At 36.2% G+C, this 132,885-nt stretch overlaps 1 protein-coding gene and 1 long non-coding RNA gene across 2 annotated transcripts; one reads left to right on the forward strand and one right to left on the reverse strand.

Moving 5' to 3' along the window:
• Window positions 1-29,976: 29,976 nt before the first annotated feature.
• On the reverse strand, window positions 29,977-41,034 carry LOC148674897 (uncharacterized). Its single transcript, XR_015935413.1, has 4 exons — window positions 40,838-41,034; window positions 33,831-37,614; window positions 31,859-31,942; window positions 29,977-30,167 (listed from the first exon to the last, which is right to left on the reverse strand). It is a non-coding gene; the product is annotated as an uncharacterized LOC148674897 (long non-coding RNA).
• Window positions 41,035-44,065: 3,031 nt separating this feature from the next.
• Window positions 44,066-104,776, forward strand: vsnl1a (visinin-like 1a). The gene is made up of 4 exons (XM_088625637.1): window positions 44,066-44,480; window positions 63,442-63,608; window positions 98,457-98,672; window positions 102,732-104,776. Exons 2-4 carry the CDS (start codon window positions 63,447-63,449, stop codon window positions 102,927-102,929), a joined length of 576 nt encoding a protein of 191 aa, XP_088481763.1. The 5' UTR covers window positions 44,066-44,480; window positions 63,442-63,446; the 3' UTR covers window positions 102,930-104,776.
• The last annotated feature ends 28,109 nt before the right edge of the window (window positions 104,777-132,885 follow it).

The raw sequence follows: 132,885 nt of genomic DNA on the forward strand, positions 1-132,885 counted from the left end.
ATGACTTTTATGTATTATAACCCCTGATTGTGTTTAGGATATATCGGACTTTTGTACAGTAGTGTTCATAAGATTAAAAGAAAATATATTTTTCCACTGCCTAATTTCATGATTTAAAAGATACCAAGCTAATTCAGTTTGATAAAACAGCAGTTGAAAAGCATTCTTTATCTGCTGTAGGAGAAAGGCCATAAATCTTGTTGCCTTCTATTAACTGGTATAATGGAATTCTTTGAGGAGGAAAAAGAACAGAAAATTGTTGCAGTAAGAGAGCTAAGGTTACATTCAAGGACACTGAAAGTAACACTTAACAGAAAAAGATGGCAAATCTGATTCTTATGGGCTCTTAAAAAATTAGTTGGCTACATCGTATTATTAAATCCCGTTTTTTTTAAGCAAGGTTAGAACATGTTATTAATTTTAATTTCTTTGGCAGACATTTCTGTCTGAAGTGATTTTACACAGCTTGGCATTTTACTGAAGAAATCTGAGTGAAAAAAGATATAAGAGTACCCCACCCAACATTTCCATTTCAGTCAGCCCTAACTACTACATCATACTGCTGCTGATGCTGATAATTGCCAAGCACAGCCCAATGTACTGAATAGGAATTATTCTAAAATATTATTTTCATTAAGGAAACATTATATGCATATAGATACTATATATACTATAACATTTAAAATGACTTTATCCTTGTGTGCAAATATGATAAATGATTGAATAAGAATGAATAAAGCTCAGGTAGACTTGTCAGCAACAGAGCCATATCTTCATCAGTGATGACAGGTACAGTATGAATCATAAAACAGACAAACATCAAACATACATTAACAATGTAGATTATTACATACTTAAAAATAGACCAACAATACAGTATAATACAAGCATTCATTACATTTTATGTGTCACTTCACCCCCCCATCCACATTGGTAAATTCCCATTGCCTTCTCCACAGGCACATAAGAGGCCTACTAAGTGTGTGGGTCTTTTTCCTCCTTAGGGCCTTGTAGGAAGAAGTCAGGAGCTAGGCCTGAAAATAGATTCCTTATTCATATACAGTACCTGCTAAAACAACTGCAAAGCAAAATAAAGTGGGGTATATTGCTGCCTTTCCTCTATACCTGCCTTATGTTACTCATCTAAATTTATTATTCTTACCCTTCCTGTCTCTCCAACTTGTGTGTGCAACCACTGACTGAGAAAACATTGGTAAGTAACTGCAAAAAAAACAAAAAAGCAACCACAATGTTTTTTCCATCTAAAGGTTGCTTATAAGAAAGAAGCAACAGGTAAATTAGTGACAATTCACTTTGTCACAAACTATACAGAGTTTCATTCCTGTTCCTTCATGTGATAGAAGTGCCACACCGTGTTGCTAATTGGAGCTGGTTTAAAAAACAATGCTGCTGGATTTCTCATTAGGGACATACCTGTACAGTATGTTGGTAACCAGGTTCAGTGGTGTTTCTTTGTGCTGTTCTTTAAGCAAGTAACTCAGGTGAATAGATTGTATTATGTGTAGTGGGTAGAATGATAGACTAAAATAAATGGGATATTTTATGGTAATTGCCTGGTCTCTGGATGCACTGCTGATTCTGGGAGATGAAAAGAACCTGTGGCAAAATAACAAGGGGCCTAGCACCCATTATAATTACTAGATTGTGTAGTCATGCACAAAACAAGATTGTTTTTATTTTTAGGGGTTACCTATTTGTGACACAAGTACAGCATTTCATTTTCTGGGAATTTTTCTCTCACAGTAAGGCTCCATTCAATCTTGTTAACAGTAACCATACAATTTTTATTAGTTAAGTATGTCCCAGTCTTTTCTGTCCTTGTACTACCTACAGTATTTAATGAATGGCGTAGATTGTAAACTCAAATAGAAAATACTGAAAATCTGTATAGACTCACATATCTAAGCTGGTTATTTTATTATCTCAAGGACCTGTGTATTCACTATTTAAAATATAAATAACATAATGTGTGTATCAAATGAAGTACTGACAGAAAACTGAATGTTGCATATTTGTGTATCAGTATAGAAATGTGTAAAACAGATGTAAAAGGCTTTAACCTCTGAATGTATATGAAATAGTGTATCTAATGTCATACATTTTTCAAAGCAATAAAAAGGACTGTTGCTTTGTGGTGCTTTGGAAACTGTACTGAAGCATACAACTTTTTCCATCTATTAGAGTGAATGTATTTCATTTGATTTATTGTGTTATAAAACAAACAATAGACAAAAACATTTGTCATTGAGAATTTTGTAAATAGCCTAATAAATGTTAAGTAGGACTGCCATTTTGCATATATTCAAAATTGTCACAACACTGCAAGTATACTTTACAGTAATACAAGTACAGTATTTCTGGGAGGAGCTGGACTTTGGTTCACTTATTATTTTAAAACACACCACAAATGAGTGATAATGTAAATTAGTCAAGAGCATAGCCTTAAGAACAAGTACTGCAAATCAAGGACCTGTATTATTTATAAAGGGATACTAACTGGACTTAATGTTCCTGTTGTCTGTACTCTTGTCTTCTTGTTTTTATCCCATTCATTTTTATTTGATTAGTTTAACTTAACCATCAAAGTTGGGGGACAGAAAAAGGCTGATTCTGCCTGTCCCAATTTATTTCCCTAATTAGGAATCTGATTCTCCTGAGTTAGCTAAAAGGCTGCTTTGCTGGAACAGCTTGTAAATACTGGGGTTGTGGAGATCTTGCATAAAGGAGCCATGATGAGTGACTATTTACAAATTTCTGCAGTACGTTGACTTTTCAAGGAAAAAAGGCAAACTGATCCTATCTGCTCCACTTCTCGTTCTGTGCTGCATTTTTACTCGCCTTTTAGCCTAGCAATAGCCAGTAGACCCATGCATTTACAGGAGTGAAAACATCACTGAGAGACACAGTCTAACCTGTTTTTCCTCACAGTATTCAAAATTCTCTGTAGTTTTCTGTTTATGTTTTGTATGCCCATTTTCTGTTTGTTATTTTATCCAAAGTGACTCTTGACCCGTTTGTATTTAATCTTATACTATTTAAATATTTATTTAGTTACCAGATATATTCTGGATTTTTCATGCATTCCAAAATCTTTTAGCTTTTGGAAGAGGGGGATTCCTTTTTCTATTTTTGAGGTGTGGTATGGAAAGCATCTCAAGGCATGACAATTTAACTCACTCCAATTTACAGATTCTACAAGGAAGGACTGGAATCCTTCTGCTCCCTGATTTATTTTGAGGTGACCTTCCTGTTTTTGTTCTTGTTGTTTGAACTGAGGTTTAGGGAGCTGGTGGCGTGGTGCCCATGGTAAGGTAATTTGTTTCTTACACAACCAAATTTTCTCTGAAAAAGAAATTATTGCAAAAAATAATAAATTAGAAAAAGGATCACATTTTGCATTACTCAAAAGAATGGAAGCAAAATGATTGTCTATAATATTTCATTTACAATCACTTAATTATAATTTTCACTTTCAGAAATATGAGCTTTTTAATCTCTAAAACAGGTATTAAGTCTGGGGATAATTAATACTACAGCCTGCAAGCCCTCTGGCATTGTTCCAAGGAAGCATGTATCCAAGTGATTAACACTTTGCCGGGTGGTCTGAGCCTTTTGGTGATGTGCTAGAATGCCAGCCTTTAGCACTTAAGCATATTGCCTTAAGCATCCAGGTGCTGTGTTAGGGAAGACATTATCAATACAGAATGAACAATTTCTACTTTAGGGCAGGTGACCAATTGCAGCTAAAACACTGTATAAGTAAATATTAAGTTAAACTTAATTTACAACATTGAAGAAGTGGGCTCATGCCATCTAAACAGTTTTTACGCAGCTCTTGTATTCTTGTCACTTTTCTCTATCTATCCTTGTTTTGTACAAATCAGAAATGCATGAATAAAATAATGCTTTAATCGTCAAAATACATTTAAAACAGAAGACAAGATTACAGTGACAAGAAAACACAAATTACTGAAATACAAACAAATGATACAAGACTATCATTGTTTACTCCCTTTACTTTTTGAACTCTGCCTCATCACTTTTTAGGCACTACATACTATTCTGACAACCTTGCCCCTTTTGTTTCTCACAAAATATTTCATCTTGGACCTGGAGAGTTCATTGGCTTGTCTATTTTAATTTTAATGGCTCCCCACAATTACATCTCATCATTCAACTACCTTCTGCACTTCTGACATATAACATCAGAAGTGTTGAGTAAGAATAAACTATTTCCTGAAAAGCATCCCTGAATGACTTTAAAGGGGTTTGCTGCTAGGGGCCCATACTCTGACTGACCCTGGCAATTTTAGGAATAATCCTCCTACTTATATACAGTATTTAGTTCCCTAGAATGCACATTAGCCAGGTCTTGCCAAATCATCACATACAGCCCATCATAAACATTCAGAAGGTAATTAGTAATCCCATGCTCCATTACCTCCTTACACATATCTAAGGGGGATGGGAGGTATACAATATTTATTCCAAGGAACATGTAAAAGTTAATTCCACACTCCAAAGTAGAAAGAAAAATACACGAGACTTCAATTATTGAGCCTTCCTTAGGTGTATATTCAAGTATACAATATTTCTTCTCCTATTCTGAAACATCATGCTCTAAAATCACTGAAACTGTTTCCATACTTTTCCATTAACAATAGTTATGCAGGAGTTGCCATAAAAGTGTCTTAAATAGAAAAATGTCTTGAGTCCAGAATTTGCCGGATTGGGGACTATGCTCATGAGTCTCCAAAAAGTTTGATGCTTCTGAGCAAGAATTCACATGGAATAGAGCTGTAACTGAGTAGCTGTCTCTGTGATCTGTTCTTTTTGGTTTATATCACTGAAGGGTAACTTAAGGATCAATTTAGAGTGAAAACAAGCTCAGGCATTCACAACGTTTTACATTAAGTAGGTAGATAACTCGGGGGAAGTAGTCTTGGGGTGAGATCAGTCTCTCCGGCAAGTAAGGTCAGCGCTGAAATGAGTACTGTATCCTCCGTGCTTGCCCATTGACTTAAGGTTTGGTAAAAACTTGAAATAGTGATAGTATTCACTAATAGTTAGAAAACATTATTTGTATAACATGCTTTTTATAGGTTTGAAGCATATTTAGTTTTCCAAAAAATATGTTCAACTGCCACTAGTGAGTTTATTCTTCAAGGAGCCAGTTTTCGATTTGAGAAAGGAGAGAGGAGTTCTCAGGTGGACAGAGTAGCTTGCTGTTTTGACAAAAGAAGAAACTAGATATGCAAAGTGGGTTATGAACCAGATAAGGTTGGGAATCTTATTTCACCAGGGATGGTTCCAGCCACATCCAGGCCCTGGGGTTCTCCATATGTTACTGTATACTCCACTTCATAGTATAGACAATATAAAGATTCAGCTATGGGGTGGTTAACATGTAGGCCCTCCACTGCCAGGCTATATAGTGCTGAGACGAAGTTTGTGAATCCTTTGGAGTTATCTGAATTCCTGCAGCAATTGCTCCAAGGATGTGATCTTCATCTAAGTCATACTAGATAAACGCCATCTGATTAAACAAATAACACACAAACAATTGTACTTTGGTGTGTCTATATTGATCACATTGTTTAAACATTCACTGTCTATGTAAACCTTTACATTTAAGTAACTGGTGGAACCTCCTTTCGCAGAAATGACCTCAACCAAACGTTTCCTGTACCCACTGATCAGTCTTGCAAATCAGTTTGGGGTATTTTGGTCTATTTCTCTTTACAGAACTGTTCATTGATGTTTTTGGAATGTTTTGCATGAACAGCTGGCTGCAGTCATGTCACAGCATTTCAACTGGGTTATGGTTAGGACTCTGACTTGGCTATTCCAAAATGTGAAATCTCCTCTGTTTAAGCCATCCTGTGTTTAGGATCATTGTGAGGTTGCATGACCCAACTTCTGTTAAGCTTCAGATAATGTCGGGCTATCTGTCCATGCTCTTGTAGAATTTGCTGAAACAATTTGTTCCCTCAATGATTGCAAGCCTTCCGGGCCCTGGAGCACCAATGTAGCTCCAAACCATGATGCTCCCTCCACAGTTCAGAGTCGGGATGAGATTTTTATGTTGGTATGCAGTGTTTTTTTTTTTCCTCCAGACATAACATTTAAAATTTTTAGCCCAAAAGGTCCACTTTAGTCTCTTCTGTCCACAGACTACTGCTCCAGTAGCATTGTGAAAGATCCAGGTGGTCTTTGGCAAAATTGAGACATATTGCAATGTGCTTTTTGGAGAGCAGTGATGTCCTCTATGGTATCTTCCAAAGCACACTTGTTCAATGTTTTTCTTATTGTGGACTCATGAACACAGACATAAGCCAGTGCAAGAAGCACTTACAGATCCTTAGCTGTTACTTTGGGATTTCTTGTCACCTCCTTGAGCAATGTATGACTCGCTCTTGCAGTGATTGTTGTTGGACAACATCTCCTAGGGAGTGCCACAATGATACTAAAGTCCTAAGTCTTTAGAAATGTTTTTGTACATAGACAAGAAAAACTACAATTGTTATTTTTTAATCGGATTGTTTTCTGTTATGACTTAGATGAGGATCAGGTCTCTTTAGGAGCTATAAATGCAAGAATACAGATGATTCCAAAGCATTCACAAACTTTTTCTCACAGCTGTAAGTTAAGAAGGATTTGCCACAGGAGGACGTGCCCTGCAACAAAGACTCTTGTGTCTTGTTGGATATCTGTACGTTTGAAGTGAGTGCAAGAGTGGAGATTTTGGTATCTGCAAATAGTACCTTTGACAGGGTACATTTTCAGAGGAAAGTTTACACTAAAAATGTTTTTGTTTTTGTAAAAAAGTATTTTTAAAAAGAACAAAGAAAGTACAATCAGACATACAGTCTGATTTGAGTACAATACTGGCCTATTCTAGGTTTCCTTAATTATTTCATTTAATTCAGCTTCTATATGCAGTCTACAGATCTGCAGTCTTTCTATCTAAAATGGTAATGCAGATTCCTTTATAAATGTGAGGTAGTTAAGCTCTCGAGCAGCTCAGCGAGGGTGCTTGCCTCAAGTGCCTGCTGAGTATACATATGGTGTTACATGTTTTTGTTAAAAATATCATTACCGCAGCTCTTCTTAAAAAGCCCAAAACTATTGGATGATTAAAAAATAAAACCTATGCACTGAAATTTAACCGCAAATGACAGTTTTCAGTAACTGTGCAGATTTATGTACATGACCTGGTGTTCCAACCCTGCCATTAAAGTTAGTTTTAACAATTCTTGCATGAATATCATGAAAAAATAAGTCTGTGGAACTGCTCAGAAATCCTCTTTTAGCAGAATAATAATTCAAGGTAATCTGTTTATTTAAAAAAGAGAGAGATTTTGTTTACTGAGAACAAGACATGAGAGGCAGGTTGGAATATATTTAGAGGGTACAATGTTTTAAATTCCTAGGTAAAGCAGCCTCAAATAATTGAATTGAGTTCAATTCCCAAGACAAAATAATGTAACTCCTTTTAAAACTAGTCATATGAATTTATTAAGTTGGAAGTACATTGAAGAAAATCAATAGAGTATAGCAGTTATTACTTAGAGAAATTTGTGTGCATTTGTTGTAACCTTGGTGACGACTAGTCTTCTCTTGGGAAATGTAATATTTCAGCATCTGGTTTTCAATATTTCATCGTATTTGTTTTTGTTCTACTTCTGAATTTTACATAATTTTACATCAAATTAAGGAGAACTTAGTTGACAGTTTCCACCTGTCAAAAAATTTGTATTTTATGTTTTGATTTGGTGTTTCCAATGCACACACAGTATTCAACTATGTTTTTGGATAACAAGGATAACTTGACTGATAAGGGGAAAGGGGTAATCTCTTCCTCACTTTATTGCTCTGTGACATTTCCTTTCTGTTCTTTAGTTGCTATTACATTGTGTAAATTGTAAAATAAAATTAAAATATGTAAAAAACATTTTAAAACCCTGTCGTAAATTTCCAGAGAAATTTCTGTAGAAAATAAATTTATAATACAAAAAGAAGGATGATCTTGGATATCAATTGTTTCATACTATAGCTGTATAGAGGGTGCCCTTGAATCTGTTTAGATATTTGTTCTATAAATCTTGAACACATTCAGCATATTTTTAGGGTTCTAGCTTTCTAATCCCCATTTTGAATGTTTCCAAAACAGTTACAAATGAATACAGGAGGAGCTGAACAAGGGCATCTTCTTTTTCATTATGACTGTGTTATTTGTTGTTTAATGTAAGCTCTGTCCATCATCCTTTTGTAACTAAGACACCGGATACATGTTACATAATATTTGGAACACAGTCATTGTGGTAAATGAATTACATGGTAGAGCATCTGTGTGAACAGTAGGGAACATTTTCCAGAGCTTCAAAAACACACAGATACCTTCTGGCTCCATATGAGCCTTTGATGTCTTTTTGCTCCATCTACAATATTATTATCACTTTCATGTTGCAGATGCACTAAATCATTTTTGAACAAATCTGAAACCTTATTTTAAGAAATTAATTAAAGCATGAAAGTGAGCACCTACTGCATAGAATATGCAGTATACAGTATTTGTAAAATTCAACAATAACCTAGATGCAACATAAGTGTACACAGATTAAGTTTGGACATTTTTTAACCTCTTCTATTTATAATGCAGTATAATTCTCCATCTATTCTGATGGGATCATCTTTACTGTTATTATCACTTTAGCAGCATACAGGACAGCAGTTTCAATATGCTGTAATATACTTTTGTTCAGCTGTCTTTACAAATGAGAAGAAGAAAGGAGACTGCTTTCAAGAGAATTAATGTACTGTACCAGGAATAAAATCAAACTAAAAATGGCTATCTTTACAAATGTCTTTAATTACTGCATTGTAATTGACTGCAGTGAGATTATTAGAGACTACTATACTAATAGTGTACTACTAAATTAGTGGACTATATAATTATTAGGAGTAAACTGCTTATACATTGAAGTTATAATAGCTGTACAAAAGAATTCCAAACCTTGCACAGTTTTAACATCCTTTTATGTTAAAGTCTGCAGTAATGACACTTTGAAGTAGTGATTAACATTTGTAATCTACACAAGCTGCTACACTCATTCAAAGTAAAAACAAAAAAACAATAAAAAAGTAAACCAATATTCCATATTAATTAACAATTAATAAAATCCCTAGGATCCTACAGTAGGTACAATAAAATAGCTAGGTTGCTTACTTTCAATAACATATAGGAATCTTTAAACACTCGATTTTAATTGACTAATTGTATATGATTCATTTCTGTTTCAAATGTTAACAGATGTAGCGGCGAGGCTTATTAATAAGAAAGAATTAAGTGTTGTAGGCTTTCCCAAATGAGGCTCCATTTCTCTGTTCATCTCTGTGGTGCAGCCACAGAGAAACTATTCATGCAGGCTGATTTAAGGTTTCCTTTGATAAGGGACAGCTCCCAAAGGGGGATGCACTTAGCTAAGCCTGGCTATCATGATCAATGGTCATCCATTGGCGCCTATCTGTCTAGGGAGTGCCAGATGGACATCTGGACTGCATTCCTAAGTGTCAGGAGTAAATGACTCATATCTCACCTTGATCAACCAATCAGGGACTGGTAGGGCCGAGTAACCCACGTGGGACTCTGATGCCCATGGAACTTTCAGCCAATCAACGAGCTGAAGTTCCTCCAGGTAAAAACAGGCAACACAGAGAGCCTGAGAGATTCAAGGGATTCAGGAGAACTTTGTGGACAATTCTAAAGGGAATTCAAAGGAGAATTCCAGGGCAGGACGGCCCAGGAGCAGAAGGCTCCCAAGGGCAGGACATTCTCACAGCGCGCCTCCTGACCATCCTGAGACTCAGCCCGGACAACCACGGAACGGCCAGTGTGTCCGAGTGCCAGAACTTTCCTTTGTTCTAAGAGTCTAGAGCGGAGGTTGCCAGAGAGTAACCAGAGGATCCACCCGAGGTTAGCACCAGCAGCAGGCCTCGTGAACAGGTCAGAACTGTGGACAGCTGAATCACTATTCAGAACTAGCTCTTCATCAGGAACGAACCGGTCCTCTTCCTGACTTGCTGGGACCCACAGTCATCTTTTCTCCTGTGCACAAACTTTGCTAGTTAAAGCCAACACTAACTAGCCGGTCAGTGAGCATCAGCAGCGCACCGTCGCAAACCGCACAGCACAGCCTGGCACCTAGCCAGAGAGCGTGGATTGGACAGCAACAGCTTGCAACTGTTTCTTTGTGCCCGCAGGAGATCTGAATCCCCAGAGATTGGATGAGTATTCAACTTCACTGCATTACTGCTTGAGAATTCAATTGTTATCCCAACCAGTTCATATCAATTTAATTCCTAAGAGTTATGTACTTGTTTTGAGTATCTAATGTAGAAGTTATAACCAAGTTCATTTACGAAACGGTCTTAATGAATGATATACTGAACGTATGTCCTCTTGATGTGTAACTCTTTGTAACTGACTGAATATATACCTTTTGTATTCTGATAACCCTCTCGATAAGATCTGTTAGGTTTATATGCATATTCTATGTATTAATAAATGTATCCTCGTATATTGGTACCTGTGTGTGTGCGTTGATTGAGTTATATCGCATGGTTGGATTCTAAGGCCATCAAAAGAATCATTTTGTGATTTACTGCTACAATTAATAATTGTCCCAGTAAATGCCCAAATCCTACAGAACTGGTGCCTTCAGAGAGCACACTACACAGACAATTATAAAAACTATGCAATGTGTTTCTTTCCATAGCTATCACATTTGCACCTTAATTATATAGATCTCATAAAGCGTAAACATATTAAATATCCTTTACTAGGAAACAAATGAAATAGAGTATTAAAAAATGACAAGCCTCTAAAAAGACTACAGTCATCTAAAATTTGTATCCCTATTTCTGTTAACAATGTTCAGTGGTACATATTATTCTGTGCAGATGATAAACTGTTTTGTGATAATATTAAAATTATATACTGGACATTTTTACATTTTATTGTGTAACATTATGGCATCACAACATTTATTTATTGTTTTTTTTTGCCTTTGATCAACACAAAGCACTCTATGATGTGAAAAAGCAAAAACAAAATTCTAGTTTTGATAGCCGCTTGTAAGTACACAATATCTCCTGATTTTGCTTTTATCTGTGTCACCTAACACTTTAAGAATCTAAAATTAACTAGTCAATTTCTGCTTTACTGTCATGTAATTTGGATAACTTGCCTTCAATTGTGTCAGTGGTCAAATAGTTCAGATGGCTTGGTATTGGGAATTAATGTGTCTCCTTGCTTAGTTCTTTTTAGTTCTATGTGTCTTTATTATCCTTTTCTAAGGGTTTGATTGCAAATTAGAGCTTAGAATCAATATAGAAAGAGAAGCAACCACATAGTAAATTCTCCATTCTGAAGTATAAAAGATCTTCGGGGGAACTTGCTCTAAAAAACTTTGTTTTATTACTGCTCCTTTGCTTTGTAAGTATTGTCTGGTTTAATCTTGACTATCCTGTACTGTACTGTATCTTGTGATTGATCCACAGGGAAAAATAATTGATAGGATTTTTGTTGTCCTTCACATGCAGTATATTGTTCCAGTTTTGTACCCAGCTGTATTTACAGGTACAAATATAAGTTGGTTTGGATACAAGTGTTAGTCAAATAATTAATAATGTCACAAGTATAACAGAATTATGTTGTTGAACATTTTAGCTGCAAGGCTATGAAAAGGCTAAGGATTAAGTGTTCAGATAGATAATTTTCTCTGACCTTGAACTGAAAATAAAATTGCTCAAAATCCTTTTAGTGAGCTTCTTGGAAATGTTGCTGATATGCCTGATAAGCAAGATGTCTTGGTTCTCAAACACCAAACCAGACCACCATACAGTATACATCTAGTGTATTCCCCACCACTGACACTACTGACATTCCTGACACTACTGGTGTTAAATTGCTTAAATCAATGCCTCTCAGCCTACAGCTCCTAAAAGGAAGCATATTTTGACTCAGACCCCCCACTGAGGTGGTCAGGAGATGGACAGGGTAGGAGAGATCCATTAATGACTAACATGCTTTGTGGGCATACCCACTACACTTGATGACCATAAGCAATGGCCACCCGTGATATGACTTAAAAGTCAGCTGTGATGTGCCACTTGACAGTCAGCTAATCGTGCAACCAAAATCTCTGCTGTCTGAGCAGTAATTGCAAACAAGCTGAAAGTAATTGTGTGGCTGAGAGTGTTCTATTAATCAGAATTCTCCCAAAGACTTCCTCAGCAACACGTTTTGTGATTAGGTGCCAATTCAAGAGGCAGCAGTCATATCCCAGTACCAATTCACAACTGGCAACCCACTGAAGCTAAGCAGGTGTGAGGCTGGTCAGTACCTAGATGGGAGACCTAAGGAAAAAATAAGGTTGTTGCTAGAAGACCTCACCCTGCTGTCTGTCTGAGTCATAATGCCCCAGTATAGTGAGGGGGACACTATACTGTAAAAAGGAGCTGTACTTCTGATGAGACGTAATACCGAGGTCCTGACTCAGTTGTCATAAAAAATCCTAAAAAAGGTGTTTCTTGAAAAGAGGAGGGGTGCTACCCTGGTGTCCTGGCCAAATTTCCCATTGGCCTTTACCAATCATGACCTCCTAATAATCCCCATCTATGAATTGACTTCATCACTTTGTTCTCCTCCCCTCTAAAAGCTGGTGTGTAGTGAGATTACTGGCCAACTATGGCTGCTGTCACATCATCCAGGTGGGTGCTGCACATTGGTGGTGGTGTAGGGTAGTCCGCATTACCTGTAATGTGCTTTGAGTGGAGCATCCAGAAAAGCACTATATAAGTGTAAGGAATTGTTTGTTTATTATTACGAATTATAATTTCATTGATCACCAAAATAATACAGTAGGTACTTGCCAATAACACTGCATATCAATAAATATTCAGTGTAGCAGTTACAAAATACAGGCAAACAAACATCCTACGTTTCTCCCCACCTTACATTCACCTATGGCCAGGGTGCCTTGTCCTGCGATTGTGTGCATGTTACAGTGAAGAACCCGATCTCCCCATAATGGGGAGACCCTTCTTTCTTCCTGCATTAGCAAGACATTGTCGGAACAGTGGCAGCAGAGGAAGACTGCACAGGCTCTGACACAGATTCAGTTGTTCCTCTTCTGTGATTTATTTTAAACCAACTGCCCCTAACCAAGAATTCCCAATTCCAATTAAGCTTTATTTTTTAAGTATATTTTTAAAAATTAGATCAGAAAAATAATTCAATCTGTGTTTGTGTTTTGAATGTTTATGAATGTTGATGTTTGTTATGAGACTTGAACTTTGAATTATGAGGTTGACTTCACTAACTCTAGTATTATATTCAATATGTTTGAACCCTGTATTATTAGCACCTATGTGACAGTCAGTCAAATTAAGTCAAGGTTGAGCAAAATCAGCTGTTGGTCCTTACAATTCTGATACCTGACAGATGGGTTTCTCCTTATTTAAATTTGTGTTCCCTTGTAGCGGGTTTGTGTGCGATAGCCATGGAGGAGTAGATTACAGCAAACCAGGGAGCTGTGGGGAGCCCCTGTGAAAACAAACAGAACTGAAGCAGAAGGTCCAGTCCACCAAACCTGAGATCTGCGGGACTAAGAGCAGAAAAACAACTTTTTGAATGACTAGACAACAAGTCAAAAGGCTGCTACAAGACATCCAGGGAAGCTGCTGAGCAGCTTGTTCTTAAAGTCATTTTGTTCTGTGTTCACGTTGTGAAGAAATGGTATTATTTTTCATACAGCATTAAAGGCACTATGACACTGTTACTATGCCTACAGACAGCTCTCAACCCACCAAACACTGTAGCAAGCTCTTATAACCCATGAGTGTTTGATCAATCATTTGTGTGTATTATGGCAGATCAATTCATACTGTATATAGCAGCTACCCACCTGAACTCATACTGTATATACAGTACTCTTGTATAGGTTTTTTGGCACATTTCATTATTGAATTAATCAAATAGTCTATAGAGCACTTTGAATCTGTGTGTACTTTACTGTTCTGATTAATTTATTTCTAGTCGCCATAAGTTACTCTCTGAATTTACTGTCCTAGTTTCTAACTGTTTAAACTGAATCACTTAATTTAAAACAATTTGTATGGACAAGAGTCTAATATAAACTATTATGAAAGTGATGGGAAAAATTAAAATGTGGAAGAATTCAGCAACCGATGATCTCACGAAGAGCAGTACATTTGAAACTTGGCCTGGCCTGGGGATCCACCTCTGGAACTGGCTCTCTTGTCTTTCTGATTATGTAAGTAATGATGGCAGCAACAGAATGAATTCTGAAGTTTACAGAAATATTTGGTCTGCCTATGTAGAGGAAAGTGCTTCCATATTTATTGGGTGAAGCTTCACCATGCAGCATGGCAATAATCCAAAACATGTCATCAATGCAACCGTGTTGTTCACCAGAAGACAAAAAGTGGAAAATCTTAGGCTGGCCAAGACAGTCTCCAGATTTAATATAATTGAGCATTATACGTGCAGATGAATGATTATGCACAGAGTTTGGTAAGCTCAATGGGGTATGCAGATATTGCCTCAGTGCTACCTCCAAAGATTAAAGTGAATGTGTCCTAATAATTATGGTTACCTGATATCACTGGGTTGAGCACAAAAAAAATGTTTTTTGTTTTGTTTTTGATGTTGAAGTAAAACAAAATGCATATCTGACCAAAAAATTGACTGTACAACATAGTCCCTATACTGTTGGAAGGTGTTATATATGTACTGTATATCACGTATATATAATATGTGTAATAGGGCTCATTTGAGTCTGTTACATGTGATATCTAATTTTTATCTTTGCTGCAAAATCAAAGAGCTAAGAAAGTCATTGGAATACATTTTAGGACTCCGAAGAGTTACTTCCCTACAAAATGGGTACTGAGTAACTGGGTTTTTTTAAAGTTAGATGGCATTCCTGGATCATTAATCTACTATCGTTTAGATTAGAAGGACCATCTATCGTTTATATAGGTTGAACAGGCTCCACTCACCTATAACAATTTCTAATGTTCTAATGTTCTGGAATCGTAATAGAGTATTGACTTCTGTGTATTTCAGACTCACCTGTGTATGGTACTGTCCTGACTTCAGTTTTAATATAGTTTCCTGATTATTAGAAAACACTGGATCCATTTTCTCTCTTAATTTCTCTCTTTATATCGCCAACAGCTTAAGGCTATGGAGAAGTGGTAAATTGGTCCAGGGAAACCTTAATTGGATCTGTTGAACAATTCTCCCAGGTAAAGAATTATAGAACCTTTTGTGTTTTGTGCCTCACAACACTGGGGCCCTAGATTCAATTGGGGGTGTTATCTGTATGGAGTTTGCTTGTTCTCCCTATGTTTGTGGGTTTTCTCCAGGTGCTCTGTTCTCCTCCCACAGTTCAAAGATACAGTATGTTGTTAGGTTAAATAGCTAGGGGAAACTGGCCCTGGTGTAAGTATTCACATGTTTATGCCTGTGTGTATCCTGTCATGGGCTGGCATCCTGTCCAGGGTGTATCTTGCCTTGTGCCCATTGCCTGCCAGGTTAGGTTCTGACTATCTCATGACCGTTTACTGGATAAAGTGGCTATAAAATGGCTGGTTGGATGTTGGAATGTGAACCCCTCATATACTGTATAGGAAGCATGTATGGCAACTCTGGGGTAAGCCTTGTGTAATTCTCAAAGCCAAACTTTGTGTTATGTTTGTAAAACATACTACTAGCTACAACAAAGTAATTTGTTTTTGTTTTGTGTTGTTACAACATCAATAACGTTTCAGAAATGCTAGTAATTTCTGATCTTTGTATATGTAATACCTCTAAGGATTTCTTTTTATTCTTAGGACACTGGAGAGAAAGAGAGCAATTCTAAATATAAAAGGAGACAAAAAAATATTTTTTGCTTTATTAGTTTCATTTACATTTATTTCATTCATTTATTGAAACTGAAGCATTCAGAGTTGTCTAGTTACATTTATAGAGAAAAAAGAAAATATTAAAATACACAATTATAAACAAATCAAACACAAAACACTAAGAATGACAGGAATGTGCTACAGAGATGACACATACAGTAGACTTCAAATGTACTCACTTCTTTTTTTGGTATTGTTGTAACAGAAAGAATAAGGTTCTGGATTCCAAGATGAAGTTAAACAGATGACTTTATTGCAAGCAAGGAACAATAAAGCTGAAGTATTGTTTCCCCCAAGAAACAACAAAACCGAAGTATTGTTCAATGTGCCAGTACAAACTTTTAGTTTATATAGTATTTTCTTTCCGCTTCTGACGTCACTCGGTATTATGGTAAAGGGGGGTCATGGTATTTGGCCAGTTAAGAGACCCTGGCCAAATGGTCAGTTTAAGATTACATCCCCAGGGGGTTCCTAGCTTGCATCTGGAATCCTTATCAGTTAACCCCCTTTCCTGCCATAAGTTCCAGCTTGTTGTTTAGAAGTTTAAACCTCATACAGGAAAAAACAGTTTTAACATCTTTCTTCAGTATTTAACTTAAACAGCACATTTATATACAACACTATACTGCTCTAATTTTTCAGTTATTTAGAATTCTAATTTTCCTCCTCTCCTGGACAATATAAACACTGGGTGGCCATAAGTACAACATGGAAGATTCAGTGCTTGCCTTAAACAATTTAAGGAAATTTTAATAATTAACACCAATTAACTATAATTAACATCACCTGTGCATAAGAGAATCTTAACAAGATCCAACACCTTTCATAATTAATTAAATCCAAAACAAAGATACAATATTTAAGTGAAATCCACATTTCAATCTGTTAATAAAATTTAAATATGATAAAAAATATCCCATTACTAATGTTGTCAGTATAACAAATTCACTGTTTCAGTGTAGATTGGATATTTAAGGTGTACTGAAAGGACAAAGCACTTGACAACTGCGATTATCATACAGCATGACACCACCTGGTCTCTTAATGACTTAATTTAATCAATTATTATCCTAATTACAACTGTTTCCATGTCTTTATTCGTTGAGGAGTTTAAGTTCCCTATTAAACCTGCTGGGCTGTGGTTCTCCATGATTAGTGCACTAGTGTGCAGTTTGTTTGCGTGAAGAGAAGAAATTAATGCACCACTCTAGAAATGACTGATTTGAAATGGTATAAGTACAACATCTTCCCTTAATTTAATTCTTAAAATGTTAAAGATGGGTTATTAGCTCAATATTCAACAGTATTTTTCAATGTGAGATGCAATGGCTCTGACCTTAAAATCTTGCAGCAATAACAGTGACTTTTATGTAGCTCAATAAAGCACAGTTCTTTTCACTTTCTGATTTGCAGTTATCTACAAGTACTAGATTAATTTTCCATTAAATTGTCTGCTATGGATATGTGTAAGTGAACTAGTTGAGGAGCTAATAATAATACATTCTGTATAAAATACGTTCAAACACTGGTGCATGTTAATGCATCTCAGATGGACTGTTGTCCCACCCAGGGTGTATCCTGCCTCATGTCTGTTGCTTGTTGGGTGAGGCTCCGGCTCCCTCACCACCATCTATTGGGTAAGGCAGTTAGAAAATAGATGGATGTTAAGGTGTTTTTCCAAACAGGAAATATCTGTTTATCACAGTTTCAACAAAACTGCAGTTTTTTTACACAACTAGTTGACTTGTTGTTTTTTTTTTTGCAAACAACATGCCAGAGGTCTTAAAATTTATTTTACAGATAATTTATTGCTTTGATGATTTTAAGAGCCCTGCAGCAAAATGATCAATGAGATGCAGTACATCAAATCTTTCCCCTTTATGGAAAATCTTTGAACTTTTAGTTCTTTATGATGGATGTCAAGGTGGCTCAATCTATGGTATTGATCATTTGAACATATGACATTTAAAAAGACTGATTACAGAAATAGTGAGAGGGTAAATAGACACCAAGAGATTTTTCCTTGCATATTTGCTTGTCCATGTCTCATAGGCCCCTTTTACAAAGTTAGTCATTACTGTAGTTTCTTAGACTGAATCATTAAAGTTCTAGTGTATAATCAGAGCATGAATCATTTCTAAATGCTTTAGGTATTACTACTACCTAGCATTAATAATTACCCTGCTCACATATTTATGGTAGTCAGACAGGTAGAACTGAGAGAAGATATATAAAAATCCACTTCTTAAAAAACTTATTTTCTGTTTCTCTGTTATATGGAAAAACTATTATTTTGAAATATCATTGCACACACATTAGACACACTCTTTGTTTACGGCATACATATTCTGATCTCCAAAGTCTTTCCATAGTCATACATATTCAAAGAGATGTTTTTGTTTAGCAAAAATCAATTGGAAAAAATTGTTAGCATAAATCAATTGGAAAATGTCGATAGTATTAAATCACGACTGATATAGATCTAATTATTTTGTTAATACTTCCCCAAACTTTAAAATTGTCTGACCCCTGTGAAGCAGAATTGAGCCAAACATCACTAACCTTCAGTAAAAAAGGTACATCAGCCTTTTAGCAATACTGAAAATAATCTTTTGTGCCCACAAAGTAATTCATAGTTTTACTTTGAATTGACCTTTGATTGGACACATTTGTGTGAAAAAGGATATGTAATAATAATTACAGTAATGTTTGTATTGACGATCACTTGTTTTTAACAACATCGTTTAACAACAAAGTGTTTTCAAAATATTAATTATTTAAAAATTGAAAAATGAGATACTGCACAATTCAATGGTAAACAGAGTATTAAACGTATGTTTAAGAACTTAGACAATGTTCTCTTTAAAAATAAATTGTAAAAGGGTAAATGTGCAATTTCCCAAGACAGTGATTTGAAGACCCAGTTGTGAACTTGTTTTTTGGATATGTAAACAAGGCAATTCATTAACAGTGCAAGGCTACTATTAGTTTTAATTACAAACTTTAAAACATTGGAATGAGAGCAGACTTGAAGGGGAAGTGGAGTGCACTTACAGTACACTACTGCACATTGCATCAAATAGCTATGAACGGAATTATACAAGCAGATGCTGGTTAAACCTTTCAGAATTCTCCAAGGCAGTACAGAATACATAATCAACCCTTGAGGTCTCTTAAAATTCGATATGTCAGTTTGTCACCGTGTGCATCAATATGGGTATGATTATATAGTTGTAACTAGAGGCAAAAAATTCTGGGGCATCTGAAAGACTGAATTGCAATATGTTGTCGACTCCAATGTACGTTCTGTGATTGTTTTCATAAATTTAATTCTCATATTTTTATGTAATGCACTTTCAATGTATTCTTATGTGAGTTTTAATATTGCCTTCTACACAATGTCTGAGCATCATTTTTAGCTCAACTGTTATGCTTACTGTCAAGTCAATATCTGCTGCATTTCTCTCTTCTCCCTCTTTTCCAGTTTTTATGACGGTTATTCTTTACCTTTTTTCAGTGTTCATTTTTTTAAAGTCATTGAACCTCATAAACAGCCTTTGTTCCAGAATGTACACTTCTATACCGCTAGGGGCAAGTTTGATATAAAACATTTTGTTCCTGTCATAGAGGTCCGTTTATGACAGACAAAGTGGCAGTCACCTACTGGCATAAATGGGTATCCCAGGCTTCAGTCTGATCCATGGCTCTGAATCCTAAGTAGGCAGTGGTAGTACTAAGCCTCAGGCACAAAATGTTGGCATTCTCAAATAATTTGGATTTGTTTTTCTCCATCCATTGTCTGTATATTCACCTGGCCTGTTTTATGGAAGTCATTAAAACCTAGGTGCTTGTTACACAACATTTAGAATGCTGACAATACAGGAGACAAATATAAAATATAAATGATTTTTGTCTCATTTAAAATGACACACCAGTGTAAATGTCGAGGTACACCCTATGTATTTATTACAGATGTGCATACTTTGTTATAAAATGTATATGCAAGCTTAGAGATGTACTATATTTAAACAGTTTACACTACTTTACATTAAACTCTACATTATTGTGGAAACAGAGGATAAAGGTAGGAGGAGAACTGTGAGAGACGCACACAATGATACCAGTCCTTGTCAAAGGGGGTATTTCTAGTGTTGTAACAGTAATGCCAAAGTAAAAAACTTAACATTAAGACACACTTGTGCTGAGTTATCAAATTACAAAATGCCTTTTCCACATCTTTCATTGCCTATATTCCAGCACATCCCTAACAGTGGTTTAGTGTACAGTAAATGCTCCTGCAGCAGAACTATAACTGCATCACTTCACTTCACAGTACTCACCGTGGTTACTTTATTTAAAATGTGTACAATCCAAATAAACATCCCTTTCTATTAAAAATTTCCAAAATAGCACTTTTACATGAACATCAACAGCATTATTAACACTAGTCTAGCTCAGCTCTGTTAACCTTTTGGAATTGGTCTTGAATAAGCACCAATTGAAGAATATAGACAATATAGTGAAAACATACTGTAACTACCAAAAGTAATTTTAAATCAGGAACAATAAAGAAAATCATACAGCCCACCTGTAACTAACGTGAAAAAATTCGGTGAAGAAAACAACACAAGAGGTTTGTGAAACATATTTAAGCAATGTATATTAAACTCAGGTGTAAACATTTTTTGTAATATAATATTTTAAACCTAAAGAACTACAATAACTGAAAATATATACGGGAGATAAGTCACATGTTTTTGAGAACAAACCAATTTCTATAAGGTAACAAAAGGCTTATGAAGAAATCCGTAGACGATGTAGGGTGGTGGATGTGGTTGAGAAGATGCGAGAGGCGAGGTTACGGTGGTATGGACATATCATGAGGAGGGACGTTAAGGAAGTAACAAAGAGGGTAATGGAATTTGAGGTGGAAGGTAACAGGGGAAGAGGCAGGCCTAGAAAGAGATGGATATATTGTGTGAGAAAAGATATGGAGGTATGTGAAGTGAGTGAGGAAGATGTGCTCGACAGAGACAAGTGGAGAAGAGCAACCAAAGCAGCTGACCCCAGGACAGTCTGGGACTAAGGCTGTGAAAAAGAAGAAGAAGAAGAAGAACAACAAAAGGCTTATCTACAATGTCGTTTTTAAAGATATTGTTTGAAGTCAAGCTAAAACGTATATTTCTATAATTTATATAAATGCTTGCATCCTATCCATTCATCCAGTTAGTAGTATTTTACTTCTTTCAACCAAAGCAATTAGATAGATTTTTCTTGAAAAGGTGACCTTGCCTATTATCTTTTAGGACATGCAAGTCACTGACTTTGCATGTTACCATACCAACAGTTCCCTAGAGATCAATATTTTAAATGGAAATGAATTATTTCCTCTGATTGTATGAGTGCACCCCTCCTCCCTCAGTGTCTGTAACATGCCCATTCTTTTAGAGGATTTCTTGGTATTTTATAGTGACAAATACAATTTCTTTATCAGCCTAGCACAGAACTGTCTTCAAAACCTCAAAGCCTGCTCTTTCTCCATTTTGATCTTTTTGTTGAATGACAAGCTTTAGCGTGCTTTTCATGAAGTGGAACGTCCCGTCACATTGCGTAAAGCATGAAAAACCAATTGACCATTTGATGACTACCAGGGTGTGCTAACCGCTTTTCATTTAAACTTATTGGAACCTCATAAGCAAAGAATATGGAACTTCATAAGAAAAGAATGTCTTTAATGAGAAATATTTTGGCTAATGAGAGAATTCAGGTGTTTGTGTCTCTTGCTTGTTTTGCTATAGAGATGCTCTTGCTGCATGAAGTAACTTTAACTTTTTTTATTTCAATGTGAAAGATACGCATAAGACAACACCTGGATTCCAATTGGAAAAGATTGATGTTATACGTAGGTTTTGGGAAAATAATTTCATTAGAAAGTGAGAGAACTGCCTGATGGTTTTAAGAAGGAAACCCATATTTGGAATGTTCAAATTGTACTCTCTCTGTATGTACCAAATTAAGATGGTCTGGGAACTTAGGAAAACCCAGAATCTCATCTGATTGAATAGATGACACATCGTATTTGATATTCTCATGAGCACACAGAAAAATCAACACTTGCTATACTGACTTCTGATTTACTGCTATAGCTTGTAAGTTTCCAAAGTCTTTGAGAAATTAAGTTTAATGAAGGCTACCATTGAGGATGGAGGATTGGTTTTGTATTTAATTGCTGAATTAAGAGTTAAACACTTCATTTGGAAATGGGTTAATTTCCAATTCCTAAGCTATTTATGTATATGTAAATAATACTGTAGCAATGTGAGGGTTTTTAACAAGTAGAGACTTGAACGGTAAATTGCAAAAGTGCCTTGAGGACTGTTAGTAATTAATCAGATATATTAAAATAGTCTCACAGATTCTAAATATAAAATCTATTGATAAAACATGAAAAGATGCATAACAAATTACAGTAAGAAGCCTAATAAAATATATTTGGGGATTGTTCTGTTGTACAAAAACTTGATCATTCACTTAAGGATTACAAAAGATGCGAGTTAATAACATTAGAGTTAAATATATAGACTAGAACATAAATGGTCTACTTGTAGGTTTTATCACTCTCATATACAGTACTGTAGTTAGATCCTTGCTAGCAGCTTGCAGTACTCCTGACATGTGAATATGTCTGGAAACCTCCCATGGTTGTTTTTGTATTTGTTTTAGAAAATAATCTATTAAAAAGGAACAATAGGTTTATTCCATGCTGAAAAAAAAGAAGAAAGAGAACCCAATGTTTCGGATGTGGAGCCTTCTTCAGGTGTGAGAGAGACAGGGCAGTAGGCCTACGCATGCTGACGGAGCTACCCACCTGAACTATTAAAAAGGAATCCTGTGTGAGTTCCTCCTGCACGCTCTGGTGAGCATCAACGGTGAAGTTGCCAATACGGGAGGGACTTGCTAGGCATCAATACAGCCAGGTCACACACGGACTGCTATGTAGATACCACCAGGATGTTGCTCAGTGTGTTTGATAGGAGTTGTGGTCCTTAAGCCAAAACTAAGTCTGTGAGCAATTGTAACCAATTTATTTACTGCATACCCGGCTCCACTTAAGACATGGCAACATACATAAATTATTATTTTTTTAAACAAATATTAAATTTTCATGAGCATTTAGCTACATGTACAACAAAGTAATGTATATAATTTAATGTCAGCCCACATATTAGGGTTATTGGTACAAATAATATGGTATTCAAATAATGGTATTCAAATATTCAGAATCAAGTCCACCTTCAGTTTCTGCTTGGTAGAACAACAGCTTAATCCTTAGTACCATAATAATAACAGGATTAGCTGATCTTCAGCTTTGTTCTGCAGGTTTGGTTGTTGCAATTGACTTTGCAGCAGGGGAGGATCCCAAGGCAGTGCTGTACCACTTAGTACTCAACCTAATACAGAGCTCCATACTATATCAGCAAGTTTGTTGCAACTGGACCTATTAATTTCTTTAATTGGATTAAATAAAAATTGGTTTGTGAGTTTTCTCCTGTTTCAGAAAACATCTTGGGTAGAATACTGTTTATTTACTAGCTCAATCTCTCTCAGCATATGTTTCTTACAGTTGGTCAGAGTCATGTATAGATTATTTTTGCCAGACTCAATGAAAAGCTGAGCACAAGAGAAATTAGCTAATTTTATGGCTGTGCAATAAGTTTTAAAATCACAGTTTGTAATTTGGCATAACATCATCAGGTGTAGTGTTCTTCCCCATCCAGCAAGTCCCTCATCTTTGGATGATTGACATGTGACCTGCAGCAAGCATTTCAGTCCAGATAGGTCCCTCTTGACAATTCGGAGGTTCCAATGTTGTGCATTTGAATAATGGACATGTCAAAATGGATCCAGTTTTTGGTGCAGTGGTTTCTTTTATAAGTCATGACATTCTGCTATCAGATGGCCTCTTTTCAGGCACATTCCTAAAGGCTGGAATCAGTGGAGCTAAGCTTTCAAAGTTGTTAGTGCAAGACCACAGAAAGATTAAAAAAAATATTTTGTAACATAATAAGCCTTGCTGCCACACAGATTAATAAATGAGTTATATGAAAGCTGCAGCTGCAAGGAAAGATATGATATGAACACAAATTAGAAAAAGAAGGGATGTTATTTGACTCAGATATTTTGCAAACATTAAGAAAACTGTTCCATAGACTTTGCACCGTATATGTAATTTTGATCGATTAACTTTTCCAAATTACCAGCATTTAAATTGCATTTTGCCAGACATAGTTTGCAACAAAAACACAATTATTTTGTTTCTGCTTAAGACTCATATCTTCCTAGTGGCTTTAAATGTTGAATTAAGGTCTGGTGAATGTTTTAACTTCAACTTTGGTATGCAATGACAGGACTCTTGTTGAAAATGTATTACACCTAAAGCACCATTGCCAAATATGCATATTCAATTACAAGTGAAATGTTAATAAACAAATTTTGATTTATAAATTACATTGAAAAATATTCAAAAACCAATCATTCCAATCATTTCCCTGTTAAGAATTCAAATCTAAGGTTTCCAGCAAATTAGTTTATAATTTTTAAATTCCTTAAACCTTAAAAATGCATGCATTATGGCATTATGCTTTATGTTGTAGAGATCTGATTATGTGTATGTCTTTAGCTAAGCGTTTGCTGAAGATTCAACCTTCAGTAGCATATTTTCTAAATATTTTGTTTAAAATTGTCTTTATGTCTTTTTATTTATTGGTAACTTACCCCTGGTATGACATTGTAATTCATCTCCAGTTGTCATACTTTTGTTTTATAAATTAAGCATTATGCTAGCAGTACTTTAATTGTACTACTCTCCATATGGAAATTAGCCCACTTGAAAGCAGAATTAGGGGCTGATTACAAACAAAGGAAGATAGAGAATGGTTCTCTATGTTAAGCAAATATGCTAAATACACCACATTACAATTTCAATACAAAATATCGTTCTATAGCTTTTCATACAACTTTTATAGTTTAGGACTTCATGATCACATAGTAAAGTAAATTACATTTTACTTTACTTTAAACTCTTCTTTATAAACACATTCAAACTTACAATATATTTGATAGTATGATTATTCATCATTATTACAATTAAACTTATTTCCCAATAAATTGTTCTTCTGTATTAAAGATAATACAGATTAAAATATTTAATAAAATAATTAATCAAATAATGCAAATAGATATTTTATATACATGTATATTTTAAAAATATTTTATTAAAGATATGTATAAAATAATATATATATAATATTTTATAAATATATATCTATATGTAAAATATTTTATATACATAATACTGTATAATGCATATAGTACTACATTAAAAATAAAGATGCTAATAGTAATGTATTGATATATTCATATGCTTAAATGTTGAGCTGTTCTGAAGCCTTTACTACTTCATCATTATGATCAGTCTGTTTTCTGATTGTTTTAATAGCATTTCTGTACAGCACTGTACATTCTGTACATTTCTATGCACAGCACAGAAACCCAGGATTGTAAGGGAAAAGCCCAGGGGAACCCAATATGTTTCATGATGAGGATAAGATACTTGCTTCAAAAAGACTTAGGAACAGCCAGAATACAATCCTGTCACAAGGATACAGGACTCATCTTGCACATAGACAGAAGATTTTATCATAGGAACCACTCAGGAATATGCATATTTCCTTGTCTGCATTAAAAAGTGGCATAAAGGCTGTTTTTTTTATTGTTTAAACCCTTCTTGCATGTGTATTTTATTCTTACAAATAATAAACTTTACGTACTTAATCAAGAGAATTGTACTTTACTACTGAATATTTACTGTATGTGTTTTCAAAACACTAGCTACAAATGAGCTCAATCACCCTTTCCTTTTGTTACTGCTCTTAAAAGAGGAAGTCAAAGAAAAGGTAACATCTTCTAGACAACAGCTATACCTGTGTAAGAAGACTTAGTCAATTGTCGTGTAGTTCTTCTTTGTTGAAAATGTTCATTAGTGATGAACAGATGCTAGATGAGTGTGCTCTCTTTTTACCCCAGGCAGGAACAGGGTCTTCTGGCTTTTCATTCTTGATCCTAAATGACTTAATTGAAAAAAAATATTAACTTAATGCATCTAAATCACTACTGATTCCAAGACTCAAATTGAACAAGAATTTAAGGACACCTGCCAATTTTAAACTTACAAATACAGTTTGTCTCTCAATCCTTCCTTACAGTATCTATTTTTATCCTGTGTTTGCCAAATAAAGAGCTTCCATGAAAATCTGGAGATGTGTTTTTCAGTTCTGTGGAAACGGTGTGGGGTTTGAAGATTTAGTTTCATCTAGGCCAAAGTCTTAAATAACTGAGGAATTTAAGTTAGCTGTAAACAGTTCTGAGATACCATTGGCACCCATGGTCTAGATACTGTAGCTTGAAAGTTTTTCATAAAACTCCCTTTTGTCTTCCTATCTTCCTTCCTATCAACTTGTAAAGTACACAAATGTGCAACTAGTCAAAACGTACTATTAGTACAGTATGTGTTGTGTCTGAGCTGGGACAGGTAAAGCAGATAGATATATCACACCCGAAGAAGGCTCCACAGCCGAAACATTGTTTCCTTTCTTCTCTTTTCAGCGTGGAATAAACCTTTAACTTGTTCCTTTGCAACCTACGAATTCTGATTCAGCTACCTACTTGAACTACATATATACATTTAATTTAACGGTAAACTGAATACATTTGACCATCATGAGTCACAGAGGACAATAAGCTCATCATTATTTTTGGCTTCTTATTCACGTCATGACCCTTTCCACATCTTGTATTACATGCTGTTAAAAGAATAGCTCTGAAAGTGAACCTCCTGGATTATACTGAATCAGATCTAATCAATAACTGCTTAATTTCTTAAATTTCTTAAAGCTGAAGGTGGAAGGAATACCAAGCTGGTAGGTCCAATCTAAATTAAATCCAATCTAAATCTCCATTTTCCAGAACTTAAAGGTCTGCAGGAGTCGAGTCAAGTCTTAATTGAAATAACATTACAATTAATATGATGTGTGTCACACAAAATTCGACCACATAATGCAATACTGAAGACTAACATTAAAAATAATGCTCAGTATGAAGCCAAAGAAGAATCGACAATCGTGACACTTGCTTCTTCAGTTACAGTTGCTTCTATTAACTTAATGTTTAATTAGTGTGTTTGTACATCTTTCACACAGGTCTCGCCTATTCCTACTGTACCTCCAACTTAAAGATTCAATATATGCAGTCAAAAAGTCCAGACTGGACCTTCAACTCAATTTCTATTTTCCAAGGTCCAACTTAAACTGGCAGCTAAAATAACCCCTGGTAGTATACACATAATAACACATTTTATTAAGTTTGCATTAACATGGAAGTGCAGTTAAAACTTCAAAGGAGGCATTTTGTTTGCATAAACATTCATGGGTATCTGGAATACGCTGCCCAGTTACTGTATGTTGTCAAAGCCGATATCTAGCTTCTTTCAAGAAAAATGTAGATAAAACCTTATTTTCGATTAGTTACCTGCAACCACATGAGCTACAGTAGATGACAGGAATGTATTCTCTTGTTTGTAACTTTATACAGTATATTCTCATAACTAATGGTGTAAATATTAAAAATGAGAAATTAAAGATAGTATTGAAATACTCTAAAGTATATATTTAAAAGGAAAGTGTTGAATCCTTACTGTTAAACATATGCCCTTACTTTAATCAAGCAGACAATCATGTTCTTCGATTTCTTTCACATACATTTTCCTTCACAAAGCATGTCCCTAGATCCCCATCTACATCTTGGCCAAAATCTTTCTAATTAGGCTAAAACTGAAATGCTGCATACATTCTGGTTTCCACATTATGAAAACAATGTAGAGGCCTAGAGAAATGTGACTCATTCCAAGGCTTAACAAAGACATTTAAAGCAACATTTTCAGTCTCATTACATGCAGCCTAAAAACGGTTTGGGGTAAATTGTTTTACAATTTAAAGAGAATACATATTCTCTTTCTACTAGTCTAAATAAATTTAGCATGTGGGACATGGGGACTTAACTAGCTAACCACTTCATCCAATTCAGGTTTGCAGGGCAGCCAGAGCATTTCCTAGCAAGCAGTGGGTGCAAGGCAGGTGATTAATAGTAATAATAATAATGCTTGCTTATACTTCTATAGGACTTTTCTGGACACTCCACTCAAGGCGAGGAGACAGAGTGATAAAGCCAATTTATAGATGGGGATTATTAAGAGGCTATGATTGGTACTGTAAAGGCCAATGGGAAATTTGTAACACACTTACTCTTTTCAAGAAACATCCTGGGATGTTTAATAACCCACTATCATCTCTTCCAGCAAGAACCTTAGTTTTTCCCAGGAGGTCTTCCATCCAGGTACTGACCAGGCTCACACCTGCTTAGCTTCAGTGGGCTGCTAGCTGTTAGTTGTAGGGTGACATGGCTGCTGGCTGTATGGGGATGGACAGGATGCCAGTTCATCGCAGGGAAGACACTGATCAATTAATTAACCAGTATGTCTTTAAAACATAAGCACTTGGCACAAACGTATGTGAACACAGAGAGAACGTACGAACTCCACGCAGATTGTATCCCAGGTCCAGAATTTAACCTAGGGCCCCAGCAATGTAAGGCAGCAATGGTAACCCCACCACCACCATGCTGCCTATAGAAATAGAATTAAACAACACAAATGTATATAAAAATATTATGTAAATATATTCCTCCAGTTTCTTTCAATATAAATCTGCATAATTTGTAGGATATACTGTATATATATATGGAATTTAGGATATATGTAGCTACAATTAAAAATAATTTACAATTAAGTTGTGCTTGTGAGTTTAACTTGGAAATAAAATAAAAAATAATTTTTGTATTTAATAGTAGTGCTTTCAAAGCCAAAGGCAAATGAAAACTGGTGATCTTAAGCCATAGATGTTTAATTTCAATTTGTCAAACCATGTTTCTCACTCTTAATCTAATTTGAATTTCACACCAAAGTCAAATAGATACCCTGTTTCGGCACTATTATTTTAAAAGCCTTAAATAAGACATCAGTTACAACAGTTGAGCATACTTTAAATTATTTTATTAGTGAACAAAAAGTAACCAGTGCAATAGGTTTATTCAAAGCTTGTAAAATAATACTGAAAACTTCAATTTTGAAATACAGGCAAATACAAATAAACAATGAAACAATTATGTAAAATGTATTAACTATTTCATACCAAAAGAGATTAGTAAAGAAAAAAATAAGTATATTTTAAATATCACATATAGTTTAAAAACTATCCTTTAATAACTCATTTGAAAATAAACTACTAAAAACAAGTTCCTAAGTATGTTTTCTTTAAGCTATTATAAAAAATTAATTTCAGATTTACTTTAAAATATATATAAAACATATTTGTTTTGAATTGTTGTATATTAAGCAATATAATTTGTTAAATTCTACATACACTAACAACACACACATTTATTTTATTAAATCAGAAATACTAAAATGATTAGCACCAAACAATTGAAAGTATACCACAGCTACCAGGTTTAATGTAATTACAGCAAAGTTTGAGTTTTTTATTTATCTACCTTTTATTACTTCCTTACGATTCAGGGTAGTGGGGGTTTTATGCAAAACAAATTTACTTCTCCTTATCATTGTTGTTAAAAAATATTGTCATTAAAATAACTTTTATTTGAAAACTGTTAACCAGAAACATTGTCATGGTTAGCAGATGTCTCTAATAAACATCACTCAGCTGGGTACCAGAAGGCTTTTATATACTTGTTTTCCATACCTAAAAGAAACATAATACTTTTAATACTTGATAAGTAACTTATAAAATAGCAGTTACTATAGTAGTTTCCAGAAAAGATAAGATTTTGACTTTAGTTATTTTTATTTAACTATATCCACTTTATAAAATGTATTTCACAGCATTCTTCCTTGTTGTCTCATCTTAAATATGGATGAAGTGGTTTCGTTTTAGCTCTTTTAGACAGACCAATTCTAATTGGACGAGAGCATGTCTTCAGAGGTTCTAGTCTCCCAGTCTTAGGTTCCTGTTGCAGTCCTAAAAACAGACAAAAATAAAGTTTTGTTAAGAAAGCTAGGCTATATTATTGGTTGAATTACAATATACAAATAAGTTGAAAAAGAAGTTCTTGTCGAATACAGGTGTAAATGACTAAAATATACAGTAGATCAGATTAAAGATAAAAAGTGATTTGTTTTAAGAATTTAAGTCTTGCATGTCTACTATTTACATATAAATATTTCTTAAACAGATTATGTGGAACCAGACACACTAAAACAATTTTGGTAAGAGTACCCTTGAAATTTCAGCAATCTTATTACAACTTATTAATACTGAACTGTTTTATATTGTAGCCTACACCATTATTATTTATTATTATTATTATTATTATTATTATTATTATTATTATTATTATTATAAAAATGTTTAGGCAAATAAATCAGATGTTTTTGTAATTCAGGAAAAGTATGACATAAACTTAGGTTCAAGCTTATTTCAATGAAATATGCAAGTTAACAGTTCTGCAAAGACAATTTCAGCAATTTCACACTCACAAATCTAAATTTTAAATTCCTTTCAAGAAAAGACTGTGGAAATAGGGATATTATAAAATAAATTATACCAGCTTCTTCTACTTTAATGAAAATAGGAAATTAAGCAGCACCACTGCAGAGACAGCCATGACAAAATACATGGTGCTCATGATTTCTGTAGGGAATAAAATCCAAAAGCCCTTTCAGAAAAATCTGCAAATCTGTCTTCTGATGAAATGGTTGGCTTGACTGAAATTTCACTTACAACTGCAAACATACAGTATGTTTGAGTATATAGTTTGTTTTACTTCAAAATAATTCTCCTGAAGTGGCTACAAGCATACTGTACTTCACAAAGCAAACACTGTACATCCACAGCTGCAAACTCCTGATTGATCATAAGGCTAAAGTGAGTGTTACAGGCATCATTTCTTAAATGCAAGGTTTTCATTTTTTTCTGAAGAAATTATGGAATACTGCAGTGAAGATGGTTGTTCCTCTGTTCTGGCAGGCTAGAAATCTTTCCTTATCATGTTTCTGTGCCAGTATGTTTATTAATGTTTCAAGTGCCAAAGAAAGTCACAATAGATTGCTAAATAGTGCAAAGGAGTCTTCATTCAGCCAAATCTTCTTTATACAGCAACAGTGACTCTGCTGCTCTAGAACACCCCAACAACCAATTACCACTCTGATTCGCTTTAAATCCCAAAATCTAAATTATCCCTACGTAAGAATGTGGTGCTTAGCTTTCTATCCCTTCTGAAGCAAGGCCACTTTATGTGTGCTGGATGCTGTGATTGTGTGATTCTGTCCCATCATTTCTCCTTTCTCCCTGAAGCTTCCCTGGGTCCTGAAGCATGTTCAGATTTCTAACTTGACTTCACCTGAGTCACAGCAGCATGTGCTGCCTGTCCCAGGCCCTTTCCATCATGCAGACATTTTTTTTCTAAAATCTGAGAAAAAACGTCTAGGGATAAGTTGTTTTTTCTTTACAAAAATAATTCCATCCTGAAAAAAGAGCTCTCATAGACCAGTCTCCAAACATGCCAGGCCTCACTCTTACTTAGGTGGCTTTTGAGGCATATGCACATGAAACTCACTTTTATAGGACAAAACAGGTAATGCAAGCACTGAAATGTATAAAACAAACGTGTCTGTTATTTGCAACTGTTAAACCTATTCACAATTACTTACCCCTTTTATCTTCATGCAGGCAGGAAGGAAACATAAAAGCTGAAGACCACAATTTATAGTTTTTGTCTTTTGTTTCTCCTTTTTCTACAAAATATGAATACAAAATCACTGAAAAATGAACAAGCAAATCTTACTACAGTCATGAGACAAAATCTTGGTAATCACAATTCCTTACTATTAATCTCATAAAATAAACAATGATGCAGACAGAGCTAGTTTCAAATAAAGGAGGATCACTGCAATATCATGAATGCTTTCTCTCTGTGTGTTCACACAATTAGAAAGTGTCTTCTAACTTACATAGAATTACGTTTTTTTAAATCTTCAAGTGAGTGCAGATCTCAAGATCACACTGTATTCAGTTTATTAAGATGTAGTCTCCTGAAATCACTCCTCAGGTAAGGTGAAGATGTATATCTTATATTTTAATGAGCTGAAAATTGTCGTACAGAATGTCACATATAAAAAACTTTCCCTTTTGAATCATCATTTTGCTTGATTTCTCACAATGCAATAATATAAAGCCTTTAATAAAACAGAAGCAAAATATGTAAATTAATCTAAGTAACTCTTAAACAAGTTTTTTAATAGCAATCTGTGCAAATTAATTAAATTGAATATCTGAAAATAATTAGCAAATCCTGGGCTTGCAGTGTTTCACATATATTCTTAAATAATATGCCATTAACCTATTGCATATACTGATGTTGGACAGATTGTCTGACTACAGTCCATTTCAGATTGATCTATTTCCTTAAAATGCAATTTATTGATCATGTAATTTTAAAGTTTTTAGTTTAATTTAGTTTATACCCCAATAGTGTTTGTTTTGTCTAAAACAAAATAATGTACTTGCAGAGTACTGCCAATTTAATACATTAGTATTAAATAGATTCATTCAGAAGTGCTGAGGAAAGCTGAGAGATTACATTAATTTAGGCAAAAGAGGTTAAAAAGGATTACAGCAACATACTGTAATTTATTACATTTCCATTAAGAAAACAATAGAATTTCAAAGGCAGTGAAATTTATTTTTTGCTACCACACATTCAATATTTCTCTCTTAAACTACAATAGGGTCTCAACATTCTCAAGGGTTCGGTGCAGAGAACAGTCACGAATATCCAATCCTGCATATAACCAAATCTGCCCCACGATGTACTGCAGTATATATATTGTAAAGTTAAACAGCAAAAGTAAATTACTATTGTATTGGCCTAAGGTCAAGTAAAATGACATTGATCAACTAAAACAGACAACATTACGGATACTTGGAAGTGGTTTCTTGGAATGGTGAAGAGAGGGCCTTTTATTAGCTGGATTCCTTTCACTATCCCAGTCTGTTGCATGCCTAATTTGAAAACTGTGCTTAATAACCTTTGGCTTGGTTTCATCAATCTCTGCTCTTCTTTTATCCAAGACCCCATCAGCCAGACTAAATAGCAAATAAGGGAATTCAGGAATGTAATATTTGCAGATCTCAAGATTGCACTGTATTCAGTTTATTAAGATTTAGTCTCCTGTAGACTAATATTTTTTTATTAATACAATATACATTTAATCATCAAAAGTCTTTTAAGCTATAATAAAATGAGAACATACAAACTCCATCCCAAATAGATAGCACCCAAGGCCTTTGTCAAAATCACCAAGATCTGGTATTCGAAAGACTATAAAAATCTTATGACAGCAAATATATTAAAAATGTACTCATAACATGGACAGTCAGCTTTTTATCTTTCAGTCAATCATTCACCCTTAAAAAACATTGCAGCCATTTTCTTGCCCTACCTGCTGCCCCATTTCTGCATTCACACTTACACTTTTTTGTGATTTCATTGCTACACTTCACCATTGGCACCTCCCATGCAGAGGTGAAGTGTAGCAGCTCCATACTGGAACTGATGAGATTCTCCAACCAGACTATGCGCAATTGTATATGGCTCATACATACTCAATACATAGTACTAACCTCTGTGTTTCAAGACTGAATAGAGTGACTCCTCTCTCTCAGCATAAAGGGAGCTGCATGGCAAAGGGACTTCCTGTTCACAGCTCATCCTTGTACTTGTAGCTTGAGAATTTCCACCACCGGTTTTAATTGTCATGAAGTCTTGATTCTGATTTGTGCTTTCATCGCGGCTCATCTGACTATAATGGTCAGCATACTGATTCTTTCTTCCAAGCTCTTCACTTTTAAAAGGGTATTTTTCACACATACATGGGCTAGACATTTCCTCATTGCCAGATGTGCCTATTTTGAAAAATAATTTCAGTTCCTCTATAACTAAATCAAATTGTTTTTTCATTTCAAATACTGTCTGGTCATGTGAGACCGGAAGAAATAATCCTTGTGCTTGGACTACTACAGAATTGATCTTACTTTCTGGTGAAGAGCAAATATGAGAACATTCTATATTCAAATCACAAATGTCCAATGGGTTTTGAATTTTTTCATCTTCCTTGGGTGCATGTATGTTGCATTTAACATTTGGTGTGTTTGCATTTTGCATAATTTGACTAGATTGAATATCTTCATTGCAGCACTTCTGTTCACTTTGTGTTAATAAAATACAGGGCTGTTCTTTGTATTCTTTTTCTAAATACAGCTCACTGTTGTAACTCAAAATCAGATTAGACTCATTTAATATTTGCCCTGGTTTTATTTCTTCTAAATACCCAGCTCTGTCAGAATTTAGTTGTGGATTTAAGATTAAATGTTTTGCAGTCCAGTGACTTGGAAAATCTTTGATGAATGCAAGGTTTTCTAATTCTTCAGTACCAAGAGGCAGGGCCACTTTTTCAAAGGTGTCATAGGCAAAAGGCACACAAAAAGAAGAACAATCTCCAGGGCTTTGAGATGTACGTATAGCTGTGTCCCAGTTGTTTTCTTCTGAGATGCTCTTTTTAATGCTTGAACATGGAGAAAGGGGTACAAGAGCATCATCAGATGTTTCAATATCTGAAACTATTTGAGCTTCTTCATCCTCTTCAGGTTGCATTGTTAACATGCAGTTAAATTCAGCTTCTACTGTATCTTCTGCACTGTTATAATGAGCACTAATAGGTATACTGTCTTTTACTTTATTTTGGAACACAACTTCTGAAGTAAAACAGTCCTTTTGCATCTTGTCCTCACTCAGTCTGTCACTCACAATTCCTGTGTCTTCTGAACCATTCAAGGTTTTCACTGCATCCAAATTTAAATTGCAGCCATACAAGATATTCAGATCACTGGATTTCTGTTCCATTACTTCCAAACAAACATTGAAATTAATAGCGTCTGTGACATCCATTACCTGAAACCACTCTGGTGTGGCTTTTGATGAAAGGTCTGAGGTACAAATAGTGTTCTGAGGCTGGTCAAGGATACGAGACAAACTTGTGAGGGATGCTTCCTTTCCATCCTCAATAAAGTGAATTCTCGCCTGATACTGGCACATTGTCAGCATGGAACAAGATTGATCATACTCCCAACTCAAAGGGGTTGCTGTGTTTAATTTCACTACAGCTCTCTCTAATGGAAACTGCTCCATTTTCCTTGTCTCTGACAACAGCTGAGTTGTTGAGTTCAGCTTTGTATGTGGCTTGCTCATTAATTCAACAAACTTGTTCATAAAAAGACATGCAGGGTATTTCTGCGATGCCTCTTCATTCTGAACATCAAAAGGCTCTTCTATGATGGTATGTTTCTTTTTAAAATAAAATTCCTGATCATTGAGAATCTCAGTTTTTCTAAAGCAAACAGCTGCTTCTGATTTCTTTAAACCAAGTATGCTACAGGTTTGGTCTTTGCTTTTAGGGACTATACAAAATGAACTTACAAATTCAGTTGTTTGTCTGTTTATTTGATTCTTTACTTGTAGTGCACTTGGATCAAAAATAGTTGTACCACTATGTATCTCTTCTTCATGAGTTTCAATGCAATTTGTACCTGATAAATTAAATGACTGGCCTTCAGAAGAGTTCAGCTCTTTGCAGTTACTCAGAAAAGAATGCGTAACATCTATCTGAAGCGCTTCGGTGTCATTTCCAGAGAGATTCTTATTATTTCTGGTATCATTTCCTTCACTTATGTAAAGTGCATTAGATAACTCTCCCACTGTGACAGCTTTATGCTGACTCGTTCTTACAGCTTTGTGTAAACCAGTGGAACTTGTTGTTCTTTCTGTGTCAATGTCTAAAAATCCTGCATGGCCTTCACAATTTGCTTCCTTTCGAGGATTATTAGACTGACCTTCTCCCATTACTAAATCACAACCTGAAGAAATGCTTCTGACTTTTTCCATTCTCTCCATTTCACAAAATACACGAGTTTCAATTACTTTTGCCACATCAATTATATCAGCAGGCTCCAGCAAATTGCCTCCAAAACCTCCTGTTATGTTTTCACTGTATTCATCTGATGTTTCAGCTTTAGGAATTGCACCTGTCAATAATGTTTCACTAACAGTAGAATGTTTTATTTCCACATTGCCCCATGCTTCATTACTTGCTAAATTCTTGCTTAAAGTGACATCATTACTTAAAAACAATTCATATGCATATTTTGCTGCTTCCGTTTCAGTATTCTCATTAGTATTGTTCCAACAGCCTTCAGCTGGAGCTTTTGTTTTCCTGTAACAGGCACTTGCTTTTTCATGCTCACTGGTATTCGATTGGGTAATATTTTCCAACACTCTCATTTCTTTTTGAGATAATTTATTTTTTTCAGTCTCTAAACACATTGTAAGGGGATTGATCTTATCAACAGAAGGAAGTGACTGAACATTTATTAAATCGGCGGGGGAATCACACCCATGGATATCATTTTCAATGCTGTTATGTGGATACAATTCATACTTTTCCTCTTCACCTTCATCAGCAGCCAAATTATCCTTCTGAATTTCAGAATTCTTCCTGCCTAATCCAGGTATGAACTCATGTTGGTCCTTTGCATTAACACAATTAACCGTCATAACATTACTGCTGTGGGTATTATGCGTTTTGTGTTTACATAAAATGTTGCCTTCTAACTCTTTTGCACTTGTAGGCACATCAGTCACAACACCACACTTGAATGATTCACTTTCTTGTTCACAACTCAAGTCCTTTTTAAATTCTCCTTTCAAGCAAGCCTCTGGTTTTATCTCATCCATTAAACATACTGATGAGTCTGTGGCATGGTTTCCTTGAAGAGACAGGTAAGACACGCTTTTTTCACTCACAGGATCTTCTGTATGCTCCTTATTCCCTGTAAGCAATCCAGTATCTGAATCTTTGGGTTTTAGATTCTGATTATTCAATAGCATGTTTCCATCAAATGTTTTGGCAATCCCTGGAGACTGTATACGGCATATCAGGTTCTGGCTAAACATATCACTGCTAAGTTCATTCTGTTTGTTTCCTAATTTTACATGTTTTACTGGATTCAAGAAAGGCTCGGAATCCTTCAATATTGTCACTTCATGGAGAGGTTGTTTAGTAGCTTTGGCAATAGCTCTATTTTGTTCATCTTTTTCCAAAGTACTATGCTGTGCTAGGCACCCCTTGTTATTTTGCGGTTGTGACTCCAAATGAATCCACAAATATTGTTTGGGGCCGCTACTTACACAGCATTCCTCAGTTTCAAAGATTTCATTAGCTGTTCCACTGGAAGCACTATCTGTCTTTGTTCGTTTTGAAGATGGGTAAATAACATCTTTGTCACAAGAATACAAAGTAGTATTTTGGGCTGAATTAGAAACTTCCATCACTTATTTTGAAGGCCAAAATACCTATAAGCAAAAAGAAAACAAATGACAACAGTATTATAATTTTTTAGAATACTAATGTAAACATTAAGCAATCTAAAGTTAAATGTCTTCAGTTTTAGTAGCTGAAATAAAGATTACAATGTACAAATATGGGGCAAGCCCACATGACTAGTCTTTTTTTTTACAGATGTAATGTAATGGACATCAAAAAGCAAGATCATGACTATATTTGACCTAGATCTAGGTTATGGACTAGATTTTGCAATGAAATGTGGCAGTTTATACAAAAATCACAATTTGTGAACTCCGAACAATGAAAGATTATAATCAGAGATAGGTCTACACAACCCACCATTTTATAGTTTTATATCTACCCTTGCCCTATTGTCCAGTAGATAATAAATAAAGTACAAAGGTGGTCTTCACTGAACTACAAAGCACAATCAAGTGTAGAAATTCCACGCATTTTTTCATAAAGGACGAAACCATTTAAGAGTACAAGCGTACTACATTTTATTACTAAATGAAAAGCACACTACTTTCTGTCACAGAAAGTTAATTTGTGCAATCCAGTGAATCTGGGGTCACTACATAAAATGTTTTTTAAGGTACTGACACAGCTGCAAGTGGTAGCTACACTAGCTAGATAACAGCCTAGTTTGACCTGAACACTCAGACTGGAAAACTCCCAAAAGATCTAGAAATGGTCATCAGTTAATGTGACAACATACAGTAGTTTATTTGGGGACAGACTATAATCAAAAGAGAAGATGAATAGAAAAAGGAAAATCTGGGCAAGAGATGCTAAAGAAAAGACTGCAAGCTACAGCAAATCACCCAGCCTTATTACTGAATTCCCCCGTGACGAACTGAGATCTGTGAGATAGAGTATTGAAGACTCCTACAACATTTATGGAGTCTTTTATATTTATTCTTCTGAATTCACCAAATAGTTTGTCACTTCATGTGATTGATTTAATTTTGTTAGGGATCAAAGGTTGTCTCCTTTTTAGGGCAGGCTTACCTATAGAGAATTACAGTATAAAGTGTAAGAAAGCAGTCCTATTTACCCTGATGAAGATTTGGGTATACTTCACAGTGCATTAGTACAGTATAAGAATAACAATGTAGAGGAAGAGACTGGGAGGGTTCACTATGGGACTGTGAGAATATCCTGTTGTAAAAAACCTTTTTTATTCTTGTGCTTTGTGTTTCTATGTTAGCGTTAAATGAATATTTGTCATTCCTCAAAATGTTTCACAGAAGATTAGAGAAGCCACTTCACCTCACTTGATATTTACCTGTTAAGTAAGCTGTGTTATTATTTATCTTGTAGAATTCTGTCTATACTTAATTTGGTATCAGGACAGAGAATTATTTCAAAGTTTGATTATAATGATAACACCCCCTAATACTTATGTTGTAACTGTTGACTTTATTTGGGGTGTTCTTTGACAGACACTTGGAGAGAATACCACCGATAGTGTGGGGGAGTGTTGTGTTATTCTTTTTTGAGACAAAATAATAAACGTTAGTCACCAGTGTATTTCTATATTTGTTTCAATTACACAAAATAAAGGTTTTCCCTTCATAAACTAAACCTGAATGAGAATTTGAACACTCAAGGAAAAGGCAAACTGAGAACTGAACTGTTACAATGAAAATACTGATATTATACACAGGTAAAGAAAAATAAAATGACTGAATTAAAAACAATTGTTTATCCTGTCTGTCAGTATCTCTGTTTGTTTATGTGCATTTGGTTTATACGTGTTCAGCATGAAAATACCATATTACACTATTATTGCCCAACAGATAGATAAGTCATACATAATGTGCGATAATGTTGATTATGTAATAGCAAGTAAAATCCCAAAATACATGTTGAGAATAACTTACTTGTGCAGAAGGGAATTTTCTGATTTCTGAGTGGAATTAGAAAGCCACAAGCTAGTTTAACACATTTTCAATATTTATAGATCTACAGAAAACTCAACTATACACACAGCAATACATAAAATAGAAATAAAGAGCAAATTTAATAGATTTTAAAAGAATATAAAATAAAAACAATCTCCAACAAGCAACACGCTGATATAATGAATTCAACATGCAAATAATCTTTTCCAAAACTCCTTGACAGAACAACAGCACAATAGTCAGGAAATATTATAGGTTAATGTTTATATTCTGTATATATATATATAAAAAATATTTCTAAGCAGATTCAGTTTATGCTAGTTTAATTGTTAGGTTGCTGACATACAGCATCGATATTTTACTCCAGTCTGTTTTCTTGCACCAACATGCTTCTATTTTTAGTTACAAAGTCCCAACCCCCAAAAAACATGTTAAACTGAAAATCTAGGCAAATAAAAAAAAAACTAAGCAGGTAACTAATGTGGTTATCCATTCTTTATAGAGACTGGAATAAAAGGCAATTTTGCGCAGGACCTTAACTGGCAAAACAGAAGCCAGCTGATCTTTTTAGAAGCACTTTACACTGCTGAAAAAAAACACATTAATAAAGAAAGAAACAAGAAGCGGAGGTGGGAGGCTGAGCCAATGGGTTGCAGTAATTATTACTTTTAGTCATAATTTGCTCCTGTATTGTATTTTTAGTACCACAGACAAGAAAACATAATGTTAATTACTTTAAAAAAAAACACTAATCACCGCTGCGAGGTTTTGGTTATTTCTCCTACAGCTGATTGTAATGAAATGCTACCAAAAGCGGTAGGCGTACATTGGAAAAACATAAAGAAGGACAATATAATTACAACTATTCATGTAAACAGGTTTCCTATATTTGAATTCGTTGCAATTCCTCAAACGTTCCTCTATTTTTATGTATTTTAAAATGCCTCCATCAAATTCTACTCCACAGCAGATTCCACTATTAAAGCCAAGTTGAAGACCAAGGAAGTTTTTTTTTTGCTCAGCATCTAACACCCGAAACAGCATCTTCTGAAACCACGCTGTTAACGTCACGTCCACCGCGTTCATTTCCGGAACATAGTCATTTAACCTTTAGTATTGATCGTTTTGGAGGTGGCAATCAGCTAACATCCATGAAAATTATTCAAAATCTTCAACATTACAAAATTAATATAAGTGCGAGTCCAAAACACCAAAAATATTAGTAATTAGCTTTAAGAGACGTTACGTAGAAAACTGCGGCGCATGTACAGTACAGTATTAATTCAGAGAGGTTTTTTTTTCGTGGTACATTTTTTATATTTACCATTGACTCCTAGGATGTAGGTTGGTTAGTGAAATACGCGCTGTGAGCTCAGTCACTTATCGTCGCCCTCAGCGGTGGGTCTCCACTGCGGCTCGAGCACTGTCTTTCGTCCGCGAGGAAGCGTCTCTAGAAAGAGGCGGGCAGGCAGGGTACGTGACCCTATTGTGAAACGTGAAATACATGTAGTTGTTCTCGATTAATTAATTTTGTTGATCTGATTGAACACGCTGAAAATACAATTCAGAAACTGACTTCTGTAACCATTTATTTTTAGCCAATGTGCTAGACGCACTATTTTGAAACCGTTGTATGTCGGGGCCATCCATATTATGGACATAGATAAGACTTTATTGATCCCGTAGAGAAATTGATGTGTTACAGCAGTCCAGCCCAAGACAAGCAAAATCAGACATCAGAATAGACAAAGTTACACAAAGTAAATATAAAATAAATACATAGGTGTTTGCAAAAAATGCTGATCATAGTCACTGTAAAAACAATAAAATATGTGCAAAATGTGTATAGGTTTATAATCTTATACATCTTACAACTTACAATCTTATACATCTTACAACTTAAAATGAATGTTGCAAAACGCACCTTACACGATGGGCGATTATAAATTATATATTAACTTACATGTATTCTTGTTACAGAATATTTACCAAAGCTGTGATTATTTTTTCCTTATATGAAAATACCTTAATTTTAAAATCCAAAAATAATTTATTTGGTAGGAGTGGAAGTGAAGCTTCCTGCCAAACTGACAGCCAATACTTCAGAGCTAAAATAAAATAAATCAATCTTTCTCCATATTAAAGTAATAAGTACAAATTAAAATCTGTGATAATTAGGCTTGTTATTCCATTATTAGAAAGCTGCATGTCCTGGTGAGGTTTGTGGCATCCCAGAGCCAATCCTAATAACATACAGTAGGGCACAAGACAAGACTGAGAGAACAGAACTCTTCTTACCCTAGATGGCATGCCAGTCCATCACAGGGTCAAAGAGAAAATTTAGATTTGCCATCCATCTTCTAACAATTTCATCTGATTCAGGGTCACAGGGAAGCCTACTGTATCTCGGAAAGCAGTGTTTCAGAGAGGGATACACACGAGATGAGTCGCAGGACCGACGCAGATACACATACTCACACCAGGGCCAATTTACCTACCAGAATGTCTTTGAACTGTGAGAGGAAAGCGGAGCAACCGGTCGAAACCCACACAAACACGGGGAGAACATACAAACTCTACACAGATTAAATGCCAGTTCTGTGAACCAGCAATGCTAACAACTGTGTCACCATGCTACTTGACCACTAAGCTCATCCTACATTTATCAGCATATCTTTGGAAGGTGGGAGAATAGTGCAGCAGCCAGAGAAAACCTATATGAACATATGGGAGAATGTGCAAATTCCACAGAGAAGGCACCCCAGGCTGGAAATGAACCCAAGACCCAAAAAGTAGTGCTACCTGCCAAACCACCTACTTACTTTTTTAAATTAGTAAATAAAAATAAAACATAGGTACTCAATACCATTAACTCATAACATTTCACTAAGTCTTTATAGAAATTTAGTGAGTTCTTAAGAATTCCAACTCCCTGATCACCCCTGCCCTAATTCACCAACACCAATAACGTCCTGAACTCCAGTGTGAAACACTGTCTCAGAATGTTTTTTTTTACATTACCTCCTTCCAATTCTGATCTCGCAATCGACAGGTTTACACACCACTGAAAAACTTTTTGCAGATACCAAACTGTCTCCTGTAAGGCACAGACTCCTTATGCTGTCATAGCTTCAGCAGCTTTTGCCAAGGGACTTTCCAAGTATGTCATGAGCCTCATATCACCTGTTATGTAAGAATTAATTATATTTAGGGTTCTAATAATATATTTGAAAAAAAATCAATTATTAAAAATCATCCATCCTTCCATTTTCTCACTGCTTGATTGAATTCAGGGTTGCAGGGGAGCCAGAGCCTATCCAAGCAAGCAACAGGAGCAAGGCAGGGTACACCCTGGACAGGACACCAGTCCATTGCAGGTTATTAAAATGAATAAGACAGAAAGAGCAGTTTGGTATTTGGTAAATATACTCAACATGACCAAACATGACTATAATTAAGAGGTTCTCTATAGGTTAATCAAGAAATTATCTGCTCAAAACCTGTTAGAAAGTCAAATGTATTCATGCTAGCGACTACTGCAATAAAGATTACTGCATTTCAGTTTGGAAAGTTCTGTAATTAGCAGCTGCAACGTACTGCAGGTGATGCAGTATAGATCTAAGAATCCCATTACAGATGTATTTAAATATACCTAATTGAAAACAATAGTAATTTTGGCTGTAGTATAGTCTAATATCTGGTAAATGACCTAAAAAGCTGATGCTGAACAATATTAAAAGCATAGTTAAGAAGCTTATTCATGTTTAACAGACAGCATATTAACCAAATTAATATTATCGAACAAACACAATCTGTATGTTTTGTATTTTTCAAATTGTTCAAGCATCAAGGATGCAGGGAGTGTGTGAATCTAAGTTTCACATTGTGAAGTCGTGCTTCATGTGTGGTTTTCTTCATCATACTGTATACTAACAGTTGCAGGTATCAGTATAAATTTTCAGCATTCACAGTGACATTGTAGGCTACAGAAAGGGGACTTTTAGAGGTCAAAAGAAAAACTGTAGAACCCAGTAAAGGTGATAAGAGTTAAGGAAATAAAACCCTGTAATCTATACCTAATATATAAATAGAACATGAACATTTAAATATAAAACTAAGTGAATAGAATATATGGAGCCCAGAAAGGGTTGTAATATATTATAGATGATGATATATTTAAAGCAAAGAGAGACAATTATAATAGAATAAATAAGGCAGAACATAAAGTTTTCACAAGTCAACATATTTTGGGCGATGATCTATAAAATGTGGAAAAATAAACGCATTGGATAATCTAGATAATAGTGTGGAGAATGTATTGTGACGATATTCTATTGTATGTGCCTGTGTTTTTGTACTCCTGCCATACAATAATATTCAACAACATAAAAGCTTTGCGCATCGTATTTGTGAGTGATCATTTAGCTTTCAAAGAATGGAGATTCTTTAGTGCTTTCGATATACTGGAAGATTGCCCAGTGGCAGTATTTCCTGCAGTGGGTTTCCCCCAAGCATGCTACCATCGCTGCCCCATACCCTGCGCCATGCATTGTAAACCACTGATACGTCTAAAAATCTGATGTAATGTTTTTTTTTAAGCAAGGTGCAGAGAATAAGGCGTAATTCTATAGCCTGCGCAAACTCAAATGTACACGACAACGAGTAACAGCATTTCTCTGCAAAAAGACAACCAACTAGACGAAATAAATTCGTGATGCACGAAGTCTGACGCCGCGCTTCTATTGTACCGCTAGCGTCACTCAGCTCCAATATCTGAGTGGGATCGGTCCCTGCTGCATCTCTGTTGGAACAGCATCTGCATTTCTTTCCTGATTTCGGCTTTTACGTTTCGCAAACCGCAAGACAGGGATCATCAGATCGGGGCATACTTGAAGCACAACGCTTTTGACACCTGAGAATCGTTTACAGATCAGACCTCCATTAACTTCGCTTTCTTGCTTGTGAAGGTAAGATGCTGTACGTATATTTTTTTTTGCTGTAAAAAGATAAATTGATGTGTATATATGCGGCATGTCTTTTTATTTCGGTAGGTGCTTTTTGTTATTTTTTTAACTTACACATATTCCAGGGAGTGGGTTAATTTAGTTTATTTCCTATGTTATATAGAAAGGGACAATTAGTGTAGATATGTACTGTACAGCTAGTATACTGGGGGTTAATATGGGGGATAGGAAAGCAAACGCACAACTGGTATTAGGCTATGGAATGTCTTGCATGCATGGGTGGCTGATTGTAGTCTGTTGTCTTGATGACAGTCTGTTTCCAAGTATTCACTGGACACATATGTAACAAATTACTAAAAATATCGGTCCAAGTGGTATTTACCGCAGTACACAACATTAAAATGATTTTATAAAAACTGTGTTATGCGGTTACCACTGTAACAAAGACAATCGTTATGCAATATGTATCTCGAAAACATTCGGTTTTTAATAAAAATAACAACATATCGTTAGGTTTTTAAAATTGTACAATAACAGTTATTGCAATTTTGTTATTTTGCATATAGACAGTGAGAACGTTCATATAAATAAATTAAAGAGATGTTTAATTTCATTGTGTGATGCATGTGTAATTATTTACTCTTTGAAAATATAGTTTCATTTATTTTGTTGCGAAAGCTGCAAGCAGAAGTTGCCTGCCATCTATTGCTGAGTCTCTCGTCTACCTACTTAAACAAAACGGCAAGCAAAGGCTTGTGTAATTACACGCCAGGAAAGATCATTGTAAAGGAGCTTGTTAAGGAAGAATGTGGATGTAAATCTTTTACTCATGCGAAAGTGTCTAACACAGCTAGCTCTAATGTAACGTGAGTGTATATTATACAACACCTAATCAGAGCTGACATTATACAGTATACCTGTGGATATAGGAAGTTTTACACGGTACTCTTCCACTATTCCGTGGGATAAACATATATTTTAGTCAAACAGGCAAATTACGTCCAAACCCCCCCCAAAATTGTACAAATAAATGTAGCTATTCCCTGAACACAGTATTGCACTATTTGTGGGTACTGCCATGCTGTCACATACTGTACTGTAGGTACGTATGCACATACAGGTGAGGGGGCTGCTCAAGAAAGGCTAATGGGAAAGATGCTTTAAGTGAAATTCTTAGGATACATAACCACACAAGTAAGGGTCAGTTTCGATAACAAAGACACCACGTGTTTAATTATTGAATTTTTTTGTGCACAGATAATCGGTACCATGAAGCACATTTCCCTTTGTATTTTACTGCTAGCAGCCTGACGAATGCACCAAAAGTCATTTTTCTACAGATCCACCGTGGTTGTGCCAAAGAATGCGCCCCATCCCCCACGCACACAGACCCCCACCCTCATTTTCAGATTTTAATTACCCGAACCTATAATTTCACTTTGCTACTGTCTTCTCTCTCAAGGTCGTTCCCTGCAGGAAAAATATGAAAAAGGACATTCGGTTACATAACGCGCCAATAATCAGTGGCGCCTTCTTCATGTTTTAAAATATACTGGATTCTATCAAATGTATACAACTTCTTTGCTAAATAGACGAGCATGATTAAGTAGTGAAAGATGTTTGTTAATTTCTCCGGGATTCTGAATTTCTGTCTATTTACACATTTAGTTTAATGTATTAAATTATTTTGAGAGATGATGACAAAGGCTGTTTGTCCCAGGAGTTGTGACAGCCATGAAAGCAGCCCACAGGAATAAGAGATTTGAGAGCTTAAAAAAGGTGGTAAAATATTCTTATAAGGAAATGGAGGGAATAAAAAGTTGAATTGCAGACAAAATATGAGATGTTCCAAGTCTGCAGACTGACGCTTGTGTTGTAAGGTTCCTTTAGGTTGTAGTTTGAGGAGGTGACGTTTTGGAATGTTAGGAAATCTTAAATTCTGGAATTACAGATGCATTGTCACTAAAAATAAGAGGATTTAAGTATACGTGTTTAACATCTGTATATTTTCAGTATTAGAATTATGTTATTGAATTCTAGCAACACAGAGAAAAGCACACAAATTATCTGGCAGTACAGTCAAGAAAAAAGACAGGCTTCAAATCTGATTCTACATGTTACAGTTAATCTAGGAAGAAAAAGGGAGCAGTATATGATTAAGCTTTAAATATATATATATATAATGCAGTAGCAGTGTATGCTGTATATTTACCAAAATATGCTAAACACACTATAAACATTTTTGGAGATAAGCTTCTAATCTGGTCCTATGCATGAGAAACCATGTGTGGGCAGTCTATGCACTCATATCTGAATTAGAGCTCATTTTGCAACATCCCATAATGTAATATTTAGATGGAGAAAAATGTCATTATATTATGATTTTGCATTAAATAGGGTTTCTGTTACATGGATTCAGAATATCACCTCATAGAAATAAATTAGAACTGGATAGATATCACTTGTAATACTGTTTGTAGCTCTGGTAAAAATGTGAGAAATACAAAAAACCAAACTTGGAAAATATAAGCATTTTTAAAAAAAATATGACATAAATTGCTGGCTTTTGCCATCTCTTATACTATTACACAGTAACAGGAAATTAGTAATAACTGGTACCTTTTATTTCAACTAATACAAGAATAATGATATGTCTTAAAGCCTCTGGTAGAGTTGATCAAAGCTCTAAAACATTTACAGTATGTATACTGAAGCATTAAGCAAGAATGGAAAGAAAATATAATTTAAACTTCTTATGGGAAAGACAATGGCGGTGTGCTGTTTTCAGTCTCAAAATGGTAGATGTTGCCACTATCTAGAGAAGCTACAGTATGTGAAAATTAAAAAGGGAAATACATTTTCATTGGATTACAAATATGCCAGAAGCCTGTTCAATGCCTTTTTCTACATTGACTCATCATTGTCTTGAGGAGTGTGTTTACCGAGATTGCACCAGAAGCCATACACTGCTCAACAGTACAGCAGTTGTGCTCCCACCTGGGATTTGATCCTCCAGCCTTCCAGTTCTGGTTTGAACTTGAGTCTTGATTATTCTTGATTGGAAACTCTTGATTCACCTCTATTAATCTGTGACATTAGTGTATTGTAATGCCAAGGTATAGTTTTCTATTATCCGTGCTGCACCATTTGATGTGGTTAAGTAGAATGGCAATTCAGCTCTAAGATGGACTGTTGGTTAAGGGTAAAATTAAAAGTCAAAAGTTGTTCTTTTCTGTTTGATTTTACTTTTGATGTGATGGCGTCTGTGGCTGGGTAGTGAATTCCCATGAAACTCATCAAATTAATTTGCTGCACAGATTGAAGCACGTTATCGAGGAATTACATACTTACACCTGGTGGACAAATAAATATACAAAGTAGTTCATTCATCTTTTCCACCATTAAATTAGTGGTTATATTACTTTTCTTTTCGAATGTTTTCAACTTTTGAACAAAATACCGAAGTGGATATTCAGTATGTAATGCGTGTGCCAAGCAGTCTCTTTAATGTTTCAACTCGCTGAAGTAAAAGGTTTTAATTACTATCTTTAAACTGTATCCTAAGAAGAAAACACAAATTAAAGGAAGTGGATACCTTTTGCAATGTTTTGGCTGTGCCTAGTAAATTTTGAGAGTAAACCTTTGTACTATTTATGCTTAGTGCATAAATACATTACAAAGAATTCAACTAATTAAACAGTATTTTTTTTTCCAACTACTGTAGATAAAGTAATTTTGTCAAAAGGATTCTGCTCAAGGGAGGCATGGTAACATAGTGATTAGCATTCTTGTAGTGCTGGGGACCTGTTTTTAATTCTGGACCTGGGTTCTATTTGCATAGAGTTTGTATGTTCTCCCTGTGTTGGTGGGGGCTTCCATCCACAGTCCAAAAACATACTAGGACAGTATGTTAATTGGCTTCTGGAAAAATTGGCCCAAGTTATGAGTGTTTGTGTGTCTTCCCTGTTACGGATCAGTGTCATATCTAGGGTGTATCCTGCCTTTCCCCCATTGCTTGCTGGGATAGGCGCTCTCTCCCACAACCATGTATTTGATAAAGAGAATAAAAAAATGGATGGACAATTTCATTTTAGTTAAATTACCAGGTGTCTAATTTGTGTATTTTCTTATGTGCTGTGCATAACTTTAGAGAACATTTTACCTGAATATTTTCTTTTTATCATTTGGTTTAATCTAGTTTAGCATAGCAGTCATTTTGCTGTGACAACCAAAGCAACTTAGTGGGAAATAAATGTAAAGAATATGCTATTTATACGTATTTTGTTTTGAGTAAAAATGCATTTTTATGTAATGATAGAGGTAGTTTAAAAAACAAACTGTGTGCTTACTTCTAATTAGTATTTTGTTATTTGAATTTTAAAATTCAACAGGTTCTTGTAACTCCATTAAGGAGCTATTCAAAAGATGAATAAAGAAAAAAAACTTTAATTCAATTATGAAAATGAAAAGTGAGAGTTTGTGTTGACCTCAATTGTGGCACAATTATGTTACAATTAATATTCCATTACCACAACAACCACAGGGGACAAGCCATTCAAAGCCTTGAAATTGAACAGTAATGTTTTAAATTATTTATAAAATCATAAATCATAAAATCAGAAGTGTAGTTCACAAAAAGACAAAAAAAACAAAATAGTAAAGGTAGTGTACATGAAGAGGTGGGTCTTGAGCAGGGTTCTTCCAGCTCTTCTGTCATTATTGGAAATGATCTTCAGCACCTGGGTTAATTAAGCAATTCAGGATCATTTCTGTGTGTTTTGGAAGTTGCAATGTGAATTGAAATGCCAAAAGTGACTTCGTTTTCCTAGTTATCTGATTCAAACATGGTTGGCAAGGTGGTGCAGTGCTTAGCATTGCTGCCTCACAGCACTGGAGCCCTGTGTTCAATTTCAGACTTGAGGTGTTATCTGTGTGGAGTTTGTATGTTCTCTCCATGTTCGTGTGTGTTTACTTCAGGTGCTCTGGTTTCCTCTCACAATCCACAATAACATACTGGTCGGTTAATTGGCTTCTGGGAAAATTGCCCTGGTGTGCATGCCTGTGTGTTTGTGTGTCTCCCCTTCGATGGACTAGTGTCCTATCCCCCCTATGTTGCTTGCCAGGATAGCCTCCAGCTCCCCTGCGACCCTGAATTGGAAGAAGCAGTTAGAAAATGGATGGGTGGTTCTAGCGTATCACTGCAGTACCTGGGAGAGTTATGAACAGCACTAGAGCTATGATGATGCATGGAAAGAAAAACAAAGGGACTGGGAAAAGATGAACAGAGAGGATGACGGAGATGTGTGGAGAACCGAGTTATTTAGAATAAGAGAAGATGGAGGAAAAGGGAGTGCAAAGCAAGAAGAAGGATCTTAACTTAGGTAAGACCAGATATCCATACTCATTACTATTACACCTAACACTATTTAGCTAGATGAAGTGTATGTAATGTGGCTAGTATATTGAAACATATTGTTGACACAAATTAGTTATTTTGCAAACCATTTACCCTTTTGGAACATGGTATTATGGCAGGTTCAAAATTGTATAGAAAATGTGTTATAGTCAATAGTATAACCCCTCGTGTCCCCTCAATATGTCCCCTCATGTCCTTCTCTCTTAATTATCTCCTGAATATTAAGTTCTGATGATGGTTGTCAGACTGTAATCACAGTGCAGAAATGCCTTGGCTCAGTGAAAGAGAGAATAATCGAAAAAGCACTCAGGGCCACATCCATCTACTGTCACTATACTACTGCAGTGCTGGCAACTGACAGGAGGCACTTGTGATCAGCGTAGACCCAGTCAACTATACCGTACAACCAAACAACAGGATCATCAGATTCCATGGGCCTGCTCCTGGCTATCATCAACTGTAAGGAAGCAACTGGCATCATGGAAGTTCCATAACCCAGATCACTGGCATGTTTGTGTCTGTGCACAAACATGGATGGCAATCCTTTGGATATTTGAAAACTTTGAGGTTTTCTAATGAATGCTGGTTTTGTATCTCATTGGGCAGTGGTATTGCATGTGCATGTTCAAGATTGTTTTGGTCTTAGTTGCTTAGCGGTGTGAGATGCTAACAAACACAATCTTTTAACAATTGTTCTACATTTTGAATGTGCAGCACAGCACTATGTTGACCACAGTTGACCACACAAGAGACCCCTTGATACAGAAGAGCAAATGTCTGTGCTTTGTTTTTTAACATTATTATAGTTATCTGCTAAGATCAATAGTACATAACAATTTTAGCCTCAATTTGAAATCAATGTCACAGATGGCACTATATACAAAAAATCAAGATCCTGTGGGATAAATTAGATGGGTGCATACTGAATATCAGCATCAACTTCTGCAAATGTTGCTGTTGTGGGAGCTGCTGTTTACAGTACATGGAGGACTATCACTGTGGTTGTACATAATGTATCTTCCAGTCTATGCTATGCCTTTTACATGCTTGTGATCAAGTAACTGTGTTTAGGGGAGTATGATGTGAATGCAAGATGTGATTCATACTAAACATGACTTCTGAACTTTCTTGACCAAACATGTTTTGATGAAATAATGCTACACTCCACAACTTGTTTTTGAGATGCATACTGTTTATGCATGTTTTTGCACTCCATATGTAACATACAGTAGTTAGATTTGTCTAAAAGTAATATAATCATTTATTCATTTAACTGTTTCTTCACATTTCATTTTCTTTTGTCTTCATATGATTTCATGCAGTTGCTCCAGAAACAACTCCCATTTTCAGAAGGATATTGTTATTGCTAACCTAGGCAGTTTAAGTATTTAAGGTATTTCTCACAATATTCTTTTTTTTTCATTAGTGAGTAATTGGTGTTGTTGGTACTAGACCTAGCTTTTGCATTTAGACCAACATGTTCCAATTTTCTTTTGTCTAACCACAAAAAAAATCTGGCACATAGTTGCGGTGTAATGTTTTGTTGCAAACTTCATGTGGGATATGATTTTTTTTGTTCCTGCCACTCTTCCATGCAGGCCAGGTTAGGTTAGTACTGTACTTTCTCCTGTTTCAACCATTCAGCTCTGAAGTTTTTTAAAAGTCTCTGATGGCCTTACAGTGGTGTTTCTTATTCTTCCCTGGCTGCTTAGTTCGGAGGTACAGCATGATCTAGGTACCTGTAGTGTCTGGTAGTATGATGCACCTTCTACTTATTAATGATGAGCTTCACTGTGCTGGATGAGATATTCAGTGATTTTTTTTCCCTTTTCTTGGTCTGTGCCTTTCTACAACTTTATCCATGACTATTCTTAAAGCTCCTTAGTCTCCATGGCTGAATCTTAGCTTGAAATTCACTACCTGACTAACGGTCTCACAGAGCCACATGCATGTATTCTGAAATCACCTATTATTGGACACAGAGAGAGGCCGCTAAACTAATTCTGTGACTTATTAAGGCAGTTATGTGCACTTAAATTGCACTTAACACCACAGCAAAGGGGTTGAGTACTTACACAATAATGACATTTCCATTCTTCTTTAATATCAATTAATTGTTTACTTCTTTCTTTTTATTTGTTGTTTTTAATGTTTGGATTAGATGTGTATATATCAAATCTTAATGGCTTAATCTTAATCTTACATTTAAATGAGTCTTTATGTTTACCATTTTAGCAATACTTTTATTCAACCATTTAAACATGTCTAGGTGTTAAAGGATAAAGAACCAATGTTTAGTCTTAAGCAAGTACCTTTTAGAATTGTTAATAGAGCACCTAATATGAAATGTTAATTGAACGTGGAGTTCCCATCTCTAAATTCACTGAAGAGATTTCCTGTAAAACTTACTGCAGTTATGTCTTGCTCTTTTATCTAAATATAGAAGAGCAACCATAGAAGATTTTAGTTAGTGAAATGAATACAACTTTAGGTTTCTCAGTGCCTAAGGCTTAAAACTCAGAATACGAGATCCATCTATACATTTTTACTATACTCAATGACAAACATGATGGATCATCCCTATATTCCATGTACCAGATTTTAACAGGCATATATAATGCTATGAAATTGTTTGATAAAAGTAGGAAAATATTTAGTTTAATAAGAAATAGCCCATAAATAAGCACAGGAATAAAAAATAGGTGAAAGGGTATGTATAGAAATCATTTTTCAACAAAAGAGAACCAGAAGGAATGCCATAACACATAAAACCTATTTGTTATTTGCAAGAAATATTTAGAAATTTGTTTTATTCTAATGTCAAAAATTTAATAACATTGTTAATCCATTGAGTGCAGGCAGGGAAAACTGGTTCTGTCTTACAAGGATCTGATTCCTGGCCAGCAGGATGGAAAAGGCCAATTTGTCAAACTGACATATTGGGACTTTGTACTCAGGGATTTTAAGTGGCAATGCAAAAGACAGAATAACCATTGTAGACATTGCATCTGACTAAGTGTGTGTTCAGATATGGATATATTTCATACAATGTTCTTCATTAACCTGACTAATGAAGTTATATCTTCAGTTATATAGTTTATATCTCTTGTAAACAGATATAAATTGATACGATACAAATAGTGCTTTGTTAAAAAGTAATATTTGCTGATAGTATTTTATAGTGTTAAATCCCCAGTGCACTTCCGTGGAAAACAACACCAAATCTCTTTGAATGCAAAGCCTTTTTTGAAAATGAACAGTTGACAAAAAACAACAACATGAAAATGACAATACTAATTTTGCTGATGGCACTGTATAGTAATGTACTGTATATTTCTGTGCAAATACTTTTATATTACTGTGCTCTTTATAAAAAGTGATCTTCTCCTCAAAAAACACATTTGGTTTTATAGTTTTATTCTTAAATAGTGTATTAGCCTAACAAGCTATTGAACAGATTTTAGGAAAAATAGAAAAAAGGGTATATGTTTGACTAGAATGGTAATGAATGTACAAACTTTATTCTGCGTTCATCTCTAAGTATTAAACTATTAATAGTTTTAAAACCTTTGGTATCATTACTTCCAATCGTTTGTATCTGTCTTTGTCATTACTCATTTAATTGCAAAGCAAAGATAACACAAATCAGGGATTAATTTTAGAATGTAAAAGCCAGGAGCTATTTCTGTATATGAAGACATACTGTATATAACATACAGTATGAAGACAAGCTGTAATTTATGCTCAGGAATAGCATTTCACTTTTACAGCACTATTTATTATATTGTTAAATAGGAGGCATGTGATTTCAGACAGATGGAATGTGTGCATGATGGTTTGTACTTAGCTCTAGCTGCAAATACTAAAGTATATTTAAGATAATGAGCTTCAAAAAACTTTTAATGTGTTAATATTCACCTCATTAGAAAATTACATTTTTTGCATACTGAATGTGTTGCAGGTAAACTACAGCTTTAAATAAAAACAAACTCCAAACTAATTCCAGCTACACCATCTAGTACCACGGAGGACAAGGTCCTCTCAGTTGTAAAATCTGCAGGTTCCTGAAGTACAAAGTTCTTTAATGGGACGAACAGTCAAGGTGACAATAACAAACAGGGGACACAGCATTCAAACACTCAAGGTTAATTTTAAGCCATGAAAGTGCTTACAGAGAATTTCACAAATGAAAAAAGATGTGAACAGTCTAGTGTTTCTTCACTAACAAAAATATTTATAGATCACTGAAATTAGAAATAATTCAACATATGTAGACACAAGTCCACCAAAAACAAACACTGATGAAGCCATGATATAGACAAAGAATAAAACAAAATAGCCCAACTTTAAAACAGAAGACATACTTACTCACTTTATATAAAAGCATTCTGCAGAGCGGAGAGCGAGACTAACATTAACACGAGCTTCGTACAATACTGCCCAAATCAGTCAGCATAAATATATATTTCTCTTGGTCTCTCAGTACTACTTGACTGTCTGTCTAACAAAAGTAGGTCTGTCTGTACAAAAAATCTTTCTGCTATTTTTGTGTCTGCCTCTCTCTTTTTAAGGTCCTCTCTCTACCTTAACACAGTCAGCACAGTGGGCAGCAATCTTTGCACCACACCGCACAGTCAGGGGTGACGTGCAAGATGTGTACTGGTGCTGTGGTGTGAGGGTGGGGAGTGAGGGGATAGATTTGGAACTAAGGGACAGAAAGAAAAAAGTAAAGGGAAAAAAACAATACTACAAAATTTGGCAACATACATATGGTCACAGCCCTGTGCATATCTTAGTCACACGTGCCACTGAGGTTTTTTTTCAGGTTCTCTGGTTTTCTCCAAAAGATATGCAGTCCAGGTTAATTAATGTGTAAGAATTGTCCCAGCATGCTTGCGTGTGTGCCTATTGATGGACAGGCATCTGCTCCAGAGTGTAGCCAAGCTTTGTGCCCTGTGCTGCCGAGATGAGATCTGGCTTGGAATAAGATGCTTTCTAGCTATAGATGTTGATTAAACAGATATCACCAGTCTATGAGTTAAACCTGTAGATCCTTTCAAGAATTATGCTAGAACACTGAAACATTAAAGGAATACTTTCTACAATCTGTTTTCTTATTGAGATTATCTCATTATTCCAGTGTCTTTTGATTTACAATCAAATTAAAATGCTAATGTGTAATTAATTTTCAGTTGATTATAATTCACAACAAATTGATTTATCGCATTATCTGATCATTTTTGTATACATAAAATATATGTATATTTCATAGGCCAAAATGAATATATCGACTGCAGCCTATCTATAAAATATCAATTCTGTCACCAGTATCAACAGAAAAGATGAACAGATGCTTAAATGGATAGACATTAAAATGCCAGTTTTGTACTTGATGATTCTAACCAGGAATATTATCCTTTTTATGTTATCCATTTCCAGCAATGTTGTTCACCCATTAATTAAAAATATTGTTTATTAAAATATAGTTAATTTATCAATTCTTGCATTTTGTTTGAATACACACAGGTATGCTTTGTACTGATTAGTGTACAGTGCTTTGCAAGCATATTCATTCTATTCTTTTGACGTCATATTTTGTGAAATTATAACATGATGTATACACATTTTATTCCATTTAATAGATTCAAAAATGGTTTGGGGGTAAATCTGTACCAACTTTTCTCATTCTACTTTTTGCCCATTCCTTTGAACAGAGTTGCTCAAGCTTTCTCTAGATACTTTGACCTTGTGCTTTTGATCATTGTCCTGCTGAACAATGATTTTTTGTCACGGTTTCAGGTCTGAAATTGTTTTTTCCTGTAAGATTTACCAGTGCTTTGCTCCATCTCAGTTTCCCATTCCCTGCTGCTCAGAAGCAGAACTATAATGTAATGGTGCCATCACCATACTTGTCAGTAGGGGTTGTGTTGACTTGGTGATGCACTATGTTGAGTTTTCATCATATGTAACACTTTGTACTTTGTTTTTAGACCAGAAGGTTGTTTCTGGGCAGCAGCCATATCACTCACAACTGGCAACCCACTGAAGCTAAGCAGGTGTGAGCCTGGTCAGTACCTGGATGGGAGACCTCCTGGGGAAAAAAAACTAAGGTTGCTGCTGGAAGAGGTGTTAGTGGGGCCAGCAGGGGGCGCTCACCCTGCGGTTCATGTGGGTCCTAATGCCCCAGTATAGTGACGGGGACACTATACTGTAAAACAGGCGCCGTCCTTCGGATGAGACGTAAAACTGAGGTCCTGACTCTCTGTGGTCATTAAAAATCCCAGGGTGTTTCTCGAAAAAAGTAAGGGTGTAACCTCGGTGTCCTGGCCAAATTTCCCATCGGCTCTTACCAATGATGGCCTCCTAGTAATCCCCATCTATGAATTGGCTTCGTTACTCTGCTCTCTTCCCCACTGATAGCTGATGTGTGGTGAGCGTTCTGGCGCACTATGGCTGCCGTCGCATCATCCAGGTGGATGCTGCACATTGGTGGTGGTGGAGGGGAGTCCCCATTACCTGTAAAGCGCTTTGAGTGGAGTGTCCAGAAAAGCGCTATATACTGTAAGTGTAAGCAATTATTATTATTATTAGAAGGTTTCATGCTGGCATCCGTAACCAGTTTGCTCTTTGTCTGGCTGCTGAGTTTAAAGGCACAGGGTGATCTAGGCAGAGTCTGGGTGTCTTTCACACTTTTTAATATTAAACTTCACCATGCTCAAAGAGATATTTAGGGTCCTTGAAATGTTTTTAAACTCTCACCCAAATATATGCCTTTATACACTATAGATGATCCTCCTAACATGGTAGTGTGGCATGAAGGACCTATAAACATTAACCCCCTTTAAAGCAGGGTCTCTGCACCCGACTTGCTGTAGCCATTAGTGTCACGCAGCATTCTTTCAGGACCCTATGCAGACAACACAATCCGGGGGGGGAGTGAAGAAAACACAGGGAAAAAGGCACTTTTTTCAGGGGAGGTGTGGCCGAGGCAAACAGTCCAAACAGTCCGAGGCAAATCCAGGAGTGTAGCAAATGTCCAAGACCAGGTAATCCATCCTAACAGACAAACAGAGTTAAAAGCTGGAGCGGGATCTGGCGGAGGGTTGGGGGAATAAAAGGGGGTAATGGGACCAGACGCTCCCTAATCCCGGACTCAGTAGGTCAGGACGCCGTGATGAAGCCTATGCCGTCGAGTCACTCCTTGACTTGCGGGTAGGCGGGCTTCCGGGCGTCCATCTTCCAAAGCTGAGCCCCGATAGGCAGGAACGTCTGTCTTATATAGCACGGGGGGCTGGAACCGGAGGCAGGTGAGGGAGATAAAACAAGGAAGGGCTGGAGCGTCCTTAAGAGGAGGGGTTTACGATCGTGACAATTAGTAGTCTTTCTAGGGAATAATGCAAACCCAGTTGAGCATGGCTATCTTCTTGCTTTTTCCTGGTTTAACCATAACCCTTAACAAGTTTACCTTATGACTAGCCAATTAGACATTTCTGTATCTGCATGCTGAACCTCTTAATAGAGAGAACAGTGCTGCTTACTCTTGCCACCTCATGTGAATGCCTGTACTCTTTTTCTCTCTGACTAGTCTCTCAGCTTCACACGCACAGAGCATATCACCATGGCAGAAGGATAGTTACTTCTTTACATACACCTTATCCCTGAAAGTTATTTGGTCTTCATGGTTGAATCTTTGGTTCAGATGCATTGACTGAGGGGCCTTACAGAGAAAGGTGGTGTATTTATTCTGAAATAATGTGAACCACTATTATTGTGAGCAGATTAGTTGTATGGTTTGTTAAGGGATATTTTTACCTAATTCAATTTAGGTTTGCCACAGCAAAGCATTTGAGTAATTATGCAATTTATGAGTTTTCCATTTTTTTCTTTCTTTTCATCTATTTGCTTCTTTCTTTTTGGTTTCTGCTGTATTTGATTGTCTATATAAAAATATTAATTATTTCAAAGTGTCATGACTGTAAGCTTTAAAGCAACAGAATGAAAAACTGTAACAGTCTGAACACTTTTGAAGGCTCAGTAGCTCTTCTTGACCGCAGCCCTGTATTCCCTGATATGTTTAAGTATTTATTTTGGAATTCAAATGATAATAAAGAGATTTTAATGGAATGTATTTCTGCACTATGAAACATTATTCTTCAAATGTGGTGGAAATCGTAACTTCTGTAACTATTTTCTCTTATTTTAGAATTAATCTTTTTTTCAGTTCATCAGTTTCAGGCATCTAGGTTCGACAGAGATCTGATTAGACAGTTTAGAATTTAAAGAGAAGTAATTATTGCATTTCTCATTATCCCCCAAAAGGGATCCCTTCAAAATCAAACCTGTTATGGATCACATGCTATATCAAGAAATTAAAATGGATGAATACAGCTTAATCATGATGAAAAATATTACACAATAAATATTCAAAGTAATTTAAATACACAAATTCAAAGAAACACTGAAGTCTACATGCTTTTAATCAGATTTGAAGTATACTTTTAGCAGCCTGATATTGAGACAAGCTGTAATAATACAACAATCGCAAGCAATAAAGGTGAATGCCAGTCTTTTGCCTGTGTGATCAACACTATGATATCAAATCCTTATTTTTATTTAATCAATTACGGATTTGGGGGTGAAATAGTGTTCGGTATGCATTTTTTTTTAAGGACAGAGAGACCTAGATGGAGTAATGGGGTAAAATAAATTTAAAGTCTTCTGGAAGGGATCTCTGTTTTTTAGCCTCAATTTTGATTTTATAGGCATTAAGGTGAAATGTTTTAGCTTAAGGCTTTATTATTGATTTCCAAGTTGCCAATAGTTTATTCTGCTCTTTTTCTAACTTGCTCTTCATAACCAGCAAGACAAAAAAAATCCCCTCTATTCCTGTCATATATTTTGCTTCTCTTTATATTTTAATTGTCAGCCATAATAACACTGATTTTTTGGACAGATGTTACTGTACATGTATTTATGAATGGTAATTTACAAATAAGCAATTTCCATTTTTGAACACCTGATTGTCTAAGGAGCAGACTCTCATTTAATGTGGAATAAGATGAGAATGAACAGCGATAGCAGATTTCACGATGCAGGTGGAAATATAGCATTTTGACCATGCCACTCTGCTTTTAGTTGTAGAATGAGTTTATATATAACATTTTAAAGCTTTTTTTATTGCTCACCGAACACAAATGAGGCAGTCCAAACACCTTCAGGGCACAGAAATAGTACAGAATTGTGAGACTGCTGGGAGAGCGTTATTATCAGTTATCAGCAGAGAACTGTGAAATATGGCTGAAAGTTTACACTAGGGATTCAAGTATGATGAACATCCACACACAGGCAGACACTGCCACATTATAATGCATTAACCCTTACCTGTATGTTGGTTTCTTTCAGGGCTGTGAAATTTGAAGAACATACTTTTTCCTGTATCCTATAGTCACATGATTCATAAGTTGAGAAACATTTGTTAGAAACTTTTTTAATATGCACAGCACTTCATCCCATCTCCATCAGTTAAAGTCCCTTCAGGTTTCTAACCAAATAATCCCTCAGATAAATTGTGACAGTCGTGATAGAAAGCGCCATGCAATAAGTATAAGACTACATCAGCACCAAGCCTCTAACATCCAGCCACACAGACACAGAACATTTGACAGCTGGGCCTGAGCAGTGAAAAGTTCTGTGTTAATAATATCATGATAGTCCTGGATTTCATGATGCCAGAGGAGGAAAGGCAGAAGCTCCCAGTGCAGTGTGTTTAAGCTGTGGTGAGACAAGCTGGCCAGCTCCACTTCTGCTGCTGGAAGAGGTCGAGTGTACAGACTCATCATCTAGCAAACATACTAGATAAGTGGAAGGAATAATCTTGTTAGGACTAGCAGTGAAACGTTTTCAAAAGCTAACCACATCTGGACACAATAACAAATATATATGAAAAGAATGCTCACAACACCCCTGTCCCTAGAAAATCAATATTCATTTTTAATAGGAGGAGGTGATAAAAATGAATGAAGTTTCATAATAGGCTTTTACAATTTATATATCATAATTTCTTTTTTGCTTGTAATACTAAGGAAAATTTGATTTTTTCCTAATTGAACCCAGTGACCTTTTATTTGGGAACTTCATTCAAATCCCCAAAATAAAAGAAATATATATCAGAAATAAAAAGAGTGACAAATGTGAGGAGGCCTTCCAACTCATTAACAGTGTTTTGTTTAATAGCAGTTAATTGGTTCAAGGTTCTCATCCTGCTGTTTATTTTAGGAATTTAGGGTATTAGCTTCAGAAACATGGCTGGTAGCTTGTTCTGTACTCCTACAGAGCCTCCTGTTCTTGGTTTTAAATACACTTGTACTGTATATAGTTTCCACTTGTGTCATCTGGTTTGTATTTCACTGTACATTATGAAGAAGTCCTCTGGGTTGACAATGTCAAAGCTTTGAGGATTTTGAATGCAGTATTTGTATAAGGCCCCATCCTAACCTTCTCTATTCAAAACTAAAAAGGTTGAGTTACTTCAGTATATAGGGTATTCCCTTAAGCCCAAGAATGCGGCTGGTTGCTGGTCTGAATCCAGAGGAGCAATATTTTTTTTCTATAACGTGGTGACTGAAATGAAACGGTATAGGAAAAGAGTAAAAAATATCAGAAAGGAAATTATTCTGATCATATTTAATTGAATATAGCAAATCAATTTCCTGTTATTTTTAGCTGATCATTTTATGAACATTATGTTCGCAAGATCAGTTCTTCATGCTTAACGCATGTGTTAAAGATTTCTGCATATTTAATTTTCAATTGTAACACTACAAATATACTACCTATACAGTATATCTAAAATGTATACATTCAAATAATGTAATCACGCACAGGAAATAAAACAATCCAGAAAAAAAAAAGATTGAATATCTGTACAAGTCTGTCTGTCTGTTTCTGGTATTTTAATGAACATGGTTATGTCATATTTTTAGCAGAATAATGACTCAGCTCCATCTTTGCCTTATCATTACAATCACCTTTTTGAATGTGTGCAGACATCTTAGGTCCCGCTGAGCTTCATGATTTTTCAGAATGGGGTCAAACATGATGAATTGAATGGTTTCATCTCTTCTGTTGCATGCAAATGGAGGTTTTAAAAATGAATGGTCAAACTATTCCATGAAAATTCAGTCTGATGATAGTTGTTCTGTCTGGATGAATCTTGAGCAAGTGAGTCCTATGTATTTAAAGGAATCGACAAAACGTAACTCAACTTAATGCACATTAAGAGTAGAGCTTAATCACTGCAGTATTTGTAGTTGATAAAGATGTAAAATTATTTTCTTAATAACAGACCATTTTTCCATCATACATGGTTCAAAGTCAAATCATCGCTAATTTTGTCATAGTACCAAACAGCAAGAAACTCTATCCATGTGTGATGGCCTGAAATGGTTATGAAATTTTCAAAATGAGGCAATTCGCTCATTCCTACTGTTTAAGTTGTATGCATTATCTGTTAATATAATTTCACTTAAAGGCTTTTTGTGAGAGCATAATTTGAGTGCTTTGTTTTCATTTTCATTTGCTGAAGTCTAGATTAAGAGCAAATGCACACTCTTAATCTTTAGCTTCAAGGTTCTGATATTTTTGGCAACATCAAATAACCCTTTTAGGTGACAGAACAAATCATCTCTGTGTGTAGATGATGAGAATGATGATTTATTCCTTCAAAACTGTAGCAGTGCAGTCATGAGCATTAATGGTAAATGAAGACATGACTTATAATACATTTCCTGTCTATTCTGCTTAAAATGACTTCTTGTGATAGTCTTGTTGCAATCTTAGAGGATCCATCTGTAGACAGTGTGATATTGTAAAATATTTCAGTAGAATTTAAGAACATTAAATAGGTCCATAAATAACAAAGAACATATGCAATTTCTAAATTCTAGACAAGAAACGTCAACATTTATTTTATTGTATTTATTGTATGCTTGTTTATATAATAATACTATATAAGCAGAATCAATTTGCAGTAAACATTGGGGTCTGCTCTGGTAATTTATTTTTTTGTTCTCTAAGGTGACGAATCAGGTATTTATATTTACTGTTGTAAAGGTTTTTTTGCCCTCTTCTTCTGGACATTATACAAAGCTATATTTAACCTCGCTTTAGGATACCTTTAGGGGTAACTTTTAACTGTTTAGTGTCCAGCAATTTGATCTACTTTTTAAAAGAACTGATTTTTTAAAATTCTAAAATGTAATACATTTGTGTTCCTTTAGAAAACGGCAAATACAATTAAGATCAAAATGAGGTGGAGTTTTTAAACAACCAACTTTTAAAAGTATTATAACTAATATTACATTTTAAGAAATAATTGATTCATACAGTACAAAATGAATTGCATGGATTCAAGTATTTTTTCTTTTTTTTCTTTACTTATTTTACTTATGTGGCCTTGGTTTCAGTTAAAATGTCCCAACTACTGTTTCTGTAACCTTTTAAAATATATAATTTGTAATTTATGTAATCATAAAAATATGAACCCTATTAAAAACACTTAGGCACTTCCTCAACTCCTAATCTAAAGCAGTGATGCATCTGTGTTTTGAACATCGGGCCTGTTATTTGTCATATGTTTAGTATTTCTGTCTTCTCTTTTTTTTAAATATAGGATTTGATCAGAGATCAAGATTTAGATTTACATGGTATTTTGTAAAAAAATATGAAAAATATATTTATTTAAATATATTAAATATATATATATACATGTATAAATTAAAAAATAAAGGATAAATAATATATTTCTACAATGCCAGTAAATATACAATACAGTGATGATAAAATGTTTGTGAACCCCAGTATAATTATGAAAGTTACAATTCCATACTATGGTACCCTTGTTTAATCAAAACTATCCATCCCTCCATTGTCTAACAGCTTCATCTGATTCATGGCCACAGTGGAGCCTGAGCCTATCTATCTTGGCAGGGAAAAGCCACAAGGAGGGGTACATTCTGGACAGGATACCAGTCCATCACAGGGCACACAAACACACACTCAGACTAGGGCCATGTTTTCCCAGACGACAATAAACCTACCAGTATGTCTTTGGACTGTTAGGTGGAAACTGCAGTAAACTGGTGCCTTGTCCAGGGTGTATCGTAATTAACAAAATTATCCATAAGTAAATATTCATGTGTGAATAAGTTTGTGAACCTTTAGATTTAGTAATCTGGAGGAATCTCCTTGAGCAAGTATCAAAGATCATGAAGAGGTTTTAGAATCTCATCAGATCTCTGGCCCCAGAGAGATCATGGTGATAAAAGATATATTAAAAACATATCAGTCTGGCCTTAACCTTTTCTCAGTTAACTGGTAGCTGAACACACTAGGATGCAGTGCATGTCATGCTTGTTTAAACTCTGAGAAAATGCATATGATTCACTAGGTTTAACATTGCCATTTTAAACAACACTTCTTGACATTTAGCAGAGAAATTTATATAGAAGCTGAACACAATTAAACAGATGTCATTGTGTTATTTTTCAGAAACAATGGGGAAACAGAACAGCAAACTGGCCCCTGAAGTTATGGAGGATCTGGTGAAGAGCACAGAGTTTAATGAACATGAACTTAAACAGTGGTACAAAGGATTTCTGAAGGACTGTCCCAGTGGCAGGCTCAACCTGGATGAGTTCCAGCAGTTGTATGTCAAGGTATGTCTGCAGCTGTGTTTAGCTTAATATTTAATGGCACCAAAGATGTGATGATTTCACTATGTCTTTGACTCTGTTCAGGTTTAAAAAAATATTAAATTTTGAGTTAATTGCATCTATTTTATGTCCAATTAAGGATTATTCCCTGCAACCTGCAACCTGTATTTTAGATAAATGCATCCAGCCAAGCTTAGAAAATAATGTGCAAACTCCTTTCATTAAATGGACCAGACCTAGACATACTGTAATTTGAATTTAGAAACCTTGTACTTTGTGACATTTATTAATAGAATGATAATAATAAAAGGAACCAATCAATTATCAATCTGATTAAAAATACTACTACAAATGTATGCATTTAACTTTTAGGTTATTTAAAAAATAATTAAAAATGAGCCTGAGCCTGTACATAGTAAATAGAAAGTGTGGTAAAAAGTTACAGAAAGCTTTCAAAGCTTGTACATTCTGATCATCTTAATGTGCATTACCATTGAAACAGCCAGCTGGGCTCTCCACATATAAAAACCTTATTTTTCATAGCATCAAAATTAGAAATTACTTCACTAACATCAATTACAACATTTCTCACAGATAATTTGCAGATTGCCATGCTTTTGTATTCACATCTTTTCATTACTCCATATCTTGAAGTACCTAGCATTGGGGTAAATTATAGATCTTGAGCTTGAAGATGAACTTGGAGTTTGTGTGAGAGCAACTCTATAAATATGTTTTTTTCATTGACTTTACTTCATGCATTACACATTAGGTCTGGGAAAGATACATACATGTATCCTTATAAATGCATTCATATCCCACACACAACCAATTCACTAGCTCTTCAAGGCATATTCATGATGTATGTCAGCTTAAAACACATCTGTATACTCCTAAAAAACTTGTCTTGGTTTATATAAAGATTATTTTGCAGTTTCATTATCCTCTGCCCAGTGTTTGCTGTTGGTGAAGCACAGCCAGCATCAATGATGACTTTAATGCAATGTAAAAAGTGCTAGATTGCTTGCTAGGCATAAAGGAATAGTTGCTTTTGCTACTTCCGGTTGTTATATGGCTATAACACAATGGCAAATTCCAGAAATCTTACCGTTTAGCTACTATGATTCACAAATGTATGCAGTTTTCTATGTTAATTGGAGATTTTTTTTCTGAAATCAGACAGAAATTTCATGTTATCTCTCCAAAGGAGTAGCCAGGCAAGGAGGAAACTGGTTAGGGATCACACCACGAACCTTGTATTGACTTTGAAAGAGTTAAAAGGTTCATTGGCTGAGGTGGCAGAAAATGTGCAAGAGTCAACAATATCCCATTTGATCCATTAGGGGAGCTTGTATGGAACTGAAATAAAATCTCAAATCCTCCATTGGGTTTTCATCCAGGCGTCCAAATGATACTCCAAACATGCGACAAAAGGGTTTGTAGTCTTTCAAGACAAAACTGGAAGTTTATGCAAAATGCACATTTAAGTGCAAAGTGTTACACCTGATGTGCACCCCAATGTAATGCATCATTCAGTGAACACCACACCTACTGCAAAGCATGGTGATGGTGGCTTTATGTTAGAGTTCTGCTTCTCATCAGCAGGACCTGGGAAGCTTGTCAAGACTAATTAGAATGTAGATGGAGCAAAGGACTGGAAAATCGTAGGTGAAAACCTACTTCATATCTTAAATTGGACAGAAATCCTAATGCAATCTGCATATTTCAGTTTTTCCTATCATTAACTATAACTAATATAACCTTTTGAAGTCTTCAGTTTGAGGTTGTCAGGTTTTGAATAAAATATTCAATTTAAATTCAATTTAAATTTTATAATTTCATAAACCTAGACACTATAAGAAAGGTCTGAATACTTTTGTAAGGCACTGTACAGTATACAGTATGTATAATAGAAGTATATCATATAAGAATTGTGTGATACCACAATTATATCACTGTGGTATGATATAATGGCTGAAATATAAGCATCCTTACAAATCTGTACCTACAGGTAAGTGAAGAGCTGGTATAATCTGATTTTCAAGATAAAATATAACCACAGCAGTTGTATCTTTGTGATTTATTATAACTAAGAGTTTGATCAATATTCAGTCATCTTGAACAATGACTTTTGTAACATCCATCCACCCATTATCTGCTCACATGTAATAAACATAGTGTGAATCATTACATTATTCGATGCCAAGCTTTTTGAAGACGGTTGGATATTTTCTGTAAATTGCAAAACCATGATTGGTCCTGTTGGAAGAACAGTTCTCTTGGTAAGGTACTATAATATGCTGACAGAGGTGTGCTACAATGCTAGCAGTTGTGCCAGAGTAGATGTTATTGTAGCTTGTCATAATAGCAAGGAGAATTAATCCTCCCTTCACTGAATACTGTCCTTTTCACTGAGTGACAAGATCTCTTGAGATTTGGGCATCCTTCTTCAAAAGGATAACCACCTTCTTTGACTTAACTTTTTTTATGGATTGAGACACGTGAGGGGGAATATGTGAAAATCATCAAGTGCCTGCAAAAGCATTAGTGATTAATAGTCACTAATAAGCAAAGAACTTTTTCCAAAATAAACAAGTCATACATTGAATATTAAAAAAGAAAGCAGGTTAATTTCTGTAACTCTACAAACTTTAAAAGTGCAAATGTTTTTTTCCCTTGAAAATGATTTACATATTGTTATTATTTCGTTAGATTAATCACCAATGCCATGTGTTGAAGTACTGTGATTTGTTTAATTAGAAGCAAGTGTTTCACAAGAGTATATTATATGGTAAAAACAACATCAGAATATCCAATAACTACTTTGTATGTGAAATAAACGTTTTAGCTTTTAAGTTGCTTTTTAGGTAAATCCTGATGCTGCTCACATTCAGTTCACTACATATAAAGTGTTACATTGTAGAACAACATACAAACCATTCATTTGCCCCATTAATTAAAAAACATATACTTGTGCAACCTCCAAGATTTAATGGTGGTCTGGTTTGACAAAATCTTCAACTCTATTTTAGGCATCCATACTTTGTGTTAGAAGTACATCTGATTATGGGGTGAGCCGCCATCCTGCTGAGGGTAGGAACGAATCTTAGAAAGTTTCTCCAGGTTAATGGTTAGATGATCTTGTTGCAGGGCAGCACGAAGGTGCAGTGGTTAGCATTGCTGCCTCGCAGCGCTGGACATGGATAGATGGATGGATCTTGTTGCATATTGTTAGTGGCAATAAAAAACAAAAACAAATGAAAAAGATGAGAATTGAATTGCTATACTATAAGTCCAAACATAGGCAGCACATTTGAGAACACATTTAGACTGCAACAGTCAGAACTACATCATCTCTAGTATGGTAAAATCTTTATTGCTGTTAAAATCCCAAATTCTTAATATGGTTATTATTATCCAAACAGCTGATGGATGTAACATAACAAAAATTCTGTTTTAAACTCACGCCATTTTCAGACCCCCTATTTATGCAGCTTTGAAAGCAATGGATGAACTGGGGCCCTGTCCAGGGTGTATCCTGCTTTGTGCCCATCATTTGCTGGGATAGGCTCCAGCTCCCCTGCAACCCTGAAATGGTTAGAAAATGGATGCATGGATATTCATGTGAAGTAGAGCATAATGGGAAAAGTATAATCTTTTTTTTCTCCTTAGACATGTGTACACAAAATCATCTATCATCAGCAAACAAAACATGATTTTTGTAAATAAAAATAAATCTGTAAGCCACTGCTAAGATTAGTAACTATCACAATGTGAGAATGGGTTTCATATCCCAGACTTGCAATAGAGGCAAAGTGTTATGTTGCTAAGCAACAATAAATCCTAGAACTGTATTAAAACAATGTCTCTAGGAAGAGTAAGAATGACATCTCATTTGTTTAAGAAATGGTACCGCAGAGATGAATGGTGATAGTGTAGACATAGATGTGCCATTAAAAGGCAGAGGATGAAGGGTTGAATGGTCTGATAGGTGCAATTTTTTGTCATAAAAAGTTCTTCTCTGTCACATGGTCATATGAGAAGCCTACAGTATTTTGTCTAACAGCTACTTTGCTTCCCCTGATGAGATAAACTTATAATTATAACACTGCAATTACAACCCAGGGTTTGAAGTATGGAGAAGAACACTAAGTAATCCCATAATTATTTATGCTCAATAATAATCATAACATAAATAGAGTGACAAAGATCTTGTCAAATAATAATTTAATTAAAATTATGTTTTGGGATTATACAATGTTTGTGAGATTCATTCCTGATTGATTCCTGTACTGCTTGTATGAAGACTGAGTATAGAGTGTTCAGGATAAAAAAATAAATAAAGAGAAAAAGTACTTCTGTGTTGTGTTCAGATGTTCAAATATAACCTCTAATGTGTGTGTTTGAATACATTCACATAAATCAAATCAAATAATAAAAAAGTAAAGGTAAATAATAACACATAACAAAAAATCTATGTATCTGGATTTTCTAAGGTGAACTGCAATACAATGCCTTCATTTTGTCTTTTATATATAAAATTATATTTCCAAGTGAAGTTTCTGGCATAAGGAGACATTTCTGTAAACAAATTTTGAGACTTTTCCAGAAGTGGTCCAAAAATAATGAAATGCACTGTTCAGGTAAAATGCACAGAAACAAATGTCTGGAGTATCAAAAATACAAAGAGCAGCAACCACTAACAGAGACGTTATTTGAAAATTACTTCTGTAGAAAAACTAGTTTTACACACCAAAGCAACTTAATAAGGCATTTAGTGTCAAGTTACTGTATACAATGTATATCACATTTTTTACCTTTGCATTCTCAGAGAGGTTAAGTAAAACAGACTTTATATTGCCTGTCAATAATAAGAGGCAAACTGTGCTTCTGGTTGCTCTTTTGTAACACACCGTGTAAGTACCGTATAAGTATAAGCACCACCTCTACAAATACTCACCAAGGGAAGGAGCATATCTTTGTTTCATGATGACTTATAGACAAGTATATCCACTACAGTATTGCAAGGGAGGTAGATCCTACCCTAGCAAGCAATGGACGGAAGGCAGGAGACATTCTGGATAGGATACCAGTCCATTGCGGGGCACACATACTCTGGGCCAATTTTCCCAAAAGCCAATTAATATACAAATACTGTATGCCTTTGAACTGTGGGAGCAAATCAGAGCACCCAGAAGAAAGCCACACTAACACAAGGAGAACATGCAAACTCCACGCACATAGCACCATAGGACCTAAGGCCCCAGTGCTGCGAGGCAGCAATGCTAACCACTGAGCCATCATACCACACAGAGACAAGTACATGAGGGATAAAAGTGCTTCAGTTGTAAAGAATATTACAAATATACACAGTATATAGAGATACTTTTTAATATAGAGATATTTCTCCATAAAATGCACAAGCACATAAATACGGTTACAAACAAGAGGATAATTTTTCAGTTCTCTGCCTGATCTGCTGTGTTTTGAGGCAGTTGTTAACAGGAGCTGGTTGATACTCTCTTTTAGTGTGTATTTAGGACCCTATGCAGACAGTATAATCCAGAAGTGACTGGAGTAGGACATCAGGGGAAACACGACAGGAACAGGACAGGATGACAGACGGGGGGCGTGATGGCTGGGATCTGGTGCTCTGGAGGCATGGCGCAGGTGAACAAGTCCAACACAGTCCAAAAAGGGAAAACGGGGCTCAGTCCATAATCCAAAACCAGGAGGTCCATCCAAGACAAGGTCGATGAAAATTCCTGGGAAGGGGGAACTCGAACAGGAACCCAGGGGTTAAAAGGGATAACGAGGCCAGGCGCTCCGAGCCCCGGACCCAGATGGGTCACTCCTGGACCCGCTGGTAGGCGGGCTTCCGGGTGTCCGTCTACCAGTGCAGAGCCCTGAGCTTCCCAAGCACCAAGCTTAAATAATAACGGTGAATCCAGGGACAAGTGTACGTGATAATTAAACTAAAACACAAAAGGGTCGGAGCGCCCTCTAGAGGAGGGATGACGATCGTGACAGTTGGTACACAATGGCTGCCACACATCACCCAGGTAGAAGATGAATTGGATCTTTCACTATATGTGTAAAGCTCTATATGATTCTTTAGGAGAGATGCAATTAATTATTATAAAGCACTGTAGACCAATATATTTTTACGGCCAATATTTCAAACCTTTTAAACCCAGTTCAGGGAATTGCATTGCTGTGACTTAAGGCAGCAAATTATAAGTTTTAAGAGTTTTAAAATGAAAATGTCTGTGGAGCATTCTTGGTGCCCATGGGAACTCCTGAAGGAAATATTACTGAAGGATTTTTAGCCCGCACACCTGGGGAATTACCAAAGAGAAAGCTCACCTGCCCAGGAGTCATCAGCTCAATGTATTTGGAGTTCATGTTGCTTTTGTGATAGAACGTATTTCCATCCAATATAATTGACCACAAACCTTGCATCTCTGGTTATTTTCTTTTCTCTTTAGTTCAAAGCTGACTTTGAAGAACCTCAAAACTCTTAATGAAATTTGGTTTCCAATGTGTTAGCTCTGATGGATGCTACAAAGTTGCACTGAATCCAGATGCATCTGATTGAATTCTGATGTTATTATAAGATAGATCTCATTTTGAACAGTCACAGTGCTGTTAATATCTTCCCAGAATGTACTTAATTGTAATTAAGTTTGCACATTAGACAAAACCCAAACACTGTATAACAGTTCTTGTTTGTGTATGTTCTGGTGATATAATCCTCTAGGATCCTGGATTAAGTATGATTCAGTGCTTTACCATTTCTAATGCACTGTCTCGGGTAAACGTTTCTACACATGCTAAAAGTTGTATAATAAAGAATGTGATGAGAAATGACTTAATTCCAAAAAGAAATCTAGGGGAACACATCACAGAAACAATTGTTGTGTAAATTAATTCATTGGTCAAGATATAAAGAATCCCTACTGAAAAATGTGTCATGCCTCTATAAGCTTCAAACAGAGTTTGTACAGGACATGGTTTCAATGAGGTTTATAAATATTACCAGCCCCATCACATTCCACTTTCCCCACACTATCACCTTCTGTTTAGGCTGTGATGAAGTGAGGTGATATTGTGTGGGATTAAATTGTATATTTTGCAAGTTCAGACAGTTTTAAAATAGAAAATTGAAATATGGAATTTGCTCTGGCCAGGGAAGATAATAGCAATCTGTCTCATGCATATACATTTGAGCAAATCGCATATTGCCTTCAATATATTCATCTAACTCATTGACTCATAACAGAAATGGCCAGCAAGTGAAAATGAGGCATTGTTTTAGTTAGTTCAGGTGAGTAGATGCATCAGCATGCGTAGTCTGCAAAGGAACAAGTAATAGGTTTATTCCATGCTGAAAAGAGAAGAGAGAAAACACAACGTTTTCAGCTGTGAAACCTTCTTCAGGTGTTCTTCATTATTTTAGTTAGCCGATTGTTAACCAAATAGAGACAGCAAATATATGTACACTTGGATAAAAATATTTATTTTTGCAACATAGAATAGGACATTTTTTAGATATGGTTTGACAACTTGCAAGAAAAAAGACATGAAAGATATATCTGCATTTATTGTGATAAAATACAACAGAGTGACTTGGCTGTGTAGCACTGCCACCTCACAGCTCTTGTGTCCTGGTTTTAATTCTGAGCTGGGGTGCCTTTTGAATGGTGCTGGCATGTTAACTCTTTGTACTCTCATTCTGCACTATGTACTGTATATCTAAGACAAAGTTTGATTAAAAAAAAAAGGTATGACAGCTTAAAGTGAACCATGTGCTTTGGCTGGTGCACATGTGCAGAAGCATATTATAATTTTAAAAATGACTTGGAAAACTGAACAATATGTGCACCATGCATGTGTATACCATTACTTTGTAACAGAAAAGAGAAAAGTCATTTTGTTGTTCTGCAGGTCTTTTGTGCTTCCCCAGTCACTGCACCAGCACACTACAAAGTCAATCCAACAACAAATTCAACCCCAACGTAATACTGTATTGCAAGAAGTCTGCATGATAAGTGAAATAAATTAATCATTTGGTACTTTGAGAGTAGTGTAAAATTAAAATATTTTTTAAAATATTAAGGGTAGTGCACTATTCCGTTTGAAACAATTATAAAAAGAACAGTTACAATGATGAGAGTCATAATACTATAGTTTTTTATTTAGGGTTTTCAAGTAAAAGCAATTCAGTATTTTCCATTTTAAATAGAGTTAAGTTACATTAAACAACACTTCTACAAAGGGAATCGTGATGCATAGAAAAGCCACGTAACCAAGGCATCAACTCTTCAACCTCCACTCAGATCAATTGCAGAGAGTGACATTGCCCCTTGTCAAGGGGAACACCATTCTGCAGCCATGGAGCAATACAACTAAAAGAGTCTCTCCCTGAAGGTAACATGTTTGACAACTGGAACTGCAAAGAGACTGCAGTGGAACACTGATAATATGGGCAGGGGAATAGGAACATCTAGCCTTTGACTTTAGCTAAGGCTTACTAAGCTTGAAATGCCCTCCCTGAATGAAGGAAAGACTCATCTGTCTCTAGGAAAAAATAAGAGGAGAATGGGCATTACATACAGTATTTAAGCAACGGCAAGCAACAGAATGTTCAGTCTTTTTAATTTCTGCATGCCCTTAGTGTATGGCAAGGCATAAATACAAAGCCAAAGTCAATTCAACATCCCACTTAATATTTGCAATTTGATGTCTTCTCTGCTTGAGTTGTTTTGTTGCACTCATTCTGTAACATGACCTAAAATCCAGACCTACCCTAAAAATGTATGTTTTATTTAAAAATATCTGTACCACTTAGTTGACTGTAAAATACATGTACAGTATTTGTTATACTTCTTTAAATTTGTCTTTTGAATATAGTAAGTGCTGAAGTTACTTGAAAATGTGTGTGGTGTACATACAGTATTTTATAAGGAACAGGTAAAGATTTATTATATGCTGAAAGGAAAAGAAAAAGACAATGTTTCGTCTGTGGAGTCTACTTCAGGTGTCACCTATCACCTACCTACTTGAACTTCATATTTTATAGTTGATCGAAACTTCAAATTTGAACATTGTTGTGGTGTAATGGAGTCATGCAAGACCAATCTGATTATGAAAATTATTTCCAAACGGGCAAATATTCAGAACAGGAACATTTCTAAAAGCAATTTGCAGTAAAAAAAATCCTTTTATCTACAAAAGAAAAAAAACTATTGAAACTAACTTGAGTGATAATAATCATACAATCCACTGAGGTATAAATGAGGAAATTCAATGTTAAACAAGAAAGGAATGCATGTTTTGTTGCCACAAAAGCTTATAATTGGTTGCTTTCTTTTTTCTGTAGAATATGTGAGACAGAAAGAGAAAGATGTAGTGGAGATTGTGTGAAACTGATTAAAAGTCATGCCTTAGAAGTACTGTACATAAGAAAAAACACTTTGGTGAAGCAAATTGCAGAGCTCCTTGACTGTTCAAGTGTGCACAGATATTAGTGCCCCAATATCCCAAGTTAATTTAAGAACTTTTTTGTTAAATGATTGCAGTATGTTTGACTACAAAAGAACATACCAATGTCATACAAAATTGTCTTTCTGAATGAAATAAATAGCTGTACTACAATCACTAGGAGCCCAAATAATTCTTATCTAGCAGTAGTTGATTATTTAACTCTCTTGGGACAACTGCAATTAAGTGTTTTTTGAGAGTCCTTCTAGAAGACTGGCTAGTTTCACTAAGAAATATAATAAAACATAGACCTGTAGTCTATTTACCATCCCTGAGGAAATAAATTGCACTTTTTGGAAAGGCATCCATATCAGTCTTTGTTTCCCAGTTCAATTCACATGTGTATCTTAAATAGGGTGGCAATGTTGCACAGTGGTTAACATTGCTGTTTTACACTGTTGGGGGGCCTGGGTTCAGTTCCTGGGGTGATATCTGCATGGAGTTTTTGTATGTTCTCCCAGTGTTCAAGTGGCTTTCCTCTAGGTGCTTCAGTTTCCACTTGCAGACCAAAGACATACTGGGTGTCTATTTGGCTTCTGAACAATTTAGAAATGCTTACAGTCATACTGTATATTGAATGAACTTTGATTTTTTTAATGAGAAGCGAGTATTTCACAAGAGCATACTAAATGGTAAAAACAGTATCAGAATATCCCAAAAAGTATTTGAAAGAACTGATAAAATAAACTTTACTTTTAAGTACTGTAGCTTTACTTTTAAGTACTTTATGCAAGCCCTGATGCTGCTAACATTCAGTTCACTACATACTGTATAAAGTGTTACATTATAGAAGTCATTCTAATGGAGGTCTGGTTTGACCAAATCTGAAACTCTGTTTTCATGCTTTCGGTTTAGTGTACATCTGATTATGGGGTGAGCTTCCATTTTGCTGGAGGTAGGAAGAATGGGAGTTGGGATCTCGGGGTCTCTGCTGGTTAATGGTTATATGATCCTATTGCAGGGTGGCACAGTGGTGCAGCGGTTAGTATTGCAGCTTAGCAGTAGTGGGGCCCTGGGTTCAATTCTGGACCTGGGGTGTATCTGTGTGGAGTTTGTGTATTTGCATGGGTTTCTTCCTGAGGCTCTGGTTTCCTCCCACAATTAAAATACATACTGGTATGTTATTTGGCTTCTGGAAAAATTGGGCTTGGGATGATAACATATAGTAATACTGTTAGACAATCCCGGGTTTCTGTAGCTAGGCTTTAGATTCTTCCTGCATCTTGCGTTTGTGTTTGTGTGTGCCCTGTGATAGACTGGCATCCTGTCCAGGGTGTATCCTGCCTGTTGCTTGCCCGGTTAGTGTCACGGATGTCAGAAGGGCAAGCCGTGGAATGGCCAGGAGAGCAAAGTCCCTATGCGTAACGGCAAAAGGGGCAACACAGAGGTTAGCCCAGGCTCAGGGGGTCAGACGATGTCGGTATAGAAACCTAAGCCCTCAGGCCACAGACGTGGAGTGATCTGGTGCTAAGCGAGTCTGCTGACATCTGTACCCTCAATGCTGAGCCAGGAGCAGAGCAGACACAGGAAGTTAATAGGCTACACAACAAGACACACTGGAAAGACATGAAAAATCACAGGGAACTAAGAACAGGACAGAAGAAGAGCGCCCTCTGGGTGTACAGGGCGTGACAGTTAGGCTTTGGCTCCCCTGTCACACTGTATTGGATAAAGCAGTTAGAAAATAGATACAGTGCCTTGCGAAAGTATTTGGCCCCCTTGAACTTTTCAACCTTTTGCCACATTTCAGGCTTCAAACATAAAGATATAAATTTTTTATTTTATGTGAAGAATCACCAACAAGTGGGACACAATTGTGAAGTGGAACGAAATCTATTGGATTTTTGAAACTTTTTTAACTAATAAAAAAATGAAAAGTGGGGCGTGCAAAATTATTCGGCCCCCTTGCGTTAATACTTTGTAGAGCCAACTTTTGCTGCGATTACAGCTGCAAGTCACTTGGGGTATGTCTCTATCAGTTTTGCACATCGAGAGACTGAAATTCTTGCCCATTCTTCCTTGCAAAACAGCTCGAGCTCAGTGAGGTTGGATGGAGAGCGTTTGTGAACAGCAGTTTTCAGCTCTTTCCACAGATTCTCGATTGGATTCAGGTCTGGACTTTGACTTGGCCATTCAAACACCTGGATACATTTATTTGTGAACCATTCCTTTGTAGATTTTGCTGTTTGTTTGGGATCATTGTCTTGTTGGAAGATAAATCTCCATCCCAGTTTCAGGTCTTTTGCAGACTCCAACAGGTTTTCATCCAGAATGGTCCTGTATTTGGCTGCATCCATCTTCCCCTCAATTTTAACCATCTTCCCTGTCCCTGCTGAAGAAAAGCAGGCCCAAACCATGATGCTGCCACCACCATGTTTGACAGTGGGGATGGTGTGTTGAGGGTGATGAGCTGTGTTGCTTTTACGCCAAACATATCGTTTTGCATTGTGGCCAAAAAGTTCGATTTTGGTTTCATCTGACCAGAGCACCTTCTTCCACATGTTTGGGGTGTCTCCCAGGTGGCTTGTGGCAAACTTTAGACGAGACTTTTATGGATATCTTTGAGAAATGGCTTTCTTCTTGCCACTCTTCCATAAAGGCCAGATTTGTGCAGTGTAAGACTGATTGTTGTCCTATGGACAGACTCTCCCACCTCAGCTGTAGTTCTCTGCAGTTCATCCAGAGTGATCATGGGCCTCTTGGCTGCATCTCTGATCAGTCTTCTCCTTGTCTGAGCTGAAAGTTTAGAGGGATGGCCAGGTCTTGGTAGATTTGCAGTGGTCTGATACTCCTTCCATTTCAAGATGATCGCTTGCACAGTGCTCCTTGGGATGTTTGAAGCTTGGGAAATCTTTTTGTATCCAAATCCGGCTTTAAACTTCTCCACAACAGTATTACGGACCTGCCTGGTGTGTTCCTTGGTCTTCATGATGCTCTCTGCGCTTTCAACAGAACCTTGAGACTATCACAGAGCAGGTGCATTTATACAGAGACTTGATTACACACAGGTGGATTCTATTTATCACCATCAGTCATTTAGGACAACATTGGATCATTCAGAGATCCTCGCTGAACTTCTGGAGTGAGTTTGCTGCACTGAAAGTAAAGGGGCCGAATAATTTTGCATGCCCCACTTTTCATTTTTTTATTAGTTAAAAAAGTTTCAAAAATCCAATAGATTTCGTTCCACTTCACAATTGTGTCCCACTTGTTGGTGATTCTTCACATAAAATAAAAAATTTATATCTTTATGTTTGAAGCCTGAAATGTGGCAAAAGGTTGAAAAGTTCAAGGGGGCCGAATACTTTCGCAAGGCACTGTATATCTTAAATATTACACCAGATTTCAAATTCCTTAGCAAAGGTATATTTCCAATAGCACTTGGTTATTTTAACAACATCATAACAAAATATCATTAACTTGTAGACAGTTAATGTTAATAAAAATACAGAGAAACATAGTTTACTATGTTATTTACTGTATATACCAGCACTGCCTTTATTATCAAATACACCATAAAGACCACACACAGACCATGCGTGTTGAGGTGATGACCTTTGAAGCGTGCCCTTTCCCTTGGGCTGAGGCTGTTGAAGACGCCTTGATCATCTTTATGATTATCCTGCAGAAAACACAAGCCCTTTTGTTTACCATTCAATATCACTTCAAGGCTTCCTGCTGCTGTACCAAGGAGCTGTGATCTCTTGCTGACTCAGAAAGGTCATGAAGGAACAGGTTCCTGAAAGCTGGCAAATTAGATTCTGTTGAAGACCTGACAGAAAAAAATACACCTTGGTTTTACATTGTATTTTCCTAATGAAGTTCATTTGCCAATGTTTCCAGAATCACATTTGCTAAACGAGGGAGCAGCATTTATAAAGGGAGAATGACTGCACTTTAGATGTTTCTCTGTAATTGTAATTTGTAATTCACCTGCGGGCCAGCTACCTGCTGTAGACATGTCATTCTTTTTACAGTCAAGTAATGTAACTTATACAAGATGTAAGTTTAAAAAAGGAAAAACCACCTCTTATCTAAAATAATTTTTGTACTGTATGCGAATGCTGGTATCGTTAAAGAAAAGCAAAGTCCTTCTCTGTGTAGTGAGCGTTCTGTCAGTTTTCAGAGCAATAAACAGATTCTGTTTAAATAACAGAAACTGTATAATTAGTAATAGATGTAACTGTAACGCATACGGCCACCATTTGTTGTGAGAGCCGGCTTACCAGCGCAGTGACATCACCGCCCTTCCCTGTGAATAGCAGGGACCGCAGCCGCTGGGCTGAGGGGAGATTTCCCTTTAGCTCAAGTGGCTGGGTCCCTGTTGAGTGACGCTGGAGGCCCAGGTTCGAGTCCCCGACGGTGGGGGGCTGACCTGAGGCGGCCGCGGCAAGGGTGCATACCCATGGGAACCCCGGAGTGTTACATAACTTTATTTCAGTCATCTTTGAGAAGATACAGTACACCCCTTCTTGAGGGAATGGGGCAGGTAGTGAAAGTTAATGTTTAAAAAAAGATCAAATTTATATGTTTCAAGAATCAAATATATATTTTTAATATGCAGCAGAATATAGTGACTAATAATCTTATGAGGAACAATAATGTGTCAGAATATAGTGACTCATAAACTTATGAAGAAAAACTAATGTATCGAGGGACAATATTATGACATATACTGAAATTCTGCCATTTATGGTCTTATTAGGTATTATGGTGATGGCAATGATAATGTTAGAAATTATTTGTGAAAAGTCTGCTTTGTGCAGTTTTAAAACAAAGTACTAGTCATGTACTGTATCTAGGGAAATCGGAGTTAAAGCAGTAATACGGACCTTAACTAAAAATAATAATAAAATAGGAATAAAAAAGGAATAAGAACTGCCTGACACAACTGCATTAACATGGAAACAAACCCAGAAATGTTGTTATGTAAAGCACTTTAAAAAAGGTCAGACAAAATCAATGTTTAAATATAACATTTTGTGCAGAGGCAATATATTTATCTTTTTATTATTGTTTTATGTATCATCATAAAATTAATTATATATAGATAAAATTTGTTATATTAATATTGAGAGCAGCAGAGTCTACAGACAGGTCCAGTCGATTTTGTCAGACCATGAGATGCTGAGTCAGATTCTAGCTACTGTAGCTGTAGAAATGTTTGCATCAGACAGGAGGACCCCTGGACTAGAGTATCGCCATCTGCTGGAAGATATTGTATCAATGCACCTTCTGATTTTTAAAATCTTAAAAATATTTTTGTGTTTTAATCATAATAATGGAACATTAACCAGTAACAACATTAAAATGTTTCATGTTATCATAAGAATGGAAAACTATAAAGGTATATGAATGATTATTGTTTTAAATATTTGTTTAAAAAGATATATGATAACAACAATTGCTTTATTTTTGGAAATAATTCAGAGGGTGCAAATTATACTATATAAGTGCAAAGTTGTGAACAGTGAAGGGAACACTAAATTATTTTAATAACAAACATCTTCTTAAACTTAATAATGCAATTAATTATAAGGAAGACTTGGTTAATATAATATTTTCGATAATGTATTTATACATGTACGTGAAATTTCCCCTTAATATGTTTGTGTTAACATTTTTTGGTTTCAAACATTTTTATTTCAGACTTTAAATAGATTTTAAACTGGATAATAACACACATAGGAATGATAATATTAAATAACTTCCCACATTATACGAATTGGTGAAATACTACATATTTAAATAAACCATTTCTGGAAGCTTGAACTAATTAATTGATGGAGAATGTTAAAAGAGCATTTCATGAAATGGCATTCTTGTATGATTTGTAAGCAACAGTAAAATGAAGAATTCAGTGTTATCTTCTTACAATGAAGCACAATCTAATTTGTTTGATACATTTGTTGCTAAAAGGAATACAAAGGTGATTCCATATCTGATCCACATCAGGCCAGAGCTTGTCTTTGTTTCCATGGCGTTAAGCGGATGAAAGAACACATGACTGCCCCTCTGGACAGGACATCACTCTGTTGCAGTAATTGCCCCCTGGAAATTCTGCTCCCCATTAATGCAGCATTTAAATCAGGCAGTAAATCAGAACTAAAGTTAGCCAGGATCAATCTAAAGAATGGTATTAAACATGCAAAAAACAAACTCAAACAGGGATTAGAGGAACATTTCATCACTAATGACCCACGGCGCATGTAGCATGGTATTCAAGCACTCACAGACTACAAGAGGAAGAACATCTGTGTATCTACCCATGATGCCTCCCTGCCTAACGAGCTCAACACCTGTTATGCTCGGTCTGAAGTCAGTACCATAGAACCAGTCAACAGAGCTGCACCCTCTGCAGCTGACCAGGTGCTCTCACTGTCTGCAGATTAGGTGAGGAGATCTCTGCTAAAAGTGAACACACGCAAGGCTGCAGGACCTGATAGCATACCCAGTCACGTCCTCAGAGCCTGCGCCAATCAACTGGCAAGTGTATTCACAGACATTTTCAACATGTCTTTGGCCCAAGCTGTAGTCCCCACCTGCTTCAAGACAACCACCATCATCCCAATACCGAAGAAAACCACAGTGACATGCCTTAATGACTACCGCCCGGTGGAACTAACCCCTGTTATAATGAAGTGCTTCGAGAGACTGGTCATGGGGCACATTAAGGACACCATTCCAGACACACTGGACCCATACCAATTTGCCTACCGGCCCAACAAATCCATAGATGATGCAATCTCCATTGCTATACACACTGCCCTATCCCATCTGGATAAAAAGAACACATACAGTATGCAAGTCTATTATTCATTGACTTCAGCTCAGCTTTGAACACCATCATTCCAGAGAAACTAATCAAGACACCACCCTCTGCAACTGGATTCTGGACTTCCTGACAGACAGACTCCAGGCTGTCAGGCTTGGAAACCACACCTCCACCACACTAACTCTGAACACTGGGGTCCCCCAGGGTTGTGTGCTTAGTCCAATGCTTTACTCCCTCTACACCCACAACTGTAAGGCTAAACACAACACCAACTCCATCATCAAGTTTGCTGATGACACCACAGTAGTTGGTCTGAACACAGACAATGATGAGAGGGCCTACAGGGAGGAGGTCAATCTCCTTACAACGTAGTGTGAAGACAACAACCTCACCCTCAACATCGGCAAAACCAAGGAGCTGATTTCAGAAAACTGCAAAACGGTCATGCACCTATCCACATGAATGGGACTGAAGTGGAAAGGGTCAGTAACTTCAAATTCCTTGGCACCCATATCACAGAGGACCTCAAATGGTCTCTCAATGCCACTTGTCTGATTAAGAAAGCGCAACAGCGCCTGTATTTCCTAAGATGGTTGAAGAAGGCTAAGATATCTTCTCAGATTCTCACTAACTTTTACAGATGCACTACAGAAAGCATACTGACAGGTTGCATCACAGTGTGGTACTGTATGGCAGCTGCAGTATTGCTGACTGCAAAGCCCTACAGCGGGTGGTGAAAACTGCCCAGTCCATCACTGGGGTTGCTCTCCCATCCATCCAGGACTTTTATGACAGATGGTGCTTGAGGAAAGCTCTAAGCATCATCAAACACCCCACACGCCCCAGCTACAGACTGTATGACCCTCTACCATCGGAAAATGGTACTGGAGCATTCGGGCCTGGACTTCTAGATTCAGAGACAGTTTTTACCCCCACACTATCAAAGTATTAAACTCCCAGCCTCTCTCACTTATGATCTGAACCCTTACAGTGCCTCCTCTCTTCATCAAAACTCAAACACACATTGAAATCTACTTCTACCTCACATGTCAAGACGTTCACTCAACATAATTTTGTATCCTTTATTTCATTCTGTTGACATATGAGTTTGCACAACTGATGTTGTTTTGCACAGTACCTGTTACCTGATGTTGTTTTGCACATTGCCTCTGTCTTTCTTTTTTTTATACAATTGTATTGTTGTTTTTTGTACTACTTACAGTCTGAGAGCTAGCTAAATAGCATTTCATTATACGATATACCTGTATATGAGTATAATAACAATAACTTGACAAGGCTATAATCGCAGTGCCTGCAGCAGGGATTTGAACCCACAATTTATGAGACCAGAGACTTACCCACTATGCTATGCTCCCCCAAAAAGGGATGATTAAAAGCATTCATTGTGTATGTTGATATGGGAGTGTAAAAAGATCAAATGTATTTTAACTTTTTGTATAGGTGACTAAAAACACAAACAGAAATGGAATACGTTTAGTGGTTGACTTATTTATTATATAGTACAGTGACCTTATAGCTGCAGGCATAAAACAATATCAAAGGAAAGTGATAAATTTAGAACACGTGCCCGCTGTCCATATACTGTAGCATATGAAATGATTAATATAAATGACAAAATCTGAATGTATTATTATTTTATTGTATTATTTTGAACTCATCTCAAATGACAAATTATGTAGTGCTGATCATACATTATATAATCCTCAGAAAGCTAAAAACCCCTGTTTCTTTTAAAAAATAGTATCCATTTATTGTTCTTTATGTGTCTATTAGCTGCAGCTATCAGCCCCAGTATGTCACATGTCTGCTTAATGTTTAGGCTTTATAATTGCACCGACAGTAAAAATCAATAGCACCATTACAAGTGTTCAGTTTGTGCAGGATGTTATGAAATCAAAAGATTATACTGTATATAAAAATATTTTAAAATAGTTTTATCCGTAACATTGACTACATATTACATGCATTCAGTGGCAATAATGTAGTCAATATCCCTACAGAGTCATAACCTGAGAGTATGAGAAGATTGCATTATTTCTGTTGTATATAGTTTTTTTTTCTCCTTCATTAGTAGTGAGAAGTTTGCACTTGTTTATGAAGACGATGACTCAAACATAAGATCTGGCTTCAACTTCAAAAGCTGTCCAGTTGTGTTTGACGTCTATTTTAAAGAGGAAAAAGGACAGATACTGATGGATTTATTATAATCATCCAAGATAAACAGATACATATTTAAGGTGAAGGAAATACTGGAAAGATTTAATGTGTACTTTTTTTTCTGCAAGCATGGAATTGCGGGATAAAAGTCAAATATTTATATTACAGAAGGTCTTTGGGCTTCTGAGAATGAGGTATTAAATTCTCATACTTTTATATACCAATTCCAAGCATGATAAGTAAACAAAAAGTCTACATTTCCTATAACATCTCTTTTAAGATTCTGCTTTACACATAATGAATGTATTATATATTTCATTGTGGGGAAAAAAACAGCAGTTTAAATGGGATAAAAGAAATTCTAGAAGACTAAGATGCAAACATGAAAAAGAAAACAACTACCTTTGTCTATCAAGAAGAAAGTCCTTGATTATTGTGTTCTCCCTTTCCTCACAAACAGAGGTGAACCTTAATGCTGACTGCAAGAATATTTCAAAAACTACAGGCAATGTGGAAATGTATTACAACAGCATGGACCAGACATAGAAATTAGTATTTAAAAGAGCAAATGAGTAAACATCAATAACCTAAATAAATGTGTAGATATTTCAAGCCAGAAAAATAGATAAGTGTGGAGTAAAAAAAATTCCGAACCGGATCCCAAAAGAAAAGATTAGATCAACAGGCGGAACTCATGGAAGGTGGGAGGAAGTTTGCAGGAGCAACACAGGTGTAAAAAATTATGATATAAGAACCATAAAACACAGGGGTTGTAAATCATACTCTATAAATGCTTCATATTCTATAAATGCTAAATAAAAAGTTATCAGTGTTGTAATTTATGTTTAATAAGCAAAGGGAACACCCACAGCCCACAGTGATATTGATTGACTGTGACATGAGATATATCATGAAAAGATGTAGAGGTCAGTGATGCCTATTAACAGGTGTAACCATTTTGTGCTCTGATACATGCCTGTAGTCTACAAGGCATTGACTGACAAAGATGTCCAATGATGCAGTAAGTTATGCAACAGCTTTGCAGTGAGTGTGATCAATCCTGTGATTGGGGATGTTGTTAACACAACCTGTCCCACAAGTGTTCAATTAGGTTCATAGCAGGCAATCACAGAGGTCAATTCAGAACTTGAACGTTCTGTACATAAATAAATGCCTGTGTTATTTTGGCTGTGAGGGGGAAAATAAAAATGCACATTTTCATGTTGAAAAATGTCCTCCAGCTTCACGTGCTGGGAGGTTTAGTCACAATATGTTATCCTCATAATTTTGGAACACACCATCACTCTGACTTGACTGAACAAATATTATTTAGCAATACATTTCTGAATTCACCCTGCTTTTTATGACCAAGAATACTTCCATTTGTAGGTCAGTGTTACTGTGAAAGCTGATGTTGGTGAGGAAATCTGTGTATGATAAATATTTCAGATTCAGAAACTATAGCTTACTAGACATCTCTGATCTGTTGGATTATTGGCATGTTTTGAGTTCATATTATGGCATTTTCTGTACAGTAGCTCTGGTTAATTGCAACCAATTGTAAAGGTGCTGTCTTTCCGTTCTGGCAAGTGGGACACCAGGACGAGGAGGGTCACCAACACTCCACATCATTCTTCGGCATGTTGCAGCCGTACTGGCTGTGGGCCATACCTCCACCCTTAGCTTAAGTTGCTGCAGGACATTTAAACCCTGTTCAGGTTCTCCTCAGTGATTTAACCTCTAAACTTCCAACTGGTGTTTCCCAGCAGATTCCTTTCTGTTCCTGTTTTCCCGTATCCCTACATGCCCCGACTCTTTCTAGAGACGCTCCAGACTGCTGAGTTGGCAGTGTGTCCAGGGCCCTTCACCGATTCAGTCGCTCAGTGGGCTTGCCGCTCAGCCCGATTCCTGGCACACTTCAGGCTTCCCCCTCTGACGACATTCGCCTTGTCTGGCCACAGTGTTGGTCCCCTCAGCCGTGCAGAGCATTCTGAAAGAAAAGCACAGGTGGTTCACTCCTTTCTCACCTAAAAGACTGTGCTGATTTCAATCTACTGCTTAGCCCAGTCCTTGGTGCGCCTACCAAGTCTGCCTTAATGACGCAGTTCAGTCTCTGGATGAGACCCCACCTGAAGAGCTTGCGCTTTGCTAAGCCTGCTATCTTTCACACTTCTGGATTGACTGCCCCAGTGACGTGCTCCCTGACCAGTACAGCTTCAGATGCAGACCCTCCTTCCCAGTCTACACTCCTGCACCTGTTATCCCTTCATTACATCTCCAGCTCATCTGCCTGTATCTCGGCCAGCCTGTCTGTCTGCTTGATATCCTGGGCATCCTCTCTCCTACGAGCCCCGCTGCTGGGAACAAAGCAGTCCCAGACTGTTAGCGCTGTAGTGTATCAGCCTGCCTACTGCCAGGGTATAACCCCTGGACTCTGCTTCTACCTGCTTCTACCTTTTCTGCTTGAATCTTTCCCGTGTGAAGCAGAGTCCACGCTGCAGTGTATCGGCCACTCCCCTTGAACTGAAACACTCTTATACTTGGGTCCATAACAGCTCCTGGCTGGCCCCCACCTTCCAGGCAGGTGGTGCAGTGTAACATATACTGTATGGTATAGCAGATTATCCAGTATTTGCTGGATGGACATTAAAACCATCCTACATGCCTGGCTTTTTTTCTGTAGCGTCACTTGTGGGATCTTGTTGATGTTGTTGCCAGATGACTGGCAGACCTCCTGGGAAAATCTAAGGTTGCTGGGAAAATCTAAGAGGTGTAAGTGGGGCCAGCAGGGGGCCAGCAGGGGGTGCTCACCCCATGTGGGTCCTAATGCCCCAGTATAGTGATGGGGACACTATGCTGTAAACAGGCGCCGTCCTTCGGATGAGACGTAAAACCGAGGTCCTGACTCTCTGAGGTCATTAAAAATCCCAGAGCGTTTCTTGTAAAGAGTAGGGGTGTAACCCTGGCATCCTGGCCAAATTTCCCATTGGTCCTTACCAGTCATTCCCTCCTAATAATCCCCCTCTATGAATTGGCTTCATTACTCTGCTCTCCTCCCCACTGATAGCTGATGTGTGGGGAGGATTCTGGCGCACTATGGCTGCCATCGCATCATCCAGATGGGTGCTGCACATTGGTGGTGGTGGAGGGGAGTCCCCATTACCTGTAAAGTGCTTTGAGTGGAGTGTCCAGAAAAGCGCTATATAAATGTAAGCAATTATTATTATAATTATTATTATAGACCTACATAATCCATTGTTTTTATAGGGCTGGGATATGTACAGGACATGTGCAGTAAGTCATTCTAACACTGAATGATATTTCATTAAATAGTACAGTATTGTGCATGTTGCATGGCTGTCACTGATTTACAAACAACACTGACAAAATCCTTTAACTCAACATTCACTAATTATTTATTATTTCAGATTTATATAAAAGTGGCCCCAGGATTTATTGAGTGATTTCCCTAAAAACCAAGATCATTGTGTTTTTCCTGCTTCACAGTATACATTACTCTGCTACTTGAAATGATGACAGGTCATGCCAAAAAAGTTCTAATGAACTGAATAATCCTGTACTAATGGTTTACATAATCATGCAGTCATACAGTATAATGTAATAATATTTTCTTCTATTTATCTGTTTATTTTTGTGCACGAAGGGTTATGTAATATACCGATGAGTGTATCTGTTTCATAGATACATAGCTCTGTAATAAAGTACTGTATTCTCAGAATTTATGCAGTGAAATGCTGGACTTCTTGCTTTTATTTGTAATCTGAGCTGCAGGATCAGTTTTCAGCTTGCAACAAGTTACTTTTTTAGGTTTTGTTTCACTAAACATGAATTATTTATGCAACAGACAGAAAATGTGTTTTGTTGTTTATGTTCAAGACAGTTTTGTGGCATTGCATTCACTGTCATTATTGCTGTTGTTCAGTTCAAAACATTTGTTTTGTCAGGTAGTCATAGAAGGCTGGAAAACTAAATGAAAAATAGAATGTGTTATTGAAGGGTTTGACTTGTGTAGAAAGTATTGAAAAGTATTTAACTTTTAGCCAAAGGATTGTTTTTCTTGAAATCTTGTGAGTATTCACCAATTAGCATAATGTAAAATAAAACTTGAAAGCAACCTGATTTTTATGATAGTGTGACGTTATAGATGATTTTGGAGGATTTTCAAATGTACTGAATACCATTTGTGTTTTAATTAGTTGGTGGCGACACAATATTGTGGAAGTAGAAATGTTTAATTAATTAAGACTGTTGATACTTTAAATCAGTATGATGTTCATTTTAGAGTTGAATCAACATGTTGTTCACTTCATTCCCAATCCATTCACTTTAGGAAAAGTGTCTCTATTTAGACAATCTAAAATTAACCTTCTTCTGATTATGAAGAAGTATATGTATTGTATGTTAATGTTCATAGTACTGGAGCAATGTAGTTCTTCTGAAATGTGTGCCGTATTTCATGGCAATTTATAGAACAAAATACTTAAGAAGCTCATGTTATGGAAGAAAAAGTAGATATGTGAATCCTGATCAAAATGAATTGCTTCAAATCTCTTCCAGACTATTCAGTCAACTCCATTGTGCTTCAGATCAAACATCTATTTCCCTTGAATACCCGATATTGTAGTTCTGCCAGTTTACAACCATCTTTCTGTCTGTTTTAAAATAACGATTTCCAACACATCTGACAGATTAAAATATTCTAAAATTAAAATTCACTATCAATATTGTATGCAAATTTTACTTCCACTTTCCCCTACAAAACACATAAAACCAATTATTTTGCTGCAATTAAAAATATGTTTATGACAAACTTATATTTTACGTGGTTTAAGGGGTTTAAGTAGAGAGTAGAACAAACTTCTAAAAATGGCTAATGAATTTCTGAGACCGAAACATCAGGTGCAGTTCAAATTAAGCATTAGTTGAATTTGCTTGTACTATTTGCTACTAACAGGTAAACCACTGTTGGCTTGCCTGCTACAGCTAATATTTGAATTCTGTCCCTCATGGTAGTTTGGCTCTTTTTTAATTAAAGGAATAATTACCTTTTGTTTCTGTAGTCCAAAAGCTACACAGTAGATCATGTTATCTTGTTTACATTCCTAGAATTGTAATACTAAATGTTGTTTGTATTGAAAAAACAAACAAGATTATTACACAAAGTGTATTTCCTCAAGCGGGTAATGTCATCTGTTTTCTGTTGCAGAATAAACAGCTATGTGTGTTATAAAATTAAAGTCAATGGATAAAATATTTTCCTTGATTTAGATTTGTTGTTCTTAATGCTTTTTTTGTCTAGAATTTAGAATTTGCATTTTGCAAAGAATAAAAAAATTAAGCCTTAGCTGTTAAGTATAAAATATTACCAAGTTAATAAAGAAATTAGATTAAACAGTAGTTTACTTTAGAACAATTGAGATATATAATGGGTATAAACAGAAACATATGTCTCTAGGCATGTATGTTTCTTAGATAAATACATTATAAAGATATTTAAGACATTGATTAATGTTTTTGGCATATTTTGGACTAAATGATTGTCCTTGACTGTCAGAGACTTTGATGGTTGCAGAAACACTAAGTGAATGGCCTGAAGAATGTCAACCAAATATACCCTTCATATCAAGAAGACAATGCTTTCATGCCAATGGTATTTTCTCCTCAGTTGGATGTCAGCAGTAGACTCAAGTTAGCATCAATCAGGTTTTGTTTAGACCACACTGATGGATGCAAGTGAGTGTAGAAAGATGTTAATTGACAGAAAGTAAGGTCCAAGTGTGATGGTCTGGACAGGAGCATCTAGTCATTACTGAACTTATCGTGACTGATGGCAACCTGACTGTACAGCCATCCTGGGACTTCACTTGTTGCCTTTCCTATGGACTTGTCCTAATGTGACAACATTCCAGCAGGACATTGTACTGTATGTCCTTGTGCTTCTTATATAAAAATGGCTGTTATCCTACTTATCAGACATGAACCCAATTGAATAGATGTGGCATTTAGAATTCAGAGATCTGTGAACAGGCACACACTTGTCCAGATTCTTGATGAATGGGACAGAGTCTAAGACAACAGAATCTGCAACTTGTTGCATTTAGTGCAGATTTACAGCTTGTATCGTTTCCATCAATGGCCACACTTGTTACTAGCCTATGGCTTTCACATCGATTTTTCACCCCTTTGATAGCAAATATTAATTAGCATAATTTGATTAGCTTTATCATATCTGTTCAATGGTATTTATGTGTATATTCTACTAAAAAGATTTAAATATTTTTCTGATAATTAGCTTTGTGTGTTTGTTGCAGTTGTAACACATAAGTTACTTTTTGTATTTAATTGTTTGCAATGTTACATTTTCACCTGATATCTCTATTTGTGCAATTACAAAGTATTTGTAAATTTAATTTTATGTTTCTGGCAAAAGTAACGTACATAAAAGGCTTACTGGAATTTCATATAGCATATTGTAATAACATGCAATATGGAATGTGTCCGTATACATGGGAAGTTACAACATTAAATACTGGTACTTGAAAATAAATTATATTTAAATACATCCATTAAAATTGAGTTTTATTTTACTTATAGTTCTGTATTTTGATTTTCACTGATCAAATTTGATTTAGCTTAACACTTTCATGTGTTTTTTCCTCTTCTTGTCATATGTTTGTGCTATAATTATATGAAATTGATACATTATTTAAACGTAGAATGAGGTTTATTAATGTGCATTTACAATATGATTTATTATCTCTGTGTATGGCCCAAACCCGTATGATATAAAAATCACAATGGCCATGAAACAACAAGAAAACTTTGTATTTGTTTACTTACCGATTTGTTAAGTGAGCTTGAGGGGCAGTTTGTGGAAAAAATAAGGCACTTGTTCAGAAGATGTTAACTTTAGGATTAACAGCTTGTTTTGCCCTGTTAAGTACAGAGTGCAATATTTGTAGGGCTATGTGAAGAGATGTCAGAAAAAAAAACATTGCATAAGATGAAACGGGTGTGGCAACTGTCCAGCAAAGGCATTATGTTCTAGTTCTATAAACATTGTAGCTAAAGGGCTTGGCATTGTTGTGAGAGTTCTTTCCATTTGAATCCTGTTGTCAATTCACAAAGCTCTGGGTGTGACAGTAACAATATTCATGTACACAGTCACATAAGGAAGTTTCCATGATAACAATACTAACAAGGAAAATTTGTTAGAATTCATATTTGTAAGCTTCCTTTGACAAATATTAAAAGTTAAGGATTGGAGATTGTCAGACATACATAATTTGCTCTGGCGAGCTTTCTTTTTGGTTATAAAATAGTGCATTTTTTTCATTTTTTTAAACTATAAGTACTGTAATTGTCATTGTCCACAAAATGAAAAATACTTCTAGTATTTCAATCTAATGTTGACACTAAAGAATGCCATTTTTCCCATTTGACATGTTACTAAAATGAATTGTTATGCATTTCGATCATGCATTTGGCTTCTGTAGCCACTGACTTTGAACTTTTGAATCATGGAGATGCATGTGAATCAATTTGATTATAGAATCTGATGAAAAAAACAAACGTTACTTTTGATTTCACTTTTGTTACCTAACCATTGATATTAGGCAGTTACCAGGATGTGATATCACATCAATTAATATCTCATCTAGCTCTTATCTTGAAAACTGCTTCAGCTAAATTTCAGTCTGAGAAATCTTTTTAAAAATGAAAGTTCAGAGATCCACATATAACAGAGAAATTATATTAAATGAAAGCTTTACTGGACATGCGGATCACACTTAACAAAACTTTCCTGGAAATTCAGGAATAAACAAATAATCAAATATGAAATAGTTTATAATTTGTAATTAGAAGGTGGGTGCTACATTACCTTTTGAATACCAAATACTCTTCTCAGTTGGTTATCCTATATCAAGCATTGTGTGCCATTCAATTTGGTAACGCTTTATTTGAATGGTGCTGTATAATGGCTTCATAATCACTTCATAACTTCTTAAGCCATTAAGCCGTATATGTAAAGGAACAAGTAATAGGTTTATTCCATGCTGAAAAGAGAAGGAAGAAAGAAAACACAACATTTTGGCTGTGTAAGCTTACACATTCCTTCTTCCTTCTCTTTTCAGCATGGAATAAACTTATTACTTGTTCCTTTGCTGACGCAGCTACCCACCTGAACTACTTCACCCACATATGTATTTTCTAACCACTTCATGTAATTCAGTGTTGCAGGGAAGATGGTGCCTATCCCAGCTAACAATGTGTGCAAGGCAGGATACACCCTAGATGTGATGCCAGTCCATGGCAGAGATGCAGACACATGCATGTACTCACACCAGGGCCAATTTTACCAGAAGCCAATTAACCAAACAGTCTTTGAACTGTGGGAGGAAACTGGACCACCCAGAGGGAACACATGCAAACACTGGGAGAACATACAAACACCATGCAGAAAATACCTCAGGAATTAAATCCAGGACCGCAGCACTGCGAGGCAGCAATGCTAACAAATGCACCACGGTGCACCCTGTCTAAATACATAAAGTCTCAAATAACTTATGTATAAGACTAAATTAAATACATTAATCTTCGCATCTTTTGTCTCTCCTGAAACACTTGCCAAATCAACATTTCAGCTACAGCAGACCATCAAATTTTGACCGATAGGATTGTTTTCAGCGGCATAAGCAAATTATTATTATTTTTTAAATTCCATATAAAGAGCCAATCAGTGAAGACAAAATACAGTTACTTTAGCAAATTTGTTATTTAGTTATATGTTTTTCTACCTGCTGTGCGGTACTACAGAAAATCTGGGAAAACGTCTGGACCGTAAAAAAGAAAGAAATGCTTTTCTGTCATTATGGCACTGACTTTGTTAAATGACTTCCATTAAAACTGTGACTGTAGTAAATGTGCACACAGCAAAAATGTCTCAGTCTCAAGTGAAGGAAGGGGTGAAGTGGCAGCCTGTGCACTGATTGTGAAGGCTTTCATGCTCCACTTAAAAGAAGGTGAATTTAGTTGTGACTGGAGGGTCCTTGGATGTGCTTCATGCATCACTCACCACCTTACAGCCACTGATTAGTTTTTCCCATCTGTACTGAGTACATTCTCAAGCCTGGTCGGATGATTTTTTTTATTGTAGATCATTGCAGCGAAGCCCAGTTTTACTATTTACCCATAAATTGCCAGTGTTTAATAAATCGTGTATTGGATTTTGTCTAACTATTACACAGTGTAGGAGTTTTGTGAATTTACTGGGGCAATTTATTAATTGTAGCAGTAATCACGAGGTGATTCATTATGGTTATTAGAAAATCAATTGATCAGCGATGCACACACATGGATTCAATACACGAGGTACATGAATGAATTTATGTTTACTACAGCAAAGGGTTGGCATAGTTATGCAAACATGACTTTTCTGTTGTTCTTTCATAGTTATTATTTTTCTTACTTTGTCTAGAGTAGGTGGTGTTTATAACAGATGTTAATTGCTGCTTCAGAGTGTCATGACTGCAAGCTTTAAAGTAACAAAAAGTGAAAACTATGCTAATGCTATATGTATTGATAAGAATGCTGTGTCTACAGTAAGATACAGTTTAGCATGTGTCTCATTAAGATATACAAAGTGCAGCTCCTATATTCTGCACCCTGAAATTGCTCAGTATGAGTTTAGTTGTGGCACTGTATAAGGGAGCATGAAGTTCTTTACAGTCATGTAAAGATGAAAGATTTTTTTTTTGCAATTTACAAGTTCACAATCTTTCTTGTTCTCCAATGGCATATAAAGAGATCATGTCCATATCTGACAAGGCGGCATCTTCTTCCAATAAACAAGAGAGTAGAAGTCTAAATAGCACAGGTTGATTAACAAGTACACCCCATGTCTTAAGAGTTGGATATGGATGAACGGATGGATGATCTCTGAAAGAGAAGGAAAGAATAATAACACATGTCTGTGGTGTCAAGGAAAACTAGAGTTTATTATGGAAAAAAACCCTGGCCAAACAGGATAAGCTGAGAGAGTTAGAGAAGGGAGAAAATGAGGAACAGTTTAAGATTAAGAGAAGTGAGAGTGAGGAGCAAAATTTGGTGATTAATGAAGAGAAAGAATATAAGATGAAAGATAGCTGGTGTCACAAGAGTCATTGTGAATATGCCATACTTTTTCTGTCGCTGCTCCATTGTTATGGAATGCCCTTTCTCCATCTCTTCGAGAGACAAACTCTTTGATACTATTCAAATTTAATCTCAAAACTCAAATTTTAACTTTTACTAGGGCCTATGTCTGATTGCCCTACGGGTTATCTGTTATGTTTTTGTTTATTTTTCTTTTATTAGAAAAAAATAAGTTAGCTATTAAATACTAATATACAGATTCTGTAATCTAAGTATAAATTCAGTATCAAGAGTAATATATGAGAGGGGAGAACAGGTAAGACTTGAAGTGGAAGGAGTGCACTCTTTCCCAGAAAGGGAACAATTTAAGGTTCCAAAGGGGCTCAAAACAGCAAAGCTGGCTGGCTGGCAGTGTAGGAGAGAATAGAAAAACAAAATAAATGAACTCAGTGACATATCAGCACCAATAAATCCATCTCAATCCAATTCTTTGCTACTTAACAGAAAGTTAGACTGTTTTACTGAACTGAAAAGTAACATTTTCTGAAAGAAATCCAGTTTTTTTAAAACCATAGTCTGCATTTTCTATCCTGTTTGAACTTTGTAGTTTACAGTATTTACCATGTAATGTGGATAAGTATAGTTGATTTCCAAATCTTAAAAAGATTTTCTAGATTGGCAATAGCTCAGTAAAATCCGAGATTTTACCTGATGTACCAAAAATACTATTTACGACACAAACACAAAGGTTAATTTTATGAGTGTACTATCAAATTTCAAAGATTTTAATGGAATGCACAATTGCAGAAGAACTTCAGAATATCTTATTCTTCAATCTTTAAAAGTGATGTTGACCTAGATTTTTTATTTTATGTGAAGTGTTTTATAAGAGCACAGATGTACCCTGAGAAACATTTGGAGCCTAACTCTCAACAGCAGTACTACTTGATTAATTATACTTCCTTTGCCTCAAATAGATTGGTCTGTATGACCATATGGGGCATATGGCTACTTCCATAAGAAAGTCAGTTTTCATTTGTGTATTTAAAAGCATTTACACACAGGGAGTTCCTATTTGATCGCATTTAATATCGGTTAAGCATGATAATTTGGCCTCTTCAAAAATGAAGAGCTTGTATACTCTCCCTTCACTGCTAATACATCAGTTTGTCACTGGCAGCTGTAGTTTTAAAGGTCCTGTACCCAATTATCAGTTGATTACTTTCCTTTTATGTTCTGAAACCAGCATGCATTCTCCAGTTTCAGTTTTCTTTGGTTTTTGCTACCAGTGCATTTTGAATTCTGAGTACCTGATGCAAGAGTGAGCACGTTTGTCCTGCTGTGCTGGCTAATAAACTGTGACCGCTTCAAGAATATGAATTGAGATGTTGTGTAAATCAAGGGAACACTTTGCTCTTTGGCTGGAACAATCATGTTTTTTTTTCAATTAAGAGTCACCCAGTGTGTTTTTGCGGCTTCACATTTGTTTTCATGTCCCAGTGGAGCAGTGACAAGACTGTCATTTTGGTACTTCAATCACTACATTTAGACGAACTCCAAACTTTGACTAAAATACAATTTTGCATTGCTATAATAGCATCCCAGGGTTTCTCCATCTTCACATCTTTCCAGCATGTTTCCTGTGCATCCCCCCACTGTCTCTTCTTAAGGTGATGTCCTGTCTCTGACCTGACTTTACACATTGAATTGCATGTACATTTTGTTCTTTACTTCGTGTCTTCACTCTGGTGTTTCTTCTTGTGCAGTATCTTCCGTGTAATTTCCTCACAATGCACTCCAGTAATTATAAGATGACTGAGCAATGTGCTATCTTATATGCAAGCCTTTTTTTAATGACAGACTCCTTGGAATTGTTCATATTGTGATGCTTTGACCCTTTGGATTACTTCAGTAGGCTACAACCTTCTCCTCACAGCTTTAAGATTATCTCAGGGTCCCATGTTAATGGATACAAATATTCATTTTTGAATTAAATCTTTCAGACTCAGGATATGACAGCCAGGAAAACAAACTATTGCTTAATTTCTCTCTTTATTATCTGCATCTTAAAGTGAAAGGAATATTGGAAGATTAAAAAAGGGCCGGAGCACTTTATTCTAAAAGGTGCCATGTTCCCTAGTTCCTAATTGTGTCGTGTTCATGTTACTGGACTCACCTTTCTTCTTACTTTTGTTATACTGTACAGTATGTGTTTGTTTTGTAAGGGAGTATACATGAAAAGCTAAGAAAAACTATTAAATCTAAGGAAGGAACTCTTTGCAGTAAACCTGTCAACACTGTTTTTCAGCTAGGATGGTTGCAGTAATCAGTTTTGAAACAGCCTTGTTTTCCAGATGAGAAAACAGTCCATGTGGTTTGTCCATTAATCCTGAATGGAGAAATGAGCACACTGAGCTAAAATAACTTGGCTCTTCTGCTTCACTGAAAAGGGAATTCAAAGTGGAAGTTCAACTGACTTTTAATTGTTTACATTTCTTTCATGATTCATTAGAGATAATAAAACACCCTGTCTTACAGGGAATTATATATTCCCTGTATATAATGGAATTATATATTATGTCCTCATCATGGAGGAAGTTGCGATGGACAATATTTGCATATCAGTTACTGATTGGTTAACTAGTTAATTTCATGTCCTTTTTTTTCCTCTGGGAAAAATAGGCAGGGTGCCCACTCCAAGTCAAGAATATTTTATTAAGAAAACTCAAATAAATACCTCCTACATGTACATTGTGAAAAATAATAATTTTGTAAGATCTTCAAACAACACTTGTTTTTTATTTCACACATTGATATGTAAAAATCACTTGAATAAAAAAAAATAAGAAAAATATGTTTTCATATTTTTTAGGCTGCAGGTCCACAGTCATTGGCCTACACACCCTCTTGACACACCAGCTGTTTTGAAGCATATAATCACTCTAATTAGTTCAGCGTCAAACATCAATTACTTTTTGGCACATAGTTACTTGTCAATGCATCTTTATACTGTTTTTACTAATATAACAAATTAGGGGAAAGTTTTTCACTGTGCAAGATATACTAGCTGATGCCTTCACTCTTAAAATGGGTTCATACAGTAATCCTAAAGATTGTTCAGAATGCCAGAAGACTTTGATGTGAAGGTAGCTGGTAGAAAAAAAACTCCTAGAGCTTCAAGGATAATTAAAATTAAACTTTAATCCTGTTGATCAAAGGTCTGAGTTCTCTTCAGTACGAACTACAAAAGCTGCTGTATTGAAAGCATAGCACCTCATTAATGTGTTTCTTGACTTCTTAGGGATTTTTCAGGATGTCTGATGTAAAATGTGTTGCAATGTTGAAGCATCAAGCAATGTTCAGAATGTTGCTAGGGTTATTGTGTCACTCTGACACAAACTAGAGATTAGGAGGCATATGGTCTCTTATTGCACGGCTGATTCTGCATCTGCTGTAGCTTGTCCAAAACTGCCATGTGAGTGCTCCTTCAATAGGAATTCTTATATTCCAAAATGGCATTGACCTTGGAGTCGATGTGGTTGGTTTCAGGGATTTAGGCCTCCTCTGGCTTTGGTGTTGTCAGAGCACTGTTAACATTAATTACTGTGATCCACATCGGTCTGCTCTCCATGCTGTTGCACAGGAATCTTACAATCGTTCTTACCAACTATTTTTTGTATATTAGAAACTCAGTTTCATGTAATGCTTTAAAGCTGTAATCTTTTATTCTGGTCCTGAAGTGTGATTCTGATTTTCTAGGCTTCTTAAAGCACCACCTCCTGAAGACATGGGAGTTTTTGTTATCCTGGTCTAATTAAGATAATAATGAGCTGATGCAGATCATTAAAACCTGACCTAGAAACGAAGAGAGAAAATTGTTCTCCAGAAACAATATTCACAACACTTGACATAGAAGGCTCTTTTTTTGGGTGGGACTCTTATAAGTAGTTATTTGTTTGGTTGATGTTTTTATATGTTTAACATGTTAATTAGGTCTCACTAATTAAAGAGTCAAATAATGTATTAGTTCAGTAAGGATTTATTTGAGCACTTCTGTCATTTCCAAACATAATATCATTGCTCTTCAGACAGTTTAGCACAGAAAATAAAGACTTTTTATATTAAATAAATCAGAAATTAAAATGTTTCAAAATACTTTTTTATATCATCTGTATACTTTAATGCATAGTGGATACAAACGTATAGTATGACAGGTATGAACAATCATTATTATTGAGTTGACAAATGTACCTGAATTATTTCTATATTTCTTAGGTGCTTGCACATACCAGTTTTGAACTAATAAACATTTTAAATGCAAAATTAAATGCTAACACAAGTGACCAAAAATGAAACAAAAGAATGGGAGCTTTAGTTTGAAGGTTGTGTTGTCATTTTTGGCTTGAATTCTTGCATTTTCCTAGAATATCCAAAACTAAAGAAAATGCAGCTTGCCACCAATATATGAAACAGCCAGCACTGCAGGCAAGCAGCAGGGTTCAGTATTTGACTTCAGATGGCTGTTAATGAAGTTCGCAGTTTGCCTAAAAGAGGTTGGTATGTTGTATATTTTACACATATAAATGTGTGTGAAATTGGAAGAAGTTTCTGTCTGTAAAAAGCATTGTATTTTGCAAATGGGAAAAAAAAGGTCTGCAGTAAAGCCCATGCTAAGAGCCAGAACAAGTTAAAGTCAATGAGATTTACTCTGCAAGGATCATTTCAGCTGCATTCAGTCAGACAAAATACAAATCCGCAATGCAGACCACTCAATAATGGATTTCGCTTGCCGAGGCTGAAGGCTGGAGTAAAGTTTTATGAGCATCAGATGTGTGCACGGTACCATAAATGCACCTTTTTGCTATGTACAGGTATAACTTTATTTTTGTTATTTTATGGCATGTTGTGTGTAATTTCTTAACATAAGTGGCCTGAACTCTCAATTGCTTTACAACTAAAGTCCTGCAACCAATTTACCTTTTGTAGCAGAAATTCAGGAATGGACAGTGGCAGCTCAATGACAGTCTCATCTAATGAGATTGATAACCCTTTCTAGTTGGGGTTTGAACAAAGAAAATAAAAAAGTGATTTAAATTAATGTTGCAAATTACGTCTGCTTCTGGGCAAATTAATATTCTGCTCCTTCTGGTCTTAAATGCATTAAATATTGTCAAACACAATGTCCTACTGGAGCACATGGAGCACAAAATTATTAAACGAAAACTGGCACTTCCCTTCATGGTTAGGTTAATATAGACTGTTTTAAATCTGATGTTGTCCTGCTTATATAGACTGTTCCACAGGGCTTTGTGCTGGGACCTTTACTGTTGGGTATTTACTTCTTGTTTCATAGTCATATTTTTTACCACAGTGGACTTGGCTATGATAACATAATATTCACTTATGTTAGTTTGCAGGCCAAACTTGATCTCTGTGATTTCTGCCTTTCTATGGTGCCTGTTTAATATTTAGATAGTGACAAAACATTCTTATGTAAAACTGCGCGAAGACTGAGGTTAAGCTCATAGGATTACAATATTGCTTTGCATAGTCAGTGACTTCAGAGTCTGTGACAATTAAAGCCTTGACTCCAGTTGGAAACCTTGATTTTACCTTAACAACTTAACAATACAATAGTTTTAACAACTATTAGGACTAAACTAGAGGACCCAATATATGGAAATAATATTCTAGGAAATAGTCAACATAAATTTATAAAAGGTACTTCTTGTCTAACCAACGTGTTAGGGTTCTTTGAAAAAGCAACAGCAGTATTAGATACACATAGGACATATGATATAGAGTATATATTTCATGCATATAGTAGAACCATTAATCTGAGATCTGCTCATTCAGGCCTTCTTACTCTACTGAAAACCATGCTTCACATAATGGCTGACAGATTTCTCTTCTGCAGTAAAAGGACCTTTAGCCTCATAGGCTAAAATCAATGGAGAGGCTCCAACTGTCAACATTTTTTAAACTCACTTAAAACTTTATTTTCTGTCAAAAGTTTAGCATTTAATGTAGTTCTACTACTGTTTCATTGGGTTCTGTGAAAAGCTTCTATAAACAAAATTGATTTCTATGATAAGGATGATGAATGTCATTGTTCTATTTTTAAATGAAATAATTAAAATTTAAAGGCCTACTAGTAAATTTGTTAATCAAAGCTGTAATATTACTTTTGATTTTTTCAGTTTTTCCCATATGGCGATGCCTCAAAGTTTGCCCAGCATGCCTTTAGAACCTTTGATAAGAACGGTGATGGGACCATCGACTTCAGAGAGTTCATCTGTGCACTGTCTATCACATCACGGGGAAGCTTTGAGCAGAAGTTGAACTGGGCATTCAACATGTATGATTTGGATGGCGATGGCAAAATCACACGAGTGGAGATGTTGGAGATTATAGAGGTAAGATACTGAGAAAAAAATGGGAGTTAATTTGAAGGAATAAGACTTTAGCTCTTCCTGTTGTGTTTACATGACACTGAAGTTGCAGAGTGCATTGGTATGTTATAGATGATTGTTACTAATCAAATGATGCTACATCCCAGGTTTAAGTTACCATTTTACAGCATGTTGAAAAAGGTTGTGTGTTAAAGAAATAAAATACAGGTGTTTACATTATATGCTCTCTTGTTACACCTGGTAAACATCACACTTTCATTAGAAAACAATGCCACATTGGGGTATTAATCAACCTGTGTCCCATAATTCTTTTATGGGTTTGTATATAACCATATATGGTTGCCTCACTAGGTCTGTGTATTAGAGGATTAACATCGAAATCTAGCAAAATTGAAATATGGTCTCATGGATTCAAGGTGGAATCTGCCTGATTTATTGTGTGAATTAAAATGACAGAACCCTTAATGTGATTATTTATAATGGTGTATAGTTAGGACCAAATATTTTCCATCATCCTATTGCTGTAGTAAATGTAGGTCAAAGCTTTAGACATCTATTTTGGAAGCATATTACATTTTTATATAACAAGCACCTTAATAGTTTTGCAGCAAGCAATTTTTAGTGTGTAGTACTGTATGAGACCACGGTAACATTTCTCCATTTTGTCATTTTGAATAAATGTGCAGTGCGAGGGAAGAACAATTTTTAAAAACAAATTGTGATCATCATGTCAGAAATAGGATGCCTGTGTGCTAGAAAGAAATTGATATGTTGAAGACATGCCTTTTTTAAAACATGAGTTGATATGTGCAACTTATGACTGCAAAAGCCCTTCCACAAGACTGGAGATGTTGGTAGATGCCTAGGGCAAAATGTACAGCTATGCTTAAACTTTGATATATATTGATTCCATGATTCATCAACATCAGAGTATATTTTAGGAATGGTATAGTGAGTACTACGCACCTTTTGCTCTTTATCAGTAGGATGTCTTAATTTAACAATTATAACCAGGTTTGCAAACAAGCCTTAATACTGTTTATTATATAGCTTATGGAAAGCCAAGCCTACAAGCACATGATAGAGTAGTTGTTACAGTCATGTGAAAAAGAAAGTACACCCTCTTTCAATTCTATCATTTTATATATCAGGACATAACAAAAAATCATCTGGTCCTTACCAGATCCTAAAATTAGGTAAATCTAACCTCAGGTGACAAACAACACATAACAGATTCCACTATGTCATTATTTATTTAACAGAAAATAAGCCAACATTCAGATGCCATGTGTGAAAAACGAAGTACACCCCATGATTCAGTAGCTTGTAGAACCACCTTTAGCAGCAATAACCAGCAGCCATATCACCCTGCAACTCACAACTGGCAACCCACTGAAGCTAAGCAGGTGTGAGCCTGGTCAGTACCTGGATGGGAGACCTCCTGGGAAAAACTAAGGTTGCTGCTGGAAGAGGTGTTAGTGGGGCCAGCAGGGGGCGCTCACCCTGCAGTCCATGTGGGTTCTAATGCCCCAGTATAGTGATGGGGACACTATACTGTAAAACAGGCGCCGTCCTTCGGATGAGACGTAAAACCGAGGTCCTGACTCTCTGTGGTCATTAAAAATCCCAGGGCGCTTCTCGAAAAGAGTAGGGGTGTAACCCCGGTGTCCTGGCCAAATTTCCAATTGGCCCTTACCAATCATGGCCTCCTAATAATCCCCTTCTATAAATTGGCTACATTACTCTGCTCTCCTCCCCACTGATAGCTGATGTGTGGTGAGCGTTCTGGCGCACTATGGCTGCTGTCGCATCATCCAGGTGGATGCTGCACATTGGTGGTGGTGGAGGGGAGTCCCCATTACCTGTAAAGCGCTTTGAGTGGAGTGTCCAGAAAAAGCGCTATATAAGTGTAAGCAATTATTATTATTATTAACTTGAAGTAATTGCTTTCTGTATGAGTTTATCAGTCTCTCACATCATTTTGGAGGAATTTCGGCCCACTCTTCTTTACAGCATTGCTTCAGTTCATTGATGTTTGAGGGCTTTCGTTTATGCACAGCTCTGTAAAGGTCCCGCCACAGCATCTCAATGGGACTGAGGTCTGGACTTTGACTTGGCCGTTCCAACACCTTGATTCTTTTCTTTTTTTGCCATTCAGTTGTAGATATGCTGGTGTGCTTGGGATCATTGTCCTGTTGCATGACCCAATTTCGGCCAAGCTTTAGCTGTCAGACAGATGGCCTCCCATTTGCCTCTAGAATAGTTTTGTATAAAAGAAGAGTTAATGGTCGACTCAATGACTGCAAGGTACCCAGGTCCTGTGGCTACAAAACAAGCCCAAATCATCACCCCTCCACCATCGTGCTTGACGGTTGGTATGAGGTGTTTGTGGTGATACATTGTGTTTGGTTTTCGCCAAACATGGCGTTGTGCATAATGACCAAACATCTCCACTTTGGTCTCATCTGTCCAAAGTACATTGTTCCAGAAATCTTGTGGTTTGTCCAGATGCAACTTTGCAAACCTAAGCAGTGCTGTCATGTTCTTTTTGGAGAAAAGGAGCCTTCTCCTGTCTAACCTTCCATGAAGGCCATATTTGTTCAGTCTTTTTCTGATCGTACTGCCATGAACTTTTACCAAGGCCTGTAGATCCCTAGATGTAGGTCTTGGGTTCTTTGCAATTTCTCTGAGCATTATACGCTCTGACCTTGGGATGTATTTGCTGGGACACCCACTCCTGAGAAGATTGGCAGCTGTCTTGAATGTTCTCCATTTATAAATAATCCTTCTTATTGTAGAATGATGGGTTTTAAATTGTTTGGAAATTGCCTTATAACCCTTCCCAGACTGATGAGCAGCAACAATTGCTTCTCTGAGTTATTGCTGATGTCTTTTCTCCTTGGCATGGTGTTAACACACATCTGAATGCTCCAGACCACCAAACTGCCAAATGTTCTGCTTTTATAGGGGTGGTCACACTTCCTGATGATCAACTAATCAAGTGCATTTGGTTAGCAGCACCTGGCTTAACTTACCCTTATACCAGTAAGGGTATACTTAATTTCTCCCACATGGTTTCTGCATTTTGGATTACCTTTTGTTGAATAAATAATGACACAGTGAAATATATTATCTGTTGACAGTCATATGAGGCTAGATTTGTCCAATTATAGAAGTTAGTGTGGACCAAACGATTGTTATTAATGCCCTGATATGTAAAACCATTGAATTGAAAGAGGGTGTACTTACTTTTTTTAACCTGACTGTAGGTCTCTGAACTTCCTGATAGTGGCATAAGGCTACAGGAAAAAATCATCATGGATAACTGTGCTCATCGGCTTGTGATTCACGATGGCAAAATACTTGTACACTGCTTAAGATTAATAAGATTTCTAAAATATTTGTGAGAAAAAATATTGCATCAGACATTAGCACTGATTTACAAAAAAGCTTTCTAATGGAAAGGGGAAATTATTCTGTATTTGTAACGTTCGATAAACTTTTGCAATTCAGGTTTTTTCCTTTTATAATTAAAGTTACACATTTCCACCAATGACAATCAGGGGATATTAATGGGATATTCTTTTCCACAGTTTCTTATATTCGATTTTTAGACAAACATTCTGTCCACGAGACAGAACATATCAGGTTTTATGACCAGAGCTGAAATCAGAAGGTTCAAACACTGGTCATAGAGGACATTTATGACTCTTGTGTCACTTACACAATTTAAGCCATTATTTGGTAAATCAGAGTTTTTGACAATCCCTATATATTTCTCTTGAAAACACTTAAAGAGTGCTATTTGAATATATAATTAGTTTGATTAAGGCTCTGATTATGAATTTAAGAGCTCAGGCACAATAAAAGAAAAACACATTTCTCAAGCAGCAGCAGGAAAGTATAATAACCTTGAACCAAAATGATAATACCAGAGAGAAATTTACAGATTTGTCTTGGGTGGGGGGGGGAGTAATTTACTGCTCAGAACCACTGCATTTTCCAAATCTGTGATAACATGGAAATGATATCTGATGTGTTCTCTTTTTTTATTCAAAAAAGGCTATTTACAAAATGGTAGGCACCGTCATTATGATGAAAATGAATGAGGATGGGCTCACACCTGAACAGCGAGTAGACAAGATTTTCAGCAAGATGGATAAGAACAACGATGATCAGATCACACTGGATGAGTTCAAAGAAGCTGCAAAGAGTGATCCATCCATTGTATTACTCCTTCAATGTGACATTCAGAAATGAGGTGGCGTCAAAGCATTATGGACTGCACAAAAGTTAAATGTTCCATTCAGTTTGCAGCTATTTCCACCGAAAAAAAAATGCTTGGACTACCTTTCAATGGACTCGCTTCTTGTGTTTGAAACACTTGTGTGCATGAGAATGTCATTTGCTAAAACAATTTTAAATATATATACAGTATATATAATATATGAAATATAAAAATATATTATTTAAAAACTAAACTGCCAAATGTGAAGTGTGCAATTTCCATACAGTCTCATCCCACTGGAGCTTGTGCATCAGTAATGTGATGCGTTGAATTAAGCTACTATTTATTGTACATGTTTACTGATGCTAGCTGTGTGTTTCATATATCAAATTAATAAAACCAAATTCCCATGGTAATGTAACTGTTCCTAATAAATTATGTATCCATCTATAAATCAGAAACTGGACGGACAAAGAGATGGATTCTAGTATTCATCAGGCTGCTTCTCTCACATGTGCTTGTACTGTTGGTGAATATAAATGTAGTTTATGTGCATGCCTTTAGGTTCTGCCTTAAAATCTGTCCTCATTTGCATCCTATGAATCAAAACAAGTCAAAGCCTTATGGAATAAATGCAGTAAAAAGCACATAGGAACAAATATCCTATTGCCATAGGTCCTTCAATAACGTACAGTATTGTGTATGGGATGTATATTTGTGATTCGTTGAGCCATTATTTGAGTAACTGTGGGAGCATGTTTCCTTAAAGTAATAGTATCTGTGTTGCTGAAATTCTTATAGCACCTATCTATTTAGATCTGCTTACTTGCAAGCCTTGAAGACCTTGAAGAGGAAGAAATAATCACTATTTGAGTATATTTAACATTGTAACTCCAGCAGTCTGTGGCCAAGCATACTTTTAAAAAATACCCAAAAAGTGCATCATAATTTGTATTGAATTCCCAGCTAAATGTGACGCCCTCCAAGACAATTAAAAAAGCATCAACAAAAAAGAATATTTTTAGTGAAAAGCTTGGCATTGCATTTTTTTTAAAGAAAGTCATTCCACCTGCCTACGAATAGGGAGCATACTGACATAAAATCCCTTGGGGCTGAGCAATGCAACATTCTATAAGGTGCAAAATGTTTTCTCTCTCTCTGTCTCTTTCAGTTTCAAATGAGTGTAAAGTACAACAAGCAAAACAACTTTACAAATGCAGTTCTTTAGTCAGCTACCATGAGAAGAAACCCTTTTAGTCATGTGTTTGGTATACCAGTGTACTGCATTGTTATTAACTTTTTGTAGGACTTTTTTATTCCCCTGTTCCTCCCTTCAACATGCAAACTGTATATAATCCCAATGTTTTTAATGTTGCAGTATTCTGCATACAGGACAAGACCGAGGCTGTGCAACTGAGAATATAAACTGCAAATAATTGTAAAGAAGAATTGTTAATGAAGCTGCAATAATAAAGTTATTACCACACTCCTATAATTAAGAAACTACATTTCTGTAATGAAACAGCATTAAGCTTTTTTCATGTGGCAAGATGTATACTGATGAGAATAATCATTGAGACATTTGTTAGTCTTTGTTTCAGGATACTGCATAATTAAGACAAACAAAATCATTAGCTTCCTTGCTTTGAAGAGAAATGAATCCCTATTGGTTTAACTCAAACTTTACAATAATATATTTGCCCAATAAGTGTTTGTATTGAATATTAAAGTGTATTATCATCAAATACCAAATTCAAACAAGCAAGAACTATTTAAAATGTAAAGATTTTTGTAGCATGTGTTGTGCCCCTAAATGACATGGCTGCACTATTCATTGTGTTGTGGTTTAAAATAAAACATCTATGGGCTGTTTTCTGAAGCTCTGATTTTTTATTGAAGTGCAAGAACATCCTGACATACAGTATAAAATAAAAGTGTGAAGGATATGTAAGAGATCCTCATAAATGAAAAACTTTCCAAATTGAAAACCTATTTTAAGTCAGCCCTAATGTTAGAGAATGTACACTGCATGTTCCCTGCAATATAGAATATGCCTTATCTCATAATTAAAATTACATTTATATAGTTTGTAGCATATCATAGGATGCATGTAATAGTACAAAAAGTCCTAAAATAACAATCATGTTTTTTTTAAATGTAGCACTAAAGAGAAACAAATTAAAATAAGCGACTGTTACATTGCCTAAGAAACCACAAAGACATTTCAGTTTTTTTTATTTTAAAAGCTATACACCATCTTTAGACATAGTTTGAAAGTGGTTATGGATTATTTTAGGTCCCATGTCTTCACAAAAATATGGACTAAAATTGGTATGTATAGCCATGACAATTTACTTTCCTGTGTTATCAAGGCATAATCCTACCGAGAGATTTTCCCTTTATGTTCGTTTTGCATCTTATACAAATGCAGGTTGTTCCAGGAACATATCTGAGGCTTTCCAGGTAAAGCTACTGTATATCTTCCCATATGTATTCGATTATACTATTAAAAGTCTGAGACCTAACTCAGTATTTCCCTCCCAGCCACCAGGTGAAACATGATTATAATTTGAATACAACTGGATTGATTGAAGGTGGAAAACAAGACAAAATTTCATATTCTATTCCAAGTAGTCAGGTCCTATAAGTCAACAGTAAAAAATATTTGTATTGCTGTATATTGCTGTATATACGGTTTATATCAGTAACACAATGCAGACAACAAAATGTCTATAGAAAATTGTCCAAGGTGGAAAATACAAAATAAGAAACAACCATTCAAAGTCAATTACCAAAAACAATTACAAAAATCAAATGTCCAATATATTTATAACATAAAAGTAATTTTCTAAGCATCCCTTCATTACGTTACTTGACCTAAGACTCACAGCATACTGTACCAAATAGTTTGCAAGTGCTACATTTTTCTGAAATCAAAGAAAGTTGAACTACTGTATATGGCATTCAACACTCTTCCACAAGAGCTCTCTAAGACAGAAAGCTGTTCTGGAAAATGACTGTGGAACAACAGTAGCAATCTACTACTATGCACTTGTGTGTGCGTGCACACGCACATGTTGTGGAGGTGCAGGTTTCTGAGATGCAGCCTGTAGTATCCTGGCACTTCCACTTCATCACATTCAGTCTATGTCAAGTGTTGCCATTCCCAGAATGGGACGGACCCTCAGGCATTTGATTCACAAAGCACTAAAGAAGCAACGAGAAACAAACAGAGTGAGAGATTCCTCTTAGGTCTTAATTTATGACATGTAGAAAGTCACTGTTAAGAGAGCTGAGGCTGTCCCTATCAAAGCTCATTATTACCAGGGTGGGGGGAATGACAAAGAAGGAGAGAATTCAGGCCCTGTTTCAACATTGGCATTAGTGACATATCTGAATATCTAGTTCAATATCTGAATATATAGTTCAATATCTGAATAAGCAGCTAAAATATGCTGTCAGATTTTAAATATCTCATGCATCTTTCTTTGTTCCTTGAACCAAAAAGGATATTGGTTGAAATAGTGGACATAAGGTCAGCAAATTATGAGGCCTTTCATTTTATTTCTTTGCTGATTTTAAATTAACTTTCAAATGTGTAGCAGACATGAGTTAGTTAGTTCAGAGAATTATAACCACAGGTAATGGCACTAAATATTTAAAATTTAATTTAACTTAATAAAGATTAAATAAAAAGCCGCTCTAAAGTGACGTACTGGCACTGTGTTTGACCAGCCTCTGATGAATTAACAGATTTTCAGCTTGACATAGAGCAGTTGCATGGTAATGGAATTAAATTTCCTATAAAAAACAATCTTCCTCAACTCTAAAACAGAATAATCACACTATTATGTTTTAATTCGGGGGTTAGATGCTGTGGAAAGAAAACCTTTAAAATCTAAAATTTTAAAAACTTCTAAAAACTTTTTGTTGTTTCATATTACATATACATAACATATTGCACAACAAATGAACTAAAAACTACTACTGCTTGTTGCCTAAATATAAATTTAATTTCTATGAACTTTTGAAAGGGTTTCACAATTATTACCTATCAAATGGTAATCGAATTAATGGATTCTATTATATAATTTTGTATTTGATCTAAAATACCCAATTTCAAATGTGTATTCTGTACAGGTAGAAATTAGTACTAATGCAATTCAAAGAGGTAAGACACTACAAATCTTACAACAATCTTGATATTTACTTATTGGTTTATTAATATATTAACAAATTTAAAATGCAACTTGTAAAATGTCACTCAGTTTTAAAACTTATTTTTCTACATTGTTTTAGCACAAAATACACTTGAACACTGTTTCCCATGAGGTAAACATTTACAAATTTAAGAATTGTAATATATATATATTTCTATATGCACATATAAATATATAGTTTTGTATTTTGTTAAGAATTTTATTATTAAACACTTTTTTAACCTGAAAGGACATCATATTTGAAATGCATGGCATTTTACTGTAAAATGCAGGTTTGGTCTTAAATACCTATTCAGAAGTTTGATGTTTTCATGCTCCATACCGTACAGTACATACAGTCTTAAGCCTTTTAAAACAATTATGAAAAGCCAATATCTTAATCCATATCATTCTGCTCTTGCAGCTTTGCCAGTCAAATGCAGACCCGTGGAACAATTAAAATAATACTATGATTATGACTCTGACTCAGATTATGCAAATAGACAAGTAATTGACAAGGTCTTGCTTTCAGCTATTTTCCTAACCTTAACCAAGCCTGACCTCTAAATGGGATGCAAAACCTATCCCTCCCTACTCAGTTCCAGACCTTTCCACACCTCAAAACAACAATATACAGTATGTTACTTCTCGAAAAAGCAATGTTTGAAACATCTTCTGATTTGTTTATGCTATTAGTGTAGTTTAATCATGGCATTCTAAAGTTACCTGCAGTGAATCTGTCAATGCAAACAGACTATGATGCGGGATAAACAAGCAAAAGATGTGGTGTGTGTTTAGTGGCGGTACAGTACATCACAACCCCCAAGACCAAAACACAATGGCACAGGGAGGAGACATTGCAGATTAGAGAAGGAGATCACAGACTAATCTGTAATTTAAGTACACATATAGAACCTTATACCAAAACCTTATGTCATGTTTAAGATAAACATATGCTTTATGTTTATAATTACTTTTTTGGTGCACGTCACAATCGTCAGGGAATACTGTGAAAACTCTATACAATTTTAAAAATGTAATTTATTGTTTTTTATGCAATAGGTCACTTAATTCTATATGAACCTTAACAATAAAACAGGTTACACTACTCACATTAAGGAAAATTGTCATCAAAGAAAACATTTGCATCCCCTTACAGAGTTAAAAATAATGTCCTCAGGCATGCAATGAACAATGCTATGAGAGACAGACACTGGCTGAGGTGAAGTTTAAACATTTTTCAATTATTTCTAATCTCCCTCTTTACAGTTTGATCCATGTTTATCAGAATCTCGAGTTGCTGTCCAGATACAGAATAAAAGTGTTGTATTCTTTTGTATATGAGTGTGTAGACTTCACTTTAAGTATAGCTACTTACTCCAGTTCACTGACTTTAAAGTAGACTGGTCATGTGACTTAAAGAACTCAAGATAATTCTACCCCACTGCCTCTGATCATTTTGCTTCTCTTGACTCATGAGGCATCATGAAATATAGTTCATTTTTCCCCATCACTGCAGTGCATGTCAGAGCTCAGAAACAAGGTCAAATTCTGTCAGCCAATGGCTACAAATAACACAGTGGGCCAAAACATCTACAGCAAGCTGCAGGCAAAGTGAAGGAAAAAAGAACCAACCATAATTAATATTAAGAGTGAAATCCTGAACCTGCAGAAAAAAAACATAAGGACCAAGCAGTGGGATGACCTTAGTGAGGTTTACCTATTTTTAATTAAAACAAAAATCCATCTTTTTCAGGAACTGAAATCAGGCTGGTGTTGCCAAGTTCATAATTGTATACATTGAATTATATGGTGCTGGCTACTGCTGTGTAAATTATTTAAATAGTGATATCTAGACTTATTTCACACTATTTAACAAACTAGGTGTGGCCAAAAGAATAGCGAGCTACACAGATTCACAAAGCTGCTTTTGTGAATTGTGCACTGCCTCACTAATATACCATTAAAGGTTTTTGTACATGCTAATTTCAAATTTAGTTTCAGTGGACCACTTATTATGTCTTCCCTAGTTGCATAATCTCCCACACTAAACATACTTGACAATTTAGATTTGATGTTTTTTTCTCTTCAATCAAAATTTCATTTGCTTCTTATCATTATTTATGCTTCCTGCTTCCACTCAGCTCACAGATTTCATTTCTTCTGGATGGTTCACTTCACCAGTTGTACACTCTAGGGAGCTTTTTAACCGTCAGGTGTCTAAAGGAGACAGAGTTTTAACAGCAGAGCACACCGATAAACATTAAGAACATCAAAAAATGCTATCGCAATTTATTCAGGTACTCTTGACAAAGAATAAAGAAACAATGTAATGTTTTTTAGCCATTAATGGAAAAATGAACATATTTAGCTCTGATGCAAACATCTGTGGAAGAAGAAAGAGGAGGTCCTGAACAGACCAACAATGAAAAAAGAAGGGACTTGTGCATGAGAGAAAAAGATCTTTCAGTTTTGAGGACCACTGACAATGTGGTCACCTGCGGATGAAATAATCAGAGATCTGCAACCAGCCGAGGAAGCACAGAGAGTGACCCCAAAATCTTAGGATATAAAAAGGGATATAAGATTATAATGGAAAAAAATCTCCTGGGTAAGCTTAAGTTTACCAGGCAACCGATTTCCTGGATAAAGTAGGTGAATATACGTGTACCGTCCCTTAATATAGTCTCCAAGTGGGAGTTTACAGAAAGAAATGAAACAAATTCCTCTCTCATATATGGCATATTCACAAACAGAAGAACTTGATCTTCAGTTCTGCCTGGGTTTTCATCTCATCAAACATATTGAAGTAACAGCATGCAGTTCAACAGCTAACTTGGACGGTATTCGCTCTCTGACTTGACACTTTAAAAATATGCTTTTTGGGATATACAGAACAATGCATTTATTCTTATTATAATGGGAATGATGAGTCATATGCATTACAATAACAAATCTGTATATGTTTAAATTACTTAAGAACATTTAATATATCATTTCATTATATATATATTTAAACCTAAATGATAATAGAATTGATATCTGTTGACTGAAGACTGAATAGAGTTATTAAAAACAAGACTTACAATGAATTTCTGGCATTTGTATTCTCTACAAGTACTGTATGTTGCAAGAACAAAGTAGCTAAACAAATTGTTCAATATCACAGCCTGTCTGCTTCTTACTTCATTGCTCAAATGCATATATTGTTCATAACCAACAAATGAATATGCCCAAAATATTGTTTGAGAAACAGAATATACCATGTAGTCTGGGGAGTGATAAACATAAGATGACAAAGACCCTGTCTTTCTATCAGCTTAAGCATTATGTCAATTGAAACTCTTCAGTTCTGCATATCTTATAGTGTGCAAGCAAAAGAAAAGTAAACTCCTGTTGTGAAAATAATGAATGTAGATGTTAATAGCCTTTCCTGTTTAAGTATGAATCATAAACCTAGGTATTCTGCTTATTAACATTATTAGAACATCTTTAATAAAGAATAAAGATTATGTAGTTACGAGCTCAGGTGCAATGGGGGAATAGATATTATATTGGCAATCAAATAAAAAATAATTTTCTTATTAATTATGACCCACAAACATGTCTGTTCTTTTGTGTTATCTTCAATGGCTGTGAAACTAAAATTCCATGTGTCTTTTACAAGTACAGTATTGATTTTGTCTTGCAGGGCTACTTACTCTCCACAGAGAGTTCTTCTGACTGTGTATGGTGTACAGTACTGTGAAGTGTACAGTGAAGCACACTTTGGAGTTGTTCAACAAGTGGACTGGGCACAATATAGGCAGTTTTTTTTTAAATACAGACATTTCTGTTCACATGAGCAAAGTGTAAGTTACTGATGCATTGTTTGTACCAAGGAATTGTATAGATCTTACAATTTGCAGTTTCATAAATGGAAGTTTAATTAATGAAATCTGGTCATTTATATGTTTCATTAGTGTTATAGTCAGAATACAGTACTGATTTGTTGTTTGACTGGTGTAATTCTCCTGTCTGAGAACCTCAACCTAACCATAAGGATGAGGCTGGCAGAACCTGCTCATTTTTGAATGAGCCAGGAAGCTGCGGCAAAGGTCATCATAAGGTACAAAGAGAGATGTGTAAGTGGGTGCTCCCCACTTCTTAAGCTTCTTGAATTTGAGACATACCAGATTAGCCTTACTGGCTATGTTCCTTACTGAGACCAGAAGTCTCAGTGGATTGGTTCTGTGCAATACTGTTTGCAAACCAAAACTTCCATTGGAGAGTGCTGAGTTATCATTGTGCCAAAGAAGCAATGGTGACAGGAATGAGGAAAACGTTAGACATCAATTGCTAGATGTGACCGTCGTGATTCCGCGCAGGGAGGGCGATGACGTCACTGAAAAAGTAAAAGTCTTACTATGGAGACACTGGGATGCATGCATGTAATGCTCATTATATACACATCAAACCCATCCAGACATCTAAATGTAAACTCTGATTTACCAAAGTGAAAGTATGAAACACAGAATGGAAAAGAAATGCTTTCCCCATACAGAGACCTCATGTAACTCATCTATCTTGGTCTGTGGGCTTCATTTAAAGGAACTCAACTAGAATACATCAATCTAAAAAAACATTCTAGACTCATTAGTCTAGTTTTTTTTTAGACAAGAAATATATCACTAGAGGTTTATTCTCTTCACAGAACCTCCAGATATGATGTTGACCTAAATATTTTATTTTACAGATTCACACGTGCAGCACATGAAATCATAATATTATAAAAGTATATAAAATCCAGATAGCTCACTCTCTAGCAAAAGTACTAAATGACTACAAGTGCTCATACAGTATTTCCAAGGACATACCAATCCTGGAAATGCCATATTCAACTTTGTCAGAAGTGCATTTGTTCTTCAATTACAGATTTAAGATAAAAAAGAATCAATGTGATTGCTGTGAGTAGCAATACAGTAAAACAAAATATACCAAGATGGTAAAGGGTTTCAATACTGTGATCAAATAACATGGAACAAGTAGAATTTTTTTACATTTTGTTTGGTCCTGCAATTAAATATTCAACTTGTTTTGTTATTATATAATATATTCTTGCAAACATTAACTCAGATGAAATTACAAAGGAAAATGAAAATGGCACTCTGAAACAACAACCTTAAGCTTCTTACTGTTATTATAAAATGTTGATCTTGATTTCTGAACACAAAAGAAAAAGGCATAATTTTAACAGAAATATTAAAATCTAATGTGAAAGCCATTCATCTGTGTGTGATTACACCTATTTTGGCATTTTCTTGTATCTTTCCAGTCTGTTAATCAAGATATTATCAAGGTGATCAATGAAACTCTTCAGATTATTTACTCATTTGGAATTGTTCTGTTAAATTCTCAAAGCTTTTGAATACTCTGTGAAAAATAAATAAAAAACACTGCTTCAACGTAAAATTGTGAATTTACATCTTAGCATCAAAGTCTACATTTGTAGCAATAACCTTTGAATGACCTTGAAATCTGCAAAACACTGAAAAAAATATATTTTAGAAATATATATTTGCAAAAAGTGTTCACACTCAAGCAAAGTTTAAAGATATTGTTAATAATTGTGAGGGAGCAGCACAGCAGCTTTGATTCATAAGCCAAAGTCACTGCCACCTGCTGCTAGCAGCAGCTGCTGACCTTCATCTTTCTTACGTACTTCTAGTGACACAGAAGAATAACTATTCCATTTCCTAAATGTCAGGTTAGATGAGCCAAAGACAATCTTAGTCTAATAAACAGCTAAAATCAGTTTGTCTTTTACATTTGAAACGTTTTCCCTGCCTTTTCAATTATTTGAGCAAAGTATTGTGGGATTTAATTCAAGGGGAAACTTTACAAGACTAGCCAAATGTAAAACAGGATATGTAATAGAAGTAAATAGGGAAACAGAAAATGGATAAAAGGCAGATAGTACATGACAGCAATCCACCTCCTGTAAAAATGAAATGCACTGATCTAGCATTGTTAATATAGTCCTTGTGACCAGATGTAATTAAAATAACTGGCAACCACATCTACAAAAGGTCTAAAGAACACACTGTGATAATACTCTCATGACATAAATGATAAGCCTTCTGAGAAAAGAATAACATGAAAATCTTAATAAACTTGTGAAATTTACTTCATACAATGGATTGTACACACTAACATGTTTGAACTGGAGCTCCTGTATCTGATCCTGTTGTTCGAAGAAGCACTTAATGTTCTCTGTATGATAAACAAGAATCTTTCCAGCATTACTTTTAGAATGGCAATCTTTATAGTCCAGTGCAGACAACTGGGAACTGTAATGTCTTATTAACATCAACATTGCTCTCTCATGTAAATTTGATTTACACGTCACAACAACTGACATGATTGACAGTTTTTAGAGATTTACTGCGCAATGTGTACTGATGTATAACGTATTGTAAAGGTACTCGTTGACCAGTATTTTATTAACCTTTTATTGTTCAAGTGTCACCAAGCTATTCTTTAATCAACTTTAGTATATTATATATAGTACATATTTTAGTATATTACACACTGCCTGTCAAATAGGTACTGTCATCGATAACTACAGAGAGGACAGGAATAGTCTTGTAGTGTGCTCTCTGAAGGCACCAGTTCTGTAGGGTTTGGGCATTTACTGGGACAATTATTAATTGTAGCAGTAAATCACAAAATGATTCTTTTGATGGCCTTAGAATCCAACCATGGATAGCCAATGTTAAGCTTTGGTAGCCATACCCATCTCAAGATTTGGAACCGAATTCAATCTTGGATTGCCTTCTGGGTGAGCTATGAGCGATGGGGTTAATGTCACATACTCCTCTACTGAGAAGAGTGGAATCAAGTGGGTTGGGAATTGTGCCGTGGTTAGACTGGCTACAGTGGCACTAAACTCCCTTAACAGGTCTTGTGTCAACATTCTGGCCTGTTGCACACAAGGATAAACCCACTGTATAACACCAACAATCATGTCCACTGGTTGGGGGATAAGGTTTAACCCTGTTGCATAGAAAGTTGCCTGTAGGGTTTTCCCTAAGCTTTCCAGCCTTTGCTTCTGTCGATACAGTCTGTCACTACCCTCTGGCATCTCTGACACCTGCCTTCTTGGGGCAGTCAGGGGGAGAGTGCCAGTAGCACACAAACCTACCAGAAATAGCAAACGCACAACAGTGGCGGCAGCAATCAGTCCTCCCAAAAGTCTTTTCGGGTGGCTGATCCCAGTCATCTCCTCCTGAGTGACTGTTGCCTTTCTAAGCTGGCGCAGCATGTAGATGGTGTCTTTCTCAGTATGCCCTGTGGCATCTTGGGCACCACCATCCTGGAAATCTGGGGAGATCTGACGCAGCTGCTGATGCTGCTCCTCCTTTTCCAGGGCATCTGCTTTTTCGATTTGTTCATGCCTGTGCTCTAGGAACCCTGCAGGGGGCGGTGCAGAGGTGGAGCATGCCTGACCCTCGGCTGAGTGGTCATCTGGAGCACCTGAGTGATCAGGGATTGTTACCCCGTTCTCACTGTTCAGGTCCACCCTGCGCACTTCCTGATTGAGGAATCCCTCTATCAGCATGTTTACAATCGTTCGCTGGGCGTGGGTGTAGGACACCTGCTCGCTCCCCCCTTCCCTCTCTAGGGGTTCAGGGAGCTGCCCCAGCAGTGGGATAGCTAGTTCACTGTCTTTGAACTCACTATCACTCACCAGGCCCATGTCAGTGCAGGCGGGGAGTCTGACATCCCTCTTTGCAATGTCCTGCACTGGCAGGCGGGTGACTTGACCATCCAGCTCCAGTCTGGCTGAACCACTGTTGGTGAGACTCAGACTGACAGACTGAGCTGATGGCTGTAAGAAAACCGGCTCGGCTTTCATTCCCTGTCCCTTCTGGGGGACTGGGTGTGTTGGCAACCCTGCTGTCGAGGCAGGAACAATCAGGTCAGTCTCACTCACTACCTGGTAGTTGTGAGAAATAATGTTACCTGACTGCAGGTTCCCTCTGTCACAGCAGAGGGAATCGGCATCTGGGATCAGGTGTGTCCACAGCGTAGTAGTCCCAGTGTCCAGCTGGGCTCTCTGTCTAACCTGTGAATGTTGCGCCAGGGGCATTTGGCGGTGGCCCTGTGACAGCTGCTCAAGCAGATCCTCACTGATAGAGGACCTCTCAGGGCTAAGGGCGAGGGCTACATCACCAACCTGCTCTCCTGCCATCTGGATCCCTTCCACCACTGCGGGGTGGTGGTCCTGACCCCTCTTGGGTGCCAGGGTGCACAGGGAAAGCTCCTTTTCATCGCCAGGTGGGGAGATCTGCTCCTCTTTAGGGATGTAAAAGGAGTGTGCTTTACCTGGTGGATCAGGCAGCTGCTCGGAGCACCGCTCCTGTGGCATGGAAGCTGTTGGGACCTCGGCCGGGGCACGACTTCCCTGTATATCCGGGGAACAAGAAAATATTTTTATTTCTTGTCCAGAGGGAACAGAAGGAATCTCCACATGGGCTTCTGTGTTCGGTGGGCACTGTGTGAGCACAGTCTGCCTCTTGGCCCCCCTTTCCTTCTGTACAGAAGGCTTAGGAGCCTTGACCTGTTTCCACACTTTGCCTTTCTGGTGATCCACCAAAGGTTCCACTCTGAGTTGCATGCCCTTTTCTTTTTCTACCCGTTTGAGCTTGCCGTGTGACATCAAACACCTTTCAACCTCAGTGTCAATCAGTGTCTCACTGGGTAAGACATCTCCCATGGCAGCCTCGAGGTAAAAGCTTCCTGCTTTTCCTCTCTGTTTTACTGCCTGCTCTGTGACTTCAGGGGTGGAGTCAGCACTCGCTTGGGACCTTATCCAGGCAGGAACCCTTCCGCTCAATCAGATAGACTGAGGGAGGGAGAGGGGGCGGGTCTCCTCCTCCTCCAGTGGAGAGTATCAGCTCATTCACGCTTCCGGCAGCCTTGGGGAGCGGTTGTCCCTGTCCTAATAAAGCTTGTTCAAGCCTGGCCAGGCGGGCGGCTACTGAATGCTTTTGTTCAGCTTTATCTAGCCCTTTCCCTCCCCCGGTGTTCTCATGGCACTTAGGACGCTGGGTGCGGTCCTGTGTGCCTGCTTTGGAACGGGGCTTAGCCAGCTCAGGAGCCTGTGCTCCTTCAAGCAGGAGGGAATTAACCCTGCTGGCTCTGACGGCGAACACAGTCGCTTTAACAGGTTTTTGCTCAGAGCGACTTTGGACATCATACTCCCAGGCTTTCTGCACGAATCTCTTAATATCAGTCATTTTCATGGTCTGTGCATCTGTATGCATTAAGATCATCTTTCTGACTGACGAGTGGAGATTCGCAATGAATAAACCCTTGAAATGTGTGTTCTCTTCGCAACCCTCATCATTTCGCCCTGCAAAATAAGTTCATCTAAGTCTCTCGTAATATTCGCGAGGGGACTCTGCTCTCTCGTGCCTAATGTTAAGGGCAGCGGCTATCGCGGCAGTCGGGTCAATAAACGCACTGTATTCTTCGATAAGTGCTTGACACAGCTGTTCAAAGTCATTACAGACTTCTTTCATCTGCCTAGCCATCCACTCATGTACAGCTCTGCTGGTAGTTTTCCTGACCAGAAACACTTTCTCCTGTTCTGTGGCATTTGGCAGATACTGCAGGGTATACCTGAGGTCCTGAAAATAACTCTCGATATTATTCTCTGACACTGCGGGGTCAAATCTCTCTATGTCCTTCGCTAGCTCTCTCAGAGAATGGAGATTTATTCTAGCTTCTCCGCTGACGGAGATATGGCAGAGATCGTGGTCAGACCTGTCGCTGCTAGAGAGAGTGCTTAATAGCGACTCGAATTCAGACCTTTTAGCAACCATCGTTAAACTTAAAGAGTATTACTTTTAAGTACGAAATCACAGTTTTACCACAGAAAACCACAAGATCAAGTATGCAATCAACCCGGTAGATCGCAAAAGTTCACAAAACAATCAAGCACTGCTTAAAGAGCAAGGGGAACTTTTTTTTTTCGGCTTTCAGCACACTGTATTGTCGTGTATGAAACCCGCGGCGTTTTATATTGAATTATTCCGCTTGGTTGACTCATTTTAGTCTTGCCATAGCCCACCCAGGGACGCCAATAAAAAATGTAGTGTGCTCTCTGAAGGCACCAGTTCTGTAGGGTTTGGGCATTTACTGGGACAATTATTAATTGTAGCAGTAAATCACAAAATGATTCTTTTGATGGCCTTAGAATCCAACCATGCGATATAACTCAAACAACGCACACGCAGAGGTACTAATACACGAGGATACATTTATGAATACATAGAATATGCATATAAACCTAACAGATCTTATCGAGAGGGTTATCAGAATACAAAAGGTATATATTCAGTCAGTTACAAAGAGTTACATATATCAAGAGGACATACGTTCAGTATATCATTCATTTAGACCGTTTCGTAAATGCACTTGGTTATAACTTCTACATTGGATACTCAAAACAAGTACATAACTCTTAGGAATTAAATTGATATCAACTGGTTGGGATAACAATTGAATTCTTGAGCAGTAATGCAGGGAAGTTGATTGTCCCTGATTGGTTGATCAAGGTGAGATATGAGTCACTTACTCCTGACACTTAGGAATGCAGTCCAGATGTCCATCTGGCACTCCCTAGACAGATAGGCGCCAATGGATGACCATTGATCATGATAGCCAGGCTTAGCTAAGTGCATCCCCCTTTGGGAGCTGTCCCTTATCAAAGGAAACCTTAAATCAGCCTGCATGAATAGTTTCTCTGTGGCTGCACCACAGAGATGAACAGAGATGGGGCCTCATTTGGGAAAGCTCAGAACACTTAATTCTTTCTTATTAATAAGCCTCGCCGCTACAGTCTGCAATTGTATTGAGAGATAGATTGATATTACTTAAGACACCTTTCTTATTGGGATGTACAGTACAAACTTTGCAACCTCCTACATGTATTGTTTAATAAAGCCTCTCTAGGTAAATAGCTATCGACATAACTAAAAAAAACTTCTGACACTGATTCATGTTTTTCTGAGACAGCTATTGCAGCTTGATTTGTTTTTCGATTGTGAGACTTATCATATTTTTCTGCATGTTTTGTTGTCTATTACTGTTTAGTACTGTAAGCTTTTAAAACGGCAACTTTGTAGATCAAATGTGGCAATTTACTTTAGCTTATGAAAAAATAATCAAGAGTCCACTTATTTTGGAATTGGTCAGATTCACTGTCAACTAGGATCATTTACTGCTGTTATTTTCCTATTTACAATCAAATGTCAGTCTCTTCTACATTAGCTATGTTAATAATCCCTTTTTTGGCACTTGTGTCATGGTTTCAAACACTCTGTGAGATCACTGCATTCCATATTAATACTGATAAATTAACAGTGGCCTACATGTCTCAGAATGTCATCTAATGGACAAGTATTGTCATTGCACAGTACAGACAATGGAAATGGAAATGGAAACAGAAAATGGATAAAAGGCAGATAGTACATGACAGCAATCCACCTCCTGTAAAAATGAAATGCACTGATCTAGCATTGTTAATATAGTCCTTGTGACCAGATGTCATTAAAATAACTGGCAACTACATCTACATAAGGTCTAAAGAACACACTGTGATAATACTCTCATGACATAAATGTGTGATAAATGATAAGCCTTCTGAGAAAAGAATATCATGAAAATCTTAATAAACTTGTGAAATTTACTTCATACAATGGATTGTACACACTAACATGTTTGAACTGGAGCTCCTGTATTGATCCTGTTGTTCGAAGAAGCACTTAATGTTCTCTGTATGATAAACAAGAATCTTTCCAGCATTACTTTTAGAATGGCAATCTTTATAGTCCAGTGCAGACAACTGGGAACTGTAATGTCTTATTAACATCAACATTGCCCTCTCATGTAAATTTGATTTACACATGTCACAACAACTGACATGATTGTCAGTTTTTAGAGATTTACTGTACAATATGTACTGATGTATAACGTATTGTAAAGGTACTCATTGACCAGCATTTTATTAATCTTTTATTGTTCAAGTGCCACCAAGCTATTTTTTAATCAACTTTAGTATATTATATATAGTGTATACTGTAGTACAGTGGTTCTCAAACTTTTTGGACCAAGTACCACCCCTAATCCAACCAAAGCATCCAAGTACCACCTACAAGTCATCTTCTCATAGGAACCCCAGAAATTCTCAAAGACCTACATGAGCGCGCGTGCACACACTCACACATACATATAATTAATATTATAATAATAAACTTAATTTGATATAGCGCCTCTAAAGGTGGCTTCTCAAAGTGTTTTACAGAAAGAAAACATTAACAACAACTAATAAAAAAGCACCATTTCAGTGAGAGGGGTGAGCCTGTTTAGTTGAGCAAAGCAGATGTGAATTAATTTTTCGAGCCTTGATACAATTCACAACGAAGTCTAACAGATATTAAATTGTCAGGCATTTTCTTGACGGCAAAGATCTCGCGGTGGATGTTGTAATGCGTACATTAATTTCTGGAGCAACCAATCTAATTTTTGCAACTACACCGTTATGTCGGCTTGTCATTGCTCTAGCACTGTCTGTACAAACTCCGACGCATTTTATCCAGTCGAGGCCATTCTCTTCGATAAATTCATTCAGAAGCTGAAATATGTGCTCTCCTGTAGTTCCTGTTGGTAGCGGTTTACAGAACAGAAAGTCTTCATGGGACATGCCCTCAAACTCGTATCTAACGTAAACGAGCAAATTGGCCAAATCGACTACAGACTCATCTAATTGCAGTGAAAAACATCTGCTCATCTTAACGCGCTCTATCAGTGTACTTTTGATATAATCCTTCATTTCAATAATTCTATGAATGACTGTGTCTTTCAGGGGGGGGGGCAGCAGGTCGAGCTGTTTAGCAACTTTTTCTCTACACATAATACGTGGCAGCTCTTTTGCCAACGGTAAATAAGGTTCTTCAAAAATAGTGTAGCTTACCTGCTTTAGCAATCCGCAAGCTTGCATTTTTCTGCGTTTCCGTTTTTATTTCCGTATTTATTTAAAGTTTTTATTTCATGCGCATGGGAGCGAAACACAGAGACGCTCGGTGTATTTTTCTCAAATTAGAAGAGTTGTTAAATATTTTTCTGTTATCACGCTTTCGTGTGCTCACAAGATTACCTGCGTTCGTAGCACGTATTTCTATGCATTCCTGTGTTTACAACATTAGCATTGTTCCAAAATCACGCACATTCTCCTTTCTCCCTATTTGCTGGAGATACAGTAGCTTTTTTTAAATACAATTGGTCATTTGCATCCGTAGCACTCATTCCTATAGAGTGGTATAGAATTACAGAGTATCTCTTGTGTCCACTGAAGTATTAGCGCGCACTGTATCGTAGTACGTAGGCTGCGTATTCGACACGTATTAAAATACAAAATATGAAAACCCGTCCCGATTTTTCAGCGCACACGACACAGTTCCAGGATCATTTGGCGTACCACTTGGCGGCACGCCACGTACCACTGCCGGTACGCGTACCACAGTTTGAGAACCACTGCTGTAGTATATTACACACTGCCTGTCAAATAGGTACTGTCATCGATAACTACAGAGAGGACAGGTATAGTCTGCAACTGTATTGAGAGATAGACTGATATTACTTAAAACATCTTTCTTATTGGGACATACAGTATGAACTTTGCAATGTATTGTTTAATAAAGCCTCTCTAGGTAAATAGCTATCGACATAACTAAAAAAAACGTCTGACGCTGATTCATGTTTTACTTTCTGAGACAGCTATTGCAGCTTGATTTGTTTTTCGATTGTGAGACTTATCATATTGTTCTGCATGTTTTGTTGTCTATTACTGTTTAGTACTGTAAGCTTTTAAAACAGCAGCTTTGTAGATCAAATGTGGCAATTTACTTTAGCTTATGAAAAAATAATCAAGGGTCCACTTATTTTAGAATTGGTCAGATTCACTGTCAACTAGGTTCATTTACTGCTGTTATTTTCCTATATACAATAAAATGTCTGTCTCTTCTACATTAGCTATGTTAATAATCCCTTTTTTGGCACTTGTGTCATGGTTTCAAACACTCTGTGAGATCACTGCATTCCATATTAATACTGATAAATTAACAGTGGCCTACATGTCTCAGAATGTCATCTAATGGACAAGTATTGTCATTGCACAGTACAGACATTAATTACATTGAAACATTATAATGGATAATAGCACTTGCAGCAATTAATGAACGATTTGTGGGCCTGATTAAACAACTTTTATACATTTCCACTCTTCTCCAATGTGTGTTTTTTATCCTCTATTTTCCTCTATTTTCTTTCAAAGTACTGCCAGAGAGCAGACTTAATCATTTAATTAAGTATTGGTTTAGCCTGAGTTAAAATTGTTATAATTTTTTGGTTACCTGAATCATTGACCATTGTAACTTCCACAATGATCTGACTAAGGGAACAGTTTACACAAACACTCTTCAATGCACAATCTTCTTCAAATGGGAGATTTAAACATTTAATTACCCACAAAGACACCACAATATGTAGACCTCAAATGTATAATACTACCTTATGAGGAACAACTAAAGGTTTATTCCATGCTAAAAAGAAAATAGACACGTTTTGGCTGTGGAGCCTTCTTCGAGTCTTTCAGACCTTCTTCCTCAAGAACCTTCTTCACATACATGTAGAAGACTCCACAGCCAAAATGTCTCTTTTCAGAATGGAATAAACCTTTCTTTGTTTCTCATCAGGTAGTATTATACATTTGAAGTCTACATATTGTGGTGTCTTGGTGGGCAATTAAATGTTTAAATGCAGTCTACGCATGCTGATGCAACTATTTATGTGAACTTCTTACTCATACTACCTTATATCAGGGGTCACCAAACATCACCTCTTCCTAAGGTGGTTGTACAAAGTGTAATTTACCCAGTTTACTCTAGTTCTAGTGAAACAAGACATCTTGTATATTGTTTTTTAACACTGGACCAAAGAACTTTCACTGTTGCTTGAGAATGTACTGTATGACCAAACTGTGTCCAAGCACTAAGTACATTAATTATTACATATAACGTTTCAGCAAACCTACTGAAAGGTAAGTAAAAGAACCTTATAATTATTATTTTGACCATTTCAATGCAGCACAATATGGATATGGATATGGATTGCATCATGTGTTTGTAAGACTTTCCGGGACTGCATGACATCTCCTACCTCGGAGCACTCTGCAGTATGCTGGTTTTATAGAGATGCTGATGAACTGACTGCAGAGGAATAGTGCAATGCAGTAAACTCAGTTTATTGGCTGCCTGCCAAATCCTGTCCAGTGGAAGAAATGCTAAAGACTTTCTTTCAGAATATCACAGTTTATCTTGCAGTTATTTCACAATGAACACCAAGTACATTAAATAATACATACCCCTGTATGTCTTTTCAGCCAACCTACTTTAAGGTCAGTAAAATAACCTCGATATTTATTTTGTCCTTAAAGGTATCATTAAAGGTAACTTATTTTGAGGATGCAATTAGAAAATTGACATCACAATTAAATACCACAACAAAAGCATACACAAAATGAAACAAAATAATAAATATTACACAAACACCAAGGAATTAACAAAGTGGAAGATCATGTGGAGCATTTTAAAATAAATCTACAACAGTTCTACTTTTGCTCACTATTTTTTGCAAAACAGGCTGCTATTTTTTCCAGGCAAGGCGCAATCCCTATCTGTGTTATTTGCAGGAAGCTGGCTTTCTGTCCTAAAAGCTGTATACACCCTCTGTAAACTGTATATAATGTCATGGGAGAACTGACAAACCTGAATTAACACCCCATGGGGAGAGAACCAACAGCATGTAATCCAGGGCTTTCATTTAATAGGAAATACTGGGCAATAAAGATAACTGATCTTTAAAAAAATTAAAGCCTATGTACCAACATTACATTATTCTGTGGAAACAAGTGACTTTCATATATTCTCTTGGTCATCTGTTAATGAAGAGGAAATGGGTGGATAAATAGTCCAACAACCAGAAAATTGCAACAATGGTTTTGTAATTTATAATAAATGTTTTGCAGTAGCATCTGCAGCAGGGTATGATACTGTTTATGAGTGCTCCTAAAGCATTCTGTCTCTCAGCCATGAAATACATTTGAACCCTGCTACACAAACAAATTAAATATGCTTAATTCAGATTACTGCTGGATGATTATTCAGGTTGCCTTTTCTTTAAAATGTGCGTGGGTAACTAGAAACGAACATTCTTTCACCTGCATTATCTCATCCTTAACCATCAAACTATAGTGTTTACACTCAGTTTTAAAGAGAATTCAATTATCCCACACAACAGGGTGCTGAATCTCCTACAGTTATGAGTCATAAAATGAATTCACAACTTTCCAATGGCAGTCTTTTGGCATGTGTTGTGTTGCGTTACAATAACCTTAACATGTTGTTTATCCTGTAAGCCTCTTCCAGCGTAAATAATTTAATTAGTTAAATAAAGGTATGCATGTTTTATTTTTGAATTTTTAATTTAATATGTTTGTATGTTTTCTTTATTATATGAAGAAAAATACACCACACATAAATTGTCTGGTAGTATGTTTATGGACTTATTCCATTTCTCATTGAACTTGACTAAAAAAATACTGTTACAATACAAAACACAATATTCTATTTTGTATATTGACAAGCCTAGTATACTAAATAGACTAAGATGTCTCTTAGATGCAAATAACTAACATAGTAACTGGCTGCTTTCACCTCTTCAGTGGTACTTCTTAAAAGCCCTCATACCACTCCATGGATATGCAAGAGTCACATATCCACAGACATTTCCCTTTCTTTCTAAATTTTTAGTTCTTTGTGCTTTGACTGTTTTCTCATGCTTTATGCAAAACACATATAAGGATATTAAAACAGAAACTACAAGATCTGATGACTTTTTGTATTACACACCTTTCAGTTTGGTTTGTGATTCTATAGGCTTTTACTCATTAGCAACATCACTACATCTGAGTCAACATCAAAAGTGTCTCTTGAATAATTTTTTACCTTTAACTTATGCTTAAGTCTGGGTTTTGATTAAATTAAAACAAGCCAAGAGTGACCCATCATTAAGTATTAATTTAGAAAGATTTTTTCAGGGGCTGCACATAAGTACTTTCCAAGAGACCTTTGTAAATATTAGCATCACATGATTAAGTACATTGCATAACAACAGTCATACATAATTATACATAATTTAAAAAGCTAAATTTATAAACAGCAGATGCAAGATTACTTTATGTTTCACCAACTGACAGATTTATCAAAAACACACTGTGTTCGTGTAAGGAATAAGTAATGTGTTTCTGTGATATGTTTCTGTTTCCCCTATAAGACAAGAAATAAAGCATTCAAAAGCTAAAAACTAACAAACTCTTCAGAGTACTTAACTGATCTTACAGATAGTACAATGTGAGGATGTAGTACATCAGGTTCATAAAACCAACGAAAAGTAAAGAGAGCCACCTTATAAGGTAGTAAAAGACAGTCAGGTGACAGTGTAAAAATCAAGAAGGAAAGACTTCTAGGGTCAGTCTATCTGCTGTCTGGGGACATAGGGCAGATTCGCTGTGTGCTGTAGTCAAAGTGAGAAGGCAATTACTGACCAAGGAACCAAGGAGCCAAGAAACTGAGTTTTGTGAAGAGTCTCAGTTTACCTGCTCAGTATGTTAGTAAGGGATTTCAAAACTTCTATATAGCAGCTCAAAACGGAGCTCCAAATTTGTGTGTTTTTCTTGTATTTTCCCATAATAGATAAAGCTGTAGTAGTTTGTACTTTATGGCTGTGTTTGTGTGTCTGTTTTCCGGGGCTCGTCTATTTTAAAAATCCCATTATGGCATGCCTGATCCCAGGGTGTCACATATGGTGGAGGATTTGACACAGGTTGTGATCTGGGGAATAATGTATTCTCATGATGGTTTGATAAAAGCACAAGGGATTGTTTTAGATAAAAGAAACAAATAGAATAAAATGATGGCCTTGGAATGGATTGCTGGTCCTAGAACTTCATTATGGCTGAAGAGAGAAAGCAGGAAACATCTTTCCTGAGGCTCAGTTAAAACATTATGCTGGATCTCATGAAAGTGGATGCAGAACTTCAGGTGGAAGCTTTAAAGTAACAGTCTCCCCTGTCAGATGAGAGCCCCTGGCAGAAGTGGTCCAGAAAAGATTAAGTTTGTTCTTTATGGTGTATGGCCACAAATCACAAGCCTGGCCTTATGAGGAAGAGAGCACAGAGGAGATGCAGTCTGGAACAGGAAACCTGTAAAACAGGAATGTCGAAAAAGTTAAGAGGAAGTACAAAGAGCAAAATCAATCTGAGGTTACTGAGGAGATTAATTTAGCCTCCAGTTTAGAGACTGAGGAAGAGGAGAAGAAGTTCTTTCATACAAGATGAGGACAGGGGAAATGATATTCCCAGAGCTATCAGAGGGAAAGACAAATGGAAATGAGTCACTGTGTTTGAAAAAGTGCAGAGAGGAGGAAAGAGACAAAGATTCCAAGGCCATTAATAGGGCCACCAGCCAGACTGAGAGCCGGCAAAAGGCTAATTTCAAGAAAGTGAATCAAAATGGACTAATTTGCTCAAAAAAAGAATAGTAAGGCCTTGCAGCCAGAACAGAAGCAGATGCAAAGCCTAGAAATTAAACAGCTGCCTATAAGACAAAGAACAGTCAGTTTACACACACTGCAGAGGTATCTAAACGAAATGGGTGAAGACTTGAAGAAATCCCAGAGCAATGATGACAACCTCTACACAGAGCTGGAAAAGGCCAGGCAAGAGAAGACTTTCCTCACAAAGTTCTGGTCACAGTGTCCAATTCAGAGGAGGAAATGAAGGACAGAAGACACAGGTGAAGAGTCTTCAGTCCCAGCTCAGATTGACTATGGCTGAGTAGAAACAGTTTGAGGATTATCTCCATAGAGATCATGCTAAAGGACACCCTGAGGGAAGAAAAAGAAAAGGGGAACCATATGAGATTCTCCAGTTGAAAGATTAAATTGAACAAGAAAAGATAAGACCCCTTGATTTTAGTGTGATGATCAAAGCAATGGGGTATGCTAAAGAAATATGTGAAGGGAAGTATTTTCTCCCCAGTCTGTGAATTCAAACAGAAAGCCAAGAATATCCTCAGCCAGACTGCCACACAAACTTTGGACCTGATAGAGAAGATAAAAGAGGCAGAAGAGACTCAGAAAACTTTAAAAGCAGAGTGCGAACAGTACAAAAGACTTTTGGTTGGTTATACATTTCATTGTTTCCTGAAGGACCTTCAAGAAGACTCCTAAGAGAAGCATGTGTGGCATGTTGAAATGAACGACTTTCAGATCCAGCTAGAAGTGGCCAAACAAGGCAGCAGAGAGAAGAGCTGACTTGATAGATCTCTATATGATAGATCGCTGAGGCTTGGTGACAGAGAAGCAGTTCAGCCAGTTAAGGTTTCAGATTAAATGGTAGTAGAGGAGAGGAGAGGAAAATTGTCAAGACAAATCATGAGCTTGTTAAACTTTTAATAAAACAAAGAAGGACAAGCCCTTTTTGAAGAAATGTGAGTCCACAAGGGAGGTTGTCGCTCATTGGACAAAAGTGCTGCTGTCTTTGTTCTAGAAGCTCCCAGAGGATGTCCTTTGGCCTGAACGTCTGTAAGAGAAGAGAGATTACTGTGGGCCTACAGATGAGAAAGAGGTACCTAGGCAAGGTCCTGCTTTGTTCAAATTAATTCTAATGTGAATAAAAGAACTATGGACTACAGTACGGCTATGAAGCCTTCTTCTGGAGTCTTCACAACAGAAGGCTCAACCGCTGAAATGTTGTGTTACTTTTCTTCTCTTTTTCAGCATAGAATAAGCTTTTACTTGTAGTTTGCAGCCTATGCATGCTGACGCAGCTACCTACTTGAATTAATTCTAATGTGTTGAACAATTATCATTTATCAGTTATTTACGAACATTAAACATTAATGTATGATGAGTACCGGCTGTTTAAAGACCCTGTTGTTTTTTTTTTTTTTACATTTACCCCTAAAACCATTTTGTTTGCTATCAATAATTCAAAGACATGACAGAAATTGTTAATACAGCCACTTTATATTACATTCTAATTAACACACACACACAGTGTTCTGAAAAATTGAGATGAACTAGAAATTAAAAAAACACACATTCAATTTTAGAGGTGGAAAGAATAGTAAGACAGAATAAATTGAAATTAAAGAAAGATGTCTGTTAATATATAAAACAATATTATCCACTGCAGTATACAGTGTACAGTGCTATCCGTAAGTAGAATGGAAGAGGATAGACATGGAATCGGTACAGATGGATGGACAGTGGAAAGATATTCTACTTGAAGGACAGAGCATATGTCCAATAAGTAAGTAAATCACAGGCTAAAAAGCTGTGAGCCATACAGTATAAAAAATAAGTTCAGAAAAAATAAAGAAACCACTTTGGAAAATGATTTCAAAAACAAGATGCAGTAAAAACTAAAATGATGAATTGCAAGGACAGGTAAAGGGGGATATTAGGAATGCCAAGAGAGACAAAAAGGAATATTGCAATAGCTAAAATTAATGAAAGATTCGGCATGACAACAGCAAAGAACAGTAAAGGATAAAGGAAAATGTAAAGTTTGTAAGCAATGAAATGGAAACGACTAATATTTAGAAATTACTTTAAAAAGTTTAAGTGGTAATTGGAAATTAGGAGTTGGAAATAGAAATTACTTAAACAAGTTTTTCATGCAGGAGTTTACGAAATAAAATCTACACTATGTCTCAGGTAGTAGAAGGACAATGTTTTGTATCAAAAAGTATTATCATAGAAGAGGCAGAAGTGTTTTGCGTATTAGAAGCACTCAAGATGAGTAGATCTCTGGGACCCAGTGGTATCTAGGTGAGCTGAATAGCCTTCACTCATTTGTAAACTTTTAAAGAAAACAAGATAGTATTCAGCAACGACAGGCATTGCACCTAGGGAAAAAATTAGACCAGTCACAAGGAGGGTGTCAATACTGAACCAAATTGTCATATATCACTAAATGCCTCATCTTACTTTATGGAAACAATTATTATAACCTAACTAGAGGACCTCTATAGAAAGCATGTAGTAGCAGGATTCCGACTCATTTTTACCAACAAAATTCCAAAGCTTTTTCATGACTTTTCCATAACTTCTAACCAAATTTCCATTACTATATTTCTACACTTTCATTAATAAGTTGAGCCTTACAACTGCTACAACAATTTGTGGGATTTAAAGCAGTGGTATTTAATTCATTCATTCATTCGTTCATTGGGCCACACTGTCCTGCACATTTTTCCTCTAACCCAGCTCTTGCACACTTGATTCAACTAAGGGTTTGGTGATTTGATGACTAGTTCTTCAGGTGTGCAAAAGCTGGTTTAGAGGAAAAATGTAGGCCAGTTCAATACCACTGAGCATAAATGTGGATTACAACTTAGAGAATGACAAATATATCTGTGTGTAAGGTCACCCTTATGATTTATGTCATAGAAAAATGTATACAAAAAACATCAATCAAAACAATAAATGTCTACAGTTGCTATAGATTTGTCAGTGCAAAACTTTCATTTGAAATACATTCTTGCATGGCATTACTTTTTTTTTTACCTGAACAGCATGATTACTCCTTGAACATTAGCAACATTGCTCATCAGTAAGTCCACATAGGCTAGGAAAATATATGGCCTTTTTCATTCATTAAATGCTTCACTTCGTAAACACAAGCTCGTTTCTGTTTAAATAACTTAAAGTGCCTTAACATCTTGACAAACTGAACATAGTAAGTGCAATATTAATATTGAAAGGTGTCATTTGGGAATCCGATCAATCTCAATTGATTTTTTAGTCGTGCATCTTTTAGTGTTGTGCATCTTCTCCATAATGTCCCGAGCAGTTGCATGCCCATAAACTCCGAGCCTACATACAGTACCTAGTTTTCACTTCTCTACCATCCCAAATCCTCAAAATGTAAATCTATTTGCATGAGTTGCAGTGCGTGGCTAAGCATATCCTGCTTGTCGTGACACTTATCTGACAAGCAGCAATTTAAAATAGGGAGCAATTCCGAAAGTGGTCAAATTTGCGGATTTTGTTTCGTCACAAGGAAATTTAGCTGCGATTTCGCCGGTCACGGAACATTGTTTTAAACAGCTGCCCAAAGTTTGCGCACGATTTGTACGAATGATGTGAATCAATTACTTTCAGCGCCCACAACACTTCAGCAGTACATCATAGTTGGACACTGATATCTGTGTTTGCTTGGCTATCTCACTGCGTGAGGTGATCGTGTTAACCTTCGCTGTGCTAGCTGCAGGTGAGTTGAAAAAGGTGCCGATTCCAATTGTTTCTCTAGCAGCCTTCTAATTGTCGATGTGTTTTTTACCCTTCGCGTGACATGCCAGCGCAGCTTCACCCATATTCTTCAGTCAAACGTTTTCCTGCATAATTTACATCTCGCACGTACTGGGTCTTAATCTTTTCGGAGCCATAGCTTGTATTTTTCATCTGCTAACCAGTGGTCACTGAAAACATATTTACCCGGCATTTTGACTTAGGCGATAGGCTAGTTTACGGCTCGCTATAAAATTCCCACAAAACGGTCTGACCCAACACTTTAATGTATCTTGTTAGAAACTGCAACGCCGCAGCCTCTTTAAACGTTTGCCAAACGTTTACAAACAAAATTACTTGATAGAGCCATGATAATTTTGGGTCAATTAATATATATATATATATGCCTTTTCCAAAACTTAATGGATATTTTATCATTTTCCATAACTTTTCCAGGATTTCCATACCGTAGGCAAATAAAGGCATCCCCAAGGTTCCCTGAAAAAGGTCTCCTGTTTTTAGTTCTTCACATCTGTGCCAGTCCTGAAATGTATTTTATTGAAGCATTTTACATTTGTTATCCCTTGTTGGTCTTATCTCCTGGGATCCAGAACAGATTTTTTGCAACATTCATTATATCCCCCCGTGTATAATTTCTTCATGCTTCCAATAACATCAAAAACTCAGTTTTGCTCATTTATTTCTTTTTCTGTCCTATCTTATTTTCAGTTATTTAATCATTCTTGCATTCAAACATCCAGGTTTCACATTTGTCTGTGAGCACAGGCAGTTGATCAAAGAATTTCCTCTGGAAACAAAGGTTGTTTTCCTTTTAGGATTACATTTAATCAAAAAAACATATTCCATCCAGTTTTGATTCTCCTTTTTTAATTTCACACATCTGTTTTTTATTTGGAGACATTCATTTCTCCAATAGAGGCAGTGACTTTCTCCAGCTTAATTCCACTGACCTCAACCACAGAGAAAGATTATTTAACACTTCCTAAATTCATTTACAGTAATTTAGAATAATACATGATTGTATTTTTTAATTAAATGCCAATTATTTATTTGCTATACCCATCCCATTTTGTAATCACCAGTTGTGTGTTTTTCACATCTTGACTCACAGCTACAGTATGAACCCTGAGACCACGCACAAAGAAAAAGAAAGTAGTGTTGGCAGACTCCTTTGACCTGTCAACCTTCAAGCCAATTAACTTTTAACACATCACTCCAATCCATTCTTCTGCCAAAAGGTTCAGAACCAACTGAATGAAGGTACATCCCTCTGAGACAGCATTGCATACCTGCAAGTGTCTGACCATTCTCAGTCTGTTAGTAACATGACCCAGCTCTAAAGTGCTATACCTGCCTTGACAACCTCACACTGCACTTGGGACAACACCTTTACCAGCCAAGCCACTCAAGAAGCCCCTCAGTACCACTTTTTAATCATTTCAGAATAGTTTCACATTCTTCCATATTGACATCCACAAATCACAGATAATTCAAATAAATTTCATGTTTTGGTCAGACATTCCTGGTGATTGCTTCTTCAAAAGTTTAAAATGTGTTAAAGCCTGGTTAATCTCTACTAAAAGTAAACTTGCCTAACAGTCAAGATGGTGGAAATCTCAAGTTCTTATCAGTTCGAAGAATTCAAACAAATAAGGGAAGAGGAAGTTAATAAAAACATAGTCATAAGCTAAGAAATTGAAAGGTCAAAAGTTACACAATCGTAAGCTATGGGCATTATCTTCTGTACTTCTGCCTAAAACCTTGCATGTTCAAAATGCTCAAAAGCCAATACTGTACAGCACCAGATGAGTACAAGTACAAGACAAAGTATTCACAGATCTACAAGTTGAGGTCTAAACAATTTGCCTTAGGCAAAACAAGCAATGAGGCAAATATCACTGCAGAGTCCAAAATTACATATACTGTATACCCTGTATTAGTGAACCCTATTCTATTTCACTTTATTTTCTGCCTGTTTTTAGGAACAATGTATGAAAAATCCATCACTTAATTTCAGTTTATGGGTTTCAAATTTTGCATTTTGATGCCTTTCGGTAAATTGTTTTATTAAACAACTACATCTTATTTCATGATACCTTAAAGAACACAGAAGTTCTACATTCAGAAGAGCTACAGGAGAGAAAAACAGAAAAAATGTTCTGCACTTCTTACTCAAATATCAGCAGCTGCTTCCTCTTTCTTTTCAGATGCAAAAATAAGAACTATATCAACTATTTTTCTCTCAAACAAGACATTTTTAAAACGTATTTATTAAAAGGAGAAATAACACTAGGGTCTGTGAATTTCCTCTGTTTACATAAAACATTAAATACAAGTACTGCTTGTCATTTCTTAGAAGGCTTTCTTTAGTGTCCTAAAAATATCTGTAGTTGTTCGCTCCTACTGTGAACTACTGGGAAAGCACCATCACAAATGCGCCCAATGCAGCAACATCTACTTTAATAATTGATGGCGTCAATACAATACAACCTGCTCTTGTCAAACTATCAGGTCCCCAAGCAAGGAAACTGCACATAAAAGAAATATGCACTGCGGGAAATTGTTACATAGCATTACCACTAGATGGAGACTAACATCCACCAAAATACCAATTCCATACTATCGAAATTTCTAGAAAATTTATAGGAAACACCGATAACATTGTTAAAAATAAAACCTGCAGCACTCGTGTTGTAACAGAAGGCTGCACATGTCCCCTTTCCATCCTTCAGCAGAAAATTACAACTCAAAATGCACCTTTTGTATACCGATCTTATATTCTTCAAAGACCTGGAATGCATCACATGTTAACAAAATCCTAATTATTATCTATTTTACTTAAAGAAGAACATAAGCATTTTTTGTCTTTTAAACTGAAACAGTAATGGGAGCATAGTTTCTAAGTGACCCATACATAGATTTTATATAACTTTTTAAAGTATCTTTTATACTGTATTTCTTTCTATTATACATCTTTTTATATATTATTATTATTAATAATAATAATAATTTTCATCTATAATACATTTATGCATTGCTCACATTCCCTGCACATTTACTAGGCCTTCAGTGTTCTATTTAAGAAATTACCAAGTCTCCCCTAGACATTTAAGTACTGCTACTAAATTTAAGTACTGCCCATCCTGTTTTATGAGGTATATTCAGTCAAAACACTTGTCTTGCTGTTCAGCATCTAATGTTTCACTATGTTGCTAATCCGGTTTGGGTGACAACCTCTGTAGTTATTTGAGTCACATGAAATTAAATTGTTTCCAAGCGTCGTGCTTAAAGCAAGACCAACACAAAC

This window comes from Lepisosteus platostomus, chromosome 3 (assembly GCF_059453375.1).
Source record: "Lepisosteus platostomus isolate fLepPlt1 chromosome 3, fLepPlt1.hap1, whole genome shotgun sequence".
Classification (NCBI taxonomy): Eukaryota; Metazoa; Chordata; class Actinopteri; order Semionotiformes; family Lepisosteidae; genus Lepisosteus; species Lepisosteus platostomus.

Coding starts and splice junctions, on each gene's coding strand:
- vsnl1a (XM_088625637.1), top strand. CDS start 63,447: ATGGGGAAACAGAACAGCAAACTGGCCCCTGAAGTTATGGAGGATCTG. Junction 63,609..98,456: donor TCCAGCAGTTGTATGTCAAG/GTATGTCTGCAG, acceptor TGATTTTTTCAG/TTTTTCCCATATGGCGATGC. Junction 98,673..102,731: donor AGATGTTGGAGATTATAGAG/GTAAGATACTGA, acceptor TATTCAAAAAAG/GCTATTTACAAAATGGTAGG.